This window comes from Meles meles, chromosome 5 (genome assembly GCF_922984935.1).
Source record: "Meles meles chromosome 5, mMelMel3.1 paternal haplotype, whole genome shotgun sequence".
In the NCBI taxonomy this organism is placed as follows: domain Eukaryota; kingdom Metazoa; phylum Chordata; class Mammalia; order Carnivora; family Mustelidae; genus Meles; species Meles meles.
In genome coordinates, this window is record NC_060070.1 from 101,525,393 (window position 1) to 101,647,288 (window position 121,896).

Sequence of the window (121,896 nt, forward strand, 5' to 3'; positions counted from 1 at the left end):
GTAAGGAAAAGCATAGTCTTAGATGAGACTTTAATTAAATCTACCTAACATCTATTTTTCTTTTTTGCTACTGGGTTATCCCTCTGTCTTTTTTCTTTGTAATTGGAGACATCCTCCATTCATGTACTTTGCTTTTCTTTTGAGGAAAAGTAAAGATTTTATGACTACCATGCTGTTCTACAGTCATAGGAAATGTTCAAACCCATTACAGTATCATGTGTGTTTGTATTTATTTTATTTTATTTTTAATTGAAAGTTAGTTGACATATAATCTTGTATTAGTTTTGAGTGTAGAACACTCAAACACTGTGTTGAGTATACAACACAGTGATTTGACAATTACATACATTACAAAATGGTGACCACAATAAGAGCAGTTACCATCCATCACCTTCAAAATTATATAGTACATTGACTATATTCCCTATGCTCTACTTTTCATCCATTATGTATATATTTTATCCTCTAAAACTACCACTACTAGAAAATAATTCAAAGCTAATAGCCCTACTTCCCTATGCTAAAACAATATTTGTAGAATTGAAAGAAAATTTACGGCTGCATCATCTTGTCAGATTGTGCTAAGTAGAGTGTTTTTGTTAATGCCCCTAAATTTCAACTTCAGGGAACTGGAGGCAGGTTTTTTTCTAGAAGGTAATGCATTATGCTGATTGGACAAACTGCCAACATGTAAGGCTTAATTTCTGTGCCACAAGGAAGTTCTATGTTAGTGGATTAATTTGGACCGTTTCTCAAAATTTCAGTTCTTTTACATTTTATCTCAATTTTAGAGCCTACATTATTGCACCAAGAAATCTTGGTGATTTTAAAACACTAAGAACCTCTTAGATGTTAAATTGATAAGCATCAATGTGAATTTTTGGAAGACGTACTCATAGGCACAGTGACGAATTACAGTTTGGAAGAGGTAACTGGAATTTTGAGATGTGTGTAAATCATGTCATATGCAAGAGGAACCACCAAAGAAATGAGGGCTGGTGATGAAAGCACTAAGTTTTAATTTTTCAGCATACTTTAATAGGCTGTTTTAAGTGCAGAAAAGACTATGCAGAGGCTTGTTCAAGCCTTTGAAGCTAATAATACATTTATTAGAATTTCAGATTCAAAATCCTTAAGGTTTAAGGTTCAGCTTACAAATCTTGTTTTATTTATAAACCAAGCACATTTTTGCAATCACTTGTTAGAGTCTTTGACTAATATTTGGTTCTACTTACAGATTTGTTAATTAAGCATCTTTGACCCTTTGACACTGCACTTATATATTTACTCTATTTAAATTCTGTAGCTTTAAAAGTTGTTCGACCTACAAACCTTTCTAAGTGCTTAAATAATTCTTACAAATCTGACCCATTAAACTCATAACTATGATGTAACTATAACTGTACTGTAAAAATCCTTTTTTTTTTTTAAGGAAAAGGCCTGAAAAACAAAACTTGATTAAAATTAAGGACTTGTGTTTATCTGAAGACACCACAAAGAGAGTGAAAGACAGGCCAAAAGACTTGACATTTGTGGTAGGGTATCAAAAAGGAACCATGTTAGAATATGTAAAGAATTCCTAGAAATAAGGTCAAGGCAGATGACTTTCCTTAATACCCCCTGACCTTTGAATGGGGAGGGCCTGGAGAGGGGGAATCTGTGAGATGAGTGGTTGCCAAGGTAGCTCTTGAATGATGGTGGCAGAAAGCCAGGAGGCTGAGTGTTGGATATTTCCTGGTGACTCCAGGGCTGTAGGAGGTGGAGAGGTGGCAGGGTAGATGCCCAAGGCGGAGGCCTATGAAGGGACCTCTGGGAGCAATGCTGACCCACAGCCTCCTCATATGTTCACCTCCTCAGGACTTGGATCTGGGAGACCTCCTCCAGGAGGCGCTGTTCCCAGAATCTCTGCGGAAGCTCTGCAGGGCTGCTTCTGGCCTCAGGGCCGGGGGAGGGGGGCCCTCAGAATCCCCTTCCACACTCTCACCCTCTTGCTCCAGTCTCTTCTCCAAGAGTTTCAGGGTCAGTCAGGTCATTTCATCTGCCACTGAGGAGTCACCTCCCTCCCTCCTTCCCCCCACCTCTTCTCAGGTTATCTCCAAGAAAGAACTGCTCAGCTGAAGAGTAAACTTAAAATTCTCTTAACTGTTCCAGTGCTTCTTCCCAGTTTAGAAGATTTTGACTACAAAATAGAAGTCTATATTGACTATTCAACCACATATTTAAATTCTTTTATTCTTATTCTTACTATTAACATGTAATGTATTATTTGCTCCAGGGGTGCAGGTCTGTGAATCATCAGGCTTACACACTTCACAGCACTCACCATAGCACATGCCCTCCCCAATCTCCATCACCCAGCCACCCTATTCCTACCCACCCCCCCCCACCGCCCACCCCAGCAACCCTCAGTTTGTTTCCTGAGATTAAAGAGTGGCTTATGGTTAGTTTCCCTCTCTGGTTTCTTCTTGTTTCATTTTATTCTCTCTTCCCCTATGATCCTCTGCCTTGTTCCTCAGATTCCACATTTAAATTCTAATTAGAAGGTTGACACTCTGATAGACTTATTTCTCTTAAATAATCTTAATACAGAAAATGCTAAATTTGCACACACACTCTAGTCTCTGTAGAGCAAGCTATGACAGAAATTGTGCTTGATTCTGAATCTTCCTGGAGTGGAAAGGTACTTCTTCCCCATGGAAACAATTTCATTGACCCATACAATTTGGGAGTTAACTGTCCCAGCTTGCCTGGTGTTGCTTACTGCCTGGAAATCTCAGCCAGGAGGCTTACTGTATACTCTTTATGGCAAACTTGATGGGGCACCCTGAATCTGATTTTGTAGCTTTATCATTGATTTCCAAAGACAGAAGGTCACTTAGTTCTCAAACTTCTAATTCTCTCTGCAGGGAAATCCGCCATCCCTCTTTTCTTCACTCTTATGATTTGTGAACAAATGTCTTTTACAAACCACTCGGCTGTTGCTCAAATTTTACGGACCATCATAGAACTAGTGTGCTTACAGAAACGATATCCAGTTGAATTTTTGAAATCTCTTCTGACTAGTTGTTCATAACTTCTGAGGTCATTCTCCTGATAATTCTGTCAGGGATTCCCCCATTATGCTGTACTACATGACTTGCAAAGACCCCTTGTAACCACAGACCCAACAATTCTATGATTTTCACAGAATAATTTTATTTGTGTACTTGAAGCAGACATCCACAGGTGCTTCATTTTGTCTATGTAACAGGTGTTTTTCAAGCAATCTGGCAGTTCTACTATGACTCATCTTAGTTTATGGTCCTGGGTTACTGTGTTCATAATGTTCCTCTATGCCTCCATTCACCGTCATCCATTCTCCTGTCTTTCTTCTCTCTGTAACACACAATAAATGAGTGCCTACTTCAAGTTGGATGTGGTTCTAAAAATAAAAAGGTAAGCAAGATACGGGCACTTGGCTATTTCAGTCAGTGGAGCATCTGACTCTTGATCATGGGGTCATGAGTTTGAGTCCCATGTTGGGTGTAGAGATTACTTTAAAAAAGTCAAAAGGAGAGCAACATAGACAAAACTAGATATTAAATAAATATACATGAATAACCTTTTAAAACTTAAAAAAATTGAGATATAACTTTCATGTGGTAAAATGCACAAGTCTAGAGTATAAGCTCAATCAATTATCAATAACTTGGGAGTTTTTATGAGTGCTAGGAAGTTTATTCAAGGATAAGTGAAATTTTACCAATGAGCACAATATCCCAAATTAAAAAAAAAAAAGGGCTTTGTCTTAAAATGTCCATTTGAAGGCTGCTACTCAGATATCTGTGAGTTGTTGGTTTGGAGTGGGATCAATAAACTATGGGCTGTGGGGCACCATAGGTTATTTCTGTATGGCCTAGGGACTAAGAATGGTTTTTAAATCTTTACATGATTTGAAACAAAATAGAAGAAGGAGAAGGAGAAGAAGGAACAGAAACTACATGTGAACAGCAAAGCTTAAAATATTTATTAACTGAATCCTTAACAAAAAAAGTTTGCTGACTTGGAGCTACAGAGGAAAGAATGTTAACCAGAAGCCAAGGACAATGATTCTTTTTCTTTGCTCTCTAGCCTAGTAAGCCAGATGTGTCAACAGGTTCTCTCTCACTGGCGCTAACCTGTTGCTCAATCAGAAAAGGGTTTAAATTTTTACTAGCTTATGTCAGCCCCACCTAGTGCTATTAAATGTAAGGAAGAGTTTGCTAAAACACCATGCCAGACCACTAAATTAGGGCACTCAGAGGTGGTTAATCACAATCTTGATAAGAACTGTTTTTTTCAGAAATATAGGAATAGTTATGGCTATGTTTAGCTCTTTTCAAGCCTATGGGTGTGTTTTGAAGACTTTGTCATAGATATGCCATAGATATTGTCATCATCTGGGACCTTTGCTATACATTGGGGGGTGGGGACAAAGCAGGAAAATATGCACGGGGCTCTGACTTAGGAATTTCCAGTCATATATCCTGTCCCTCTTTTTTTTTTTTTTTTTAAGATTTTATTTATTTATTTGACAGAGAGAAATCACAAGAGAGGCAGGCAGAAAGAGAGAGGAAGGGAAGCAGGCTCTCCGCTGAGCAGAGAGCCCGACGTGGGACTCGATCCCAGGACCCTGAGATCATGACCTGAGCCGAAGGCAGCGGCTTAACCCACTGAGCCACCCAGGCGCCCCTCCTGTCCCTCTTTTTCTTTCCAAATAACCTATATGCTTTTTGCTTAAGTCTATTCCACCTTGCAGTGTGATTCATTCAGCAGTCAACATTCTACTCGACAGATGGAAATTCAGACTCAAATCAGGCCAGTCTGGCCAGCATTTGGTCTGATGACTAGATGGGGGTCACATGGGAGTTTCTCGGTGGTATTGATGTTATAATTGTTGCTGTGGTTTGGGTTGGTCTGTTATTGGATCAACTATGGTTATTGGCATGGAGAGGAGGCTAGAAATAACTAGGAGAATGTTTGAGCCCTAATAAAATGGGTGGGTCTCAGGGGAAAGTTTGTCCTGGAAAGGGAAGTAGGGTGTAAGCCAAGAAATTTGTACAAAAGCCAAGAACAAGGATGACTGGGGGTAGAGACAGATTGCATCTGTTGGGCTCAAGCCTGGGTTGGGGCATACTTCATACCAGGCTAGGGGCAGGAACGTGAACTACCCATTTGCAGGGTCTCTAGTAGCCTTGGGTTGGCTGTTGGAACTGAGCTGGCCAGTTGAACACTGAATGGCAATTGCTGAGTGTGATTGTGTTGGTAAGGCCCAGGATTGAGAAGACTAAGTTATTATTGGTATTATTACTACAAAAAATATTTGATGACACTTGCCATTTTATTGAATATTGCCATTTTATTGAGACATCTTGTAAATAATATCTCTACTCCTTACTACAACTCTATTGAAGCAGTTACTATTTTTTTTTAAAGATTTTATTTATTTGTCTGAGAGAGAGAGTGCATGTGACCATGAGTGAGGGGAGGGGCAGAGGGAGAGGGAGAAGCGGGCTCCGACTTAGGGCTTGATCCTAAGACCCTGGGATCATGACCTGAACCAAAGGCAGATGCTTAACTCACTGAGCCACCAGGTGCACCTGAAAGCAGATACTACTATCCCTATTTCCCAGAGCAGATAACTGTAGATCAACCAAAGGCAGATGCTTAGCAAACTGAGCCACCCAGGTGTCCCTGAAGCAGGTACTACTGTCCCTATTTCCCAGAGCAGATAACTGTCGATCAAGGAAGGGAAGTGATTAACTTGTGCTGGTAAGTGGCAGAGCTGGACTTTGGAGCCAAGTCTCTCTGCGCCCAGAGTATAAAAGCTGCTTAATTTTATACCTAATGGTCCTCCATAAGGGGCATTTAACAAATGCTGTAACCATGAAGCAGTTACGTATCCTACAAACTGGAGTATAGTTCTGCATAGATTTGGGTCTATCTAGGGACTTTGGATACAAAGTAAATCTAACCTCACAATCCTCTGATGTTAGTATAATATATTTACTTAGCCAATTTTAACCAAACATCTTTTTGAGTCATACAGTGTGCCAGCTGTTGCGTGCATGATAACAAACGAAATATGCATAGTCATAGCCCTCATTGGGCTTCCAATAAAATGTGTTGGATAGACATTGAACAAGAAAATAAGATAATACATATGTAATCATAAACTGTCCAAATGTCTGTTGAGGAAAGGACTGGAGTGATGTGTGAGAGAGTAATAAAAGGATTTACTTTAGGTTAGGTCATAAGGGAAGACCTCCTAGGGGAGGTAGCATTTATGTTGGAACCTGAAAGATGAGCAGGAACCACCTAGAGCAATGGTGCTCCACTGGGAGAAATATTGCCCCTGGGGGACATTTGGCAATGTACAGATATTTTGCTTGTCACAACTGGCCGTGCAGGGGGAAGGGGACTGTTTGGAGACAGGTGGGGGACAGGTGGTACTGGTGACACCTAGTGAGTAGAAGTGAGAGATGCTGCTAAACCTCGCACTAGACAAAAGACAGCCCCTCACAGCAAAGAAGTTTCAGGCCCCAAACAGCAGTGGTGCCATGACTGAGAAATGGCAGTTGGGATTATCAGTATTTGGAAAGACTCCATGACCCAAGCAGGCTAGTATTTTGTGCAGTCCAGAAACAGGAAGAACAGCAGCACAGCCAGAAACGAGTCCGTGAGGTGGGGCCAAGAAGGACCCTATCATGTCAAGAGGGCTGTAGAGTCCATCATAATAAGGATCTAGGTTTTACTGCAAACGCTCAAGGAGTTTGTTTGTCATCCATTTCTAAAGTAGCGATCAAGTCCCCATTTATTGTCAGATTAACTCCAAATATGGGGGAAGTCTTAGATGAAGTATTTTTTAAAGATTATATTTATTTGTTTTAGAGAGATAGAGATAGAGATAGATAGAGAGAGAGAGAACACAAGGAGGGGGAGGGGCTGAAGGAGAGGGAGAAGCAGACTCCCTATTGAGCAGGGAGCCTGATCTGGGGCTCAGTTCCAGGACCCTGGGGTCATGACCTGCGCTGAAAGCAGATGCTTAACTGACTGAGCCACACACAGACCCTTAGATGAAGTATTGTAATAGTGTCTTCCTTACTGCTTTTAGAGTCTGGTAGAAAAGCTCCTAGTACAAAACTAAGCAGGTCAAGTGCTGGCTACTTTCTTACATCATAAGATTTTTCTCTCAAAAGCTGCACTTGGCACTGTGACCTCCTTTGCCCATGCCTATGTTCCTCACAGGGGCTGACTATGTACCCTCTGGACAGGGTCCGACTCAGTCCTTTCTTTTTGTTGTTGTTGTTTTGTTTTCAGTTTTTATTAAATTCTAGTTAGTTAACATGTAGTGTAATATTGGTTTCAGGAGTAGAATTTAGCACTTCATCTGATTCAGTCATTTCTAATGGTTTCGTATGTCACCATTCTGAGCACAAGGCAACAGTATAGAAATTTCTGTCAGTTTTTCTAGATTATGTGGGAGAAAAGAGGTAAAAAAAAATCTTGCCACATTTGTCAATGGGGGACACTGAGCAGCTAATGAACATCAGTGTTCTTGTCTATATCACTGGCAGTTCCTTCATGGAACAGTTTCTGGACTATTTTGGTATGGTTGCAATTCAGAGCTAAGTTTGAAAATCCTACTTGCTTCACGGAGGTGATAAAAGAAAATAGAATTTAAGGGGGAGAGAAAAAAGACATGCCTTCTTTCATTCTGCTGATGGTACTTTATAAAACTAGACAAAAAACCCCCCAAAAAACCCACCCCAAAAGACAAAAACAAAACAAAAACAAACAAAAAACAGCCAACAAAGAAGTGATCTGATCAAAATAAATAAAGGTGTAGGAGGGTTCTGTAAATATGTTGCTTCGACAGGGCAACGTTTCTGCAGCAATACCGACGTGTGTACCTTGTCATCCGCTCTGATTCAGGCGTTGCGAACAAGCCACTGGTTCTCAGCCCTGGCTGCCTTTTTGTGAAGCTTTCCCTGGAAAGTCTTCCCTAGTCTGCTGGGAGCTCCTTGTGTGAGGGGCTGCCCTTCCATTTTTTCTTTTTCAATAACTTAAAGCTTATTGGTTGGTCCTTTTGTGAACCCCCAGAATGTTGGGATAGATGGATTATAGAATGGAAGGGAAAACTGAATATTAGATGTTGAACTGTTCTATCCTTAGGGGTTTGGTTGAAAGAACAAAACATGATGACCTTTCTGATTAGTGTGCAGTCTGTCCATATTTGAACAACTGACAGGGCCCTGCCATTGACTTCTTTGTGTACTCTTCCTCTTGTTCTCTCTACAGCAGGTTATACTCTTTAAGACTGAAAGTGAGTGTTACTGAGGATTTTTCCCTATTGTGTATTTCCTACGTTCTTCGTATATTTAATTGCTTATGATTTTAGGTGTAGGACATGGAACTAGTTATTTATTAGTCAAATAAAATTTCAGACTGTACACCACAGCACTTAGCAGGGGGCATCAGAATCTGAAATGCTGTTCCAAGAACTTAAGTACAATTTTTAGTTCTCAGCTTATATATTTGAATTATTTAAATGCTTTAATAAAAAAAAAGCCTGCTGATTTCATTCTAGAATAAGATTCTGTTATTCTCTAGCTTATAGCTCTGTCCTTTCTCCAGCATTTGACACATGGGCTGGTTTCTAACTTCTTTTCTCATTCAGATATTTATCTCTTAACCTTGACTATTGGAACCAGAGCAAATGTTTTCAGACACTGGAAATATGTCAAAGTAAATACGGTGTTGACAATGTAAGGGCAGTGTCCAGACCTAATGCTGACTATTTAACAGATCCTACCCCCCCCTTTTTTTTATATATATGATTGAGAGCAACATATGGTTCATGGCCTCTACTGTGTCCAAAGAAAAGGGAAGGAACATACAGTTATCAAATAAGCCATTGTCATATGTTTTCCTCGGAAACAAAAGCACTAATACTTGAAAGTCAACTGAGAAGAAAATGCCCACTTTCACCAGGTGGAAGGTCTGGTTGCTTGGTCAAGGAGGGGAGGAAAGATTGAGACCTAGTGGAGTGGGGAATGTGGGGTGGGGGTGGGAGACAGAGAAGGGAGAAGATGGAGCCTCTTCCCTCCTTGGAAGCCGGGAGCATGAAGTTATGGTGAAGGCATGGAATGGTACACTGTTCCTTTGTAGGCTTAGGAGCATTGGCATTCATTTGCTCATTTCTCAGTATTCACTGAGCACTCACTACGAGCCAGGTACTGTTCTAGGTACTTGCGATACTTCAGTGAACAAAACAGAGATGTCCTTCTGGAGTTTATGCTTTAGCAAGGAAAGACACACAATGCATACAGCAAATAAGGAACCATATAGGAAGTCAGAAAGTGATAAGTGTTATGGGAAAAAAGAAAAATCAGAGCAGGGGATCCAGAGTGGGAGGTTAGGTGCATGGTCAGGACATGATATGGCCTGGATAGAGTAGCAGGATGGTTAGGCCTTCTTGAGAAGGAATGACCTGAACAAGGACTAGAAAGAAGTTTTGGGTGCAGCCAAGTGGCTCTCTGAGGAAGAGCACTGCAGGCAGAGGAACAGCCAGTGCAAAGGCCCTGTGCAGGGAAGGAGTTGGAGCAGTCATGGAACAGGAAGGAAGTCAGTATGATGGGAGTGGTGTGTAGGGGTGGGAGAGGAAGCAAGTCTAAGAATTGCAAGGGCTCTGTGGACTCTACCTTTGTCTCTTTTATCTCACCTCCTCTCCCCAACCCCAGCTTTGAAAACCCTTCTATGAATCCCTCTGGAATTCACCATCCATTGTCACAAAACATAGTATCAGCCCAGACTCTAAAGAGTTTCTTCCTCTTCTTATTCTACCATGCACTCTACTTCAGCAGCCCTCCGGGTGCGGGGGCGGGGGGAAGATTCTTTCATAATACTTATGCTGCTAGGCCTGGGGGTTGCTCAGCTATTCTGATGGGCAAATAGTTTTCCATCCTTTAAAGCTCCATTTATGAGGTGGCTTGTTGTAGTTGATTTTTTAAAAATGGTGCTTGGAAACAGAAAATCTGGGTTCAATTCCTGCTGTGTCCATTAACTGTAGGACTTTGACACATCATTTAACGTCTTGTATCCTCTGTTTCATTCCTTATAAGAAAATGGAGATAATAAAGCTCTACCTTTCAGGTTGGTACTGAAGGTAAAATGTGGTAATGTCTCTGCAAGTGCTTTCTGAATTACACGAGGGTGAGCCCTATTATCCTGTGTGGCTGACGGGGCCAGTGGCCCATCAGCCGACCCACCTGGCACTCTTCTCTCTCTGCCCAAGCCTGCTTACTGTGAACACCTGAGATTCTCTACCTGAGGCTTTGTTCTGGTCCTGGGAATGTGCTATCAGCACTGTGGCAAGCCAGAGAGCCAGGGAGTTAATGCCCTCCACTGCCCCAGGAGCTGCTCTGAAGCAATGGTGGCCAGTGGTTGGTGGATAAACACCCTGGCTTCCTAGCCCTGGGTTGAGACAACTCCAAGGTAATCTCTATTCTGTCTGCTAGGGTTCCCCAGCAAGACTCTGCTCCAGTTGCCCCCTGTGACAGATGGCTTGATAACATACCCTTCATTAGCTTCCTTCCTTTTCTTAGTTTATTTCCTCACTTCCCACCTGATGTTTCCTGGGGTTACTTCCAAAATAAGTGGCAGAACTAGAACTCGGTCTCAGCATGTCTTGTTCCAAAGCCTTTGTCTTCAACCACTAAATTATAATACCTCTGCTGTTGCTTCAAATATTGTTTCAGATAATAACCTGGATGAGGGTTATGCTCTCTGTGTGATTGGATTTACCTGCTTCACAGTTTTGAGTACAGCTGGTCACATTCTTTTTGAGTTTCATATTACGTGTAAGAGCACTCGAGAACCTCAGTGGCCAGATTAACAGGAATTCTAATAGCTCCCTTTCAGGGTCCTCTCTGTAAATTGTTGAAACAACCCCCCACCCCCACCCATCCCCCTATCCCTGCCACACCATCATACTTCTAAAATCTGGAAAGGGCCTTTGTCTAACTTTTAAGTAATATATCGGCTGTTGCCATCCACCCCACCCCCATTTCCCCCAGCCTGTTATGGAGAAAACAAATCCTCCCCAGTCTGCAGGTATTGACAGTCCCCTCTGAAATGGTAATTTCTGCTCAACTCCTAGCACCTCAGTTCTTTGGGGATGGGGGGAAATCCCATCCCTCAGTTCTGGGCCCTAATGCAGGTACCTCCCTTAGGAAGCCTGTGCTCAGCTCCTGTTTCTGGATCACACGCCCCATGTCCTGCTGGCCGGCCAGGAGGCATTCCAGCTTCTAGTAAGATCTATGTTTAATGCATTCTTTCCCCGTTCACTCTGGGGCCCGTGACCTGAGCTCCCCTCATGCTTTGAGACCTCTGTGACCCTAGAGTTAATTTCAGAGTCATCCTGGTCCACCTCGATAGCTCCCTATCTTCACATATCTGCAAACTGGTGTTGATTAAACTACTTTCTTGACTACCCGAAGACCCTGGACTCACTGAAATTGACCCACTGTATTCCCTGCGTTGAATTTTGTGTCACAAGGATCTCAGACTTGACTGAGACACAAAAGTTTGAGTTCTATCCTAATCCCAGGACAATGCCTGCTTTCTTGCTCTGTATTTATTTGCCTAAAAAGGTCACTCATGTGACTACCCCAGGGCAAAAGAAGGCTCACCTCTCGCGGACAAATTATTTGAAAACTATTCACCCGTGCACACCCATCTTAAAAATCCCGGACAAACCTTTTTTGGCCAGCTTCTGTTTTAAGGAGATACTTTATTTTATTTTTTCTTTTTCAGAAGCTCTAATTCCAAAAGAAAAAAAGGATAAAGTTGAAGGGAGATTTATGCCCATTTTTTTTTCCTGGAAGAGTACTTACTTGTAGTTTTCTTGTAGGGGAGGTGGTGGCAGAAAGAAGTTGAAAATGTCTCCCTCCTTGTCTTATGGAATTGGGACAAATATCGTTTGGGAAAGAAAGGCGACACAGACTCCGCCAGAAAAACTCAAAACTCCCCTGTGAGGAGAATTAGCCGAGCAGCTGCAGCCTTGGTGTCTGTCTGCTGTTTACATCCTAACCACCTGTGGCTTGAACCGCCCCCCCCCCCCCCCCCCCCCCCCCCCCCCCCCCGGTCTGGCACAGGACTCATGACTAACAGGCATATTTCTCTATTTGTTTAATGTATGTAGCTCTTATTTCTCCGTGTGGGTTGAAAGATCCTCAGAGCCTAGCACAGTGTGAGCACAGCAGGCTTCTGCTTGTGTCCAGGAATTATCACATTCTTCCTTTCAGGTAACCCTATCTACTTGTCTTAATCTCTCACAAAGGAGCAGAAAGGGAGAGGGTCTGGAGTAGGGTAACAACTGTGACTATGAAAAAATGTGATTTTCTTCAAATCTTTCTGAGAAGGAAAATTGCACTTAGTGTCCTGAAGAGGTGTTTTCTTTACTCCGTGTTTCTTTTGGGGCACCTGTTTTTTTTTTTTTTTTTTCTTTCTGTCTTTCTTACTACTTTGACAATGTTATTTATAAATCGGCATTCAAGGAGCCATATTTTAGGTATTCTTAGCGCTCAAAAGGCACTTTTCCTAGTATGTGTGATGTGTGCCACCCCTGTAGGCAGACCCTCTGGTTGTCCTGGAGTCCAAGTGGCCAGTCTCCCTGGCAGTGAGGGACGGCCTCATGGCTTGGTTTTAGCCTCCAAGCTATAAGCATAAGTCTTCTAGGGGAGGATGGTGGAACAGCTTCTGCTTTTCTAGATAGAAAGGGGCAGGGGGCTCCTGGGTGGTTCAGTCCATGCAGCCACGGACCCTTGGTTTCCACTCATGCCACGATCTCATGGGTTTTGGGATCAAGTCTCACGTTGGGCTCCAAGCTCAGTGGGGAGTCTGCTTCAGATTCTCTCCCTCTGCTCCCTCTTCCCCGTTTCTCTTTCTCTCTTTCTCAAATAAATAAATCTAAAAAAAAAAAAAAAGGCAGATTTGGTTGTAAGGGCCCTTCCCCTTGCCCTTCCTGTCTCAGCACAGGTGAGGATGCGTTGGCATACATGCGCGGAGCCGTTGTCCCAGGCTGCAGCTTCTGGAAGCGATAACTACCTACAGCCGACTTGGGATTTCTTGAGATCCCATTGCTTCTCTGCTTGTGCCTCTGCGACCCTAAGAGTCGGGGTTAGGAGTGTGACTAGTTGGAGCTCCAGAGGTCAGAAATCTTCTCAGGTTCTTTTGTGTTTTGGGATGATTTTTAAATTATATTTTCCCACAAGAGGCATGGGTTTTATTAATTTTTTAAACAGTACTTTAGCCATTAAAGTAACACATGCTTATAAAAATATTTAAACTGTCCAAAAGGAATTAAGGAAAAGTCTTGCCTTCTTCCTCTAGGGGAATCATGGTTAACATTTCTTTTTTTTTTTTTCAAGATTTTATTTATTTATTTGACTGAGAGAGAGAAATCACAAGTAGGCAGAGAGGCAGGAAGAGAGAGAGAGAGAGAAGCAGGCTCCCTGCTAGCAGAGAGCCCGATGCGGGACTCGATCCCAGGACCCTGAGATCATGACCTGAGCCGAAGGCAGAGGCTTAATCCACTGAGCCACCCAGGTGCCCCATGGTTAACATTTCTTATGTATTCTTTCAATTATGTGTATATGTATTTATTTACACAAAACTATCATAGTCCACAATATTCAGTATCTTGACTTTTAAATCTATCATTTTCAAAATACATACATATGTCATGGTCTTAATTGGCACATAGTATAAAACATTACATGGCTAAGTCATGAGCATAAGAGAAAAGCAAATTACAACCAGAGCAGGGTACTGCTGTGTACCTTTGACAATGACTCAGATGAAAACAACAACAACAACCTGACAATACCAAGTGCTGACAAGGATGCAGAGCAGCTGAAACTCTCATAAACTGTTGTTGAGAATGCAAAATGTTATCGCCAGTTTGGGAAATGACTGGCGGTCTCATATAAAAGTAAGTGTATGGGGCACCTGGGTAGCTCAGTCATTAAGCATCAGCCTTCCGGCTCAGGTCATTATCCTAGGGTCCAGAGATCGAGGCCCAATTCGGGCTTTCTGCTCAGCGGGAAGCCTTCTTCTCCCGCCCTCACTCCCCTCGCCTATGTTCCCTCTCTCTTGATCAAATAAATAAATAAATAAATAAGATCTTCAAAAAAAATTTAAAAAATCAGAGTAAACGTATAGTTCCTATACAACAGACTCCATGCCCAGACATTTATTCAAATGAAATAAAAACATAAGTTCTCACAAAAATCTCAACATGCACATTTATAGTGACTTTATTCATAATTACCCCAAACTTGAAACAATGCAAAATTCTTCAGTTGGATAAACCAGATGTGGCACATCGATACGGTGGAGCTGGCCCAAGAGCACGGTGAGGCAAACGACATTCTTGCCTCAGGCACAAAATCTAAGGGCACCAGAACACCCAGTGATCAAGGTAAGTAATAGTAATGCAATATTAAAAAAAAAAAACTAGTGCAAAAATACACGATGAACAAAGTACGCAAATTTAAAACAGAACCTGATCTTGCACTTCTAGGACCCTGAGAGTTAAGCCAGTTGGGGGTGAAGGTGCAAGGAAGTTAAAAATGATGTAATTTGCCTTTTCTTTGAACAGTCGTGACAACTGTTCCTAAATGAAGCAAGTTATTTTCATGGTTTATAACTTTAATCCATGGTTCCATGGGATAAGTGGGAAAGTTTTGTTTTATTACAAATATACGTGTGTGTGATTTTTTAAAGATTTTATTTATTTATTTGCCAGAGAGAGTGAGTGAGCACAAGCAGAGGGAGCAGCAGGCCGAGGGAGAAGTAGGCTCCCCTCTGAGCAGAGAGCTGGATGCAGAACTCAATTCCAGGACCGTGGGATCATCATGACCTGAGCTGAAGGCAGATGCTTACCGACTGAGTCACCTACGAGTCTGCATGTGTGTGTGATTTTAAAAATAGAAAGAGTATTGAGGTAAGGTATACAAATTTTATTTAATAAATATTTATTTGAAAAATAAAATAACCATTTTTATTTTCATATAAATAATATTTATTTCTGAAATACATTAATTATATATTTTATTTTTCAGGAGTAAAACTTGATCAATTTCAAACATTTTTATGAAAAAAATTTTAACCAGGAAAATAACAAACTTAAGAGGCTTTTATACTTTATTCACTTAAAACAATGATACATAGTTCACTCTGTTTCAGGTCTATCAATCTTATTTTTTAAACTACTTTTGTTTTACCAACTTGTCTAGAAAGCTGGTGTGTAACTTTTTGCTACTTGTAACTGCTAGTTTTTAATTAAAATTAAAATTTTAATTGAAGTACTTTTTTTTTTAACGATTTTATTTATTTATTTATTTGACAGAGATGACAAGTAGGCAGAGAAGCAGGCAGAGAGAGAGGAAGAAGCAGGCTCCCCACTGAGCAGAGAGCCCCACGTGGGGCTTGATCCCAGGACCCCGGGACCATGACCTGAGCCGAAGGTAGAGGCTTTAACCCACTGAGCTACCCAGGTGCCCCTGAAGTACATTTTAAATGGTGGTAAAATACACATAACCAATTGACCATCTTAACCATTTTTAAGGGTACCGTTGAATTGTGTTATGTATGTTCACACTGTTTTGCAATCAATCTCCAGAACTTATTCATCTTGCAAAACTGGAAGTCTCTGCCCATTGAACAATAACTTGCCTTTCTCCCATCCCCCACCCCGGGCAACCATGGTTGTACCTTCTGTTCTTATGAATTTGACTGCTCTTGGTACCACATATAAGTGGAATCATACATTATTTGTCCTTCTGTGACGGGCTTATTCAGTTAGCATCATGTCCTCAAGATCCACCCATGTTGCAGCATGTCTTCTGAAAGTTCCTTCTTTTTTAAGGCTGAATCTATTCTATTGCAAACATATACCATATTTTAATTATCCATTAATCTGTCAATGGACATTAGGGTTGCAACCACCTTTGGGCTATTGAAAATAATGCTGTTATGAATACGGTTGTACCATGTCTCTTGGAGACCCTGCTTTCAATTCATTGCTCTATATATCCCGAAGCTGAATAACTGGCCATATGGTAATTCCATTTTTGAGTTTTTGAGGAACTGCCATGCTGTTGCCCCCATTTGCCTTTCTACCAACAGCTCACAAGGGAGTTTCTATATTTTTGATACAAACTTTTATGTACATATATTTGATTGTTAAATATCATAATTTACATGCATCAAGGTGATTTGAATTCACTATGTTTTATTTACTTGAGCCTATATGGATTAAAAATAAATATGTTGTACATTTATACTAAAAACTCGTTTTTCAGAAATATGGCATCTAAAAAGCCATATTTGGTGATGTATGTTCAGGAAAAGGAGAAAAAGAATGCATATGTAAATGGATCAAAATTATGTGGGGCAGATACACGTTTGGCTGGAAAACAGTACTTTGATCACTGAAAATAATTAAGGCCCTACTCTTGATATTATTAGAATAAAACAATAAAACCGACAAACTCAGAGTTACCTAAAGAATCATTTTTGAATTGTGAAGAAAAACTGAAGAAAAGGAAATGTACATTTCAGAAACTAGTAAGAAAGAGTAGAAACAAGAGAGCAAGAAAATGCTATTTATAGTAAATTTTAATAATGTTCCATTGTGGCCACCAATTTTCAGTGCAAAAAGTGATTTTAATAGACTTAACCAGATTATAGTGAGTCTATTTCACATAGTGGCTAAAGATTTCAAGAGAGTATTTTTTTTTTTAAGATTTTATTTATACATTTGACAGACAGAGATCACAAGTAGGCAGAGAGGCAGGCAGAGAGAGAGAGAGGAGGAAGCAGGCTCCCTGCCAAGCAGAGAGTCCGATGCGGGGCTCGATCCCAGGACCCTGGGATCATGACCTGAGTGAAAGGCAGAGGCTTTAACCCACTGAGCCACCCAGGCGCCCCATCAAGAGAGTATTTTTTAAAAAAATGTTCTAACGGCAAATTAATTCATCACGACCAGCTCAGTTATTCTAAAATTCATTGTCTTTATTTTTTTGTGCATCCTTTTTATCAGTGACACTACAAAATCATATTTGCAACTCAAAAACAGGTTTCAAAATCAGATATTTGCAATTCAAAAACAGGTTTTAAAGATTGGAAAATTTAAACTTTCTTTTTGCCATAAAATGCCACCTTTTATCATAATGCTTTTCTAAAATCAAAATTAGTTTTTTTTTAAAGATTTTATTTATTTTATCTGACAGACAGAAACCACAAGCAGACAGAGAGGCAGATAGAGAGAGAGAGGAGGAAGCAGGCTCCCCGCTGAGCATAGAGCCCGACGCAGGGCTCGATCCCAGGACCCCAGGATCATGACGTGAGCCGAAGGCAGAGGCTTTAACCCACTGAGCCACGCAGACGCCCCTCAAAATTAGTTTTTTTTAAAGTCATTCCACTGTTTAATAGATAATGCTTTGCAGAAGGAAATGAAATTGGAGATATAAAAATTGTGGAATATTTTGCCAGTGATTTTAGATTTCTATCTCGTGCAAAAATAATTTACTTCTTAGAAAAGAGCAATAAATTATTGGAAGTCTAGATACTGAAATGATTCTGAATTTAGTCAAACTTATAGATCATTAATGTCAATAAAACTAATCACATGTCTAATCATAAAAATGAATCCATGAGTCATGTCTAAAAAAATTTCAAGCAAATTAGTAGTGCTACTAGGAAACCAGAGTAAATATGAACAGTTATTGAGAATAAAAGAAGCAAAATAATTTTGATTATTAATTTGATTATTTTGATTAATAATTTCATTATTTTATAGTTCATTGTGAACAGGTGTGTGAGATTATTAGGTATATTCACATTATGAATAATGGCATCAATAAAAGAAAGTTCTGCTGACCACTGAAATAAGATAACAGGATATGGTTTAGCTTGTGAAATTTTAATAAATTGGAAAAAATGGTATTAACATAAAAATGCTTATGGCCAAAGATATGATAATGGAGCAAACATGGCTGGTGTATATAAGGACTTAGAAGCCAGTATATCCTCCTAAAATTGATTATGCCAAATTTACGCAACACTCAGCTCATAGTCTTAAGATGAAAAAATATTGCTTCTGTGAATTGAAATGTAAACTATTTTTAGTATAGGATAAAGCACATATAGTTTTTTTGGTGAATTCAATGTCAGATGTTTGTCTTAAGAATGATATTATGGGGGGCACCTGTGTGGGTCAGTGGGTTAAAGCTTCTGCTTTGGGCTCAGGTCATGATCTCAGGGTCCTGGAATCGAGCCCTACATCTGGCTCTCTGCTCAGCAGGGAGCTTGCTTCTCCCTCCTCTCTCTCTGCCTGCCTCTCTGCCTACTTGTGATCTCTCTCTCTCTCTGTCAAATAAATAAATAAAATCTTAAAAAAAAAGAATAATATTATGGAACACCTGATGGCATAAAGATCAATTGTATCAAGGCACTTTATATACAAATTTAAAATATTTATCAAATATGAAAAGATATAACATCAAATGACAAAATACAGTATGCAGTAACTAAAAGCATCTCGGTGTAATAGATCACACATATTTATGAGACTTATGTGTATGGAATGATGTTTTATTTATTTATTTAAAAGATTTTATTTATTTACTTATTTGTCAGAGAGAGAGAGAGACAGCACACAAGCAGGCAGAGTGGCAGACAGATGCGGAGAGAGAAGCAGGCTCCCTGCTGAGCAAGGAGCTCCATGTAGGACTCGATCCCAAGACCCTGGGATCATGACCTGAGCCGAGGCAGAGGCTTAACGCACTGAGCCACCCAGGCATCCCTGAAATGATGTTTTAAACCAACAAAAAAAACTTAACAAAGCTGTATATTAAAAAATCTATGACTATACATAAAGTTACATGCTTAATAGAATGCCTATCCCTTGCTTAAAACAAGTTAATAAATTCCTTTTAAAGCATATTTGATGAGTGTAAAACTTGAATAAGAGATATGAATATACTTCCTGAATTTGAAATAAATGAAAAAGAAAATAAAGAAGTAAAAAGTTTACAAATTACTGCAGAAGAGTTTCAATTATTGTGAAAAAAAATGCACATCAAACAAAACCTATGAAGAGTATAAGTATCCTAATTTCACACTTGAGGTAGAGATAAGAAAAATTAAATAAAGCATTTTCAGATTTTAAGTTTTTAACCAGGAATCTGTTATTTCTCTAGATTACATCTGATTTACAAAAATCAGCCACTGATTTGGCTCTTAAATATTATGACAACTTAAGTCCTATAGAAATTTCATGTGAAATAGTTTTAAGCAATATACAATATCAATAACTTGAAATGTAAAATCGGTATTGAGTTTGGATTTTCTAAAACTGACTGACCAATTTTACTAAAAGCAAGCTTCTCCAAACTTGGAAGTGATCTTTTTTTTTTTTTTTTTTTTTTAAGATTTTATTTTCAAGTAATCTCTACATCCAACATGGAACTCGAATTCACAACCCTGAGATCAAGAGTTGTGTGCTCCACAGACTGAGCTAGCCAGGTACCCCTGGAAGGTGATCTTGAGATTTTTTTTTTTAACAAAGCTAATCTTAGTGCAATAATCTTTTTTTAAAAAATATTTTATTTATTCGACAGAGAGAAATCACAACTAGGCAGAGGCAGGCAGAGAGAGAGGAGGAAGCAGGCTCCCTGCGGAGCAGAGAGCCTGATGCGGGGCTCGATCGATCCCAGGACTCTGGGATCATGACCTGAGCTGAAGGCAGAGGCTTTAACCCACTGAGCCACCCAGGCCCCCCTTAGTGCAATAATCTTATGTGAAAGAAAATGAGATAAGCAAAGAAGTAGATTTTGAAAATACTAATGATGAGTTTGCTTCCATTAAAGCCAGGAAAGTAAAATGACAATAAATTGTGTTTTGGTATAAAAAAACTTTTATACTTTTTTGTTTGTTGTTTGTTTTCTTTAAAGATTTTATTTATTATTTATTTGTCAGAAAGGGAGAAAGAGAGAAAGCGCACAAGCAGGGGGAGCGGCAGGCAGAAGGAGAAGCAGGCTGCCCAGTGAACAAGAAGCCTGAGGCAGGACTCGATCCCAGAACCCCAGGATCATGACCTGAGCCAAAGGCAGATGCTTAACCACTGAGCCACCAAGGCGTCCCAAACTTTTATATGTAACTGTGAATTTTAATATACCTATTTTCCAAATTTTCAATATTTTTCAGCTACTTAAATGTTCTAGAAAGAAAATACCCATAAAATACATAAAAACATGTAGGTAGGGGGACATGGTTTTCCTTTTGCCGTAGGCTCCTTGTGGCACTGCAATGGGAATCGTGCTCAGTAACAGAAAGGAACAAACTCCTGACACAGGCCACAGCACTGCGGAATCTCTAAAGTATCCTGCAAAGTTGGGAAGCCAATTCAGAAGGACCTAAGTGACATTTGGGAATAGAAAAAACAATAGGCATAGAAGGCAGATCACTGGTTGCCAAGGGCGGGGATCGTGGAAAAAGGACTGGCTGTATAGGAACAGGGAAGGATTTGGGGGTTGAGAGAAGTGTTCAATATCTTTTTTTTTAAAGATTTATTTATGTATTTATTTGAGAGAGAGAGAGGATGAGCGAGAACATGAGCAGCGGGAGGGGAAGACGGGGAGGGAGAAACAGGCTCCCTGCTGAGCAGGGATATGACGAAGGACCCCATCCCAGAACTCTGGGATCATGACCTGAGCGGAAGGCAGACGCTTAACTAACTGAGCCACCCAGGTGTCCCGGTAGTGTTCAATATCTTGACTGTGGTTGTGGTTACACAACTGTATGCTTTTGTGAAAACCTATAGAGTTGTGCACATTTCTTTTTCTCTAAAAAAGAGTGAGCATTTCTTTCTCTGTGTGAACCTTAGCTTTCACAGCAGAACAGCATGTAAAAAATTCTCCTTGGGGAGGATGGCTTTGGCTATGGTAAGCAACATAAATTGGTATTAACGTTTCTAGAAACAAGGAGACCAGTTTAAACCTAGTAGAATAGATTATAGATAGAGAATAGATTAATAGATAATAGAACAGATATAGAATAGAATAGATTAATAACCCTGTAGAAAGGGTTCACTCTGAATTCCTTTTTGTCCTTCTTGATTATTGCGGTTCTCCACTTTGCCCTACTTCTTTTGTGGCCTATTATCCAAGTAACGTCTTATGTGTTTATGGGGTCTACATGTTCCTTGCAAATAATAGACTTAAGATGTGAACGAGTCCTCCAGAATTGCCTAACTCCACTTGAGGCCGAGAGGGTTCAAGAGGCTCTTGAGAGCACATGGTTTTTCAAGGTTGGGCTTAATTACCTTTTAGTAAAATCTTGGCATAGGGACAGCCATATTCAGGGTGCATGTCAGAGCAAAGACTTTTAGTCTTTGGAGGTTTTCGCCCACATCTCAATTATGTTTTTCATTATACTCTTGGCAAGCTGGCTAGATTGCTAAATCACATGGAGTTCCCCTAAGACTTTGTGTATTAGGAGCTGTAGGATGTCCTCCCAAGCGACTAAGAGTAGTAAACTCTTATAACTCTATATTTTGCAGCTTGTTTCATAGATTATGCCTTTATATAGGCATATATAAATCCCTTTATAGAGCATGATAACTTGGGGTTGGAAGAAGCTGTAGGGCATTGTTATTCAAAACGTGGTCCTCTAGTTAGCATCTGTGTCACCTGGAACTTTGGGGAAAAATGCAATCAAGAGCTCATCTGCAGGCCTGCTACATCAGAATGCATATTTTAACAGCTTCTGCCTCCCCACTTGCGTGCACATTAAAAACGGAGGAGCGCTGCCCTGGCTGTCCCCTGCCCTCGTCACTTCCGTGGGCTCAGCTCTCCCACGGCCACCCTGCAGAGAGCTCACGTAGGGTGAACATGCTGCATTTTTGTACCTTACAATACTCTTTGTATTCTACTTGTGTGATATCTGTCCTGTACAACATAATACAGATATTAAACAAGATGACACATCGGATACCTTGGTTATTGTTTATCATGGGGATCAGTGTGTTACAGTAGGAGTTTGATCATCACTCAGAGCATTCACAGAGAGCTACTAGGTTTCATTTGTATGGCAACAGTGGTCTCTGCTTTGATTATTTTTAGGCAGAGGATCATCTCAGAGTAGCAAACAAGAGCAAAGATTTCTCGTGCAGTTACTTTAGCTTTTACACTAGACATCCTGTGGTGATACTGGGGGCCAGGGAGGGGCAAATATTAACATTAAGTTGTACTACTCAGTGACATTTCTGGGACTACCTAGGACTAGTTTAGCATTCAAGTGCATGTAGTGTTTAAAATTGAGAAATAATTCTTTTTTTTTTTTTTTAAAGATCTTATTTAGTTATTTGAGAGAGAGAGAGAGAGAGAGAGAGAAAGCACGGGCAGGTGGCAGGGAGGGGCAGAGGTAAAAGGAGAACCAGACTCCCCACTGAGCAGGGACCCCCCCCAATGCGGGGCTGGATCCCAGGACCCTGGGACCATGACCTGAGCCGAAGGCAGATGCTTAACCAGCTGAGCCACCCAGGCATCCTTAAAATTTAGAAATAATTCTTGATGCCTTCATCGTAAGTGACTACAGAAATGGTTTAAGTTCCTTAATTCTAAGTAGCATCCTAATTTGACCTTTTTCTAGGTTCTCAAAATTTTAGGATTTCTTTCTTTCTTTCCTTCTTTTAATTATAGTTATTTAAGCCACTATCCCATGCTTTTTGCTAAACTATGTATTTACATTGAGTTTATCTTTTTCTTTTTTAAAAAATATTTTATTTCTTTGAGATAGAGACAGAGAGAGAGAACACGAGAGGGGGAGAAGGTCAGAGGGAAAAGCAGACTCCCTTCAGGGCCGGAACTCCATGCGGGACTCATTCCGGGACTCCAGGGTCATGAATGAACCAAAGGCAGTTGCTTAAGCAACTGAACCACTCAGGGGCACAAAGCTATCTTTTTAAATGTGGTTCCACAATCCCCTATTCAAACCATTGAACAGAAGTGTTTAGGAATTCAGAAGTTTTAAATGTAGACGGTACTGTTTATTACGTCCTATTCCAAGTAGAGTCTGGGGCAGCACTCCTTAAACGTTACTATTTCTTTAACGTATGAAATAAATGTTCACACTAATTCACGTGAATGAAGACTCTAAATATTTTTTTCTCTGGTCACATAATGTTTTTGCCACAAAATTGGTTGTAACATTTTTTCTGTTTTCATAGTTTTTGTCTGCCTCACTTTTACATTTTGCAGTTGTGAATAAAGAAAGACTGACTTGTTTGCCACAAGAAAACGAGAGGAGATTTTCGGAGTGCTTTAGTTCACTTTTTGGCTATAAGTAGGATGGACTAAGCAAAAAATGAATGGGAATATGTGTTTATCAAAACTAAGATGTGTTGGAATAGTCCCTAACTTTCTGAGTGTCTTATCATCAACAGAATTGTAGTGTCACGTGAGGCCAGGGGTAACCCCTGTATCAGCTGATACCAATATTCATCCCCTCTCTCTTTCTAAGAGACCCTAATTTTGTCCACGGTGCCGAATTGAAACTATTCGCTTCATCAGAGGGTCTCGCAGCTGGAGGGGTCACGTGACCCTGCCGCGTTGCCTGAGGTCCCTGTGGAGGGTTTCTGTAGAAGCTTTGGTTTTCCTGACACAGATCGAGCCTTCCTCTCCCTGTCGGGGTACAGATGTAGTGTGTGGGTGTGCAGCAGCTCTCTTGTAGCTAAGCGGTGACAAAAGCCTCATGCTCAGGATCGTGGAAGTGAAAAAACAGGAAAAGCCTGGTGAGCCTGTGGAACAATGTTGGACTTCCCCAAATTTCTTGTCGCACAGGGAAAGCATAGTGTTTAAGCTACTGTTTTTGAGTTTCTGTTATTTATAGCTAATCACATTCCTGAATGCTACTCAACAGCACTACTTTTCCCCCCTTATTTATTTTTATAAGCAATAAATTAGCTGTACCCGCCCGGACTCCCTGGGAGGATAATGATAACTCTGTACCCTGTCCATATCCTTTATTACTTACCTTACCTATCCAAAATGCCTTTAACTTGTGTTGGTTTTCAAGGTTACCTCCAATCCATGAAGAATTACAACACAAAGCTTCTCTACTCAGTAGCTTTTGGTTGCTCTTTACCTGCAACATGTATTTACTCAGGTAAAATGATGCCCCTTTTCTCCCAATAAAAATTGCTATCAAACAAGGACTGCAGAAGTTGAGACAAAACATATAGAATGATGGGGCACCTGGGTGGCTCAGTGGGTTAAGCCTCTGCCTTCAGCTCAGGTCATGATCTCAGGGTCCTGGGATCGAGCCCCACATCGGGCTCTCTGCTTGGCAGGGAGCCTGCTTCCTCCTCTCTCTTTGCCTGCCTCTCTGCCTACTTGTGATCTCTCTCTGTCAAATAAATAATTAAAAAAAAAACCATATAGAATGATTCTTTTAATTTTCTTAACTAACTTTAGAATAATCAAATCATTTGAATTGTCAAATTCGTATTTGTTTCCTTCATTTTTTTCTCTATTCTGAGGCAAAATTTACAACAAAGTTTAGTTAGTAGTTGGTCAGCTTAATGCTCAGTTAATGCTCAGATCAGTAGATCATAACTTGATCCATACCATTTAACTCTCTTTCAAATCTGCATGCCCTTTTCTTAAAATGTTCTTTTCTTGCCTTACAGATTCTCTTCCTTCCTTATCTCTTTGACATTTGAAAGGTTTATTTTAAAGTTCCTTTCAGATGGTTCTGTCGCATGTGGTTCATTGAGTGTGGTTTCTTCTACATGCCGTCTGCTGACTCTCTCCTTCAAAGGTAATCAAGACCTCTGTTTAGGTCCAATTTAATCACAGGGTTGTAGAGAATCTTCATGGGTTGGTTTCTTGTTATAGAAATGTGCCCCAACACAAATAGAATTTAGAATATAATAAAAATGGCATTTCAAATCAATAGGGGAAAGGCAGTCATTTAATAAATGGTGTTTGTAAACTTGAGTGATCATCTGGAAAAAAATGGAAATTATATCCGCAGCTAACATCTTATACCCAAGTAAATTCCAAGTGATTCAGACATTTCAACAGACAAACAAAAACTATTAAAACACCAAAAGAGGGGCACCTGGGTGGCTCAGTGGGTTAAGCCTCTGCCTTCAGCTCAGGTCATGATCTCAGGGTCCTGGGATTGAGCCCCACATCAGGCTCAGCAGGGAGCTGCTTCCCCGACCCCCACCTCTCTCTGCTTGCCTCTCTGCCTACTTGTGATCTCTCTCTCTCTCTCTCTCTGTCAAATAAATAAATAAAATCTTTATAAAAAAAAAAACACCAAAAGAATTCATGAGAGAATCTCCTCTTATAATCTTTGAATGGAAAGGTCAGAAGCCACACAATAAAATCCAACTGCATAAAAATCTATATGGCAAATGCTAATATAGGAAAGACAAGAGAGAAACAAGAACTTGGGGGAAAATGTTTACAAGACACTTCACGATTAAAAGCTAAATTTCTGAGTATATAAGAAGTATCTTCAAAAAGTAAACCAACAATCAAACAGGAACATGAAGAAATGGTTTGAAAGAGAGTACACAGAAAAGGACCTACAAATGGTCCTTATATCCATGAAAATATGCTCAGCCACACTCACAATAGGAGAAATGCAGATTAAATCTACAAAGAGGAAATTTTTTATTCTTACCAGATTGGCAAAGATCCAAAAGTTTAGTAACAGCCTGCATTGGTAAATGTGTGAGAAAATGGGCCTGTGGAGCTTAAACTGGAAAACTGTGTCACTGGAGTAACTTTATAAATCTATAATAATTGCAAATACATATGTCCTTTGACCCAAAGTTCTGCTCTTAAGAATGTTTTCCTTTCCTCTGGTTGGAATAACATTATCTAAAAGTCTATCATAGCAAAAAATTAGGCAATAAATAAATAGGTATCAGTAGGGGATTGGTTCATGAAAGGAATACTCCTCAGCAGAATAAAGATCAGGAAAGTCTTGAATAGGAACAATATCTGTGATATCTCTGTGTGTGTGTGTGTGTGTGTGTGTGTGTGTGTGTGTGTGTGTAAAATGCGAGGTAAAGGACACTATGTGTAGCGCATTCTATAGACTTGTGTGAGAAGGAAAATTATGTGTACGCATGTGCATTGGCATGCATATGAATAAATATTTCTGTAGAAATGCACATGAAACTGGTATCTTTGATGGCCTTGGGTAGAGGTGTTGAGTGACTGAGGTCAGAGCTGAGAGAGAAATATCTTTCAAATGTATTGCATTTTTAAAAATTGGATAAAATTAAAGTATGTATCTGATAGATTCAAATCGTATAAGGCTCAAGAACAGACAAAAGAGTGGTGATAGAGGTCAGAACAGCTTGATGTTTGTTACCCTCGTCCTTGGTAGATACTGGAGCAACGAGGGAAGTTGTGGGCCCATGTGTGGTGTTCTTTCTTATTTCTGATGAAAAGTCACCCCGTGTTGACCTTCCTTCCATGTCCAGCTACCATTCCATTTTTTTAGAGTCACGCTCTGTGTGGATGGGCAGCTGTGTACCTAGACTCATGAATAAGTACACACCCAGCTATGAATAGACCGAGTCACATGCTTTTAAGAATTTGATATTGGACTTTGCTTCCATAGTGAATGGATTTCTAAACATTAGCTCAGTGAAGCTTTGAATATTGTACAATGAGACAACAAAAGCTCCCATCTAAGAGTGTGAACCAACAACAAATTCCTTTTGAGAAAGAACTTTGATCTGCACTGAATCACTGCCCACTTCTGCCATGCAATCTCTCTTTTTTTCATGTAACAAATACATTCTTCCTGCACCAAATATGTGTTTTTCTAGCAATATTGGTGAGGTTTGATAGAGCAACACGTGGGTCATAATGGAGTAGTAATAGGTACTGGTGCCAAAGAAGTTCAATGGTGCTGAGTCACTGTGATTTGGTAATTCTCTAGTGAGAAGGATATATAGAGAGCTCGACTTTCATTTCCTTTCTTTGGCTGAAGTAAGCTGGAGGCATGGTTACATGCCTTTTCATCCACTAAAGCTCACATTTCAGGTGCATCTCCCTCACAGAATGAAACAGCGAAGCGTGCAGGTAACCCTGTCCCCAGGGGAAATGGGTCTGCCTGCCCCAAAGACTCAATTAGATTTGCCTGGGAATTCTGGGTAGGGGGTAGAGGAGCTGGGATTGATGTCCAAGCACCAGAACACTGAAATTTAGATTAATGAGCAAAGGCATGTGTGTATGTGTGTGTGCGTGTGTGTGTGCGTGTTTCTTAACCTCACTACTAGATGTTTAAAAACTTACTCACCGTTGAACAGAGTAGAGGTATTTCAAGTTGCTATAGAGAGAAGATGACAAAAAAAAAAATTATCTTCAGGAGCCAGACAACTTTTTGGAGTATAGTAGGAGAGTTCTAACGGAGGTGAGATGAAGCCCTTCTTGGTAATAACAGCAAGGTCCACCTGGCAAGATTGGTTGTGACAAGTGTTGACAATAGGGATAGAATAATCAACTGAGATCATCCTTCCTTGGTGTGTGTGTGGGTGTGCGCATGCACGCGTGCACCATAGCATCATAGTAGAGTCAAGTCTTAGAGTAAGACAATACTCTAAGACTTACAGTGAGTCTTAGAGTAAGAATGCCAGAAAGTATCATGGAAATCCAGGATCCTCTTGGGATAAAAGAGGAACTGGAAGTCTGGGGGCTTCTGGAAGTCTACTGAGTGGAACCCCATGTGTCACTAAAACAAATTTTCATTAATTTGATGTTTGTTATCCTTATCCTTGGTAGCTACCAGAGTAATGGACTGTAATTATCTGCCAGTTCCATAGGATTAGGGGGCTCCTTGACTAAAGGGATCATATTAAATTTATCTCTATATCCCTAATGTTTAGCAAATGTTTTTACTGAATTGATTAATAAATCCATTGTCTACTTTTTTTCTGCAAAACTCTGAGATGTGATGAAAAAATTCGTGTCTCAGTAGGACTTTTGCTTGTACACAGAGTGAGCACTACACAAGTGTTAACTATGCCTGCCGTGATTACTATTATTTCTAAGTTTGCCTTGAACCTTCATATAAAACTTTAACTGACTTTGTTATTTTTATATGATCACATTTCTTTGGTTTCTTCCTTTTACTTTTAATTTTTTTGGTGGGTTATTTTAAAATTTTTATCTTAAGTGGGCTCTGCACCCAATGTAGGGCTTGAACTCACAACCCTGAGATTAAGAGTTGCATGCTTTACCAACTGAGCCAGACATCCCTCTGGTTCCCTCCTTTTATTTAACATATATGCAGTATCACCATATGCACTAAAATTTGAAGTTTTATTTCTAGAATCCCCATAATTTTCTGCACAAATGTATTTACTTCCCATGTTTCCTGTTTCTTCTGAATGTCTTCCCAATGACTGGAGTCATGAAAGCTGTCCTCAGGAGTAGATTTTTTTTTAAGATTTATTTATTTATTTGAGATTGAGAGAGAGAGAGAAAGAGAGAGACCACACACACACACACACACACACACACACACACACACACACACGGAGACGCAAATTTTCTGCTGAGTAGAGAGCCCGATGTGGAACTCGATCCTAAGACCCCGGGAGCATGTCCTGAGCCAAAGGCAGATGCCTAATTGACTGAGCCACTCAGGCACCCAGGAGTTGATTTTATATCTATGGCCCTGGTTAGACATGGAATTTGTAACCAGTGTATAGCTTTACTTAAAAAGCATCCTTCCGGGGCGCCTGGGTGGCTCAGTGGGTTAGGCCGCTGCCTTCGGCTCAGGTCATGATCTCAGGGTCGTGGGATCGAGTCCCGCATGGGGCTCTCTGCTCAGCAGGGAGCCTGCTTCCCTCTCTCTCTCTCTGCCTGCCTCTCTGCCTACTTGTGATCTCTCTGTCAAATAAATAAATAGAATCTTTAAAAAAAAAAAAAAAAGCATCCTTCCCTTCACCTCATTACAGTGTCCAATTACCATTTCATTTTTCACAAATATCTGCGACAAGATGCATAGTGTGGGGAAATCAACATTTCTACCCTACTCAGCTTCACCTCAGCTAGGGATTGCCTGACTTCAGCTTCACTGCCTATCCAAACACATCACTTTCTATAAAGCTTCAGTGCTTTTCTTCTGACCCTGAGCCAGGAGGCTGTTTTCATTCTCCTCTTTTCAAGCTTAGTTGGTTTGCCATTATTAAAAAAAACAAAATGAAACAAAAATCCCTCTTCAACCAAAAGTCTTTTCTCCTTTGAGATAGTCTCTTCTTCCTGACAATTATGACTCTGAACTCATTTTTTTTCCAACCCAACTGGTGAACAGGCGGGGTTAATGCTGATCACACTTGGTGTTCCCATCCTTTAGCTTCCAGAACTGAGCCTTAGGCTGTCCTCCCTCTGTTGATTTCAGTCCCCTGTGTGTGGTTCCCAGAGAGCTGTACATCTTTACTCTGCTCTGGACACTCTTAACTCCACTTAGCCCCTTGGTTTTCCTTTTTTTTTTTTTTTTTAAAGATTTTATTTATTTATTTGACAGAGATCACAAATAGGCAGAGAGACAGGCAGAGAGGGGGGGAAGCAGGCTCCCTGCTGAGCAGAGAGCCCAATGTGGAACTTGATCCCAGGACCCTGAGATCATGACCTGAGCAGAAGGCAGAGGCTTAACCTACTGAGGCACCCAGGCACCCCAGCCCCTTGGTTTTCTAAACCTGTTTTAAAACTCATACATTCAAGGAAAATCTTATCTTCTTGAACTTTCCCTAGTCTAACAGCTCTCTTGGGTTTTGTGGGAACAGTGTTTTTTCAATGTAGTACTAACAACACGTGTGCTTCTTAGTCAAGATTCTTAAGCTCTCATCTTTTCCTAAATGGGTATTGCTCCCTGAGACCCTTTTTTCTATTTGGGTTCTTGCCAAAATGCATATGATCTTCTAGACGCAGTGGGTACGAGCTACCTTTTGGTAAAAGTGGATAACAATTAAAAATGTGCTATTTACTCCTGCCAGCTAAGTCAATATTTAACTTACTTAAAATGACTCAGTGATAATTTGTTCAGATACTGCCATTTCCTGCTTTCAGGGAACTGCTGTCTGTTGCTAACTTCATTGCCTCTCTGGGTCTTCTTTTTCCACTTAGATCAGATGGAGAGTTACGGGGCTTATGAATTAGACCAGAATGTTGTTCTTATGCATTTTACTATCTGAATCACATGCCAACCTATCATAAAGGCCAGATAGTCATTCGCCAGCCTGAATGCTTATAATAGTGGTGAGGAGATTTATTTGTGAGAGAAAGAACCCATAGAAGCTTCTCATGCCAGATTGCTGGGGTTGAAGTTCAGGTTTTGCCACACTCTAGCTGTGCAATTTTGTCCAGTTGCTTAACTGCTTTGTGCCTCAGTTTCCTGTTATAAAAAGGTATAAAAAATAATTGTATTACTCTCCTGGAGTTATCATCAGGAGCCAATGAGTAAATATATGAAACAGAGTGAGCTCCATGTAGTACAAGCTACCACCACTGCAACTACTATTTTTAGGTTTGCTTTGAGTCCTTGTATGTGTATGTGGATTCAGATGTTGAAAATAAAAACTCATGAAAATGAATTGTTGTGTTTATTCACCCTCAAGGAATAGATTCTGGGAGGTTAGAAGAGCAGACACGGGGATACTTGGGTAGCTCAGTCAGTTAAGCATCTGCCTTCGGCTCAGGTCATGATCCCAGGGTCCTGGGATTGAGTGTCCTGCATCGGGCTCCTTGCTCTGTGGGGATCCTGCTTCTCCCTCTATCTCCCGATCCCGCAAGTTGTGCTTTCTCTCTCTCTCTCTCTCTCTCTCTCCTGCACACACACACACACACACACACACACACACACGCGCGTGCAGATAAATAAAAAAAAAAAAAAGAAAGAAAAAGAACAGGGTCACCTGGGTGGCTCAGTGGGTTAAAGCCTCTGCCTTCGGCTCAGGTCATGATCCAAGGGTCCTGGGATCGAGCCCCACATGGGGCTCTCTGCTCAGCAGGGAGCCTGCTTCCCTTCCTCTCTCTCTGCCTGCCTCTCTGCCTACTTGTGATCTCTGTCTGTCAAATAAATAAAATCTTTATTTAAAAAAAAAAAAAAGAACAGACACCAAGTTTCATCTGTTAAGGCAAAGCCAACACCAGAAGGGGTTGAGAAGAGTATAAATGATAGTGCGCCTGTTCTAGGGACTGTCTGCACTCTTCACAAGCATCACTGTCCAGACAAAGAAAGGCTGACGAACTCTTCCAGATGAAAGGAGATGAAAGAGGCATGGCAGCTAAATGCAACTCAGAATCCTGGGTTGGATCCTAGGTTGCCATAGAGGACATGATTGGGGAAAATTGGAAGAATTCGAATATAGACTAAATGGTAGATAGTGATTATGGTATTAATGTTAAATTTATAATTGCAATGTGGTTATGTGAGAGGATGTTCTTGTTCTGGGTGTGCGTATGTGTGTACGAGAGAGAGAAAAGAGTGAGATGAAGAGAAAGAGTGTGCTAAAACATTAACATTTGATGAATTGGGGTTACAGGATTCTTTTTCCTGTTTTTGCAACTTTTCTATAAATTTGAAACTATTTCATTTCCTTTTCTAAAAAGTGAAAAAAAATTAGTCTTGTGATTTGGAGACCCAGTTTTCCAACTGGAAAGATGGAGAGTTTTAATTTATGATCTTTAAAAGTGATGATAATATTTTCTGAGCTGCAGATTGGACTATTTTGTCTGAAGAGTCTGTTAAAATGTTTCAAATATAAAAACCCTCCAAAGATGGTATATTAAGACACACATCAAAGATAGTTCTGTTGAAAATAATAAAAATATATAAGAAAAAATAACTTAATAAGATTACATTTATTGGTTAATAAGGAGTTGTCATATATCCATTTCAAAGTTAATGGTATATTCATCCTCTTGCTGCTATCAGTACATACTCTGTGGGATGTTTTACTACCTAAAAAAGACAAGATGAAGGAAAATAGATAATATTTCGCTCTTTAGCCCCGAAATGTCAGGGATATGAATGTGTATATGCTTATACTTGAAGTCATAACAAAAGGGTATAAAAAAAATTGGCAATAGGGTGAGGGAAAAACATTAAAAACTATACTTTGGATTATACCTTGTTTTGAGAATTTGATTTTAGAAACATGTAAAGATTTTATGTAATGATAAAAATCAAATTAAATTTCAAAAATAATTCCTAAAAACAGAAAGTAAGCTAAAAATTACTGTGTTTAGTTAGTAGCTTAACTATACAGAGAAAAATTATTTCCAGTGGCTTAATAAACAGTAATTTAACATATAAACAAACCTATTGTGATATATCTTGGAATAAAAGAATTGCAAGTACACGATTATATGATATATATTAAGTATAGTATATAGTTTTAATACAATAAAATATATGTTATACACACACACCCCTACCTATCTACATATATCTACATATATATCTACATATATATATATATCTTTTTTTTTTTTGCCAGATTGCTGGAATTTCTGGGATATTCTGATGATTCAGTAGGACAGAATATGGGACAGAATCCTGGAAAAGAGGACTTAGAAAATCTAAGATCAGAAATTGTGAACCCATCTAAGGGTTATGTGTTACTGAAATTTGCAAGGTGACTGACTGCCTTTGCTGGCACCCAAACCTGATAAGACTAAAACTTTATTGGAAAAATCTTTTAAGTAAAAGACTAGTTTATTAAGTAGAGGTATAGGGTGTATGCAAAGTCTTCAAAGCTTGGAAATAGAAAGTTACAAGCAATTCCTACATAAATTTTTTTGTCTTAAATATATGTATAAATGTAAATGTATCTCTCTGTTTAGTTCCTGAAAACAATCTTTTCACTTCCCAGGAGTTCACACTATTGCTGAGATTTGCTTTCTTGCAAGATTTTCCAATGATATAATAGTCCTTATTTTTGAACTGTGAGGTAGAAAAAAATAATTTGACAGTAAGATAAAATTTTGATTCTAAGATGACTTAGTAGAAGATTCTGAGATGTGCACTGGAATATTTTTGAAATGTCCTTCAAATAGATAAAATTTAAACTGGAAAGAGTAAAAAGTTAAACATTTTCTATTTATAAAAAGTCAAACAATTTTTCCTCACCTGGTTAAAAAGTTGGTACCGAAGTCACTAAATAGCTTCATATAGTAAACAATTAATCTTTTGTTGGATTCATTCCTAGTTCTATTTCAGGAAATTACCTTTGTTTTCCCCTTTGGTTTCCACCTCTATGTAACTTATGTTATCAAGCTATCTTTTTAAAAATCTTCTAAGTGGCCTTTTAGTCTTTATGGAATATGGTGCTTGAATAACTAACTCACTAGTTAAATTTAAAAACTACTACCAACTAAGGGCACCTGGGTAGTTCAGTTGGTTAAGCCTCTGCTTTGGACTCAGATCATGATCCCCAAGTCTTGGGATGAGCTTCTGCAGTGGGCTCCTCGCTCCCCTGGGAGTCTGCTTCTCCCTCTCTCTCTGCCTCTGTTGTGCTCCACACCCACCCGCACCCCACCCGGCTCATGCGCACCTGCGCTCTCTCTTGCTCTCAAATAACTTCTTAAAAAAAAACAAACAAACTATAACCAACTAAAGATTGACACGATGATGTGACTTGCATTACTGTCTTCACATGAACAACCAAGATTTTATTTTCTAAGATACTTCAGAGAATGAAATGCCCAGCCACACTCTCAGCTAAGTTCTCTCGAACACATCATCTGGATTTGGTGTTTCACCTGCATGGTCAAAGCTTTGAATCTGAAAGGTCAAAATTTCTTGGAATCAAAAGTTACTAAATGAACAAAATTTATTTCAGGAAGCAATAGATTTAAAGTCTTTGCCAGCAAAGACTCAAAGAGATTTATTAAGGCTCTAAAATGAATAATTTAATTTTCGTTAACATGTTAAGGGACATTTTGTTTCTCCCAAGGGACTCTGAATTGGCTAAGCATTTAACAATAAGAATGACTTTAATCGTTTTTTTCCATCTCAGTACATAAACTCAGTTACTTTCATGTCATCACATTGTCATTCCCAAGTAACTTCTTTCACAATAAAATGTTATCTGCCCAATTCTGGTTTTGATCCTTATGTAGCATTGTACTGAGTTCTACTGCTCAGCATCCTGAGGTTTTCATCAGAGTCCATAGTAGGTATATGGAAACATATTCTCCCCATGAGGGCCCAGAAGCACCCTGGAGCAGAAAGGCCTCCATCATCTGCCCCTTGCCTCGTAAACTTGTCCTTCAACTCCACGCACTTTCGGACCTACACTTACAGTAGCTCTAAGGAGGCAAGTACTTTGTTATCTGAGAAGGGAAGGCCAGGACCCCCCCTCAGCCCCAGGAAAGTGTGGAGAGGCTTCCGGGTACCTGCCCTCAGCCTGGAGATGTGCATTCCATCTAGTCAGCAAGAGAGAGAGAAATCACCATCGAGAGAGAAGAAATCTCCATTTTTAAAAATGTTAAATTCCAGTAGATGTACCACACAGTGTTGCATTAGTTTCAGGTGTACAATATAGTGATCCGACACTTCCGTACGTCACCCGGTGTTCCTCATGACAAGTACCCTCCTTCATCCCCATCACCTGTTTCACCCATCCCCCGCCACCTCCCCTCTGGTAACCATCAGCTTGTTCCCTGCAGTTAGGAGTTTGTGTTTTGGTTTGCATCTCTCTCTTTTTCCCTGCCTTTGCTTGTTTTTTGGTTTGTTTCTTAAACGCCACATAGGAGTGAATTCATATGGTATTTGTATTTCTCAGATTCCACTGAGCATTAGAGTCTCTAGCTCCATCCATATCATTGCAAATGGCAAGATTTCATCCTTTCTGATGACTGAGGAATATTCCATTGTATACATATATACTACATCTTCTTCATCCATTCATCAGTCAGTGGACACTTGGGCTGCTTCCATAATTTGGCAATTGTAAATAATGCTGCCATAAGCATTGAGGTGCATGTATCCCTTTGAGTCACTGTTTTTGTGTTTTGGGGGTAAAAACCCTAGTAGTGTGATTATTGCATCATGGGGTTGTCCTATTTTTACTTTATTGAGGAATCTCCACACTGTTTTCCACAGTGGCTACACCAGTTTGCATTTCCACCAACAGTGCACGTGGGTTCCCTTTGCTCCACGTCCTCGCCAACGTTACGGTCAAAGAAATCTCCATCTTACACACTAGGAAATTGAGCCCAGGGAAGGCACGGGACTACATAGTTGTGTCTGTCAGCCTGTCTAATCCAAAGACTTTTGTCTGCACGACTACTTCCTGTGTGAACTGGCACCACCCACAGTCACAAGGCAGAAGGCAGAGCCTTGAGGAAATGACCACTGACTGATATGTGTTGACCAGGCCATGGGCAAGAGGGAGATCAGGCAGTTGTGGATACATGGGGGTGGAAAACAGGAAGTTAGCACAATAACGTGGGAGGTGGGGCTCTGCAAGAAGCTGGGGAAATAAAATTTTTCAAACTTTGCATTTCCTCATTAAGGCCGGACCAAGTAGGATCTTGTTTTATAGCAGGAATGAAGCAGCCCGACTGTCTGTAGGGCAAAACGTCTTTGTAGAAAAGCCCAGTAAGTATCCTTCTCATGAAACAGTCTTTTTCTAAATTTAGGGTCTTTTCTTTTATGTGCTTTGTAGAATGGAGTGTGTGCATGTTTGGGCGGGAATATATTGGCCATAAGTCTCCGTCTTTTATTTTTCCTGTCCGTGTAGTTTAGTGTCCCTTTTCCTCTTGGTCTGTCAAAAGATATTGGTCAAGGGGGGCACCTGGGTGGCTCAGTGAGTTAAACCTCTGCCTTCTGCTCAGGTCATGACTTCAGGATCCTGGGATCGAGTCCCACATTGGGTTCTCTCCTCGGTGGGGAGCCTGCTTCCCCCTCTCTCTCTCTGCCTGCTGCTCTGTCTACTTATAATATCTCTCTCTCTGTGTCTAATAAATAAATAAATCTCAAAAAAAAAAAAAGATACTGGTCAAGGGAGCCAAGCAAAGTGCCTCCTTCTATCCAGTTACACACTCATATATGGGTAGGTAGATGGCTGTGTTAGGTAGGAGAGCACAGATCTGATTATAGCAAAACCGGGCAGCACAACTGTAGCTCCAGACACTGAGGCAATCTTTCTGTCCCCTTCCACTTCCCATGAGGCACTGCGCTCTGATGGCTGGAGGGAGGCGGGGCATGGGCCTGTCAAAGATTTTTTATTGCTCTCCACTTGTCCTTTATTTACATGCCATTTCAGCATCACTTGTTTGTAAGGATTGAAAGCAACTGAAAGCAGCTCAAGCAAAGGAGGGTTCACCGGAAGGATCTGAGCTTATGCCCTGGAGTTCATTTGCAGGAAGGGTGTAGGGACCTCCTGGGAACCCTTTCTGGCTTGCACTATCTCCCTAATTGAGGTCCCAACGGCTCCAGCTGTTTCCTAGGACTGTTGGAGCAAGGCTCACCTCATGACGTGACTACAGGGTTGTAACAGCTACACAATTGGCTCAATTTTATTTTAAAAAAGCGGTGTTTGTTCCACTTAGCCAACGTGTTCCAAGTTGTTGCAAAGGATGCCGCAAAATGCTTGCAATTAAAGTCTTGTTCATTCACAGTCATTTAAAAACATTAAATGAATTGCATTTCATTTTCATGCATGTGCAGGATGGGGGGCTGTCATATCAAGACTGGACGGTCAAGTAGGTAATGATAGAGTGCCAAGATTCCAAAAAGGTTAGGAATCGTGTTGGGGGTGGGCAAAGAATTTGTTTCCCCACAAGGCATGTGGCTTCGAGCCAGTGTACCTCCTAGTTGGTTTCCTTCCATTCCCTTCTGTTTTCTACCCCATTCTTGTAGTCAGTTGAATCAGAGGAATGAGGAGCGTGAGGCACCTCTGTTAGTCTTTTAACATCCAAATAGTTGTTACTTCTGAGAGACATGGAGACTTGTCGGGGTTGGGTGTGCTGTTCTGGTTCTTATCCTTTGGAAGTTTAAAAGTCTTTATTTTTTGTATTGGATATTTGACCAGAGATCCGAGTCCAGAAGGTCAGACTCAGATGGTGAACCAGTGGGTTGTTAAGAGCTACATAGAGGTCATTGAATCTACACTGATCTTGAGTGAGGGACTAAGAATAAGGAATGTACAAGAAACTTAGATTCATTTAAAGAAATCATATAAATGGAGTGATCGGGAGGATAAAGAATGGAAAGAACTTCTGTGGTCTTTGTTCTCGGGAAAGGGGCAGGTTGGTCACCTCTGTTGCTATGGCTGTGATCCTACTGTCCTTTTCATCCCACTGTAACCTCCAGAAGATGGGATTTGATGAGTCATGCACACTTGCAGAGGGTTTGGTCAGGACAACACCGAACTACTGGAACCGTCAATGGTATCAGCAGTAAAAGATCAAGAGATGCTCTTTGGTCAGATCTGATAAAGAAATGACTTTCAGAGACACAGAGATATGGCAGCAATTTTCTGCCATCTTAGGAGAGGATATGCACTAGATCACGGCAAGCATTTGGGTGAACCCCTCCATCTAGGCTTGGGGAGAGTTCAGGCCCCCTGGCAGATGGGTGGGAGAAATTTCATCATCCTCCATGTTTTTCCAGTATTGCAGTATCCAGAGCTTTTTAGTTTTAAGGCAAGGGTGGGACAATATATTCCCAGTCCATTTGTGAATGACCTCAGACAATGAGGTAGGGGAGAGGAAGATACCACTTTTAATCCACCCTGGAGGAGTCCCTAAAGCCTCATGATTATCTCAACTCTTTGGTCTAATTGAAGGGTGGAAATATAGTGTTCTTTTTTAACCTAAACTTGATTGATTGATTGATTGATGAATTAATTGATTGATCTGTAGGCATTGGGGACTTAAACATGAAAATCATATGATCAAAACTCTTAAGGAGCTCAGAGTTTAAATGAGGGATATAAACATTTATGATATTTGTGATAAGGACTACAATAAAGCAAATAAAGATATAAGGAATATTCTGGTCTTTGCATGGGACATAATGTCCCTGGGAGGTCCTTTGCCTGCAAGCCAATATGGGCCCCACTCCAGCTCCAGCTATTCTAAATGAGTCTAAAGATAACGTATTACCTCACACCTGGAGCCATGCCCACAGTCTGAAATTTCCCAGTGGCTACCCAGTTATTGGTCTGGTCCCTACAGGCCCATTAATTATTATCCATCCCACAGTGTTACTTCTGGAACAGACACCAGACAGGTAGTATCAGGAATAGTACTGCATGGGTTTGGCCCTCACGATCTTTGAAACAGGCCTGTTTCCATTCTGGCTCTTGCTGGGGAACCAGCATCTTCACTTCCTGATTTCTATCACATGCCTTCCTAGAGCCCTGTCCTAGGCCAGCTGGTAGAAGAGCTCAAAGGGCAAGAAACCAGGCATGGAGGGACCTGATGCTCAAGAAGCGAGCAGCCAACCCTCAGCACATCATTATAATGGATAATTTAGGAAGGCATGAAAATAGATGGCCCCGGTGGAGTCACACTGGGTTAACAGAAGGTCTCTTGCTCTTAGTGGTTCCTTCTGGGCTAGTATTTTCTTGCTGCACACAAAAGCGTAAAAGACATTCTGTTAGGAAGATGAAAAAAAAAATGCTTGTTTTAGACAAAGCTGGTGAGGATTTAAGGATCACCTATCCATTGGCCATACTGAGTTTCAGTGGCTTAAAAATAAAATAAGAAAAAATAATCTCAGGCAGTCTTTCCGTCTTCAAAGGCAAATCTTTCAAGCCTTTCTTTCCCACCTGAAAACAGGAATTGAGAAATAGTAAAAAGAGATACTGGAGAAGACTAGAGTTCCAGCATCCAATACTGTTCTTAGAAATAAATGCTTGGTTCCAAAAGTTCTCTGAATACCACGTAGCCCTGAAGAAACTACAATTGCTGGCTCAGACCTTGATAAAATAACATATATTAGATGCTTTTCATTGCCAGGCACACTTCTAAGTGATATACACCCCCCCACACACACTATTTATATACATACTATATACACTAATACACTATGTATATAGTATGTAGTATATAATGTAAATATATATTATAGTACACACACACACACACACACACACACACACTAATTTCTTTATTCTCTTAGAACATAAAGGATAAGCAGACCTTTCAATTTCTGGTATGTTCTAAGACAAGTTAACCCAGAAACTGTTATGGAAAAACAGATTCAGCAAAAAGGGACCAGCCAATATGTTACGTGGAAGTCCCCATGGCTTAGTGGCAGGGATTGGAGTGGTGCCCTTAGGGGAAAAACGATGAGATCAGAGCAGACAGGGAGAGATCAGGTCTGGCACTTCTGCAGCAGGCCTGGATTCAAAGATGAGCTGATGGGAAGCCAGGCAGACAGTTCGACTGAGGCATTCATCCACAGGGGCTGGCCAGAGAGGCACAGTTTGGATTGAGAATGTGGGTGCCCTAGATCAAAGCAAGAGGCCTGTGGAAGGGGTGCAGGGCCCTGGAGGGCAGTCTCAGCCATGGGATAAAGCGGCAGTGACTTTTTATAGAGCGCTGTGTGTGGGGTACTCTCTGGGAACCCTGAGAAGGGCATGGGGTCTCTAGCACTCTTTGGGTATACCCTCCCACAGTCTGGATCCAGGCAAAGGAAGGGACAAAGTACAAGAATCACGAGAGCAGGGAGAAGCTGTGCCAGATTTCATCCCAACACCAAAAAATAGTTGCAAAAAGTAGAAGAAGAGGATTTTTATTCCCTCCTGGACTGGTATTCAGTCTTCTTTTCCATCAGGTCTCGGATTCTAATTGTTCATGATACTGACTTTTGGCATGGGGATGATTATGATTACTCAAGGTTTTGGTAGTTTAAATCCCACTTGGCTCATACCAATAGGCACTAATGCCAAGCTTTTACCACTGAATCCAAAGACTTGTTAAAGACATGGCAATGCCAAGAGATTTGCCGCAAGTCACTACTTGTAACCCGTTCTGCTTGCTGTCTTGTGGTATTCTTCAGTTCCTAATCCCCTAAATCTAAGTAAAGGGTTGGCAAAGTGTTTCTGCTAAGGGCCAGATGGTAAATACTTTAGGCTTTGCTGGCAACATTCCAGTCCGCCATTGTGGTGGGAATCTGCAATAGACAGTAAGACTATGCTGCGTCCCAGGACAACTTTATCCACAAAACAGGCAGCAGTCAGGTTTGGCAGGTGGGCCACCGTGGCTGAACCCAGATAGAAATACATAGACAGATAAATACCCTTTCTACTCCCCACGAGCAACTGTCTTATTCTAATTGTCTTTTCCTAAAGGACGAGGGGAAGGAGGAACCATTTTGTCTGCATGGAACTATAAGACACTGTCATTTACCTTCTCTCTTACATTTGTAACTTCCAAAGCTAATGGCCTTAAACCAAACTTCTTGCCCACTTTTAAAAAAAGATACAGAAGAGGCTGGAATGTATTCTGGTGGGTTTTTTAATTTTAAATTTAAAAAAGGGGACCTCATTTGCTATTTTTTCCTCCCATCTAGTGAATAGTCTCCCCACACAGACAGCCTCTGTGAGAGGCTGTAAGAGTTGAGCAGCATCCCTTAGGCGGCCTCTAATCTTTCTTTTTCGGAGATTCACTGGCAACAGTGACCGTGTAAATAGCCTTTGTAATTTTACTCTCTTTGGAGTGGCTTATCCAAGTAAAGAGTTAACAGATTTAAAGATGAGGCAAATGTGATTCCTCCTAAAATGCAGAAAATTACCAGAGAACTTGAGTGAGAAACTACTAGAAGAGAGAGATCCTGGCCAAAATCAAGTCCAAAGGTTAAACACGTTTGCCCTCCTTATCTAAGGAATGAAAACGCTCAGACTGCAAGATAGCACTAGGTTGACTCTAGATTCTCTTCAGCAATTAGCAGATTTACCTCCTGTTACTGGTTGGACTCTGCCTTCCCGAAAGATCCAGTGAATTGCTGACTCCCGGGACCTGTGAATGTCACCTTATTTGAAATTCAGGTCTTTGCAGATGTAATCGAGTTAAGTTCAAGTCATTAGGGTAGATCCTTATCCAGTATGACTGGTGTTCTTGTAAGGAGGAAATCCGGTCACAGACCCACACACAGAGGAGAGTGAGCAGGGAGAAGATGGCCACTTGCCAACAGAAGCAGAGACTGAAATGAGGTAACCACAAGCCAGGAAATAACCGGGAGGACTGGTAACTTCCAGAAACGAGGGAAGAAGCGTGGAACAGGCTCTCTGTCAGAGGCCTCCAGAAGGAGCCAACCTTGTTGGCACCTCAGTTGTGGACTTCCAGCCTTCAGAACTGTAAAAGCACATGCTTCTATTGTTTGAAGCTGCTGTTTGTGGTAATTTGTTATGGCGATCCTAGAAAACGAATTTGCCAGATGTCAGATAACACATCGATTCTGTAGCGCGCTCCCCTCTGCTCATGTTCATTAAATGTCCTCCTCCTCACCATCTGGATATCTCGGTAGTGGGGTAAGCTTAGTGATTCTGTCCTCATAGGCAAAGGCTACATTCTGATTTTATTTTAAGGTATCTTGCAGGTAACCTGGGACTTTCAAAGTCCAATGGAAGTGATCATTTTAATACTTTCCCTCTTTTCGTGATGTGAATTCAGAGCCAGGGCAAAGGCAATTTGGCAAACGGTCAGGAACTGATAGTATGACTGAAAGACCTGATATGTCAGCTATTGTTCTCCTGTACAAGCTTCTTTGGGTCCTCTGAACTCATGAAATATAACAAAGCACTGTATTGTCCAAACTTTTCTGAATATATGGCCAGTGGTCACGTAACTCCTTTTGTCTTCAGTGGTGCCTGTCAAACAGGAATTCTCCGGTGTCTTTGTTTCCCTTTAGCAGTTTCCCTCTAATGTGACTCATCCTTGATGACATGGTTATAGAGAAGGCCAGGTACCCGGTAGAGCAGAATGGCATGGAAGCATGGTGGAAGTCAGGCTGAGATGCAGGAAGGAACATTCCCACACAGAAGAAGTCTGAAAGCTGACATTTCTTTGAGTGAGTCCCATGTGCCAAACACTCCCCTAGATGCCTGACAGCAGATAATGGTTTTATTCTTTTAAGGACCCTAAGGGGCAGGTGCTATTGTTCTCCCCCTTTATAGCTAAGGAACCAAATTTTTGGAAACGGTAAGTAAAACTTACCCGAATTCACAGGGCTGGGGTGGGTCAGGACTAAGATGATGAACCCAGGTGTTTCGGTTGCAAAGTCATTTCTTTAATCATTACTCTGTTTCTTTTCTACCTGGGAAATACTCCCATCCTGGATATGGACATTGTCACGTGTTCCTCACTGAAAATCAGTGTTTTTTATGTCCTTTTCAGCTAACGCAAACTTTGGATCTGTGTACTTGCCCAAGATGGCAGGTTGTCTTTGCAGGAAGGGGACTGAATGGGAGCCTCTGGATTTCAGCTCTAGAGCCTTGGTGATTGGATGATGTTTCAGAGGTCTCTTGACCGTTGAATGACCTAGGCCCCACGGGCACCATTTTTAAGCAGTCATATCTTCTTGAACTAGACCCACTAACTGGAAATATCACAATGTTTACAAAATTAAATGCTTTATTTTTGTATCACGTTATTATACAATAAAATTAATGGTTGTGATTGTGCGTGATTGAATGCAGGTCTACTTACCTCTGTACATAACACATCATCTGGGGCGAGGTATCAGAGACCCAGGAAAGAGAGGGCCAGAGTCCAATGCCTCCCCTGAGGGACCTCCTACAGGCCAGTGGCTCCTAATGTTGAAGCGGTCAGGAGGAGAAAGGATTAGGGAATGGAGGGGTCAGAGTTGCTTCTAGGACCTGGATTTCATCCCATTGGTCCCAACACCCCCTATTCATAACCATTTTTTTATTAAAACCCTTTTATCCTAAAATGACTTTCATAGATAACATAACCTACTTCTAGACATAATTAAAAGTCAATGTAATGCCCCAGCTTTATCATAAAGAAAAAAAAAAAAAACAAAGGAAAATAAGGAGAAATTACATAGTGTGATATTTATTGCTCAGGACCAACTGTAGGAAAGTCATAATGATGCAGTCAGATGCTTGCAGCCGAATGTGCAAATGCAAGTATGCAGGATATAAGGTGGGTGTGACTTACACCCCGAGAGTGGCCTTACCTCTGAGGTGAGTCTCCTGGTGGTGAGTAATCTACATAAAGTTATTAGTAAAACAGCAAAAAAACCCTGATTAAAACAACAACAGGGGCACCTGGGTGCGTCAGTGTGTTAAGCCTCTGTCTTCGGCTCAGGTCATGGTCTCAGGGTCCTGGAACCAAGTCCCTCATGGGGCTTTCTGCTCAGCAGGGAGCCTGCTTCCTCTCTCTCTGCCTACTTGTGATCTCTCTCTGTCAAATAAATAAATAAAAATATTTTAAAAACAACAAAAAAAGTTGTCAATAAAACAACATACAATTTCCCCTCAAATTTTTTCCCCAAGAATTTGCAATTCTTTATTTTTTAATTTTTTGAGAGATTTTATTTATTTGTCAGAGAGAGAGAGAGCACGAGCGAGCACAGGCAGGGGGAGTGGCAGGCAGAGGGAGAAGCAGGCTTGCCACTGAGCAAAGAGCTTGATGTGGGACTTGATCCCAGGATCTCGTGATCATGACCTGAGTTGAAGGCAGAGGCTTAACTGAGGGTGCCACCCAGGTGTCCCTCCCCTCAAATTTAGTGGCATTGCTGAGATATTCAGCCTATATCAAAACCAAGAAAAAACACTGCTTATTGTGGGAAATAGACCTGAGTCCTGAATTTGTCACCTACTTGAATTAATATGACAGTTAAGTAGGATGTGGGACTATTTAGTTGTGGGGCCATCTCACACATTTCACTGTATCTGCCACACCCGAACTTCAGTTGTTAGGACAAACAACCATCCCCGGAAAGGTCCACACCTCTAGGGGTTGTTTAACTCCAACTCATGGCCATGAGGTTTGGGCTTTTTTGTTTATAAATCTCTCTCGTCTCCTTGTCCTCTCCTGTCTCTGTCTCTTCTCCCTTCTCCTCTTTCCCTCTGCCACTACTCCTGTTCATCTTACTTGTTCCCTTACTTTCTCCCCTCCTTGTTCTGCTCTCCCCCATCTCCTCCTCATTCTCCCCTTCATCAGGGAGGAGGTGGTGGCCCTCTTCTAATCACAGAGTTGGAGGCTTCTTGTCTCTCGAGGAGAGTACATCTCATAAGACTGCCTACAGCTGTCTTTCCAGCCCTGAGCATTCTCACATTGCATTTTCTCTCTTTCTCTCTCCCTCCTAATTTTGATCTGTGATTTCAGCCATACAGGTCAGAAAGTACGGTCTGAGAAACATGGTGACATCAGAGCCTTAACTCTTTAATATAATTTTAATATAGACTCTTAAATACCAAATAATGTCAAAGATATATGTATGCATTATTGCCTTTAATTTTCATCTTCTCCCCATTTTGCAGAGGAGGGGCTGAGTCACAGAAATTAAATGGCAGACTAAGCCCACAGAGATCATAAATGGCAGAGCTGGGATGTTCTCTTCTGCACTAGGCAAGGGTGCTCTGGAATCGGTTCCTATCCCCAAGAATTGGTTACCTGGGTGCAGATGAAAAACCTGTAAAGGAACAGATGAGAATTGGACAGCGAATATTTATTGGATATTTCCGTGTGTCATTAATGCTCTACATGCCTTACCAGTATTATTATAATTTTTTGAGAGAGAACGTGTGTGCACGTGCAGTGGACGGGGGTTGGGGGCAGGGTGGGGCAGTGGAGAGGGGGAGAAAATCTTGAGCAAGCTCCACCCCCAGTGCAGAGCCCAACAGCCCGACCTGGGGCTCATTCTCACGAACCCGAGATCATGACCCGAACTGAGATCAAGAGTCAAGATACTTAACCAATTGCGCCACGCAGACGCTCCTTGTTAACGTTTTTAATAACCCTGTAATGACCATGCTTTTTGTTCTTTTTTAGTGTTGCCGCCAATGTCCCACTGACAGATAAGGGACCAGAGGAAGACAGCTGCTGGGATTCGGACGCAGATAGACGGCCTTGGGAGCCTGGGTTCTCACCCACTAGTCTAAGCCCAGGGATTTTGAGAGAGGGGGATGTTTCTGGCAGCTGGAATCTGCGAATGAACGGCATTTGCTGCTGAGCTTAGGGCTGGGGAGTTTCCCGTGGAGGTGGGAGAAGTGTCTTCCGTGCCTTGAATGGGTGGAGCCTGGCGGACAAAGAGGAGAGGGAGTCAGGTAGGGCTTTCTCCTTTTACAATTTAAAGGCATTTTTATTATTATTATTTTTAAAATTCCGGTTGAATTTTGAAGAGAACGAACTTTACAGCTGAGCATCTGTAATTGGAAAGATATATCTTTATTTGTTCTGGGCGACTTGAAATAATTTTTAAAATATCTTATTTGTTGAAATTTATTTTTTTTAAGATTTTATTTATTTGACAGAGAGAGCGAGAGAGAGAGAGAGAGAGAGAGGAAATACAAGCGGGGCGGGGGGGGGGGGGAGGGAGAAGCAGGCTCTCCACTGAGCAGGGAGCCCTGTGTGGGCTGTGATCCCAGGACCCTGAGATATGACCCCAGCCCAAGGCAGATGCTTAAGACTGAGCCACCCAGGCACCCTCTATTGAAATAATTTGTGAGAAGGCACCACAGTCATGCTTGTCTCTTGCTCTGCGTGCTGCGTGTACCAGGAAATGGTCTGAAGGCGAGACCTGGGGCTCAAGTCTTGATTCTGCCTGTGGATCTTGGGTCTCCTACTTCATCTTCCCCATTCTTCTGCAAGTGTGGAGTAATGACCCAGGCTGCAGCTCATCCTGGCAAGATATTAGAAGGCCTACTGAGGGAACAGAGCTGCCAAGCTTCAAGGAAAGGTGCTATGAAACTCTAAGGCATCAAACATTTTTGTTACTCTGTTACTCTCTTTTAATACATAGTATTAATTAACATTGGTCACCAGCAACTCAGAATAGAAATGGTGTGACCTTGATAAATTTTAGAGTGACTTGGTGTTTTCATATACATGCTCTAATTCGGTCTTTATAATTGTCCTATGAAGTAAGCAGGATGGTTATGATCAATTGCCATTCTTACAAAAACTGAGACCCAAACCATTTGTTTAGTAGATGCTGGGTCTAGGTATAAAACTTCTGTCTTCCAACTCTCAGTTTAGACTACTTTTCAAAGACGATAGAAGAGGCATTTTGGGGTCAACCCTTGCTAAATTTCTTGGCAAAATTCAAGACAGACTAGAGCACACATAGACTTGATAAGGTCTTTGAACATAGTATGTAATCCTCAGTGACACTGAATTCCAAAATCTTCTTAAAATTCAGCTCCAAGCTTGCTTCTTTTACTTTGACCCTTCCGGATAAGAATCTGTCACCTTTGTAGCAATCCCATAAGGCTGCATTCTTACCCCTGTAATTACACATATCCTGTCACACAGCAATAATTCGTGTGCATGTCTGCCTCTCCAAACTCTTCCTCCCGGTCCCCCACCCCCACCCCCAGGGGACAGTAAGACAAGGGCAAGCCATCTTGGGTCTCCAGCACTTAGCAGGTTTCTAGACATAGGAAATGTTCGAGAAGGATCTTTATTTTTTTCCTAAAAGGAAAACTTATTTTGACTGCCTAAAATTCAGAAACATTTAAATAGTAAGGAGGTCATGATCCCACGATCCTGGGATGGAGGCCCGAGTTGGGCTCTCTGCTCAGTGGGGAGCCTGCTTCCTTTCCTCTCTCTCTGCCTTCTCTGCCTCCTTGTGATCTGTCAAATAAATAAATAAAATCTTTAAAAAAAACAGTAAGAAATATAAAAAATGAAATAATTAAAAAGAAATAGAAAAATAAGAAACAAATAGTTGCAAAATGACAAATCCTCTAATCTATGAATTAATAATAAAAACATTACTATGTTTAGCTGGGGATGATGCTGCCATTTGGAGTTGTGTGTATGTGTTATTTTAAAAACCAGTCAAACTGGGGCGCCTGGATGGCTCAGCGGGTTAAAGCCTCTGCCTTCAGCTCAGGTCTCAGGGTCCAGGGATCGAGCCCCACATCCGGTTCTCTGCTCAGCGGGGAGCCTGCTTCCCTTCCTCTCTCTCTGCCTGCCTCTTTGCCTTCTTGTGATCTCTCTCTGTCAGATAAATGAATAAAATCTCTAAAAAAAAAATAAAATAAAAAAATAAAATAAAAACCAGTCAAACCATTTTGAGGTAATATTAAGTTATTTTTATTGATTTCTTTTTAAAAATACACTTTTAATTTATTTGTCAGAGAGATAGAACACAAACAGAGGGCAGAGGCAGGCAGAGGGAGAGTCAGGCTCCGAGCTAAGCAAGGAGCCCGATGGAGGACTCGATTCCAGGACCCTGGGCTCATGACCTGAGCCCAAGGCAGATACTTCACTGACTGAGCCACCCAGGTTGCCCAACATCTACTGATTTCTAAAAGCAGCTCAGAGGGTAAAGAAATGGTTGTTATTCTTCTGAATGTCTCCATTTGGTTGTGTCAAAGTACAATGATCATTTAAGTGATAATGGACATTTTTCTTTGAGCAAAATACAATTCATCGTGTATAGTCTACTGGGCCCGCAGAAGAATGATAGAACAACATCTGTATCTGAAAAGTACTAACTTAAGATCTATCAAAATGACTTTTAAAGAGGGGGAACACAGGCATATCACCATTGGCTGTGGACACTCAGGGGTCAGGTGCTTTGAAAGTTGAATCAAACCTGCATGTGACCCAGGTTTCCAGAGTCCTCCCAGCTTAACCCTACTCTTCCTCTAGGGACCTGCTGATCAGGGGATGTCCCGATTCTCTTGGGCCTGTGCCGGGCTGCTCGTTGAACAGTAGGGACTTTAGTTTTCTTCCATTGCTGAACGCATCACCCTTGCAACTGAGTGCCTTAAAGCAACACACATTTATTGACTTTGAGTTCTGCAGGTTGGAGAGGGGTTAACTTGGCTGGTTTCTCTGCTCCAGATTTCACCAGCCTCTAATGCAGAGCTCCAGCCCAGGACCCTAAGATCATGACTGAGATGAAATCAAGAGCCTTTAAGACATTTCTGATTTGAGTTTTGAAAGATTGGGGAGATTTTGATTCATTTGCAAGTGGCCACGCGTCTCTCCTTGAAGGCAGGCACCATGATTGCAACATTGAGGAATCACCCTGCCTAGCGGTGACTCGAGGCCACCTCTTGTAAGAAGTCCAGGCGTCACCGACTTCACCATATTCTTCCACCCGGCACGAGAAAAGCTTTTGCCTAGCTCTTTTCCTTCTCTTTAAAGTACATGGGCTCGGGCGCCTGGGTGGCTCAGTGGGTTGGGCCGCTGCCTTCGGCTCGGGTCATGATCTCGGGATCCTGGGATGGAGTCCCGCATCGGGCTCTCCGCTCAGCGGCGAGCCTGCTTCTCTCTCTCTCTCTGCCTGCCTCTCTGCCTACTTGTGATCTCTGTCTGTCAAATAAATAAATAAAATCTAAAAAAAAAAAAAAAAAAAAAAAAATCTTACTAAAGTACATGGGCTCTTTATTATAAAAAGCAAATACCAATAGTAAAAAAAAAAAAAAAAAAAAGCAAATACCAGAATCACCAGGAGACCCAGAGAGAACTGGGCATTGTCTCCAGCTTCCCAACAGCCCTGGCTGATGCCAGCACAGCTGCTTGGGACTGTTGGAAGGTCATTGTTATGCCAGCCGGCAGGCCCTCCATCCCTCCAAAGAGTACCGCAGCGCCACCTCTGGTTGCCGTTGCCCTTAGCCACTACCGGCACAGAACCCTGCAGACTCTTCCACCTCTGACCCAAAGCCCCCCCTCCATCCAGGACAGACCACTAGTGGGACAGGGAGAGGGGGAAGCCAGGTTTTGTACAACAGGGCTGTCTAACTTTGCCTGCCCAGGGAAAGAGAAAGTGCGCAAAGAAACGGTTTGTATGGCGCGGGGCGGGGGGGGGGGGGGGGCAGCAAAGGGACGGGGTGCAGAATGGAAAAGGCTGATGCAGCCAGAGGGGACCAGCCTGTGAGCACTGGCCTCTCTCAGCTCTCCCTGCAAACCTGCGGCAAAACCCCAGCAGCAAAAAAAACAGTGCTGCTCCAGACCCCAGTCCCTGCATGTCAGGGCTTAATGGTGGCACACCCCGCAGTAAAGGGCTCCCCCCTACCGCCCCCACCCGGGGGAGCCTCACTCTTCTGGTTTCAAGTTTCCTTCTGCAGCCCAGAACTCTGGTCTGCCCACAGTGATCACAGGGCCCTCCCAGTCCTGAAGGCTCCCTCTCTCTTTTCGGTTTGGTCAGTGGAGGCAAGGGCAGAGGTCTTCACCAAAGGTACTCACTTGCTGAGCTGGATTTCAACTGGGAAAATTCAGGAGAAATCAAGGGGGAGCTGATGTGTCTTCATATTTCATGGATTTTTTATGGAGCCGGTTTGTCTCCATTCAATGCAAGCATTCCACGGGAGACTCTCTTCCAGGGGCCCTGTCACCCTCAGAGCGCGGCTCCCAAGTGTGCGCGGGGCTGGTCTGCGGTCCACCGCCTCGCCTTCAGAAGTGTGCCTTCGTGTTGTGTCTCTGAAGAACAACAGGCAGATCCCCCTTGCAGCTGCATTTGCCACCTTTTTTTTTTTTAAGATTTTTATTTATTTATTTGTCAGAGAGAGAGAGCGCACACAAGCAGGCAGAGTGGCAGGCAGAGGTGGAGAGAGAAGCAGGCTCCCTGCTGAGGAAGGAGCCCGATGCTGGAGTCAATCCCAGGAACTTGGGATCATGACCTGAGCCGAAGGCAGTGGCTTAACCAACTGAGCCACCCAGGCGCCCCTGCATTTGCCACTTTTTATCTTTGTAATATAACATCTCATTCTCGTAGTATCTCTGGTCGCCTCATGGCCAGAGCCTTACTGTCTATCACCCAGGACTCTGCCTTGTGCTCAGTATCATTAACTTTGAAAGAAATGGGAGAACCACAGATGGAGGCAGGTCTGGGGGTTCTGAAGGGGGCCAGGGTTTGGGCTGCACATGCCCTGCTGAGTCCCTCCTTCTAGCTCTTATTCCTGAATTGGAAGAAGTCCTCTGGGTGTTAATGGGTAGGCTCCAAACTTTTCAGGTTCCTTCATGTGGCCAGGAACATGGCCACCCTCAAGAAGTATTTAAATAAATGGGGAACCCCGGGGGGTTCAGTCGATTAAGCATCTGTCTTCGGCTCAGGTCATGATCCCAGCGTCCTGGGATGGAGCCCAGAGTTAGGCTCCCTGCTCAGCAGAGATTCTGCTTCTCCCTCTGCCTCTGCTCCTCCCCTTTGCTCATGCTCTCTCTCTCTTGCTCACTCTCTCTCAAATAAATAAAATCTTTTTTCTTTTTTTAAGATTTTATTTATTTGACAGAGGGAGAGAGATCACAAGTAGGCAGAGCAGCAGGCAGAGAGAGAGGGGGAAGCAGGCTCCCCACTGAGCAGAGAGCCCGATGCAGGGCTTGATCCAGGATCCTGAGATCATGAACTGAGCCGAAGGCAGAGGCTTAACCCACCGAGCCACCCTGACGCCCCTAAATAAACAAAATCTTAAAAAAAAAAAAAGGTATTTAAAGAGATGAACATTACCTCTCAACTCATTTAGCTCTCATGTAAGCAGGAGATGGAGTGAGAAGAGCTATAAATCTCACAGCAAGCATGTAGTGACAAGGTAAGATACAAATATAGATATGTCTATGGCTCTGTCCCTATCTATCTCCCTCTCTCGACCTCTTAGCCGATGTGGGCTGACGCTGCTGTGACAAAATACCAAAGACCAGGGAGCTTAGATTTCTCACAGTTCTGGAGGCTGCCAAGTCTGAAATAAGGACCCCAGCATGGCTGGATTCTGGGGGAAGGCCCTCTTGCTGATTTACGGATGGCCATCTTCTCTCCTGGATCCTCACGCGGCGTGGGGGAGAGCGAACTCTCCTCCTCTTCTTGTGGGGACACGGATCCCATCGTGGGGCTCCACCCTCATGACCCCACCACCTCCCCAAGGCCTCACCTCCAAATGCCACCACATGTGGTGTCAACATATAAACTTTAGGGGACACATTTGGTCTATCACAGTATAACACAGGTCATCACATATGGTTTCAACATATTCAGTCTATAACACACAAATATTCACACACAAATATATATATTTGTAATAGGACTAGTTTCGGCAGTTAGCTGGTGTTTATTCAGTGCTTACTAAATATACACATATATGACATACACATATAGATACACACACATCATTTGACAGAATGCATATAAATATAAATACACACATAAATACCAATATCTATATCTATATTCTATCAAATGTGTGTATGTATATATATATATAACGAAACATACCGAATAAACAGTTTAAAGATTGGCACCAAATATTACGAAAGAAACACTAAATGCTGCAACAAGTCCCACACTGCTTTTGAAGATTTGGCAATTAGAGAGAGAAAACAAGGGATTTTTAAAAATTTAATAACATATGAATAATAACTCTAGAAATGTTTTCCATCTTCTGATAGATTTTTTAGAAACAGAAATGTATGGTCAAGGTTTGGTTGGATAATTCCTCCCACCTGTACTCTTTCATGGTGATGTAATTTTTGGCTTCCGCTGGTCTAGAGAAGACCTGGTTACCATGGTTGTGTGATTTGTGCTTACCTCTTTCTGCGGTAAGGGAAAGGGCTTTGAATAGAGTAGATGCGCAATAAGTATTTATTGATTAAATAAATGAATAATATTGGAAGAAGAATCTAGCAAGCAGTGAGTCATGATGGTCTCGTCACTTCATTCATTCATTCACTCAACGAAAAAAACTGATCCCCTCCTGTACCCCAGCAGCTGTTCTAGACACCCGAGGTACGTCAGGGACCAAGGCAGACGAGGTTCTCAGTTTCAAAGAGCGGATTCTGAAAGGGGTGGCAGAACACACAGACAGCAGCAAGAAAATACCCCGGAGTGGCAGGTGTGACGTGGTGAGGTTGTATTACCAAGCCAGTAACTCTCCAACTACCGCTCCTGTTGGCCGGGCCTGCCTCCCTGGCTTGGTCACAGGGTAGTGCTGAAGCCTAGAATGGAAAGAAATGTCCCAAGCACTCTCTTCGGCCCTCTACCTTCTCCGTTGGGTTAGTACAACCTATGGAACAAAGGGTCCACGTCCGGAGGATGGAGTCCAGGGGGATCAGCCTCCTAGAGCACAGAGCAGGGCAGAGAAAGACAGCAGGATCTGAAGTATGGGGTTGGAAAACAAAAGAATAAACTCCAAATGGAGTCAGTGAGAAAAACCTTCATCACTAAGCTCCTGGAGGGCAGGCTCTAGGTTGGGTTTGTCTTTCTCTTTCTCCCTGGACCTAGAGAGCACAGAGCTTGGCGAGAAGTAAATGCCTGTGAATGTAAATGCACTTCGTGGGGCTGGCTCTGCCTGAACGTGAGTGTGCTTTAGGCTGCGGTCTCCCCTGGGAGTTCCGGTTCTTCCCCTGCCCTGGGGAAACACAGCGCCTTTTCGCAAGGGTATTCCAACAGTGTGCTTGCTACATGGTGATGTTCAGGGAACATTGCCTAAATAAGGAAAGCATTCTTTTTGCATACAGAATTCCCCCTGTTACCTATATGCAAAATTGTGATAGAATAAGACACTTCTCAACTTGGAACTCTGCAACAAACGGAAAGACTACATAAAGGTTAGGGAAGAAAAAAAAGGTTAGGGAAGAAGAGCTGGGAGTCAGATGACAGCCATCTCCTTTTCCTTCTCTTTCTCTCGGAGGAATCCTCTCTTCTCATGGTGATTAAGAGTATAGATCCTTGCATTTCCTCTTTTTGACTACATCACGTGTCTGTCTGCCAAACCATCCTGCATTGGGAACCACCTCCTATGGCTAGAGTTGAGAGGAATTTAGTCACAGATGTATGCTTTGTAGTCAAGGTTTCAGAAGAGGTAAAAATCAAGAAGAGTTTAGAGTATTCTAGAAGTAGAGGGACAGACCCAATGAGGGGTGGAGGGGGTGATTCTGATATTGCACGGATTTCCTTGATGGTTTGTGGGAACCAGATTTATACCGACAGTCAAGGCTTACCGAATACATTTAATGCATGTGTAGACCTGTGAGGGCCCTGAATTGAGAAAAGGCCCAAGAGTTGTTCGGGCTTGGCCTTCGGAAGGGGACAGGCAAGACACACTAGAGGACTTCAGTTCAAGTCTTACGAGCCAGGAAAAGGAAAGAGGAGAACGGGGATCTACAGACTGAGGGGAGGCAGTTGGCCTGGGAAGCTCTTTGCTCCGTGGGCAACCAGAAGGAAGCTGGGAACAGTGGTTTCCAAAATGTAATCATTCAGTGTGAGAGATGATGCTATATGAAATCCTTTCTTCTTCCTCTTGGGTTCCCTTGAAGTCTTCTTCTCCAGTTCCCTTGCTTCTAGGTATGGCCAGATGCCTAGTTCGGTGATGTAGTGGTGTAGGCAGAATTGACCTAAGTTGCGTCATATCTAGCTCACCAAAAATGGATCCTGCTCAGTTTTCCCCTCTAGTTGATGGTAGTGATGTCTCCAAGACGGAAAAAGAATTTCTGAATGGAGAGCCTACGGGGATAACCTAAATGTGAGCACAAAGCAAAATCAGCCAGATACAAAGACACAAGTCCTCCATTCATTTCACGGGGCACTTCCCTCTTGTGGGTACAGGTTGTGATGGTGGGGGTGGGGTACAGAGACATGTTTGTTACGAAATCACGGTCTTGTTTCTTCCGTTTTGACCTATCACCCCATCTGAGTGAGAGAAATAATAGTCATCTTCAAAGCCTTTTTTGGTGACACCTGAGTGGTTCGGTTGGTTACGCGTCAGTCTTTAGTTCAGGTCATGATCCCAAGGTCCTAGGAGTGAGCCCCTTATCGGGCTCCGTGCTCAGTGGGAACCTGCTTCTCCCTCTGCCTAGAGCTCCCCCTGCTGTGCTCTCTTTCTCTAACAAATAAATGAATAAAGTCTTAAAAAAATAAAAGAACATTTTCTTTCTCGAACATTGCTTCTATAGTTATGACTGAATATTGAAGCAAAATCTGAATGGTCATTTCTCCAAGATGAGTCAGGCTGACTTTTAAAGGTGCTTCTCTGAAAGGGATAAGAAAAGAAGCAATATAGGATCTTTGGCTGGCTAACCAGAAGCTACTACATTTGTCCAAAGGTTAGGGAAAAGTGCCTCGCTTCCTCACCACTCTCTAAGGAGCAAGTCTGGCCTGAAACTGGGTGGAAGATTGGCATTGGCTAAGGAATAATTCATTACACACCTATGTTCATAGCCCAACTTGTGAATGTGGCTGGAAAGGAAAACAAGAGGGGCACGGTTAGATTTCCTCTCTCCCTCAAGGCCTGTCCCCTTTCCTGAAGTGGACTTCCTAATGTACTTCTTTATCACCCAGATGAGGAAAAAGCATAGAATATCTTTTTGTCTCTAGTCTTTCTATCAAATTTGCCAAACACAGTAGGTGCAAAATGGTTATTCCTTTGCTACATCCTGGAGTACCTTAGATGTCCTTCGTGTCATTAAATAATTTCACACGTGCTGTGAACTGGACAGACAGACTGGTATGTGAACATGGGAGGGGGTGCAGACCCGTGGGGAAGCTTGGAGTTCTAGATGTGGCAAAGAGAACTCAAGGAAACTCTGGGGCTCCTGCAGGTATGCTCCAAACTGGGAACGTGGCACCACCTGTTTCTGTGTGGGGGCCTTCGAGTCTCTTTTCATGATTACAGAGCTTGGAGAAGTTTAAGAAAAAGTAATTGCTGCCATTTCGAATTTTCTGGAAATGACCACCTCAACTGAGTGTTATTCTTGAACTGCTAGATTAGATCAAAGATTGAGCATCTTATGTGGGTTACGTTTCCTTTGCTCATTTGGAAGACGAGGTGGAAGAGGAAGGCGGTGAGAGTTTGCCAGGACAGCAACACGATTTCATTTCCAAAAATGTATCTTCATCGCAAGTGATGACGAACCCGAGTCTGTGACCGGTCGGCTGTGGTCAGGGTGGGGATAAGGCTAGAAACCACCACACTTTATCTGTGATTTCTAAATGGTCAGGACTGAGAGAGACCAAACGTAGGCTTTTGTCTGAGCCACAAGCAAGTCACTACAGACGTTTTATACATTTTTCTTTTACTAGTCTGCAAGTTATTGGAACAGCCCTTTAATTAGTTGTCATTTCTTTTGTCGTTGTTGTGTTTTGCTGAGGTGAATCATCACGAAAACTAACTAGAGGAGAAAACCAAGCACCCCAACCATCACACAAAGGACACTTCAAAACTACCCGCATCGGATCATTGACTAAGCTCTCAGTACAGCTTTATTGATAGTGACGAGGATACAGATACACATACATTTTAGTTTGTTGTTCCTTATATAATACCAGAATGTGTTAAAGAAAGAATTTGTTTTGTTTCGCCAGAATTTGCTGAATAAAGACAAAGGTTTTTTGTTTGTTTTTTAAAGGAGTGTCCAAGGTAAGTATTTTTATCCCAAATTCTCTGGGAGGGAAATTTAGGTGGTCTTTACCCTCTGGATGTGCTGGAGGGTAAATCTTTAATGTTTTAGAATCTTTAGTTCTTATAATTACCATGGAGGAGTGTTGAGGTAATTATGCTGTAGTTTTTACTGGTATGAAGAGATATACTGAAGAGAAATTCCTTGTAATGCTGTCTTGTGCTAGAAATCGTATTCATCAGTGGCTCGGATGAGGACGGAGCTCACTCAGAGAACATTCGTTCGGAAGAGAATGCAGAAGAGTCCTTCAAGGAAGATTACATAAACATGTTTCTCTGTAACTCGGGGGCGGGGGGGGGAATGAAGTGATTCCAGTTTGTCTAGTATCTTGGATCAATTTCTGAAGATATTTGGCCAAGATAACCAGCAAAAAATTGGCCTTTTAACACTCAGGTATTTCCAGGGAAGCCTCTAGTTACATGCGTGTTTGTAAAATATATTTACTATAATTGCTGCTCCGGCTTAAATCGGAACCATTTAGTACATTCTCACTTCCTTCTTTCCCCTGTTATACCTCTTCGTTCCTAAAACCTCACTACCATCGAATCACTGATTAGAATTATATTAATCTGCACTATCACTGACTTTCTATACTTAACCAGTCTTACACCAGAAGAAATAAACATGAAACTCATCCAAAGCCACTTAAAGCAACTAGTGCATCAGGGACAACAGCGAAGCACCAAGAGTCTAACTCAAAGCGGACAGACTACATTAAAGTCTTGCTTCCTGGAGACTTGCAGATCAGGTCTCTGGCCCATTCAGAAAAAGACAGCTTATCCCTTCAGCAGCTGGGGAACTTGCTCCTGCTCTGATGGATTGAACTGATGCTTTTATTTAATCGCAGGACTTGGCGATTACAAAAATAATACACATTACAAAAATAATATGTCCTTTTCTTTCAGAAAAATAAAAGGAGGTCCGGAGTTGGATCCTGAGGCTGTAAGTGTAACTAAACGTAAGCTCAAAACACATTAGGAAATGACGTCATTTTCCATCTGGGAAACATGGACAAACCGTCACATTTTCTAGGAGCAATGGCTCCAGCACATGAAACGGGACACACGTTATTTTGATTCTCTAGACCTCCATGTCTTTCAGTTGTCCGTGAGAGATGTTCCAGGATAGAACAACTTCACCCACCCTTCTGTTCCACCCTCCTTATCAATTTGCTATGCCAGAAATCCCAGGATTCTAAATTCATACCGTCTTTACTTATTGACCTAACTGTTGAAACAGAAGATAGAACAGTGATGCACCTGGGAACCTGGTAAGCCCCGACAGGTGTGTTTTCGGAATCTTCAGATAAACAATATGGAAAATATGTTACATGGTCATTTTAAATGATTTATCCCGCGCTAACATGTCTTCACTCTCATGTCTAGAAAGTCAGTGCCAAGTCTGTGGACAACCTCTTACCGAGCTCTGAAGGCTGAAGAATCCTCTAGTTTCAATCTCTCCTCATTCTTCCAAGGCAAAATGTTACAACTGATTGATTCCTATTTCATTCCAAGCCTTAGGTCCTCCACTTCACAAAACCTCTAGAATCTCAATGGGAGACACATCTACTATTGTACATCAGGAATTATGCGTATTTGCCCCACTTATGACCTGTGATCCACAATAAATCACCTTTCTTCCTTTCAAAATTTATAAGATACTACAGGCTGCTCAATTGTACAAGAATATATATTTATACCAAACTAAAAGATGTCATAGCCACCCTCACATAGGTTTTGTCAGTTGTGGCCAAACTAATTCATTAAAAATGAAGTTTCTTTTACCAAAGATCCTGCAAGGACAAAAATTATCTATAGTTAGTACGCTGATAGCTTAAGGGGCTCAATGATTTAACTTGTTCCATAAACTTGTTTCTCATACAGCTTTATTCTCCAGTGTGGACGGAGAATGAGTCAAGGGAGCAGGTGCTTTTAGACCTACTCCCTACTTGGAGAACCTCCGAATGTTCTGTGTGGGGTGAGGAAACAGCCCAGTGTTTTTACATTAATAATGCCTTGTTCTTAGTTTACAGTGTTGTAGGCTTTACCAAGTGTTACTGTTAAATACACATAGACTGAACTTTTCATAAGGGGTGATGATATAAAATTGTTCCACAAAGTGTACTATATGAACCACTTTTCACAGTTCAAATAAAATATTTTAAATATAAATATTGTAACTCTAGCAATAACCTAGCTACACAGGGTAGGAGAAATGGGATTAATGAAAACCCAGTTAGATTTCCATACATCTCATGGTTAACCATTTAAATAGTTTTATTTTTCAAAACCCAATTGCACATAACCCATAAGTGATAGGCCACATCTCCAAAACAAATAAACCACCAAAGAATAGAGTGATAAATTGTAAGAAAGGAAAATATATATCATTTACTACAATCATTCCCTTGCTCTAAAACTTGGCAAATATATAAGAAAAATGATATCCAGTGGATACATTTTAATTTGCAAAGCTAATTTGGAGCAGATGAAGTTAAACATATAGAACAGAATGGCATTATTATTTCCATGTGAAATGAATGTGTTAGAGTTTTAATTAAGAAATCAGGAGAATTGCTATGAAATGGGAAATGGTGACATTTACCAACAGGAGAAGCCATTCATCCTGTTACTGCCAAACCCAAGAATTCCAAATGTTCCCTTCATTCTCATCCATACAAAAAATGGGGGAAATCAAATTATTGCGATCAGTCATATAACCTACGGGCTGTATAAGATTTAAGTTAATAGTCCTTACGGCCATAGTTTTATCTGGTGTTCTTCTTGGAGCTTATATTAGGGTCAAGGCTGCATCTTTTTAGGGTCAAAGTAAGACTCCCATGATACTGGCAATTCCTTTAATAGGGGACAAAGGTTAAAGTGTAAATACTTCCAGGAGAAACAACAATATGACTGAAATTTACAAAATTTACACCATAAACTAAATGACTAGTAGCTTCTTCTTTGAGAGCAAGTATTTTTCGATAGCAAATACCCTGGGAACTGAGGCACAGAAGAGGAGAATTAAGGGATAAACCAAAGGGATCAGTGTGACAGTCCAGGGAGGAATCCCTGTTACTGTCCAGTCAAACTTTGTTTTACGTTTTAGACTTTATCATGGGACGCCTTTCAATATTCTTTACTCAGTCGCGTATAGAAAAAGAAACTGCATTTAAATGTAGAATTTAATCTTTTTGGAAATAAATGGACTTCCATTTTAAAATAAAAACTATAATCGAATACTTTTAATTTCCTAAAGAAAAAGAGAGAAGAAGATCAACTTTTGTACATGAAATTGCTTACTCACAGAAGCTTCATGTGTGTACTAAAGGGTAGAAGAAAAATCTCAAATGTGGGTGTAACCGCTATTCATTAAGGGGCCGTGCCCCGCTGGGAAGAGTGCCTACGACGAATTCTGTCTGCCACCTAGTGGCCGCTGAAATAAATGGTTTCTTTTCTTTGTTGGCCAGGGCCCCGTAGGTTGCCTTTTATTTATTTTTTTTTTAAAGAGGTAGATTACGCCCGCCATACCAGGAATTAAAAACTACCAAGATAGACACCTAGAAACGGTGGTAAGATACAATCATTGTAGTAAATGTTATGTATTTTCCTTTCCGCGAACCCACGAACGCCTGTTTGCCCTTCCTGCGTCCCCGCATCTACCTGGGTTCAGATACTGACTGGCACCGAGGACACCGAGCTGGCTCGGGACTCCCGGGTCACGCTGTTGGGCATCGAGAGGGTGCAGCAGGACACGCCCACGGTGGCCTCGGGCAACTCGTCGTCCTCCGTCCACTCGTTGAGCTCCGGGTTGAAGCACTGGATGCACTTCTTGTACTTCTTCTCTCCCTCGTTCCAGCCCCCCAGCAGGTAGGCGCGGCCGTGCAGCGCCGAGGCGCCCGCCGTGCTCACGCCCACCAGCAGCGGCGCCGCGTAGCTCCACTGGCCGCTGGCGGGGCTGTAGCACTCCACGGTCAGCACGTCCACGCGCTCCCCGCGCGGCCCCAGCTGGCTGCCCCCCATCACGTACACCCGGTCGGCCAGCGTGACCGCGCAGTGCCAGCCTCGGGGCGTGCTGAGGCCCGGCAGCTCCTGCCACGAGTCGCCGGTCGGGTCGTACGCGCACACGGAGCGCGAGTACCCGCCGCCGATGTAGCCGCCGGTCACTAGCACGCGGCCGTCGGCGACCGCGCTGGCGTGGCAGCAGCGCGCCACCTCCAGGGGCGTCTTGGGCTGCCACTGATTGGTGGAGGGCACGTAGCACTCGAGCGAGGCCAGGCTGCCTTCGGGATTGCGGCCGCCCACGGCGTACAGGAGCCCGTTGAACACGCTCAGGCTGAAGTGCGTGCGCTTCTGGGTCATGTTGGCCAGGTGGATCCAGGTGTTGAAGCGGGGATCGTATCTGAAAATGGCAGAGCAAGTGTGACAGCCAGGTTGGCGGTAGCCGGGAACCCACGTGACTCCACAAACCACAGCTTGGCCACTGTGACACTCTTCAGGCATGGAGTCTAGGCTAGGCACCTAACGCACTTCCTCACCTGGAGGCTGGGGTTTGTTTCTCAGCCAGTGAAGTGTGACACTTGATAAAGACAAGTTTGGGACACCCCCTCCCCTTTATAAAACCACGGCCTTTATCCGGCCTCTTGGAGAAGTCCCCACAGACGTCAGTCCCTCTTCTTCCATACTCCCACATCATGGCAGGAGAGGGGTGTTTATGAGACAGGCTTGTGGGGGAGGCAGGTGGAAGCTGGGTATTTGTGGCACTCGGAAAGGGAACACTGCCACATTTAAGTCAGTTCCACACATCTTCAGACACCAGCCATCCCCGGCTCATTTTTACTGGTTAATTAGATAGGAGTTGGCTAACTGGACTTCTCCAGGTCTGGCAGACACCTGGCCACTGGAACAGCAAAGCTACATCACTCAACCAAGTCTTCTATCTGCTTAGAATGAGATCAATGGAACTCATGTCCAAAAGCATCACCAGAGGCTTAACTTTCGATATTTTTCTATTTTCTAGCACTTATCCGTAGGTAAGATTTTTTAGTTTAGAGATCTGTTTTTTCAGTGTTCTATATTACAGTTATTATATCATAAATACTGAAACCAATACCTGCAAGAACAGTTGAATACTCAACCGAGTTATCAGCAGGAGGAACATAAGCAGTCCTAGAAAACCCGTTTTAAACTCTTTACATAGTTCCAAAGCATTGTAAACACAGACCTCCCTGCATTAGTTGGATGTTCCTTCATTTTTGTCCCATTTAACCTCCCAAACAAAACTTAACTATAGTTATAAATTAAAGGGCAAAAATCAGTTAGTTGTTTGGATTCATTTAAATGACACATGGGCATAAAATAATAAAGGGTATTTTCATGATATGCTTTATAAATTTTCAGATCTTGCTCATCAGTTATGTTTGACTTTGTACTTCTACCACGATATAAGCATGACTTCCTGACATTTCATATATATGAAAGTGTTTTTCTTACAAATATACACAGACAACATGGCATTCGAATTCCATTTTCTGAAGAATATATTATACCCTTACTGTTTCTATGTGCATGAAAGAAATTGACAGTTTTTATAGTATTCAGTCTTCAAAAAATATTAAGAATTAATGACCTGCCACATTTTTAATGATCTCATTGTATTTGCCAATTATGAATCTGACAGTCATCAGTAACAGTCATTTAAAAGAAATTCTGCATTATTTTGACCTTTCTTATTACTTAGTGTTAAAAACTAAATTTGTACCTAGTTTGTTTTCAGAAAAACACTGTACTGTGAAGAGAACCTTACTATAAATTAGAGAATATGAATTACCACTCACTTGTGGTATAACTTGTCTGGGTATCAGATTTCTCACATGTAAGATCCAAATAACCACATTTTCCCAGCTCATTTCATAGGCTTATTCAGAAATCTGGAGTGTAAGTGGACTTTTGTATATATGTAATGTGGCATTATTGATTTACTGAGCCAATGAACTAAGCTAACAGGCAGGACTCATCTACTTCTATGTCAGAGCAATTTCCAAACAATATTGAACCATTTCAGTTCCTAATAAAGGATCAAATACCTGCAGAAATTGCTGACTGCATGCTTGGCTTGATTTCTTGCATCATTCTGGTCTTCACCACCAGCCACATAAAGAAATCCATCCATCACAGCCACACACTGATTAAAACTCTTGGCTGGCATTTCTGTAAGCTTGCTCCATCCGTTTTCAGGGTCTCTGTACAGGATGTCTCTACTAAGGGACTTCTCTGTAAGGCCCGGACGTCCCCCAACAGTGACGAGGACTCGACAGCCCCCGCGGATTCTCGTGCGCCTAGACTGCAATGTGTTTTGACGATATGGAAGTAAGTGGTAGTTCATAGCATCTACAAGAAGTTTGTGACAATCAGCGTCTTGCATCATTCTTGGTACAGACTGAACGTAATTGACCAGGTCTTGTGCAGAGATGGTACCAAAGCGGATATTGCTCAGAAGATCTGCAGCATATTTCACTCTCTTTTGGTCAAATTCTAACCATTTCATTGCAATCTGGAATGCTACTATTTCAGAAGGCAACTGTAAGTCATCATCGATGAGAAGTTCATTAATTTGCTCAAATGTAAGTTTCAAAAACTGATCTGATTCTGCAAATTCAAGGAAGTTATCCCGGATAAATTTTTGGGCTGCTGCTTTGGCATTTTTCAGGGAGTATGTTTCAGCGATGTTAGCAATGTACATGCAATTCTCAACACTCATCTCTCGTATCAGAAAATCACTGCACATCTTTACAAGGGTATGGATCTGAAGATAGACAGCAGCAGAAATAATGCTTCCTATAGTATACAAAGAGAGCGTCAGCTTTCCAGTATAGGCATATGCAATGACAGTAGCCAGGCCCGGCGGTGAGATATCGTTGAGATCTATCCTTTGGGTAGATGGGTCTTTTTTTAGGATGTTGTAGAAGTATTCACTGCACGAAGCCATCACTGACTTGTGAACATCAAAGGACTTCGTTTTGGTGCCAATGACTAGGTCGCAAAGGAAGTTCTCCTGCCTCATTTTACTTAAGCCTTCCAAGAGGTTGGGGCCATAAGAAGCATCTGTTAATTCAGAAGAAAGGCAGCTAAAGCCATTGCCTCCTTCTAGGAGCCCATTCAAAGTGTTCAGTTTGTTCAGAGGGCTATCTTCTACAATTATGGTCATCTCATTAATATCTCCTTTGCTCTTTTTCACAGTCTTCTTTTTGGGGGCCATGTTGGCAAACACACTGTCACAGGCAAGATATTGCTAAAAAAAAAAAAAAAGCATGGTTTTATTTTAATGGCTCTTTGGACTTTGAAATGCTACATTGAGAAACTGTTCTTTTCCATAATAGTTTTTAAATGACGTAATGTAGATTATACTTCAAAGGGGATTTAAAGACTTACATTAAACCAAATGCACATTTTATTGAGTTTACTTCAGCAGCAAGCACTGAAGACAATTCCAGAAAGATTTATATTATCAAACGTGACCTCCCAGTAGCTATATTGCCAAGTCATTTTACTAATTTTTTAAAATTTTTTTAATAAACATCATAATGTATTATTAGCCCCAGGGGTACAGGTCAGTGAATCACCAGGTTTACACACTTCACAGCACTCACCATAGCACATACCCTCTCCAATGTCCATAACCCCACGACCCTCTCCCTACGCCAAGTCATTTTATACAGCAGAAATGACCAAATGGTCTCTGATCTAGCTGTACAGCAATTACAGAATAGTAGTTAAACATCACATGAAGGGCTTAAAGATTAAAGGGCTTAAAGATTAAAACTCTAAAGTTTTCCTCAAAAAATACTGAAGTTCAGGAATCCATATAAAATGTGTGTGTATATATATACATATCAGAATAAATATGGAAATTAAAAATCAATGGGTAAGGACTTGAAGTGATACATTAGTTCAACTGATTTCTACTCTATGCAGTCACTAAAATAACTTCCAGATGGATGAAATCGCTAGATCACACTCACACACACAAAAACTAGAACAAAGTAGGTTCTTGTTTGTTTTAATTTTAGGGTAGGAGAGGCCCTCTTAAGCATAACCCAAAATCCAGAAGCCATAGGGAAAAAGACCGAAACATCTGAATACAAACCAAAAACCCCACAACTTCTACAAAACATCAAATGTTTAAAAGACAAGCATTGATAGTGGAGGATGTTTGTAACATTCTTGACAAAAGGTTAACTGACATGTTTAAAGAGCTCTAACAATTAATTAATAAGGAAAAGGTAATTCAATTCAAAATCATCAAAGACCGTGACTAGGAAACTAGGTTGTTCACAGAAAAGAAAATACAAATAGTTGATCAACATATTTTTTTAAAGCTAAACTATTATCAGGGAACTGTCAACTGAAACACAGAGATCTTTTTCTTTTTGGTGGACACATTTTGCTTATCAGATGGTTAAAATATTTTTTAGTGTTCACAATATCAGATTTTGCTGTGGCACTCTCCATACATCGTTGATGGGAGTATGACTGATACAGTCTTTGCTTTGACATTAAATCCAAGAATAGGAACGTGCTCATAGAGATATATCCTCATAAGGATATATTTATATGGATTCTCTATATATATATATGGTTCTATATATAATAGAACCATTTTCTATTATCAGTGTTATAAAATTTGAGCCAGTTTTTGTTCGTGTATTTGTTTTTAGAGAGAGTGAGAGCAAGTGATCAGGGAAGGGCAGAAGGAGGGAGAGAGAGAATCTTATGCAGACTCCATACCCAGTGCAGAACCCAACGCAAGCTCAATCTCAGGACCCTGAGATCATGACCTGAGCCGAAACCGAGAGATGGATGCCTAACCAATTGACCCACCCAGGCGCCCCAATATTTGAACCAGTTTAAACCTGTATAAAGTGGTCTGAATCTTTAAGGCAGCTATGAGCAGCTTTAGTATTAAACAGACTTGAAATATATTAAGTTTAGCAAATACATGCAGAACCCTTAAAATATCATTGATTAAATCGTTTTAGAATTTTTCAAAATACTGAGCATAGTTATCAGAAGATGTTATATATGGACTTTTCAATGGATTTTACTTACAGCATGGTAGCATTCACTTTTTTGTGAGACTATTCTTTTTTTTTTTTTTTTCATTTTTAAGATTATAAAATCAGGGGCTCCTGGGTGGCTCAGTTGTTAAGCGTTTGCCTTCGGCTGAGGTCATGGGGTTGAGCCCCGCCTCAGGCTCCCTGCTCCATGGGAAGCCTGCTTCTTCCTCTCCCACTCGCCCTGCTTGTGTTCCCTCAGGCCCTGTCTCTCTCTGTGTCAAATAAATAAATAAAATCTTAAAAAAAAAAAGATTATAAAATAAGTATGTGTAGATTCAACAATTCATGGTTTGGTTTATATTATTCCAGACTGCACGTTTTTGAGCAGTGGTGCGCTGATAAACCAGCTCTCTAAGGAGGCGCGGCAGTGGGGGTGGTAGTGGGGGCGGGGGTGGGGAGAGCCCTTATTTGTTAAGGTGTAAATTTCTTTGGGGGCAAATACAGTCATTGTAACTGATTTTAAACTATCTACTGCTTAACAACCAGCCTGTCAAACTCCTGAAAATGTCACAACTGCCTCTGGTGAGCCAGTATAAGTCACTTCTAGCATACCACTCTAGGAGAACTTGCATCAAAGCATGTTTATGCTTTATTATTGGGCAGTTTGCTTTGTTCACCTAGCAGTAACTAATGGGCCTCCTTCCAGATGCCTACACACATAAATTTACATCATTTAAAAATTTTTTTTATTTTATTTTTTCAGTGTTCCAAAATTCATTGTTTATGCACCACACCCAGTGCTCCATGCAATACATGCCCTCCTTAATACCCACCACCAGGCTCACCCCACCCCCACCCCACCCCCAAACCCTGTTTGTTTCTCAGAGTCCACAGTTCTCATGGTTCGTCTTCCCCTTCGATTTCCCCCAACTCACTTCTCTTTTCCACTCCCAGTGTCCTCTGTGTTATTCCTTATGCTCCACAAGTAAGTGAAACCATACGATACTTGACTCTCTCTCATAGTCTCCCATACTAACGATATAGAAAACTTACGCCATTCTTCGACTGATGGACATTTAGGTATTTAGGTGTTTCAGTTTTCTTGGCGGATGTGTTTATGTATGTGCATGTGTCTCTCTTTAAGTCACACTGCTGAGTTCACCCTGAAGGGTAAAACTCAGCTTTGATTCCCCTTGAAAGTCCCTTCAATTTAATTATAGGAAGGTATGTTTAAAAATTCTATAACCTTTCTATTGTGTTTGTCCTTATTCCTTTCCATGTGGAAGGAGCAAAGCAAGTAGGTAGGAAACAGGAATCTATCCCTTTGCCAGGGACTTTGTCTTCCTCATTAAGCTCAAATTGTCATATTCATATTCATATTTCTTTACAAACTACAGCCCATTTGTCCTTCCTCATTCTTTCTTGCAAGCAATGACAGATGCAGCCTTACCTTGTGAAACAGATTTCCAACCCACCATCAGTTTAGTCTTCAAATGCATTTGACTTAGGTGGTAAGTGTCCCCATGATGGACTTTTCTGGGACAAATTTTAAAAATTTTGTTCAGCTGAAATAAGTCAAGCAGAGAGTCAAGTATCATATGGTTTCACTTATTTGTGGAGCATAACAAAGGACATGGAGGACATTGGGAGATGGAGAGGAGAAGGAAGTTGAGGGAAATTGGAAGGGGAGGCGAACCATAAGAGACTATGGACTCTGAAAAACAACCTGAGGGTTTTGAAGGGTCAGGGGTGGGAGGTTGGGGGAACAGGTGGTGGGTAATAGGGAGGGCACGTATTGCATGGAGCACTGGGTGTTGTGCAAAAACAATGAATACTGTTACGCTGAAAAAAAAAAATTTGCTCAGCAAGCAGTTATCAGACACCTACTGCTGTGTGGGCAGCACCGTGCTGGGAAGGATGGAGCCATACAATACATAAGTTATGTGAGACACACAAGACAGGACAAGTACAAAATGATAACAAGTAACTAGGCAAGCACAGCAGATTTTTTTTTTTTTTTTAAGTATCAGTTTCTACCATGTGGAGTAGAAGCACCAATGTATCTTTGGGGAAAGCCTTGTCTATTTTCCTGGAAGAACCCCTTTGGAGATGTTTCTATTCGTGTATACATGTAGACGTAAGGCTCATGATCACTCATTATTTTGAAGGCAATCCTGACCTTGAGGAGTAACGTGAATGTTTTGGACTGAAATGGTAAATATTCTGTTTATCTATCAGTAAGTGATTACAGTAGTCCCCCTTTTAATCTGTAGTTTTGCTTTCCTCGGTTTCAGTTACCCGTGGTCAGCTGTGATCAGGAAGCCATGATCCTCCTGACATATCATCATCAGGTCAGTGTTAGCCTAACGCTGTGTCACAATGCCTACGCCATTTCCCTCATCCTCTTATCGTGCAGGCGTTTTATCATCTCCCATCCCTGTGAGAAGTACAATAAGATATTTTGAGAGAGAGAGAGAGACCACATTCACATAACTTTGATACAGTATGTTGCTATAACTGTTCTATTTCATTATTAGTTACTGTTATTAATCCCTTACTGTGTCTCATTTATAAAATAAACTTTCACAGGTATATGTATAGGAAAAAACATAGATTATCGAAGCTTCAGAACTATTTGCAATTTTAGGCATCACCAAGGGGCTTGGAAGTTCTCCCTGTGGATAAGGGACAACTCCTGTTTTCCTTGGTAGCGTGCAGGGTGGTATTTAAATATTCAACAACTGATAAAACAGGGCACCTACTAAATAGTATGGATTCACAGGCCACAGCTCTGGAGCAGGGTTCCAGAGGCTTCCCTGGAAGACTCTGTGTAAGTCTTCAGTTGCTGGATAATAGTGGGGCCCAGGGGCTTCTCGGGGAAGGATGGAGGAGTGGAAGGGCTTCAGGGGGAGCTCAGGGCAGCAACTATTTGGCTGTTTATTAGCCCATTTACCAACTCTGTACAGAAGGATCTCTCTATTTTAACAACTGTATACTGTACTCAATCATTCTTGTCCCAGGGACAGGGTGTAATTCTGAGGTGTCTGGAGAAAAGAGAGAATCTGGCCTTGACAACATAGCGATATGATGAGGCCAGGGAGACAAAGGGCCAGCAGGGAATTCCAAAGGAATCCAAAGGTGAACTCTAGGGGCACTAATATATGATTTCCAGTTTCAAAACTTCCTTTGCTACATTGTTATTCTCCTATATCACACTTAATTGGGGCATCCTCAAGTATCCTAAATTAAGTTTGATAGATTGCTGACTAGCTCACTTTCTGCCTTTAGGAATATCATATAATATTGTTGGGAAAACCCCACCCTCTGAAGAAGAACCACTTGAGTTTAAGAAGGAACCCTAGGGGGTGAGGATGGGGCGCCATGGATTGGAGGGGGTAGGGAGAGAAGTAAGGGAAACTATCCACAGTCTGTAGAGTATAAAAAACAGGATAATTTCAAAGAGGAATCAAGAGTTGGAAAAAAGAAATAGCATAGCATGAGTCCCCCAACCCTTGAAAGATTTTGGGGTGTGTTTTGTGAATTTTGTTTTTAGGGGTTTTTTGGGGGTAGCTTTTCACCTAAGAGCAGACTGCAATTGGTACTTTACAGGGCAGCAAAAACTCCAACGGAAAGTATCACTGCATTGAAGAAGCAGAGGGTTTGTGGCAACCACATCCCCTGGAAAGTGAGCTGGGAATTCTGGGCAAAAGAGATCCCAAAAGGGGAATGAAGGAATGAAGAGCATCAGAAATAATAAATATCTGGATGCATATACAAGACTCTAAACTTCTTTAAAATTCATATAACTCTTCAAAGCAAAACTGATAACATTGTCTCATGGGGATTCTAACATTTCTAGATGTAGCACATATGATTATTACAGCACAAAGGATGGGGTGATGGTAAGTGAATCTTACAGTTGCAAGGTTTCTATATTTTATGTGAAGTAATAACTATTAACTTCTATAGTTGCAAGAGTTTAACTATATATCATAATCTCTAGAGTAGTGCTTGCCAGCAGAGATATAACATGAGTCACATATGCAATTAAAAAATTTCCAGTAGGGGGGCGCCTGGGTGGCTCAGTGGTTAAAGCCTCTGCCTTCGGCTCAGGTCATGATCCCAGGATCCTGGGATCGAGCCCTGCATCGGGCTCTCTGCTCCACGGGAAGCCTGCTTCCTCCTCTCTCTCTGTCTGCCTCTCTGCCTAGTTGTGATTTCTCTCTGTCAAATAAATAAAATATTTAAAAAAAAAATTTCCAGTAGGGACATTAAAATGTTAAAAATGTTAAATGTTAAATGTTAAAATGTTAAAAAGAACCATTAATTTTGATGGTAGAGTTTATTCAACCTAATATTTATAAAATATTATCATTTCAGCATGTAACTGGAATGAAATTGTTAACGTGATATTTTACATTTTTTTAATCCTAAGTCTTCAAAACACAAGGTGTGTTTTATATTTACAGCACAGCTCATTTTGGACGAGCTGCACTTCAAGTGCTTGATAGCTACATGTGAACTGATGACTGGTAATGGATAGCAGAGCCCTAAAACAATCACTTAAAGAATGCAAAATATAGCTGAAAAAACCCAATAGGTAAATTTAAATGGAATTCAAAAGAGGGGAGGAAATTTGGAACAGAGGGACAAAAATTAGAGGAGACAAAAAAACTCCAAATAATTTAAGGTAAACCTAAATCCAATTATATTATTCATTATATTAAATGTTAAAGGGTAAAACATTGTAATTAAAAGGCACAGGATTTCAGAATGGATAAGAAAGGCAAGACCCAAATATATGCCGTCTACAAAAGACTCACTATAAATACAAAGACACAGATAGATAAAAAAATAAATGGGCACAAAAAGATTTACCATAGAAATGGTAGACCTAAGAAGACTGGAGTGGGTATGTTAATATCTAGGTGAAATACACCTCAAGAAAAAAATAATTATCAGTGATGAAGAGGGAATTTCATAATGATTAGAAGGTCAAATCATCACATATTTAACAAATATAAATGTATATATGCAAATAACAGACTTTCAAAATTATGTGAAGTAAAACAATGTGACTGAATTAAAGGGAGAAATAGCCAGTTCTTCAATTATATTTGAAAATGTTCATAACTGTCTCTCAGACACTGACAGAACTACTAGACCAAAAAAAAAAATCAGTAAAGGTATAGATTATCTGAAGAACATCATTAATCACCCTGACTTAATTGATATTTCTTGAACATTACACTCAACAAATGCAGAATACAAATTTTTCTCAAGTGTACATGGTACACTCACCAAGACAGACCCTATGTTGGACCACAAAACATGTTTCCATAAATTTAAAAGCACTGAAGTCATATGGAGTATGTTCTCTGATCATTTTGATGAAGTGGTGTTGGGATGGGAAGATTTGCAGTTAATAGGAGTCTTGCTGGTCCAAGAATTTTTAAGAGGAGTGGGTATAGGAAGAAGAAGGTCATTAGAAGTAGAGGAAATGCCTCATGCTGAAGCAGGAAGCCATGACTCAGCATGGTATGCATAGACTCAGATAGCTGAGTCATGAGGGAGACAGTGGGTGGGCATATTAGGCCAATATATAAAGGATGGAGACAGTGGGTGGGCATATTAGGTCAATACATAAGGGATGTTGGATGCTGAGAAGAGTTTGGACTCAATAAATTCCTTTGTGATCAAGAAAGATTATAAAATCTCCAGAAATGGAGAAGACCATCTGAGGCCCTAGTGAAATTGGTAGTTCTTCCAGGCCTTCCTTCTCTTATTTCCTGTTGCCACGTTTTATTTCCTTTATATTTATAAAGGAAATAAAATATATGTATATATGTGTATACACACACACACACACACACACACACACAACACAGTTGACTCTTGAACAGCACAAGTCTGAACTGCATGGGTCCACTTACACAGGTTTTTTTCAATAAGTATATTTTTGGAGACTTGCAATAACTTGAAAAAAAACCCCAGATGAACCATGTAGTCTAGAAATATTGAAAAAAATTAAGGAAAAGTTTGGTCTGTCATGAATGCATAGAACATACATAAATACTAGCCTATTTTATTGTTTACCACCATGAGATATACACAAATCTATTACAAAAAGTTAGAATTTGTCAAAACTTAGGCATACAAATGCTTACAGACAATGCATGGCACCATTTATAGTTGGGAGAAATGTAAACATGTGAAGCTACAGTATGAAGTCATAGCTGCATAAAAGCAACAGTGGTCCATACTATACTACCTAAGGATGTGGTAGAACTCCTGGTACTATTGCGGTGATCTCAAGTATTGCAAGTATTCTCTTAACATGCTGTGTGACCCTAATTTTCTCTGCATAAGGAGTTTGTTTCCCCAGTAACTTGTGTATGGCAGTAGTTCAGTTTTGGGGGAGTCAAAAGTTATATTCCAATTTTTCATTATGGAGGAGGCTGCACCCCAAACCTCTGTGTTGTTCCAGGGTTAGCTGTTTACTATGGATATGTCATTTTATTCTTTAAATGCTATTTTAAATAACATCAATTGATTCAATTAATTTGATTTTAATATTATTAATATTTTCAAAGATTTTATTTTCAAGTAATTTTTACACTCAATGCGGGGCTTGAACCTACAACCCTGAGATCGAGTCACATGCTCTACTGACTGAGCCAGTCAGGTGCTCGTATTAATTAATATTTAAAACAATATTTTAATATATACATTTTTAAAATATGAGAGGGCTTTTAGAGCCCTTAAAAATCACTCTGTAGAGGTAAGTGGCTTCTTTAGCTCTAGGAGAGGCAGAGGGAGAGAAATGGTCAGGAGACCATTTAAGAGACCACTGAAATCAGAGCCTATATTCCGCTTCCTAGTGGCCATATTTTCCCAGATATGCTCGCAAATTCAATCTTTCTATACGAGTGCTGCCACTACATCCTTTTCCTAGGTGTGCACCTTGGAGGTGAGGCTGTCTACCCACCTGTCCAGGTGTTCTTAGTCCGTGTCCTCTTCCTCCAATCAGGACTCCACAGATGCCTCAGAGAAACCTGAGGACCACTTACCCCTGTGAAGCTGGGCAAATCTAGAATATAACCTAGAAATTAAGTAATAAATTTTGATAGCACCCCATTCTTATTGATTCTCTTATATATTAATTCAGAGTTGGATGAGGGTTTTAGTTATTGTTATTTTTTTAAAGCTTTTTTTCTTTTTCTTTTTTTAAAACTGAGTGAGTGCCTTGTGCCCAGCTGCTCCGGGATTCTCTGGGCTTGGTACCTGGGCAGTCACCATGGCTACCGTTGGTGGGGGGGGGGGCGTGTGGGGGTGTGTGGGGGTTGGGGGGTTGTAGGGCTTTGACTGGGGTGGTGGTCTGGGCTGCATGGTGAGGAGCACACAGCCTTGCTGAGGTGCCCATTGCTAGCAGAGTTTCAAGATTGTTTCTCTGTTTTTCTTACAGCACAACAGGCTTGATTCTCCCTCCCCACCCAGCTCCAGTGAGCTGCAGGGTGGGGGAGCCCTCCCAACGGGGGATGAAAGAAAGGAAGAACTATCCACACTCCTTGAGACTGTTAGAGCTTGCACTTTTCCCACAACTCCTGCCACAGTAAGACTGCCGCTGGAATGAGGACCAGCTACAGCAGGGGTGGTTGTGTAATGGGATGAACTTTAGAAGCACTGCAAATCCTTTCCCGTCCTTCCCTTTTTGGGTGAAAGAAAAGACTTTGGACGGGTACAGAGGGTTATAGAAGGGTCCCTATGCTTCCAAACTATGCCTTCATTCTGTGCAGAACACATAAGAGAATTCTTTTTCTCTGGTCATGGACACCACAGCCTCCTTCCTTTCTCTGCTGGATCCAGGATTACCCAGAACAGTCTCTTGGGTTCCTGGAAGAGCTGCCCATTCGCAACTAGATAGAAGGGTAATAGAAAGGCACCTCCACACTCTCCTCCCATTGTCCACCACAGACCTTGGCTCCCGTGCCATTTCTATTACGATAGCATCATACATTTGACATCCAATAAACAGCTGGGCAGTCATGTGAACCATTGTATTTTTCATCATCTTTTGTATTTGTCAAATTTAAGTACATTAATAATTATTCCTAAATACAAGTCACCAAGCATGAATGTATATTATGTATTAATTGTAAACTGTTACCTCCGCTTCTAATTGAAATAATAATTATATTAATGTATTAATTGAGAACTGTGTGCAGAGCCCTGGGTTTAATACTTTACATGACTTTATTATTATTATTATTTAAAATTTAAGCACCACTGAAATCCAAAAGATGGTTATATTGTGTTCATTTTACAAATGAAGAGATTAAGATTCAGAGAGACTTTGAAAATATACCCAAGGCCACACAAGCGTGTAACCAACCCATAGTGGAGCAAAGACTCAAACCCAGAGTGAGTCCTGACCACCGTAATCGCTTCCCTCAAAGGCATGGTAGGTTAAAAGCTGTAGCAGGTTAAAAAGTTAGCTCTTTCCAGCATGAGAAGAGAGAGACTGAGTGACGCAGACCTGAGGTTGTCAAATAAAATTTGGATATAGAGAACATGAAATGGTTCTTTGTAACTCCAAACACTGAAATAAAAGGATTGCCTTTTTGAGTTTAAAATAAATCTGATGAAGTAAACCTGTGGATTTCTTAATCCTGTTACAGGTAGTAAAGACAGAAAACTCCCATAGGTTGGGTAAGCCAAAAACAGAAAGAGGTTCAAGGAGATTCTGCATGAACTGGTTGCTCTGATCAGAGCACAAAGCACTTCCTTTTAAGTGCTGGGTTGAATATGAAATTATCAACCCAACCCAATTTGTTGTTTAAAAACAAATATTTATTCCATATGTTTTAATTTAGCTAGAGGATTATGCCTGGCTTTTATCTAAGTATATAGAAACTATGCACAAAGTTAACTATAATTCCAATCACCAAGGCTGCATACAGGACACAAAGATCCAGTGCTAAAACTTTTGGTTTGGGTTTTATTGGAATTTCAGGAAAACAGCTCTTTCTCGTCCTCGTCTTTTGTGTGTTTATGTGTGGGAAGGGGTGGTTGGAAATGTAATTTTTCAGATTCATGTCTCTCTGGTTGTCACAGAACTGGAAATCGAGTTTTAGTGTTCTTTTTGCTCTAACCCTCTAATAGATCTAGAGCAAAGCATCAATGAACTAGGAATTCAGTTTAGTCATCTATTAGATGGGGATATGTGTAACTTTCTCTTCTAAAACTTTACACAGAGTTAAGAATAAACAGCTGACTTTGCTGCCAGAACTGTCAAAGTCTGGTCTGGGATCTCTTCTCCCCTTACTATGGTTTTTCAGAATCCTAGGATCAACTCTATCAGATAGAGACACACCAACTGGGACAGGGGATTCTTCACCTAGGAGGCACGCAGTGGGGTATAGGTTGCCAGATTTAGCCAATAAAAATACAAGATGTCCAGTTAAATTTGAATTTCTGGTCAACCATGAATCATGTTTTAGAATAAGTATATCTCCCGTGCGATTTTGGGACACGCTTATACAAAAAACTGGTTTGTGGTTTATCTGAAATTTAAATGGAGTCTGGGTGTTCTGTATTTTATCTAGCAACCCTGCTCTGGGTTGTGTTTCAAGAGAGTCCATGAATTCCATGGAAATTTCTAGAATATTAAGAAACATGTTATGCATGTGTGTTTACGTGTCTTTTTCTGAGGAGTGGGCCTAGAGCTTCCACGAGGTTCTGAGAAAGACCCATGACCCAAAACAGACCTAGAACCTTTGGGCTGAAGACAGTGAAGACAAGAAATGGTGATGTAATTCTACTCTCTTTGAGGAGCCGGCAAGTCCCTGTGGAGGAATTACCCTAGAGAGAAGCTCCTCCTGGCCTGACACAGCCCTCAGATGCAAACCTCTACAACTGATTATAGAGAAGAATTGTCACTTTATATTTAAGAACATTCTCTTTCCTGCCGCCTTCTCTCCTTGCCTCCTGGGAGAGACTGCACAGGGCAAACTGCAAAGCCATGTGTGTAAAAGTGTCACTGTCACTCTCATGACAGAATGAGCTGGGACCCCAGAATGTGTCTTTGCCAAAGGGGCGAATCAGCTGCGCCTTCGCCCTGTCCTGTCACATTCCAGTCGCTGCATCTGTCCCAGCTCATCAGCACGGACTCCGGGAATAGAAACATTCCAGCTTTTGCCGCTTGCCATTTTAAGTGAAGTCTGACTTAAGGGGGGGTTTTCCATTTCACCGTTTCACTTCTAACGTAAAACTGAGGTCAGGAGAGCCAAGGGTGCACATTAAGAACAAAAACTCATTTTATGGTTAAGTAAAACCTGTGTTCTTTTTATAGCGGGAGTTTCTGTGTTGCCAATATGGACATTTCTGGGAATTCAAGGAGTTCTCTGACTTTTGTGTTACCGATTGAATTAAACTGATTGTATTTCACCTAAACCTATCAGGTACTGAATGTTTACATGGTTCCTGATAAAAATGAAGACGGAATTCAAAACTTTGTGAACAAAACCTACGAATTTTACTTTGTTCCTCCTTTCTCTAGAAAATGGAGGAAGATGAACATGCATTAGGCTTTAGAGACTGAAAATTATTAATGGAAATGACAAGTCATTTTACTTTTTAAAAGCAGCCCTCTCACGCATTTCTGTTACTATGACATTCTCCTGATCTCTGGCCTTCCTTACACTGGGAGAGAATGTGTTCCGGCTCCCGATTTCAAATCCAGAACACGAGCAGTGTGGCCCGGCTATAGACTGCCCGTCAGTGGCACAGCCCCACCACCACGAGCACACACACACCTCCACCCTCTCCCACCCACACACCCATACGCACCCTAGAATCTAGAAGTCAGGAATTGGAGATCGTGGTCCCAGCTCCTTACCCTCCTGTGTGGTGTCTGGATGTGTAATGATGAGTTTTCAGCAGCAGGCTCCTCTTGGGAAGCAATCTGTGGGGAGAGAGAGGGAGGGAGGGAGAAGGAAAATGCAGTGGGGAGCCACCAGCAGCCACCTGATGAGTCCCAGCAGCAGCAATTTTTAGAGTGACCCTTGACAGTCCTACTGGATGAGGCAGCAGAGCCCACGCTCCCCCACCCAGAGTGCAGTCCCCTCTCCCTCTTTGGCCTTCAACTCCAGGCCTCCTGGGGCAGAGGCGGGGCTCTGGTTGGTGGAGAGGGGTTGGGTTTCTTGGCCTGCTCAGCTGTTTAAACAAAAAAAGAAGTAAGTCAAGAGTCCGTCACCCTGGGCGCGAGGAAAGAAAATTAATTAGGTGGGAATTGAATGGTTGGAAGCAGGGATTTCAGGGTACATACTTGGTAAGAAGAAGGGAAGTTGGTGAAGAAAAAATTAGCTTCTAGAAACGTCAATCCCCTGGTCACCTCAGGTCCTCTGAAAAGATCGAGTTTATAAATAGGCTGTTCTTTAGAAGCGGAGCGCATGTTCAGGAGGACAAAGTGCTTTCTTTGGTACCTCAGATATGGCATCAACATGATTAGGGTCATGGTATAGTTGCACAGAGTGAGGTCTGGGATCAGTGCTTGACTCTCCAGTGATCCCCAGGGATGTCTGAAACTAACACACACTCTAGCACACGGGCAGGTATAGAAATACCGACTTTGGCAACACTCCATATGAAAACAAGCAAAATCAGAGGATTACAACTGACCACAAGTTTTGATAGACACCAAGGGTGCGAAACGGCTGATAAGAGTTAATGTGATATTAGACTGCAATAATGGAAAAATAGGTCCTGGAAAATTCATGTTGTAATTATTTTTCATTTGTTGGATGACGTGTTAGGCATCGCTTTGCCTGTTGGCACACTAGGAAATTATTCTGCACCCTGAAGGAGGTGGCGGGAACGAAGAGAACTTCGGAAGCTGTGACTATTGGGACAATCTGAAGAAAATACCGATAGAGGACTTAGGATGGATGAAACACCTGTGGCAAGTGTATTGGGGGTGGTTGGGCAACAAGTGGATTTAGAGAACATTCTTATACCCTATTGTGGCCAAAATTGGGCCCGATGGGTGGATATTCCAGAGAAATATTAAAAGTAAGGAAAGAAAACTCTGATAGCAACTGGCTTCTAATGATTCAAATGGGTCCTAATGATGAAAAGGAGCCAGTTCCTTATGAGTGGAAGTGGGGAGGTAAAAGGTGATGTAGGGACTTGCACTCCAGCTGGGCACTTGGATTAGCTCATCCTGATACAATTCCAACTCTGAGACTCTATGATGCCCGTATTGGCTTCCAGACTTCCCACATCTCTCAGCTCACTAGTTGGCATCTTAGTTACCATGTAGACTTAAATTCCATTCAGCTTTTTAGCAGGGAAAACAATTTTGATTTTTAAAAAAAAAATTCTTTGTTTTCACACATAGCTATCCAGCTTCAAATGTGTCAGAAGTAAATCAAAGAACTTTATTGTATGGTTTACACTAAGCTAACAGAGGATCACTCCCAGGTGATCCTTCATGTTTCCCCCTCCTTGATTCCAGTCAAGGACCAAGGCATTCAACTCTCTTCTTAGTAGTATGATAAAAATCAGCTTTAGATCAGTATTTATGATAATGATTACATGATTATGGAAAGGTCCTTCAAGAAGTAAGCAGAAAATTACTTGGGAACTTTGTTAAAAATGAGTTTTGAGGGGTGCCTGGATGGCTCAGTGGGTTAAAGCCTCTGCCTTCAGGTCATGATCCCAGGGTCCTGGGATCGAGCCCCGCATTGGGCTCTCTGCTCAGCAGGGAGCCTGCCTCCCCACCCCCCTCTCTCTGCCTGCCTCTCTGCCTACTTGTGATCTCTGTCTGTCAAATAAATAAATAAATAAAATCTTTTTAAAAAATCAGTTTTGATAAGGTAGGTCTGGGCTGGAGCCCGAGATCCTGTTTTTCTAATAAGCTCACAGGTGATGCTGATATTGCTGATCTAAAGACCACACTTGGAGTAGCAAGGATTTAGAATGCTTTGGCTCCCTAACACCTGAAGGAAAAGGGTTTGTTGAAAAGGCAGTAAAAGCCATTCTATCAGAACACATTCAGTGTTCTAATACCAAATCTACAAATCCACCAGGAAGAAGTCTACAAGCTCTCTTTCTTTGCCTCGTTACAACGGAGGAGACCTCCTTCGAAAGCCAGCTCCCACACTGGTACTTTGGGCTACAGATATAACCACCTGTTCAGGAACTTTGCTGTGTCAGTTCATCCTACTCTTACCCAGCAACCCCCTGCCCTGTCTCTGCTAGCCAATTTCTACCTCTGTTTAATGGTATACAAACTCTTCTATTTAAAACCAGTGCAACAAAAGAAAGCTTTCAATTTAGTCCATTTCCCCCTCTAGATGAGGCCATATTTTTCTCCACTTCTTCAAGGGCAAACTTCTCAGATGTATTGTATGTATTTATATCTGTAGCCTCTGTCATGTCGCTTCCCATTTTCTCCTCAAATCAGTCCAACTAAGCTTCCCTGTTTGCCCTTCTACCGAAGGGCTTGTGCCAAAGTCATAAATAACCCTGGGTCGCCTCATTTTTTGGGACATTTGCCAAGTGCTTGACCTTTCGGAATTACTTCACACAGTTGACCAATCGCTTTGACAAAAAATTCTCTTTTCCTGTTGGTTTGTTTTTTTTCCAGTTGCTCTGGTAATTTCCTCTCATTCTCTCTTTCTAGAAGATCTTCGATGCAACTCTTGCAGGTTAAAGGACTTCAGAGCCATCTTAGACTCTCTTCACTTCTCAAAGCTGCATTTGGCAGATGAGCTCATACATCCTTAGATACCTCATAGGGTCCTTAAAAATCATTATTTCCAAGACTCAAGTCATATTCTCCCTCAAAATAAGCTCTTTCTACAGTATTCCCATTGGTAGTATACAAGCCATTGCTCATCTAGTTCCTTAAAGGGTGGACTTGGCATCATCATTTGCCTCATCTTCCCCACCCTGCACCTCTGTCTCCTCATCTCATTATCCACCATGTCCTGCTATTATATATCTGTAATATCTTTCCCACTGCTACCGTTCTGGTCCCAGCTATTATTACTTCTCACCTAGACCATTGTGAAATCCCTCAAAATGGCCTCCCAGTGTTCACTCTTGCTTCTCTCCAATCCATCCTTCCCACAATGTAGCCAAAGTGATATTTTCAAATTTCATCATGTAACCTCCCTGCAGAAAATTCAATAGCTTTCCATTTCCTCAGGATAGAGGCCCAAATCCTTCTCTGGTTTATAGTGCCTTTCAGTACCTGATCCCTGATTTCCTCTATGATATTTTCATGCTCCAGCAAAACCCATTCTTTCCAAGTGTCTCAAATATATCTCTCTCCTGCCTTGAGGTCATCATACTTGCTCCCAAGATGCTGTCTATTTCCCCTTCCACTTCACACTTCAGCAATCCCTTACTGGACTACAAGGGCCATAAACAACAAAAGCCAGCACGTACTTATTCTTTACCAGGTACCTGTGGTAGGTAGCTTCTAGGATGATCCCTAAATGATCTCTGCTCTCTGTGATTCAGAGCATTAGATAATGTCTTAACTTTTAGCAACTTACTTCTAAATAATAGAATACCTTAATGTTGAAGGGATATGATTTCTATGAGTAGATTACAAAAGATTCCAACTTCCATATTCAGAGCAGACTTTCTTCCTTGCTGGCTTTAATGAAGCTCAGTGTCACACCTGAAATACCTAGGCAAGGAACAGCCAGCTCGGAAATGAAGCCCTCAGTCAAACATCCCCCAAAGATGTGGGATCCCGCCAACCACCCTTGCATGAACTTGCAAGTGGATCCTTCCTCAGTTGTGAGCCTTCAGATGAGACTTCAACTCTTGTGAACATCCTGGAGAAGCACAGGAAGGTGGGTAACACCGTGCTGCCATCCCTGATCAAAGCCATTGGCTTGGAGATCATTTGCTCTATGTTGGCCAAAGCTCAAAGTTTCAGTTAAAATCAAGGAGGGTGAAACTACTAAGGACTGGCTTTGCCCCCCTGTCGCCCTTGTTTCCAGCACCAGTGATCCCCAATGTGCACTAATGTTGTTTTGAACATGTCAAAATCTGTCAGTTAAATTGTCATACATGGTGTTTGTGGCCTTGGCTGACATGAAGCTCTTCTCTGAGGTTTGCTTCTCAACTAATGACTTAGTAATCAAACTGCACAGTGCTTTGTGTAGTACTTTGATTTCATGAAAGAAAGACTCTAGTTAAGCTCTGCTTGGATCCCTGACCTACTGAAACCATGAGATAATAAATGTATATTGTTTTAAGCTGCTATTTATGCAGCAATAGGTAACTGATAACAGTACCTTCTATGAGCTTTTCCTTATAAACTAACATAGTCCTCACAATATTTTTATCAGACAGGATCCATGTTTTGTAGATAAGAAAACTGAAGAACTTTTAACTTATCCCAGAGCACATGCTGGTAAGGGATGAAGCCAAAATTTGGACCCACATTGTCAGGCTCCATGGTCTGTGCTTTTAACCACTTCATACTGCATGAAGCAGTGACTGTAACTGATTTGTTTAGTCCCAATCAACAACACAAGATTTGACATGTACTAGTGATCAATAATTGGTTAATTCATTACTTAATTTAGAAAATTGCTAAATGAGTGATGAATAAATTTTGTTTTTTTTATGCAAAGGAATTTTGTAAGAGTATTTTCAGTAAATTGTTCCTTTTTGGTCTCAAAGGCTTTTTCCATTTTGTGGTATGTAGGAATAGAATGGGCTACATGCTGACTAACTGAAAATTACAGGTGCATACCAACAGCATTTTTCACAGAACTAGAACAAACAATCCTAAAATTTGTAGGGAACCACAAAAGACTCAAACAGCTGGAGTAATATTGAAAAAGAAAAACAAAGATAGAAGGATCAGAATCCCAGATTTCAAGTTATACCGCAGAGCTGTAGTAATCAAAACAGTATGGTATCCGTGTAAAAATAGGAACATAAATCAATGGAACAGAATATAGAGCCCAGAAAGAAACCCACAATTATATGCTCGATTAATCTTCAGCAAAGTTGGCAAGAATATACAATGGGGAAAAGGCAGTCTCTTCAACAAATAGTGTTGGGAAAATGGGACAGCCACATGACAAAAACAATGGAAGTGGACCACTTTCTTATACCATACACACAAATAAACTCACAATGGATTAAAGATCTAAATGTGAGACCTGAAACCATAAACATCCTAGTAGGGAGCAGAGGCAGCAATTTATCTGACATTGACCATAACAACATCTTTCTAGGTATGTCTGCTGAGACAAGGAAGATAAAAGCAAAAATAAACTATTGGGACTACATCAAAATAAAAAGCTTCTGCATAGCCCAGGAAACATACAATACAACTAAAAGGCAACTTATTGAATAGGAGAAGATATTTTCAAATGACATATCCAATAAAGGGCTAGTGTCCAAAATATATAAAGAGCTGATACAAATCAACACCCAGAGAGCAAATAATCTCATTAAAAATGGGCAGAAGACATGAATAGGCATTTCTTCAAAGAAGACATCCAGATGGCCAACAGACACATGAAAAGACACTCAGCATCAGCCACCATCAGGGAAATGCAAATCAAAACCACACTGAGATGTCACCTCATCCCTGTCAGAATGGCTAAAATTTAAAAAAAAAAAAAAGCAAAACAACCAAAAAAAAAAAAAAAAAAAACACAAGGAACAACAGGTGTTGGTAAGGATATGGACAAAAAGGAACCCTCATACACCGTTGGTGGGAATGCAAACTGGTGCAGCCACTGTGGAATCAGTATGGAGGTTCTTCCTAAAATTAAAAATAGAGTAATTATATGATCCAATAATCTCACTGCTGAGTATTTACCTAAAGAATACAAAACACTAATTCAGAGGGACACATGTACCCCTATGTTTACTGCAGCATATCTATAATAGTCAAATTATGGAAGCAGCCCAAGTGTGCATTGATAGATAAATGGATAAAGAAGAGGTGGTGTGTGTGTGTGTGTGTGTGTGTGTGTGTGTACATATTATATATATATGATATGTAAATGCCATATTATATATGATATATAAATAATGTGTATATGTATATACATATTATATACATGCATATATACTATGTATATATATATAATATGTATATACATATACATATACAGTGGGATATTATTCAGCCATAAGAAGAATGAAATCCTGCCCCTTGCAAACAACATGAATGGATCTAGAGAGTATAATGCTAAGTGAAATAAGTCAAGAGAAAGACAAAATACCAAATCATTTCATTCACTTGTGGAATTTAAGAAATAAAAAAATGAAAAAAAGGGAGAAAAAAAAGGGACAAACCAAAAAATACCCCACAAAAACCAAAGCCCAACAAAAAACCAAAAACCCAGTCTCTGAACTGGGTTAACAGTTTGGAGAACAAACAGATGGTTACCAGTTGGGTGGGAGAACGGGGAAAAAGGTGAAGGGGAGTAAGTACACTTACCATGATGAGACTAAATAATATATGGAATTGCTGGGTCACTATACTGTAATTTGAAACTAGTAAACTGTACGTTAACCATACCAGAATTAAAATAAAATAAAAAAATAGGTGTGTTTCAGAGTGCAAAGCAGTGTAATATAAGCATTATGTAAGCCACATATGTAACTTCAAATTTTCTAGGAGTTGCATCAGAAAATGGAAAAAGGGAACAATGAATGAATGAAAATGAAATGAAAATGAAATGAAAAAATGAAATGAATTTTAATAACATTTTACTGGACTCAGTATATCTGTAATATTGTTTTAACAGACAATCAATATAAAATTATGAGGTATTTTGCATGCTAAGTAAGTATTAAGTCTTCAATATTTGGTCTGTCTTTTATACTTTCGAGACATTTCAAACGCTGAAATCTGGATGCACCCTACTTCAAGGGTCCAGTAGTTAGTATCAGACACTGAGGATAAGGACAATGTAGGTGCACGGTCAGTGCAGGTGTAAAGAAAACTTGGAAGGAAGAAGAGTCTGGAAGTCAACAGAGTTATCTTTTGTCCTTAGAGTTACTCCTTCTGTTACAATACCAGGAAGTACTAGAAACAGTTCAAAATAAGAACTGAACTTCAGAGACAGAAGTTGTCTTAAAGTTTTTCTTTAAATGGAAACTGGAAAAAAAAATCATGCTGTGTCATCTCAAACAGTAGGGTTTGAGCACCTGCCTTGATGCTTCTAAAATTTAGGTTGCCTGAAACATGCAGTTTCATTTCAGGCAGAAGACAGGAAAGTCTGAGAGAACCAAACTGACAGTTTCTGCGTTCCTAGAAGGCAGGGGTGGAGAACGTCTCCCTTTGTTTCGCAAAGGTTATTGTTAAGTCTTTGGCTGGTTGGGCCCAAAAGGCCAGGAGACAAATAGGCGATGGAAAATGATGAGGACATTTTTACTTTGGGCTCTGAAGTAAACCCTGGACCTCTGAACCCCTTTCCGATGGTTGTGTATTTTCTTTCCCACTGTATGAGGCTGGATGGGAAGCAGAGTCTGTCTCCACCATACAAGCCCAAAAAGTCGGATGCTTTTGTCTGGCTTCTTGTCCGCTATGGCAGGCATGGATCATGGGTTTGACTGATCAGCTGCCTGTACCCCGCATTAGAAACCGGGAGCCAGTGAGGCAGAGAAGCAGGTCAGAGAGGAAGCTGTTCTGGGGTTGGCAGGCACTGGTGAACAGCACCAGCAACATCAGTTTGCAGGACAGTGCGCAGGTGGCAGGGCCGGTGGCAGCCTCTGCGTCTGGGGCCGGAAGCGAGGGGACTTCCAGCAGTGGCTTCTACTGTTCCGTAGGGGTAGCCTTGGTGCCTGGGGCGCTTATCTATGGCTGTGGAGTCTTTACTTGTTCCTGTCCTTTTCCTGGCCTCTTTGGCGGTCCAGCAGTGAGTGCGGGAGCTGCATGGTATCCTTTCAGTAGATTTCCTTTCTCGGTTACTCCACTGGCGGGCTCAGGAGCTCAGCTCCTCTGTGTAATGAAATAAGGGGACCCAAGGGGCAGAAACGGAGAGAGGGCAGCCTGGAAAACAGGGAAGGCCACAGATGGTGGGAGTCTTGAGGGACAAGACCTGAGGGACAAGACTCAAGTCTTGAGTTACAAGACCGGAGCTGTGGTCTTCTGGTGGGGGGAGGGTGGGGAAGCCAGGGAGGATGGAGTCATTTCTGATGGCTGGGTGGCTGAGGGACCTGTGCCAACAAAGGTGCCTAATTATCCATGTTGAGCATTCAGTTTGCATTTCTGCCCTGTAAATGATCTCCATGGCACAAATTTTCAGTAAAGACTGCTCTATGTCTCTACGTCGATATTCTGGGTGGGTATTTACAGTGGAAATCAATGAGAAGTCACCCAGGTTGGCACAGAACAAAAATGGCAGAGAGTATGGAGATGGGCTATGAGGGACAGCTCAACAGAGCAGTAACTTGGATTCAGAGGTGACAGCACGTGAGCCTAGGGCCCTGGCTCATTCCCCCCAATCCTGGTGAGGGCATGGAACTGCTGTGACTTAGAAATGTTAAGGCAATTTTATTTAAATATTGGAAAGGCCTGGAGAAGTCAGCTGGTATCAGGGTCACACCCATATTAATCTGTTTGTCTGTATTAGGAAGGACTGGTTCAGGGATGGATCACAGAGGACAACCAAGAGTTTCTCATCTTTACCATGGGATTAGTAATCTTTGAAAGAGGAGCTCTTAGTGAATCTCTAAAACAAAAGGAAGGGGCAGAGCTAGGAGAGTCCATATGCCAAGAATTTTCAGATAGCGGACGTGAAGCGTTGTCTTTTAAAGCTGACACATAGGGTTCTAGTTCATTATTTTAAACACATAGGTGTTAAGCAGACAACATTGACTAGCAACATCCAACACAGAGGTGTTCATAGGTCCCATTAAGTTCTTACTTTTGGAAAATAAACATGAGAGCAGTCAATGACATAAAAACATACATGGAAACTGCACCTAATGCGTGAGTTTATGCAGCCTACTCCAAGAGTGTCCACGGATGCCAACTGTGCATGGACTGTACTTGTTCTAGTCAAGAGGTTCTTGACGTAGGAGGACACGTGCAAGCCACATGCTCTGTTATGACATTTTAAAGGCAGTAGTACTGTTTTGGTACAAAGTCACACTTGTAAAGGAGAAAATGTATTCATTGCAAGCCCTGTTAAGAGTCTGACCGTTTTCAGAACACAGAGCACGCTTCTCCAATGATTGTAAGCGTACAGTCACCGAGGGTTGCTTTTTGATACCAAATAATAAAAATGATCTATATATGAAAGCTGAGGACTGGCACTCATTTGCTGTGGCACTACTACAGAGTCAACCCCTCTAAAATGTAGAAACCTCTTATTCAGGAACTTGCTTTAATGGCCACAGTCTTCCTGTGGCCATATTGAGTTAAAATGAGTTAACTTTCTCTATTAGCAAAGGGTGAATGGTATTGCTCCAACAATTACCTTCCTCTTGCACACTCCTTCCCTAACCTGTCCACCTCCCCTTCTCCTACCCACTTTCAGGCCATGTTAGGTGACTCCTACATATCCCCGTGATGCCATTGGTATAGCTGTCTCTTGTGGCACTTACCACATTATAATAATGTGGTTTTCTCCTCCCTGACCTGGGACATCTTGGAGGACAAGGTCCTTGTAGTGTCTTTTTTTTTTTTTTTAATCTCTATACTCAGTATGATGCCTGATACCTGGTCAGCACTCAAGAAAGTCTCTCACTCTAGGAATGACCCATTTGCTTGCATTAATGACCCACTAACTCTGGAATTAAACAAGATTTAAACAAGATTAGACAAGATGCTGAAGATTGATTTCTCATTAGTCGCATTGTCAAATGACCTTCAAAAGGTAATTAAAAGACTGAAAGTGCCTTTTACTCAATGCCTTAGATAAGTGATGGCCCCACTCTCTCCTTCCGGCCCTGCTCTCCTTTTTCACCCATCCAGCTCTTTCATTAAAATCCTTCTCCTCTGCCTCACCATGATCAAAAGCTCCATCATTATGCACAATTTAAAGAACTGAAAGAAGAGATGTGATGTCTTTTTGGTAAAGTTTCATCAATCAATTTCATTCTGGCCTCCACCCCTCTTTTAAAAAAAGAACAGCAATCATAAAATCTTGAAACCATAGTGGCTTGTGTTTGTGCAAGCTGGAATCAATTCTAGGTTGTCTTAAAACAGATTTAAATTGTAAAAGCTATTTCTGAACAGAAGAATTTATTAAAATTATCTTCTGAAAGCTGGATGGCTGTCCCTCAGTCCTTTCAGGCAACGAAGTGACTCCATGCTAGTGGAAAACAGCTGGAAAGAATAAAATGATCAAAACCCAGATATTATAGGTCCCTTATTCTTTCCCCATAGGCGGTCCCTTCACATCCTCACTCAATGCATTTTCATTCTTTTGTCACATATTTCAATCAGTTTGGTTTCCAGGCAATCAAGAAGGCATGCATGGCAAGAGCTAGCCAGTGGATTGGGATGGAGGCCAACTGTTGAAAACATGGCACAGGAATTCCCAAACCCTCAGTTTTAGATCTTTGAGGGTAGGGAAACTCTTTCTGGGCATCATTGTGAGGACTTAAGACAATTGTCCTATGGGCCAAATTTGGGTTGCGCAAATGTTTTGTTTGGCCTTTACAGTGTGTCCATTTTTTTTGTTTTATTGAGCTAATATTTTTGAATAAAGGGGTGTCCACAGAACAATATATATATTTTTAAAGGCACTTTTTCGACTTATTTATTTTTAAAGATTTTATTTGTCAGAGAGAAAGGGAGAGAGAGTGAGCACACAAGCAGGGTGAGCGGCAGAGGGAGAAGCAGACTCCCTGTGGAGCAGGGAGCCTGATGCGGGACTCTATCCCAGGACCCCGAGATCATGACCTGAGCCGAAGGCAGCCGCTTAACCAACTGAGCCACCCAGGCGCCCCGCACAGAACAGTATATTGTTCCATAGAACAATGTCCATAGAAAAGGCGGTTTCATGAGCAATCGTACCATCTGACAGTACTGGGCCTGGGCAGGTACATGGGAAGAGTAGTTGACGCTCAGTGGCGACTGCACCCGAAAGAGAGGGCACATAACCCCTGTGGGTCAGTTCCACTGCTGACATGTGGGTTGCTTGGCCCCCGTCCCGGCTGTTTGCCACTGTAGGCAATTCAGTTTGCCACAAAGAGCTTCACATCGTGGCCCATTTTCTAATTGTCATACCATTGACGTTTTTACGGTGACAGGGAATTCTCCACTGCAGCAAGAAGATGTTCTTGCCTCCTGCTCGCCTAGAATTGGTTACTTTTATTTGTGTAAAACCCCAAGTATGTTCTGTAGAACCTTCATTCCAAGGGATGTTAAAATTGGTGTTATAGGGTGCCTAGGTGTTCAGTTGGTTAAGTGTCTGTTGTTCGGCTCAGGTCATGATCTCAGGGTTCTGGGATCGAGCCTGGCCTCAAGGGCTCCATATTCAATGGGGAGTCTGCTTCTCCCTTTCCCTCTGCTCCTCGCCTCACTTGCACTCTCATACGTGCTCTCTTCTCTCCCAAATTAAAAATAAAATCTGGGGCTCCTGGCTGGCTCAGTCGGTTAAGCATCTGCCTTCGGCTCAGGTCATGATCCCAGGATATAGCCCCGTATCAGGCTCCTTGCTTGTGGGGAGCCTGCTTCTCCCTCTCCCTCTGCCTGCTTGCCGCTTCCCTTGCTTATGCTCTTTTTCTCTCACTATCTTTCTCTCTGTGTCAAATAAGTAAACAAATAAAAATCTTAAAAAAAAAAGAATAAATAAGATCTTTTAAAATTGGTGTTACATAAAAGAAAAATTTCAATAGTCAGGTATTTATTCATTTATCAGCAAAGATAAATTACTACTTTTTTTCTTTTCCTTCTTTTTTTTTTTTTTTACTGAAGGACTTCTTAGAGCCTTTAAAATATTATTGCTCATTGTTGGTCTCAATAGGAGGATAAACATGTAGCCTTTCTTCATATATATTTGACCATAAAACCTGTTTTCATGGGACTACCCTTGGATGATTCATATAGGGATTCTTAAGGATCTTAAGGATTTCTAAATTTTATTATGTTGTCTCTACTGTTTCTGAAAAGTCAGCTGGAAACAAGATACAGCAACTTGCTCCAGAACACAGAAACTGTGGCTATGATGAAACTGAGTTGGAATCCCAGAATCCTGACATCAGTAGTAGTAGCAGGATGCATATGGAGTGTGTACACTGATCACTAAGTTTGGGGATAAATAGGCTTAGTTAAATCCATAATAGTGGGAGAGGAAAGTGTGACCACCTTGATAAACACCAACATTAACGTAGAATCAGTGATAGCAAAATACATAATAACAATAAGAATGGGAGGTGGTAAGGAGGTTAAGGAGGTAATTAATGGGGACTTAGCTTTATTTTTGTAAAAAGTTAAAGTACTTTTTCCTTTGATGTTCATATTTTACATAAGACTTTAATATATGTAATATATGTTATAAGCATATCCATTACAAAAGCAAGTCATACATCGATTATGATCTCATTTGTACCTCCTGTCAAAATTAAGTCCTAATGAAGGAAAAATTGAAGAGAATGAAACAAAATTTCCCACTATCATCATTAAATTATCATTGTTAAAGACAGTCAGTCTCATTAGTAAGTCTCTTTTTGTACTCGGGATTTAATGTTAGCTAAAATATAGAGATTTATGTTTTGGGGCCATCTCAAAGGAATAATATAGCTTTATCATCACACTATTAGGTCAAGAGTGCAATAGAAGAATGGTAGAGAAAATTGGGAGCTAAAAATAACATATTCCAAAATCCCACTCTCATATCATAGCTATCAACATTTGTATTTATTTCTTACTAATATTTGTTTATGTTCTTTGTATTTTTTATCATTATAACCATATACTTATAATTTTTCTATAATTCTTTATTACAGTAAAATATATTTAACAAAATTTATCATTCTAACCAACTTTAGGTGTACATTTCAGTGGTTCTAAGCATCCTCAGCTGTTGTCCAAACATCACCACCTGCCATCTCCAGAAATTTTTATCTTCATAAACTGGAATCCTGTACCTGTTGAAAATAACTCCCTACCCCTCTCCCTCCAGTCCCTAGCAACCACCCACCATTCTTGTCCTGCTTTTTAATGAGTGTATTCTTTTAAAGATATTCTTTGGGATAACATCTTTTTACCTATCAGAGGCAATTCTGTTCTTAGGAATTATAATGAAGGTAAATAATCATTCATGATATTTTTGGTGAACCAGTTACACTCTTGTTTCCAAGAGTGATTAAGGCTTTATTCATTCACTGGGTCGTTCATTCATTCATCCAACAACAAATTGTTGCATCATGTCTTAGCCTGGATCTCCCTGAAAGCAGAGCCTGAGACAAGAGGTGTATATTTGGGAAGTGATCCCAGGGAGGAGTGAGAGGCCAGGAGACTGAAAAAGGACAGAGGGGAAGACAGCAGCACAAGGATGCATTAAAAAGTTGGCTAGCACTGTGGGCTGCTGTGGCCCAGCCCCCTGGACTTCTTGAGAAACTTTCTGAAGTGGATCTCAGAATTGTCCACACAGACCAAGAGTCGCCCCACAGGCATTAGCACTTGGGTATTCTTGTGAGTCAAGTGCGTTCTCCTGGGATTCCACACCATGGGCCAGAGAAGAACCAGTGCAGGAAGAGAGAGCTATGTGGTGTGGATCCAGTGAGGTGCTGACCAATTATACCTGTGCCATGTAGGTGAATGCTTGCAAAGAACTGGGGGCTGGAGCAGCGGCTGGAACAGGGGGTGGGTGTGGGTGGTACTCCATACACAGGCACTGAACTAGGCATTGGACTGGAGCCACAACAGTAAACAAAAGAAGGCATGGGCCCTTGCTCCTGGAACATACAGACGTGGATGGATGCTAGCAAACAGGGGCACTGGGGCAGCAGAGGAACGCTGGGTACGCATGACTTGGGATGATTACGAACCAGCCATCCAACCACTTGAGAATGGGGCTGGACAATGGACAAGGCAGACGGGTGAATACGGTGAGGAGCAAGAGGACATAGGTACCACCTCATGAATATAGTGGAGGAAGGCCACCACAAACAAATAATTCCCACCAGGGGCACCTGGGTGGCTCAGTCGGGTAAGTGTCTCAGGTCATGATCGCAGGGTTCTGGGATTGGGCCCGACTCAGGTTCCCTGCTCAAAGGAGACGCTCCCTGCTTCTCCCTCTGCCTGTCCCTCCACCTGCTTGTGCTCTCTCTTCTTCTCTCAATTAAATAAACAAATGAACAAACAAATACATAAACAAATACATAAATAAAATCTTCAAAAAAATAATAGTTCCCACCAAACAATGAACTACCATTGTAACAGCTACTGTGAATGAGAGAAATTCACCAGATTTTGGGAGGCATAACGGGGGTTCTGGTAAAGTCAATTGAGTCAGGAAAGATTGAATGCCTTCTTCATAGAAATTATATTTAATCAGAGACCTGAAGGATGATAGGTGCTATTAAATAAGCATTAATTGGCTATTACAGCTTAGATGCTTGGAATACCCTGTAAATTACTACTTTTTTTTTTTCTCAAATTGCTCACAGTCCAATTGTGGACACACACGATGATTATGTAATCAGTAACAGGCTAACTAGAATTAGGTATAATGGGAACCCGGGGAATCAACCCAAGGAAGCTAGTGATGCTTCAGCACAGGAGATAACATCTGGTCCTGAAGGATTTGGCAGTCTTCCAGGTGAATCAGGTAAGGACTCCATTAGAGTGTGTTTCTCCAATGGGCGGAAGAGATTGCCATGCAGTCCATGAAATTTCTTAAAGAGAACTTCAAGTCTAGCTTTTACTTTTAGGAGAATCTTTCTGAAGTTAGTTAAGCAAACCTGCATTATCTGTGTGACCCATCTTACCATTGGACACCACTGTACAATTTCAGGGCCTACATTTTCAAATGTGTTTGTTATCACAGGGTATCAAGAAACAGTGTTTGAGTTAGCCATCACCATGCAGGAATTCAGGCCTGGTATGTCAAGAGAGATTCAAATTTTAAGGTAAGAAAAAAAAAATCACCCTTTACATGAGATATCCTAATATCTAAAGGTTGGAAATGAATTTTTTTCAACTCTACCCATAGTAACAAAACAAAAATGACTCCCACCCAGCAATGTCTTTGGGCATCAGGGTCATTAACAGGATATTGCTATCCAGCTAATGGCCCTGTAGTTTCACCACAGTTGGAAGGTCTTCAAGGAAATTTGCTTCTTGCAAATTCTTATGGAGAAGTTCTTGGAGAGCCAGGAATTTTCCCCTTTTCTTAGTCGGAGGTGGGGGCGGGGAGAGATGTGCTTCCTCATTTTGCTATCCAAGTAGAAAGGCTTTGAGAAAGTCACTTGAGGAGCTTGATGTGTGTTCTCTGGAGTTCAGTGGACTTAGTGTCTGAACTCTGAAGATGATTGTTCAGGTTGCACACTGCACAACTGCAGGGGGTGCCAACCACTCAAATGACAATGTTTATAACTGTATGACAGTACTTGGAGACACTGGGAGGAGGCAAGCTCTTATGGCTGGAACTGCAGCTGTGTAGTAACACAGGAAGCAAGTTGTACTTTCACCAACATTGGGACAAGGAGGTGAGAGATTTTCTGGTTGGTTGTGTGGGTTCATGTGAGGGAGCTGGCCTGGAGTCTTCTCAAGGACCACCCAAAAAAAGCTTTCTGGAGGGTTCCTCAAACTAGCAGCCTGTAGTTGAGTGTTGGCAGTGAGAGCAGGAAGGAGGAGGACTTAGGGCTTTCACCATGCAGTTTTCAGTGAGGATTCTCAACGGGGAAAGTACCTCATGAGCGAGTCGGGCCTGCACACCCAAGATGGGTCACAGAGGCACCATCCATGGAAGACTGCGTGCTTTGTCTAACCCTGTGTGCCCTGGGCCCAACCCTGGAAGGGCTGGAAAGGCAGCTAGTAAGGGGAGGCATTGAAAGAGGTAGGACACCCACCAGCCCTAATGGCCCCCATGCCCCTGATTCCCAAGACCCCAGGTTTCTTGGCCTAAATAGAGCCTTAGAGAGAGGAAGAGGAAAAATCTGGAATTTTATGATTACACTAAACTGGTTATTTTAATTACTAAAATAAGGCTTTCTGTAAGACCAAAGGTGACCTCAGGACAATTCACATCCAGAGTGACTGGGAAAGCTGCTTGAGGACTTCAGATAAGGACAGGGGAGAAAATCAGGACCTTCAGTGCGTACAAAGGAGAGGTGGCCACAGAGACAACTTCTCTTTGGGCCCTGCTTAATGCCAAGCCTTCTGTGACCAACCAAACCCCTTGGGAAATCTTTCAGTGAGATGCCCATCCATACTGGAAACACTTTATTTTAACTTGAAACATATAAATAAATACTCATCCCCAATCTTTTTACCTAGGGCAATGCTTCTGTGTGAGCACAGGTGAATGGATCTTTCTTAAACTCACTCACAAAACATCAACTGTGAAGTTGATTTTTTGCCTCCTTATATTGGATGGAAAATTTTACAAACCTTGACAAGCAACTTGAATGTAACTACATACACGTATAGGATTTCATTTCTTTTGTCTTCTGTGGTCATCTCACCCATACCCATTTTTAGAAACATGCATTTATTGGGTCTTCTGAAAGCCTTCAATTTAGTGTTTCATAGAAACAGTTTTCTTTTTTGGACTCCTACTTCATCGGTTTACATAGTGTTTATTTTATTTTTTTTTAATTAACATATAATGTATTATTGGCCCCAGGGGTACAAGTCTTTGAATTGCTAGGTTTACACACTTCACAGCACTCACCATAGCACATACGCTCCCCAATGTCCATAACCCCACCACCCTTTCCCGGCCCCCACTCCCCCGGCAACCCTCAGTTTGTTTTGTGAGATTAAGAGTCTCTTATGGTTTGTCTCCCTCCTGATCCCATCTTTTTTAATTTATTCTTTTCCTACCCCCAAGCCCCCCATGTTGCTTCTTGACTTCCTCATATCAGGGAAATCATATGGTAGTTGTCTTTCTCCAATTGACATATTTTGCTAAGCATAATGCCCTCTAGTTCTATCCACGTAGTCGCAAATGGCAAGATTTCATTTCTTTTGATGGCTGCATAGTATTCCTACATATATATCTCATTGTGGTTTTGATTTGTATTTGCCTGATGCCAAGTGATGTGGAACATTTTTTCATGTGTCTGTTGGCCATCTGGATGTCTTCTTTGCAGAAATGTCTGTTCATGTCCTCTGCCCATTTCTTGATTGGATTATTTGTTCTTTGGGTGTTGAGTTTGATCAGTTCTTTATAGATTTTGGATACTAGCCCTTTATCTGATATGTTGTTTGCAAATATCTTCTCCCATTCTGTCAGTTATCTTTTGGTTTTGTTAACTGTTTCCCTTGCTGTGCAGAAGATTTTTATCTTGATGAAATCCCAATAGTTCATTTTTGCCCTTGCTTCCCTTGCCTTTGGCGATGTTCCTAGAAAGAAGTTGTTGTGGCTGAGGTTGAAGAGGTTGCTCCCTGTGTTCTCCTCAAGGATTTTGATGGATTCCTTTCTCACATTGAGGTCCTTCATCCATTTTGAGTCTATTTTCGTGTGTGGTGTGAGGAAATGGTCAGTTTCATTTTTCTGCACATGGCTGTCCAATTTTCCCAACACCATTTGTTGAAGAGGTTGTCTTTATTCCATTGGACATTCTTTCCTGCTTTGTCGAAGATTAGTTGACCATAGAATTGAGGGTCTATTTCTGGGCTCTCTATTCTGTTCCATTGATCTATGTGTCTGTTTTTGTGCCAGTACCATACTGTTTTGATGATGACAGCTTTGTAATGGAGCTTGAAGTCCGAAATTGTGATGCCACCAACTTTGGCTTTCTTTTTCAATATTACTCTGGCTATTCGGGGTCTTTTCTGGTTCCATATAAATTTTAGGATTGTTTGTTCCATTTCTTTGAAAAAAGTTGATGGTATTTTGATACGGGTTGCACTAAATGTGTAGATTGCTTTAGGTAGCATAGACATTTTCACAATATTTGTTCTTCCAATCTATGCACATGGAACATTTTTCCATTTCTTTGTGTCTTCTTTAATTCCTTTCATGAGTACTTTATAATTTTCTGAGTACAGATTCTTTGCCTCCTTAGTTAGGTTTATTCCTAGGTACTTTATGGTTTTGGGCGCAATTGTAAATGGGATTGCGGTTTACATAGTATTTAATTAAAGTATGTGCTTCCATAACAAGTACTACTGGCATAAACAGGGTTGGGAACATACCCAGCCGCCTCTAGGTAAACACAGAGTTGACATTGAGGGAGCAGAAGCATGTGGGTGCTCTGGAGAGTACCCACCCGCTCATGTATCCTCAACATTGGTCTGTATGTAGAGAGAGAGAACAGAGAGCACAGGATTTTCTGATGAGTCGGTAAGGGGAGGTCGGTTGGGTGAGCCATGTGCTTTGGAGGTGCAAAGTTGGAAGTGATCAGCAAAAAAAGAGTTACCATTAACTGAGTCCCTACTACGTGCCTGGTGGGACACTGGACCCTTTATACACACGAGCTCGCCTAGCTTCCACAGGTATTATTTCCCCCTATGTTACAATCAAGGAAAGTAGAGTTTACAGACATTAAGTAATGGACTCTGAGTCAGTAAATGAAATAGCATTTCTCAGTCTATGTGTAAATGAATCGCCTGGGGGATGTGATTTAAGAGCATGTTTTGATGGAGTATGTCTGGGGTGGGGCCTGAGAGTCTGCATTTCTAACAAGCTCTCAGACCATGCTTCGGGTGAGATTCTGACTTACTTGTCCTGAGATAATCACTATTTTCTAAAAGCTTTCCAGGGAACTTTTATACACAGAGTAGAGGTGATGAGTAGCTTGGGCCCCAGTGAGGTCAGGAAAGTTGGACTCTCGGACTGAGAGAGAGATACTTAATTTTAAATACTTCAGCTAAATTGAGTGTTTTAAAGACAAGAGTAATAAAATTTGAAACAATATAAGAGTTTATAAAATGAAAATTAAGAATCTCCCGTTCTCCACATAATATAATAATTAAAAAAAACCGAATTAAAGGACGTCTGGGTGGCTCATTTGGTTAAAAGTCTGCCTTTGGCTCAGGTCATGAGATGGAGTCCACATCAGGCTCCTTGTTCTGAGGGGAGCCTGCTTCTCCCTCTGCCGCTCCCCCTGCTTGTGCTCTCTCTCTCTTGCTCTCTGACAAATAAAGAAAATCTTTAAAAAAAAAATTGAATTAAGCTATGCCTGCACACATTCATGCAACAGTTTTCTAACTGAGTGCTGTCATGAGCTTCTTTCATCGTTCCTACGTGCGGATCTATTTCGCACGTATTGACCCTGCGTTACATCCTCTAGCACAGTTAAACCAGAATTCTCCTCACTAATCTCTCACAAGCGTTCAGTCGATTCTAGCTTTTCAGTTTTTTAAAAGTGATTTTATTTATTTATTTGAGAGAGACAGACTGCACAAACTGGGAGGAGCTGGAGAGGGAGAGGGAGAAGCAGACTCCCATCTGAGCAGGGAGCCCAATGCGGGGCTCCATCCCAGGACCCTCAGATCATGACCTGAGCCGAAGGCAGAGGCTTAACCCACTGAGCCACCCAGGAGCCCCTAATTTTTCAGTTTTATACATAACACTTTGGGCACATATCCAGGGGTATGTGTACAGACTGTTTTGTGGAATGGACTTCCAGGTGTGGAATTGATGGGTTATTTAAATATTTATTCTCAAATTAACCCCCAAAAGGCTCACCAAATTACGTTCCCACCATCACACCTAGAAATGCCTTTTCCCCACCACCTTGCAACTACTGGGTATGATCATTCTTTTCAGTATTAACCTATCTAATGTATGAAAAATGGCTCCTACTGATGCGTTAGTCTACGTGTCATGATGAATGCATGAGGATGAATGTCTTTTAATATATTCATTAGACATAAGTAATTGGAATTTTTTTACTGAAATTGCATTTTAATACACTAATGTGGATTTTTATAGTATTTTTATAGGATTTACTGTTCCATGCAGAAACAAGATATGTCTCTCTCTATGTGTTTGTGTGTGTGTGTGTATCTTTTAATATTTCTTCACAAACATAGATCTTGCACATTTCTTGTTAAGTTTATTCCTGGGCGAACTATGTATATAGTGACATCTCTTTCCAAATCATCATTGTAATTGATTATGACAATACAGGACAACTGCTGATTTAAATATATTTATCTCCTAAAAACAAATTAAAAAATAAATATTTATGTCGTAATTATCAATCTTACCAGGTTCATAAGGCCTAAAAATTTAATCGATTATCTTTGGAGCTAGCTTTGATTTTTACCAAATTCATTTGTTAGTTTATTTTTTCAAGTATTAAATTACTGAGTATGTGAGAGAAAAAATTAGAAATGTAGAAAAAATTGCCCCAATAACCAAGGAAAATTATTACCGTTTTACTTGGATCAGTTTTCATTCTTTTAATATTTGTATAGCTTCTGCCACATAATTTTAATCACACAGTTTAATTAGCTGACGTACTTCTTAAAAGAATAAGTGTGTCCAACCTGCCAAGACCGTTTTGCTGGAAGTTTGTTTTGTAAAGAACCATGTGCTTCTCACTAATGGGCAGGAATGCGAATGTCACTTCTGCTCCTGCGATTACTGAGTTCAGGCTCTTCGTTGGCTGCCAGCCCGGCCTGCTGGCGTTTCTACCGGCCAGTTATAGTCCAGCGTCATGGAGCCCTCTGGCCCTCGCACCACACATAGATGCTGACCTCACTACACACTCAGCTGCTCCATTTCAGGCCTCTGCCGGATTCACTCTTGCTAGGGGGGTTTATAATTCCGTTTAAAAAGCTGACTAGATCCTGACATAATCAAGATTTCCCAAGAATTTGTTCAAAAACCGTTTCTCCCATGGCTTTCGTTGACATGAACGTATATGGGGTTTGGGTATGGATGGGTGATTTGTTGCTTCTTCTGTATTCCTTTAAATGTGATTTCCTCACTTGCTCATTTTGTGACCCGTATGGATTGCTCTTTCAGTCCCTCAGCTCTCTGCTCACTCACCGTAGCAGGGAGGGTGAATTACATAAAATAGGAATCCCCACGCTTATCCCCTGGCCAGATTTGTCCTTAACATATACAGGGCTGGAGCACGAGCATGAAGCGAGGCCCACACATCATAGGTCGAAGTAGTTTAAAGGCCCAGCAGGGCTTCATGTACACACATGTGACCTGTCCTAGCTCTCCCCATGCTCATTCCCCAAAAGCCACCTTTGACATTCCCTGGGGCCTGCAGGTGCAAACACTTGATTTTTTCTTCTTATACAATGATTAATGTATTTCTTGGATGTGTTACTTTTGTGGCTTAAAAAAAAAAAAGCCTAACTATATCTTTTTCCCATTATTTTATCTAGTTGATTGTTGCTGCTTGCAGTAGATCTTTCTAGCCACCTCCCAATGTCTCCTTGTCCTTTTGTTCCACCTTGCTTTTTCCTTTTCCCAGTAAAGATTACCTTTTTCAAATTCTCATGGCCATGTGAGTAAGTTCTGGCTAATGAGGTGGCAGCAGACGTTGGATGTGGGAGATCTAAGAAGTCTCATTCCTAGGGGCACCTGGGTGTCTCAGTTGGTTAAGGAGCTGACTCTTGGTTGTGGCTCATGTCACCATCACAGGGTCATAAGCTAGGGCCCTGCTTTGGGCTCTGCACTCAGCACTCAGCACGAAGTCTCCTTGGGGATTCTTTCTCCCTTTCCCTCTGCCCTTTCCCCCGCTTGCACCATCTCTCTCTCTCTTTCTAAAATAAATAAATGAAATCTTAAAAAAACAACAACACAAAAGAAGTCTCCTTCCTAGGAGGGAAAAAGGGAAAGAACACAATTAGCTTCTTCTTTGTCTTCTCCTATGGTTATTATTCTAGTCAGGTATCCTAAGCCTTTTTCAACTAATCTTAATTCGTGTTTCTCTAGAAAACTATCTGAAAAATTATATAGACTTTTAAGTTTATTAACTATAGTATCATCTTCAAGTTGTTTTATTCCCTACTTTATTTATAACTATAGATTTTATTTAATCCCTAATGTTGCTTATACATGATCTCTTTTTGGTATGATTGTTTGCCAGATTAGATTTAGTAATTTTACTTCTCTTTTCAACTTTTCTTTTTTTTTAAAAGACATTTATTTATTTTAAGTAGGCTCTATGCCCAACATAGGGCTTAAACTCATGACCCTGAGATCAAGAGTTGCATATTCTACTGACTGAGCCAACCAGTCAAATTTTCATTTTTAATTGCTATTCATTTTTTCTTCAGATTTTCTATTTGATTGATTTTTGCCTTTATCTTCATTGTTTCCTCCCTTCATTATCTTTCTTCTTCCATTTTCTTTGTTATTTTTTGGTTTCTTGAGTTTTGTGCTAGAATCATTTATTTTGTTTTCCTTATTTTCCAATATATACAATTATAAGCCATACATTTTCCTTAAAGTATGATTTTGGTTACATGAAATAGCAGATGTAAGACACTTAGAAAGTTCTGGCACATGTAGGCATGACTTTTTAAAAGCGTACTTTTGTGTATCAAATAAAAAGTCTTTAAAATTAAAAGAACTGCTTACATTACGATCTTGACTAAATATTTTCCTAGACATATTTCCATATATTGACATTTCCTATAACCAAATCAAAAAAGAAATTCTTTTGGAAATATTTATTTTGTATGCTTATTAAAATTAAACCCTTCTTTTCTTTTAGAGCAGTTTTAGTTAGGTTCACAGCAACACTGAGAGGAAGGTACAGAGAGTTTCCTTATTGCCCCCCCCCCCACCATATGCCTACGTCTCTTTATCACCAGCCCCCACCAGAGTTGTGCATCTGCTACAATTGATAGAGCTACACTGACACATGGTAAGCACCCAAAGTCCACAGTTTACATTGGGGTCCACTCCTAGTGTTGTATTTCCTATGGGGTATCGTTTTTTCTTTTCTTTTTTTTTTTTTTTAAGATTTTATTTATTTGACAGAGAGATCACAAGTAGGCAGAGAGGTAGGCAGAGAGAGAGGGGGAAGCAGGCTCCCCACTGAGCAGAGAGCCCGATGTGGGGCTCGATCCCAGGACCCTGAGATCATGACCCGAGCCGAAGGCAGAGGCTTTAAAATACAGAGTATTTTTTATTTTCTTTCTTTTTTACTCCTTCTTCATCTTGGCTGGTTTTTAGAATTACCCAGGAAGCTGGAAACCTGATACCAAGGCTTCAACCCAAATTTTATCAGAATCTCTAAGCATTGGACCCAGACATTGTACATTTTAAAACTCCCCAGGTGTTGAGGTGCCTGGGTGGCTCAGTTGGCTAAATGTCTGACTCTTGGTTTCACCTCAGATTATGACCTCCAGGTCGCAAGGCCAAGTCCTGCATCCAGCTCTTCGTTCAATGTGGAGTCAGCTTGAGAGTTTCTCCCTCTCCCTCCTCTTTTCCTTCCCCTTCCTCCCTCTCTCTAAAATAAATACATAATCCTAAAAACAAACAACAAACAAACAAACAAATAAAAAGCTCCCTGGGTGACTTCTTGGTATTCCCAAGGCTGAGGTTTACATTGATCTTAACTTTCTCTCCCATCTTTCCTACTCATAAGTCACAGCCATTTGAAACTAATAAAGGTCTAATAAAAATGAACTGATGTAAATGTAATGCAGAAATTTTAATACTTTCTGTAACACTCTGGCAATATTTTGCTCATTGACATTGGAAATCCCTAAGATGTAACTGAACATTACTCTGAGTATTAATAAGTGAGTTTTCTCAGCAATTTGGTGGACTTATCATAGGGAAAATAAATTTACAGGGTGGATAGATTTTCAGACTAGTTCAGGAAAGCCTGTATGACCCACAATGTAGCTGAAAGTTATTTAAGCAGAATTTATTAGGCACAATTGAATTAAAGACATTGTTTTTTGAAGGCTGATCAAGTAAACTGATCAAGTGAACTGATCAAGTAAAATCAGTTCTTTTTTTTTTTTTTTTTTAAGATTTTATTTATTTTTTGACAGAGAGAGAGAGAGAGATCACAAGTAGGCAGAGAGGCAGGCAGAGAGGAGGGGGAAGCAGGCTCCCTGCTGAGCAGAGAGTCCGATGTGGGACTCGATCCCAGAACCCTGAGATCATGACCTGAGCCGAAGGCAGCGGCTTAACCCACCGAGCCACCCAGGCGCCCCAGTAAAATCAGTTCTAATTAGAAAACGAAGTAACGGGAGGGTAGAATTTCCCAAGGTAGTATGCTATTTAATTATTTTCCTTGTTTTTGAAAGGACCATCTTTATTGTTGTATAAGCAGAATGATCATTTATAGCTGAGAATTTGAGGATTTTAAGTCTCCCTTGATACCCACCACTTAGGTGAATTAGGCAGAAGAATATAAACTCTCTGAGACTTTGTATTTTTAAATTTTTAAAATTTAATTTGTTTTTTTTTTCAGTGATCCATAAATTCATTGTTCATTCACCACACCCAGTGCTCCACTCAATACGTGTGCTCCTTAATACCCACAACCAGGCTCACCCAACCTCCCCTCCCTCTTCCCTCCAAAACCCTCAGTTTGTTTCTCAGAGTCCACAGTCTCTCATGGATTATCTCTCCCTCTGATTTCCCCCAACTCACTTCTCCTCTCCATCTCCCAATGTCCTCCGTGTTATTCCTTATGCTCCACTAGTAAGAGAAACCATATGATAATTGAGTCTCTCTGCTTATTTCACTCAGCATAATCTCCTCCAGTCCCATCCATGTTGATATATTTTTCATTTTTTTAAAAGATTTTATTTATCTATTTGTCAAAGAGAGCACAAGCAAGGGGAGCCGCAGGCAGAGGGAGAAGCAGATTCCTGCTGAGAAAGGAACCCAACCTTGTACCCGGTCCCATGAGCTGAGGGCGGACACTTAACTGTCTGAGCCACCAGGCATCCTGAGCCTTTGTGTTTTTGAATGCAAAATGAGGACAATCTATCCTGAAGGGTTCTCTGAGGTTACATGGCATCGAGTAGGTGCTTGGTAGATCGTTTCTATGACACTGCCAGTCCTGCTTCTTATTTATCATTATATTAAGGCTAAGACATCATCTCTCTTCTTTGCTGCGGGGACATCTCCAGGACTATTCACTAGCTGCGATGAATCGTATAACCAGGAAGGAAGAAAGAAATGCTGTGTAGTCGCTGTTGATCTCAGATCGGCTAGGGTTGCTTTTTCTGCTGAGCCTGGAGGAGGAGGCGTTGCGCAACCAGGCTTCCATCTGCGCAGGCTCTTTAAAGGTGAAAAGTCAAGTCACACTCTTCGGCAAGCTCTTGTGGTTTTTGTTGTTGTTTTGTTGTTTTGTAAAAGTCTGTACAAACCTTAAAAGGCATATAGACGTGCTCTCCTTCCTTGAATTATTTTTCTGTCCACTTTGGATTCATGGTTAAAATATGCCTAGATTAGATTTTTTTTCCTCCTACTTTTGTGTTGCCACACAAAAGAGTCATTCTGTGAGTAGAAGAAAACTTACAAGGGCACCTGGGTGGCTCATTCAGTTAAGCATCTGCCTTCGGGTCAGTTCATGATTTCAGGGTTCTGGGATTGAGTCCCATATTATCGGGCTCCTTGCTCAGCCAGGACCCTGCTTCTCCTTCTTCCTCTGTCCCTCCCCCCAGCCCATGTGTGCTCTCTTTCTCTCTTTAATAAATAAATAAAATCTTTAAAAAAGAAAGAAAGAAAGAAAGAAAACTTATATACCAGCAATTTACTCCTAAGATTGTACAGCTGGATGGATTTCAGGAAAATTGATGCTGTCCCAGAGCCATTGTAGATTTTCCTCTAAATTAAAAGCAGGATGAGGGAGAAAGGAATTGCTTAATTTGTATTTGTGCCTAAGACTTACAAGAGAAACAGAAGGAGTCAGAGACCTTCTTGGGACTGAATTACAGTAATTCTAGTATTGGGTGTTTGATTGTGGAATGCAATGCTCATGTACAACCCTGATGCCAATTTACATAGCTAATGCACTTGAGTGAGTAGTTATGAACAGGAAAGCCTGAAATATTCACCCTTTGGTCCTTTGCAGAAATAGTTGGCTGGTCTAGAAAATCATGCAGGCAGCTTGGAGAAAGAAGGCTAAGATTACTGAGAGCCTAAAATGTCTCAGCAGTGCCATGGACCTTTGCTTACTCAGCGTTTCATCTAGCCCCAACAAGTGAGCAGGATCAGAGGTAATTTCTCCATTTCACAGGGAAAAAATAATTGGTTCTGGAGACGAGAAGTCTAACTCGGCATGGCTAGTGAATGTGCAGCTTGAATTACAGTACAAATTGGTCTGACCTCAAAGTTCCTTGATTTCTTTCAATAATATTTCTTCCTTCTGGGTCAGCAATGTCCAAGTTCTGAATTTATGTACAGCGAGGTGTGGCCCAAAGTCAAGAACACTAACAGCAAGCATTTGAGCAAAGGGAGCCACAAAGAACTGAAGGCAGGGTCTTGGGCTTCTGTTAGAAATAAGGATACTGGAATGTTGGTGAAGCAGGAACAATCAGTAGGATGCATATTCGGAGGCCTGAGGGTGAAAGTAGGCTCGGGCTGCAAAGCAAGGAGAGGCAACATATGGAGTTCTCCTGGGATGTTCCAGCTTCTAACCAGACTGGTCATCAGTGTGACCTCTGCATGCCCAGCCAATCAAAGGATTCTTCCATTATGTTACCAAGGATGAACTGACATACTAGGAATTAAATTCTAATCACTGCACTAATTTTTTCCTTTTGGATCAGAGCTATGTATTTTCTTTCTTTTTTTAAAAATTTATTTGACAGACAGAGATCACAAGTAGGCAGAGAGACAGGCAGAGAGAGAGAGGAAGCAGGCTCCCCACTGAGCAGAGAGCCCGATGCGGGGCTCTATTCCAGGACCCTGGGATCATGACCTGAGCTGAAGGCAGAGGCTTAACCCACTGAGCCACCCAGGTGCCCCGGAGCTATGTATTTTCCAACCATCTTTCTGATTTCTCTATCAGGTAACAGAAACCAGCTTGAGTGTAGAGAATGTCTCATCGATGGCATTGACGCCACTGCTGAGGGAGAGCAGCTGTCCCATCTTGGCCACAGCGGGAATCTGCACCTTAGTAAAGTCATTATAAGTCCAAAGTCTGAAACTGAAAAGTATTTTCTTTTCTTTCTTTCTTTCTTTTCCCATTTATTTGTCAGAGAGAGGAGCCCGACGCAGGACTGGATCCCAGGACCCTGGAATCATGACCTGAGCTGAGGGCAGATGTTTAACCGACTGAACCACTCAGGTGTCCCTTGAGGAGCAGTATTTTCATCAGTTCACCTAGTTGTGATCAGGATTTAAAGGGCAGGTTCATATCGATTAAAGCCAACCGACTGAATAATCCTATCACAAATTGATAGAATGGAACAGAATGCTCATGCTTATTGATCATGATCCACATCCTCTGGATCCTCCGAATGTTCTTCCTATTTAGCATCCTTCTGTTTTTTGTTTTTTTTTTTAAATTATGTTATGTTAGTCACCATACAGTACATCATTAGTTTTTGATGCAGTTTTCCATGGATTCATTGTTTGCATATAACACCCAGTGCTCCATGCAGTCTGTGCCCTCCTTAATACCCATCCTCCCTCTGAAACCCTCGGTTTGTTTCTGGGAGTCCATAGTCTCTCATGGTTTGTTTCCCACTCTGATTCCTCCTCCTTCATTTTCCCCTTCTCCTAATGTCCTCCGTGCTATTCCTTATGTTCCATAAATAAGTAAAAGCATATGATAATTGTCTCTCTCTGTTTGACTTATTTCACTCAGCATAATCTCTTCCAGTCCCGTCCATGTTAATACAAAAGTATTTTGTATCCATTCTGATGGAGGCATAATACTCCATAGTATATATGGACCATATCTTTATCCATTTGTCTGTTGAAGGGCATCTTGATTCTTTCCACAGTTTGGTGACTGTGGCCATTGCTGCTTTGAACATTAGGGTACAGATGGCCCTTCTGTTCACAACATCTGTATCTTTGGGGTAAATACCCAGTAGTGCAGTTGCAGAGTCAGAGGGGAGCTCTATTTTTAATTTTTTGAGGAATCTCCACCCTGTTTTTCCAAAGTGGCTGCACCAACTTGCATTCCCACCAGCAGTGTAAGAGGGTTCCCCTTTCTCTACAACTTTTCTAACATTTGTTCATTGTACATAGGCCCCCAAATGTCTGTAACACGTTCGCACTGGTTGGTGCTCTGAAATGCTCTACAAATGAGGACCATCCGATCAGATCTAGGGTGGACATTCTCGTTTCCTCACTTTCAAGCCCTATGACCTGGACAGGTTACTGCCTAAATCTCTTTCTACCTCCATTTTATCCTTAAAATGGGAATAATAATAGTAACATGGTTATTATTAAGCTAAAATGCAAAGATACCTGAAAACAATAAACACAGAGCCTGGCACAGAGTACACATCTCAACATATTTATTTAATTTATTTGCATATGTATTTAGCTATTTATTTATTTAATTTATTATTTATTTAATTAATTTAATTAATTTATTTAAAGATTTATTTAAAGATTTTATTTATTTATTTGAGAGGAGAGAGGTCAGCGGGAGAAGCAGACTTCCCGCAGAGCAGGGAGCCCAACGTGGGACTCAATCCCAGGACTCCAGGATCATGACCTGAGCCGAAGGCAGTTGCTCAAACAACTGAGCCACCCAGGCACCCCAAATATTTAGCTTTTTAAAAAAGATTTTATTTATTTCTTAGAGACAGTGTATAAGCAGGGGTAGTGGCAGGCAGAGAGAGAAACAGGCTCCCCACTGAGCAAGGAGCCCAATGCTGGGCTCAATCCCAGGACCATGGGATCATGACCTGAGCTGAGGGCAGACACTTATCCGACTGAGCCATCCAGATAAATATGTATTTATTTCTTAAAGGAAGACCTTCTGCCTCCCACCTTAGCATTACCAGCAGCATTAGATGTTCTCTCCTGGAATGAGATGTCTGATGATGACCATTTTCTATAACATCAATTATTACCTCTCTGAAACTGGAGCTAAATTTTCTTGAACTTGTCTCAAAATTACAGAGGGTGTCCTATGTTTCTGGAGCATTATCATGCTTGCCTTCCATCCAGATAAAGAATAGCACTGAGGGATGGTCATTTTCTATACATTATCTCTAACAGTTCCACCAAATGTCTGCTATACTTGCAATTTCTTATGAATGGAAACCAAGGCCAGTGTTTAGAGGCTATATATGAAAAATGTTAACTTCTGGGGGTTGGGATTATTTTTTTTAACCACTTTCCATATTTTTCTCTATTTCTGAATATTTCATAATGAGCAAATATACATTGTGTATGTGTGTGTGTACGCATATGTGTGATCAGAGAAATAAAAAGCTACTTAAAAATAAAAACTAAGAATTTTCCCAAGTCACAATCAGTAAGTAGGGTAAATAAGTGTTAAACCTATACCTGGTAATGAAGCCCATGTTCAGTCTTTGTCTCATAAATTCAACAACTATTTGTTTGTTGTCTCCAATGCTATGTGCCAGGCACTGTTCTAGGAGCAGTGGAAGCAATGAACAAAACAGGCAAGTCTCTTCCCTGCTGGAGAGCATGCAGGGGAGAGAAAGACAATAAGTAATAAACAAAGGCAAATCATATACCAGATGCTGGTCAATGCTGTGTAGAAAAAGAAAACAGAGGAAAAGGGGATAAGGAAGTGCAGGGAAGGGTAGGAGTTAACCAGGCATATGACTGGGAGTGATCGTACCAAGTAATCTAATTTGTTTAACCTGGAATGTCAGCCAAATCAGTAGTTTGCATTATACCAAAATGCTTGCATGCCTCTCATGCAAGGAGCAAAAAGAATGATACTCAACCTTTTCCCCACTCATCTGCAATGAGTGTCGGAAGGCTTTTCGCAGAATCTGGTAGACTGTGAACACATTTCGAATAGATTAGTCATGTGGGTATTGTCCAAATCTTCTTTTGGCCTCCCTCGGATTACAAATGAAATCAAAGTGCCAATGTTGAAAGAACAGTCCACCCATTCAGTAGGAATTGAATTTCACACTCACTATAGAACCTAAATTCTGAATTAATGTGTATTAGAAAGGGCCAAACCACGAAACCAGTTATGGAAAAATTAAGGCTTGCTCCTGTTCTTTACCCTGTTCGTTATCATTGATAATTACTTTTTGGTCTACACAAAATTATATATGGGGGGGGAGTTAATGGATGAAAGAGAGGACGAAAATGTGCCTTATTTGCAGAGCAGACATCATATAACATGAACATCATCTTGACCCACCCCACAAAATACAGGTGGAAGGTCACACTTGACCATACTGGTATGCGTTCTTTTCAAATCTGCATTCGCCTATACATGCAGAATCGGCTTCTGTAACTATGTACGCTACAAAACCCTTCCCCACACTCACACTCTTGTGACTTTTACCAACTGACCGTTGCTTGCTTCTTGCCATGGACACAAAACCATCTAAGTCATATCTAAACTGTTTAAAATTGTCCACAGGAACCATGTGTGAACGTGATTAGTATTTGTGGGATGCAGGGACGCGACGCAGGGACGTGACATGATCGAAATACTAACACGTACGTGCTTGAGAGATGATAGAGTATATGGAAATGGTCTTCTTCAGTGGGACCTGTCTCATCTTTGACACCAAACACTAAAGTTACAGTAGCACAAAGCCAGTGTCACCGGAACGGTGGGCCTGATAAGCTTACCTTCAAAGGACAAATTTTATCCTGAAGAGTGGCCTTATAGAGTCAGACAAAAAAAAACCACCAGATATTTCACTTGTCTACACAAAATAACAAGTGTTAAGAATTTCATCCTGGCGAAGGTGATTTCAGATTCTCCCTAAGAAGAAAAAATTTTTTTGGCAGCACATATCACTTGTCTCTCTCCCCTCCATGCAAAACCACTGGTGGTGGGTCGGAATGGAGATGGCCTGACCTATGAATTGTTTAATAATAATCTCTACTTTCTGGAGTATTTCAATTACTTGATTCTTCGAACTGAAATATCTGTAAGTACTTTCCTTTATCTGAATTCCTTTCTGGGAGGAAGCCTAATATTCTTTTTTTTTTTTTAAGATTTTATTATTTATTTGACAGAGAGAGAGAGAGAGATGGAACACAAGCAGGGAGAGTGGGAGTGGGAGAGGGAGAAGTAGGCTTCCCGTGGAGCTAGAAGCCCAACATGGGGCTCAATCCCAGGACCCTGGAATATGACCATGCAAAAGGCAGACGACTAATGACTGAGCCACCCAGGTTCCCGGAAGCCAGATACTCTAAGAGCTTTGTTTCCTAGGCCTCCCACTGAGGTTGTTGAGGACTATCTCTATGGTAATAAAATGAACACCTTAAGATGCAAGATGACCCCCGCTGAATGAATACTCGTGTTCTGGAGCATAAGATCCAGAGGGCAGAAGGCTCCCTGAAGAGATAATGTCTGAACTGAGCAATGAATGGCCAGAAGGAGACATGTATAAAGAAGGATTCCAGGCAGAGAGGCAGCCAGTCCTAGCGACCCTTCTATGTTCCCCTCCCTCCAAGGGAGACTTGTGCCAAATGGTGGGTGGCTAGGGTACCCGTCTACTGCCCCCCGCAGCCCTGCCAAGCTGGGGCGGATTGATTTAAACAGAGGAAAAGAGAGGCAAGGCTCCCTTCCTGTCCAGAGTTTGGGGAGAGGGCCCACCTTCCCTTCTCCCACCTGGCTATCCTATAAAGAATGGGGGTAGAGGTGGGTAGGTTAGAGAGTAGTTATCGAAACGGGGCTTCTCCATCAGCCCTGTGGGAAGGCGGCTGCCTCCAGCTGCTGGATGTGGTAGTGACTTTTCCCCTTTCCTCCTGGCTTCAGCAAAATTCTCTACAATGGGCAAAAGCACGTACCTGATACCCTATTCCCCTGGTCTAATAGCCATCATTTGGGGAGTATTGGAAGGTCGGATCTGGAGTGTGAGGAAGCATTTGTGAGCCACTCAAGCCATGGAAAGTAAAAGACTTTCTGGACAACTGCAGCCTTTCAAGGGACGAGTGCTGGGAGTGAACTTGGGACATGAGCTTGGCATTCCACCCTTGCTCATGTGGAAATGAGCAGAAATATCTGCAAATGGCAGCTGAAAATGTTCAAAGTCTAGATGAGGCTTTTGCCATTTGGAAGCAAACCAAGCTCAGTAATGATTTTGTACCTATTTATCTGAAGCTTCTTAAAATGATCATCCTAAGAGAGCAGAAATATTAATACACTTGAAGAAGTCAGGGTTCGCGGGTTGAAGAAAACAACCAAATTTATGAGTTTGAGGACCCAAATGGGTCAGAAGTTGGTCAAGATTTCACTTCTTTTCCCTTCAAGACAGCTAAACAGGCTTCACTATTCTTTTGCCCCAGTTAGGAAGGGTCTCAGATAATTCAGCAGCATAGCTCTATATGACTGGAGGTTGTACTAAGTGATGATCTCAGCTGCAGGTTTGAATATTTAAAAACACTGTGCATGGTGTGCCCGGGTTAAGTGGGTTAAGCAGACGACTGTTGATTTCGGCTCAAGTCCTGATCTCAGGATCCTAGGATCAAGCCCGCCCTACCCACACCCACCCAGCCCAGGGTCTGGGCTCCATGCTCAGCAGGGAGTCTGCTTGAGAATTCTCTCTCTCTCTCTCTCTCTCTCTCCCTGCTCATGCACACTCTCTCAAAAATAAATAATACATGTTTTTAAAAAATTAAAAACAAAACAAAACACAAAACCACTGTGTGGAGCATACTCAGACCTGTGCCCACAATCAGTTCTAAGGAGCTGATCAGACTGAGTACAGCTCTTAACTAACAGACACCATGACAGACACCAGAAGCATCCCCTGAATGTGTGCCTTTCCTCTCTAGCAAATGAAATTTTCCGTGGAGAGCTGAGCTGTGCCACTGGACAGAATTTGACAAGGGCAAGGCATTCCCAAGCCTTATCTTGGCTATCTCCTGTGAATTACTAGGATATTACAGATTGAGAACCAAAACTATTTTCTCCCAGCTGGTAAGAAGCTGAGACATCTTCCTTTGTTGTAAATAGCCTGCCGACACTCAGACAAGAATTCATTTCATTGGTAGACTTGACTACTGATTAAGTGGACTCCCACTGAAGCGGTCTAAACCAACCATACTCAAAGTAATCAAAAAGCCACGTTCTTTATTTTTTTTTTATTTTTTTTTCCCTTTTTATTAATTTTTTCAGCGTAACAGTATTCATTCTTTTTGCACAACACCCAGTGCTCCATGCAAAACGTGCCCTCCCCATCACCCACCACCTGTTCCCCCAACCTCCCACCCCTGACCCTTCAAAACCCTCAGGTTGTTTTTCAGAGTCCATAGTCTCTTATGGTTCGCCTCCCCTCCCCAATGTCCATAGCCCGCTCCCCCTCTCCCAATCCCACCTCCCCCCAGCAACCCCCAGTTTGTTTTGTGAGATTAAGAGTCATTTATGGTTTGTCTCCCTCCCAATCCCATCTTGTTTCATTTACTCTTCTCCTATCCCCCTACCCCCCCATGTTGCTTCTCCATGTCCTCATATCAGGGAGATCATATGATAGTTGTCTTTCTCCGATTGACTTATTTCACTAAGCATGATACGCTCTAGTTCCATCCACGTCGTCGCAAATGGCAAGATTTCATTTCTTTTGATGGCTGCATAGTATTCCATTGTGTATATATACCACATCTTCTTTATCCATTCATCTGTTGATGGACATCTAGGTTCTTTCCATAGTCTGGCTATTGTAGACATTGCTGCTATAAACATTCGGGTACACGTGCCCCTTCGGATCACTATGTTTGTATCTTTAGGGTAAATACCCAGTAGTGCAATTGCTGGGTCATAGGGTAGTTCTATTTTCAACATTTTGAGGAACCTCCATGCTGTTTTCCAGAGTGGTTGGACCAGCTTGCATTCCCACCAACAGTGGAGGAGGGTTCCCCTTTCTCCACATCCTCTCCAGCATCTGTCATTTCCTGACTTGTTAATTTTAGCCATTCTGACTGGTGTGAGGTGATATCTCATTGTGGTTTTGATTTGTATTTCCCTGATGCCGAGTGACGTGGAGCACTTTTTCATGTGTCTGTTGGCCATCTGGATGTCTTCTTTGCAGAAATGTCTGTTCATGTCCTCTGCCCATTTCTTGATTGGATTGTTTGTTCTTTGGGTGTTGAGTTTGCTAAGTTCCTTATAGATTTTGGATACTAGCCCTTTATCTGATATGTCGTTTGCAAATATCTTCTCCCATTCTGTCAGCTGTCTTTTGGTTTTGTTAACTGTTTCCTTTGCTGTGCAAAAGCTTTTGATCTTGATGAAATCCCAATAGTTCATTTTTGCCCTTGCTTCCCTTGCCTTTGCCGTTGTTCCTAGGAAGATGTTGCTGCGGCTGAGGTCGAAGAGGTTGCTGCCTGCATTCTCCTCAAGGATTTGGATGGATTCCTTTCTCACATTGAGGTCCTTCATCCATTTGGAGTCTATTTTTGTGTGTGGTGTAAGGAAGTGGTCCAATTTCATTTTTCTGCATGTGGCTGTCCAATTTTCCCAGCACCATTTATTGAAGAGGCTGTCTTTTTTCCATTGGACATTCTTTCCTGCTTTGTCGAAGATTAGTTGACCATAGAGTTGAGGGCCGATTTCTGGGCTCTCTATTCTGTTCCACTGGTCTATGTAAAAAGCCACGTTCTTTAAAAGTGGCCTGTACCTAGGAAGATGTTGCTGCGGCTGAGGTCACAGACCTGTACCCCTGGGGATAAAAATACATTATATGTTTATAAAAAAAAAAAAAGTGGCCTGTAGTAGGTAACTATGTGTGGAATGGAAGAACAAAGCTGTCTTAACTGGTGTTTGTAAGGTGAACAGGGAGATGTCAGGAAAACACTGGAAAGGTCGTTGGACTTCAGGTTTGTGACTGGGGATCTCCTGACACCAGCTCTGTGATACAATGTCCATTTGGCCCCTCAGTCCAAAACCCCAAGAGTGATTCTGAATTCCTGCTGCCTGCCTGGATCTCCACAGCCTGTCAGCAAGTCCTGCCAGGCCCGCCTCCAAAAAAGAACCAGGTTTGCTTCCTTCACACAGCTCTGCTGGCACTGACGAGCCCCCACTCACACCCCCTCAGGAGCCTCAGAGTCTGCCCTGTGACACCACGCCACTTAAGACCCTTCAGACCATCCCATTCATTCCAGCCTGCAGGGCCCTGCGTGACCCGACCTCTCCTCTTTCCCTCCCCTCTCCTTGTACCTTCTATCCCTTTGCTTGGCGCTCTTCAGACACATCAGCCAGCTTTTCGTTCCTTAAATGTGCCTCTTGGCCTTTGCACTTGCTGTTCCCTCTGCCTTGAAGCTTCCTCGTGGGGCTCACCCCTTCCTTTCTCTCAGGTCACAGCTCAGGTGTGACTTTCTCAGAGATGCCCTCCCTGGCCTCATCAGTCACCACTCGGTAGCTCTCTATGAAGTGACCGTGCTTCATTTCCTTTAAAGCAGGTACCGCAATCTGACAACCTGTTTATTTGCTTACTCTCTCCCTCTAGCAGAGGCAGTGACTTCATCTGTCTTATTCACCACTCTATCCCCAGCATGTACTCATTGTTCAACTAATAATTGTTGAGTAAATGAAGTGAATGTTACTCTTCTCCTGACATTTTCTTCTATTTGGATTGTGACCAAAAGAAAAAAAAAATCACAGAGGTGTAACGTGACAGTCGGTAGGAAAAGTGAGGTAATCTATGCCCGTTTCTTCACTTTCGGATGGGCAGGTGGGGGCTGGGGCTCCAAGGTGACTTGCCCGGCATCACATGGCTTATCAAGGGCAGCGTCCAGAATAAAGCCTCGTCTCATGATTCAAGCTGGAGCCCATGCACAGGGCTAGGCTCCAAAACAATTGGATTTTGTGGCCAAGTGAACAGTAGAAAGGGATGTATGATGAAAGGTGGGAGGAAAGACTGGAAAGAAAATATTAGAAGACCTCTTAACATAACAGGGAGAGGTAAAAAGATCTCACAATAACAAATAAAGGAAAACATATGTGTGGGAAGAGTAGTCATTGTTATCGGTAGTGGGAAGATCAGTATACTCTGCTGCATTCTATCCCAGGGACTCCCTGACAGCCAGTGTGTGTGAGAAGCAGGTGTGCGCGGCTCTGTGGGGACAATGTTGACATGGAGGTGCCATGACAGGCTGGGGAGGGCACGCCCTGCCTGCAGACATTCGCAGTCACTTACACGCTGTTCCGGATAAACATAAGCTTTTTGGGGGTTGGATTCAGCCTAGGGGTAGTCCGTTTGAGTCCCCTGACATAAACCCTCAAATCTGCTTCGTTTTTGGGTTATACCAAATATATCATGAACTTGAATTGTGGTCCAGTGCCAAGCAGATCTACTCTGATGGAAGAAATGAGGGAAAAAGCCTCATTTTTCATTTGAGTTCATTTTCATTTGGGTTGTTTCTTTCTTTTTTTGGGGGGGGGTGTATTATGCCATTTCATTTATTGAGACCACTATACTATATATATATATATATTTTTTTTTTCAGCGTAACAGTGTTCATTGTTTTTGCACCACACCCAGTGCTCCATGCAGTACCTGCCCTCCCTATTACGCACCACCTGGTTCCCGCCCCTTCAAAACCCTCTGGTTGTTTTTCAGAGTCCATAGTCTCTCATGGTTCATCTCCCCTCCCAATTTCCCTCAACTCCCTTCTAAGTCATCTTCTTTTTCTACAGAAGCCACATTCAGGGTTTGACAAGTAAGTGACTGCTCAGGCAGAAAATCATTCAGGAGATGGTGCAGAGAAGAGGGGCTTGGTTTGTTGACTAGTGCTGTGTACTCGCCAGTCTACACACAGACCATTGTTTTCTTTATTTGGACTCTGGGCTATGGCAGATTATATCTGAGCCAGGAAGATGGTCAGATACTCTGAAAAGAGGTCATCCTTGGTCACTGGAGTGGGATCCCATAATTTTTCATTGTGATAGGAAGGAAGTCTGTGGTTGGATTATAGAGCAAGGGCAATGGAAAAAGTTAGGGGATGGGGCTAGGTATTAATGTCAAGAAGGGATATAGTGAGAGCAATCAGAAGGGTTCCAAGTAATTAAGGGAGAACTCTTTAAATGAAAACATCTCTGAGAGCAAAGAAGACTCTCCAGGGTTTCACCAATCAGTCTATTTAGTGGGGTTTAACTTATAGTCCCTGTGTCACAGCAGCTTGACGGTAAGTTCTCTTGGTTTATTAATATTCATTAATTCATTTACTCAAATATTATTTGTTGGGAGTCTCACATGCCCTAGGCACTCATAGGCTAAGAATACAACAGTAACAACAGTAACAGAACACTGTGGGTTCACAGAGCTCAAATTTAGTCATGGAGATAGAACCCTAATAAGTAAATCACATAGTGGGCTGAGTTTCACCCGACAGGTACTCTGAAGGGCGCTTCACACAGGTCTGATCTTCATGTGGGAAAGAAGGATGGCATTCCTGAGAAAGAGATGGTCAAGTGCAGAGCTGAAGGAAAAGTATGAGTCCACCAGGTAGAACCTGGGGAAAGAGATTCCAGGAGGAAGGAGTACCATGTGCAAAGATGGTGTAGAGGCAGGAGACGCTGAAGGAAACGCAAGGAGACCCCTGGAGCTGGAGCTGAGCAGGGATGAGCTAGAGTGTGAAATGGGATCAGAGTGGTAGTCGGGGCTAGACTGTGTGCACTGCAGACCCTCCGAGGAAGGAAAAACAGACCAAGCAGAATCTGAACACATTCCAGGGGTAAAATTCAAAAACGTCTGGTTAATACCAGCATGGGTAAGTGTGGGAAAGCAGCGGTCTTCTGGAATGCTGGGCGACACCATTCTGGAGGACAGTTTGGTGAAGTGTATTACAGCTGGGGTGAGAAGCGCTGACCACCCTCACAGTGGAAAATCTAGTGTAAATTTTCACTCCCCAACAACTTAACTACTAATAGCTTTCTGTTGATCAGGAGCTTTACTGATCATGAAGATAGTCAGTTAACACATATTTTGTATGCTTTCTGTATACACAGTATTCTTAAAAGAAAGTAAGCCAGAGAAAAAAAATGTTAATAAAACCAGAATGTTAATAAAACCATAAGGAAGAGAAAATACATTTTTAGTGCTGTGAAAATCTGCATGTAAGTGGGCCAGCACATTTCAAATCTGTTGTTCAAAGGTCAACTGCAGAAGCCTTCCCATCATATCCTTTGACATAATGGATACTCCCAGGAACTTATATTAAAAAAATACTCAGAGTAGGGCACTAAGATAGGATTGCTAAACTTTGCACAAAGGGGAATTTCACTGATGGGAAGTTGTTACTTCTTTTCTCTTTCTCTTAATTTTTCTTTCTGAGTATACAAATCAGTTTATCTGAATAGAGGGTTTTTTTTTTCTGCCTCTGTCCATAACAAAGTAAAAATAAAAACTAAAGGGGGTATAGCTCAGCATTGTTCATTTGGTCAATTTGATCAATATCGGTCAATATTTGGTCAATATCAGAGTTGGTTCCACAGAGAATACAGCCATTTGCTAAGAACGTGGAGGTTTAAGGACAGACAAAGCTCAACCACAGGGTGTCCTGTGGAACTTGCTACTGAAGCTACCATTCAGGAGCCACAAATCCCTGCCCGTCTGGGGCTCCCGTCTTAGGTAGGGTGGTTCTGCAACATGGCAGCAGGGGCCTGTGCTGCCAATGCCTGCAAGTGATTTGAGTCAGTTTTCCTGCCTCCTGTAACACGGTGCCATGGGTAGATGCATTATAAGCCTTCAGGTCTACGACTGTGACTTTGAAAAGTGATTTAACTGTGGTTCCACACTTTTTGGCATGTCATCAAGAATGAAGGCTACCAACCATCCCCCGAGAAGAGATACGATCATGTTAATATTCAGCATCATGAGACTTTCCAGGGTTCCAGTAAACCGTAAATGAACCCTAACTTTATGTGCAGAGTGGAGAACACAGATTTTTGCCTGCTTCCAACATTTATCTGACGGGGGAACAAGAGATAAAATAACCTGTTTTCTTTCCCTGAACCTGTTTTCTTACCTGCAAATTGGAGATAACTATAGTAACATTTCATCAGGTTATTTCTGAGGATGAATTAGTTAATATGAATAAAGAACTTAAAGCCAGGTATGCCCCAGTGTTGACTAGCCCTACCAACATTAGAGAGATGCTATGAGAGATTAAATTTTCCAAATTCAAAGTTTTGAAGCCCCTGGGAGGAAAATGCTATTACTGAAGACAAGGGGTGGGGGAATGTCTAAGTGGACCCTTGAAATTCCTGCTTCCAGAAACTGAGGCTTTTTGCTGCTAGTCCTAAAGGGCCAGGAGCATGACTGCTTAGTGCCAGGAACAAGAGGCAGGTGGGTCTGAGCAGTGGCCAGAGCTAACAACAGTGTCTGGGTGGGGAGGCCCTGGCGGTATGTTTGTGGAGGCAAATTAGAGGAAGCAAACTTTGACCTGACATAAAGAATGAATGGTTACCTTGGAAAAAGCTGTCTCAAGATAGCCACAGGCTATGTGATTTTGTAGTAAGCACAAACCTCCAAAATCCTAACGAGTCTTATTCTGTATTTAGAGAGTCTATGTCTTCATGGTTACTTGACATCTTTCAGAGATAGTTTGTGAAGATTCTGTACACAGACTCTAAAGTCGGAAATTCCTGGCTTTATATCCTGCCTCTGCCACTCTCTTGGCTGTGTGAACTCACGCAAGTTAATGAACCTCTCTGTGCCAGGGACGATATTAATTATTCCCATTTCATTGAGCTGCTGTGAAAATTCAGATAACATAAGTAAAGTGTTTCAACATTGACTAGCACTTACCAAGATGCTATTATTATAATTGGTTTTTCTTTTTTCCTCTTCTGGTCCCTAGACCCCTCATTAATTTTAAAGATGCCTGGTGCCTTTCTGGATTCTCTTTTTCCTTTACCAAGCCCGGGGGACCCACCCTGTCCCTTCACAGTAACATCCTCCAACCCTCTGGATCACCTGCCACCATGACCCAAAGGTTTGTTGCTGAAACGGAGTGAGTGGGTGCCATGGGAATTAAACTGCATGTCTATGTTATCTAATGGATGTCAACGCTTCTGTAAGGAAGTCAAGGCTAAGACAATTCAAGAATACCCACTCTAAAGTCAGATGCACCTGAGTTCAGATCCTGCCTCGGGTGACAGTGTACTCAGCACCAGACAGTATGGTCTCTCATGCCTCCATTTGCTCCCCTGTGACATGGGGTACAGGGCCAGCCAGGCTGGACATCTTCTCTGTGCCCTGCCAGATGTCGATCTACTCTTCCCCCCTGGGCACTGTGCCTTGAAGCTCCCTTGCCCTCTGGCTCCACCTGGGAAGCACCCAGAGGTAGTTTCACGCAGCTGCCTCCCGGAAGGGTCCCCAGGCTCAGATTCCTTCATATGCACCTTGAATGCCACTGCTAAGCACCAAACACTGGCCCCTGGAGTAAGGCTACCTGTGTAGCCTGTAATTTGACACGGTTCCTGATCTGACAGGAGTCTGACTTTAATTTCCTCTTTTTGCCCTTGACGGACCCCCATGCTGATGACATCAAATTCCTTGCTCCCTACTTCCTGACCATGTCCACGCGATGCCTGACCTTGTGCCTCGACTTCTGCTGTTCCCTGCTAGGTCCTGACTGCACAGGACTAAATCCTACCTGCCTGGCGCAGGTGCCTTTAAGGCTTTCTTCCCCTCGACTCCCAAACATGGGGATTGTTCTCTCGCAAGCCCTCCTATGTCCTGTCCTATATCATGGTGTGTGTCTCTTTCTCTCAGCACTTTATCCCTTCCTGCTTTGCATTACAATTGTGCGTATCATTTTCCCTGCTGTTCTCTAAGTCCTGTGGGGAAATGTCTGTATTTTACTCATCCTGTGCCTCCCACAGCTGCTGGCCCACACAGGCTGCTCAACAGATCCTTTGTGAATGGCGGGCATGGCGGCGCCCGTGGGTGACATCCAGTGGGTGAATGTCTCAGAAAAGCATTCATTTGGGGTGTTCTTCAGCGATAGGAGCCAGCACCGCGTTCTTGTACAGACGGAAGGGGGTACTGACGGAAGGGATGAGGAGTAAATGCATCTCTAAGCTCTCTTTTGGATCACTGCTACTTATAGTTCATGACAAAACACTGTCTAAAAAGGCTCGCTGGGGGTAACCCCGCATGCATGATGATATTCCAGAACAGATGGCAGGCTCCGGCGGGGAGGGGAAAGTGTGAGGGGAGAGTGTAAAGGGAAATTTTCACTCTCTGCCTGCCAACCAGGAAAAATGGGATACCTCCTCCATGCTGGCGTCTTTTCGATTCCCCTTAGAACACGAAGACACACCATAATGAATTAACACTTATGTCTCAGTGATAAATTCAGTCAAGATGTTTTGAACTTGCACTTTGTGTCCCAATGCTGCCACAGGCCTTGGGGGATACCAGGGACCAGAGGCAGGGTCTCTGTCCCAAATTTATTGCTCAGCTTTACCTGGGAAGCAAAATTGAAGAACAATACATCCACAGAGAGGAGGCCTGTGGAGGGGTTCATTATTTTGACAACTCTGCCCTAAAGCCATTCATGAGCTGAAAGCATTTTAATACAATTTGAGGTCACATTACATGAGCCAGATTGTGCCTGAGTTACTCTCTGGGCAGAAGTAAGGTTCCTTTGAGGTAGCCAGGGGGTAAAAATAGCTTACCGTGGACTTTAACTTAGAGCTAAACATGTTACCTCTTATGAAGCAACCGTCACTGGCTACATGCCTCTCTGGCTCTGGACTGACCCTCTACTTCTGTCCCTCATCTCAGAAACGTCAACCGAGGCGCTGCTCATGGCCATTTGAGGGAAGCGCCGGGAACGGTCTTGGATCCTGTGGGCAGAGCACGGGGGCACAGGCGGCCTGCTGGGGCTGCTGCTGGCAGGAGGAAGCAGGTTGGGTTACGGGATACCCAGCAAGTGGACACATGTCCTTCTTTCCCCTGAGCTTCCATCTAGCTGGTAATTGGGATTAGTTTACGTAGCCCATGGCTGGGAATGAAGAAATGAAATTTCACATTTTTAACGTCACTTAATCTCTTGGTAATTGCCCGATTCTTGTCTGTTTTCCCAGCAGCCTCCTTCACAGAGTGGTTGGGAAGATGAGTGAAACAGGTTCAAGTGCATTTATTTGAGTCCTCCTTGATTCGACCTGGCAAAGGCATACGTAAATCCTTCCTTTCTATTCTTTAATGCTTTCTGATAATGTATCCTAAGAAAGTAATTTTTAATGTTAACTGCTATAAATTAGTCCACTTCCTTTTCTATGCCCACATTTTTATTACAAATATCCCTCAATCCAGCACCAACTGGTTCGAAGGAAAGGACCCTACCTCTCTTGACCAGCGGGGCTCGCCTGCTTAAAGCTGCATTTGTAGTGGTTCAGGGAGGGCGTTGGTGTCCCCTCGCTTGTGAAGGTCTTTTCTTTCCTCTTCTTCTTCTTCTTTTTTCTTGCTACAGATGAACAGAAATCATCCTTGCAGCTGCTCTAATGACCCCGTCCCAAGGAAAGCCACTCTAAAAATAGAATCAAAGGGAACAAATGGTTTGCCTGACAACCTATTTTGAGGGGCAGGAGGCTGGAGGATTCAAGAAATGGAAGTATGTTATCAAAGAGGATGAGAAGTACACAGATCCAGAAAGTTTTAAGGCATAATTTTTGCCAAAAAGCTCATTTGGTCAAGTTCATAGCTATGTGCCATCTATAGAGATTAAGTTAAACATGTGATATTGCCAGTATCAGTTACAGCCTAAGGTTCTGAAGTTTTATATGATGCTTCCTATATATAACAACGCCCCCAGTATCTTAGGAACCCAATTTAAAATATTTTCATAGTAAATGGAAATTGCTTTGATTTGGTGTTAAGAAGAAACCCTTGAAATGGTGTTAAGGAGAAACGTTGTTTTAAACGGTGTTAAGGAGAAAACCCTAAAGACTCCACCAAAAAATCTTGGAAGTTATATATGATTTCAGTAAAGTTGCAAGATATAGAACAGTATAGAGATCTGTTGCATCTCTATACACTAATAATGAAGCAGCAGAAAGTGAAATTAAATAACATACTGTTTACAATTGCACCAAAATAGCAAAATATCAGGAATCAACACCCAAAGAGGTGAAAGACCTATATTCTGAAAACTATAAAACATTAATGAAAGAAACTCAAGACAACAGAAAAAAAATGGAAAGACATTCTATGCTTGGAAGAACAAATATTGTTAAAATGTCTATACTACCCAAAGCAATCTATACATTTAATGCAATCCTTATCAAAATTTTTCATAGAGCTAGAGTGAACAATCCTAAAACGTGTATGGGTCCAGAGAAGATCCCAAATAGCCAAAGAAATCTTGAAAAACAAAACAAAACAAAACTGGAGCTATCATAATTCCAGACTTCAATATTCAACAGAGACTTTGTATTACAAAGCTGTAGTAATCAAAACTGTGTGGTACTGGAAAAAATAGACACATGGATCAATAGAACAGAACAAAGAGTCCAGAAATAAACCCACAATTAAACGATCAATTAATCTTCAACAAAGTAGGAAAGAAAACACAATGAGAAGACGTCTCTTCAACAAATAGTGTTGGGAAAATGGGACAGCTACATGCAAAATAATAAAACTGGATCAGTTTCTTACACCATATACAAAATAAATTCAAAATGGATGAAAGACCTAAATGTGAGACCTGAAATAATAAAAATACTAGAAGAGTACACAGGCAGTAATTTTTATGACATTGGCCATAACAACACCTTTCTAGATATGTCTCCTGAGGCAAGGGAAACAAATGCAAAAATAAACTATTGGGATTATATCAAAATAAAATCTTCTGTACAGCAAAGGAAATAATCATCAAAGCTAAAAGGTAATTTCCTGAATGGGAGAAGATATTTGCAAATGACATGTCCAATATATATCCAATATATATTTTGGTGAATATCCAAAATATATAAACAACTGATAACAACTCAACATCCAAAAAACTAATAATTCCATTAAAAAATGGGCAGAAGCCATGAACAGACAGACATTTCTTCAAAGAAGAAATCCAGATGGCCAATAGACATATGAAAAGGTGATCAGCATCACTCATCATCATGGAAATGAGAATCAAAACCCCAATGAGATATCACATCACCCCTGTCAGAGTGGCTAAAATAAAAAATACAAGAAACAATTAGTGTTGGTAAGAATGCAGAGAAAAAGGAATCCTTTTGCACTGTTGATGGGAGTGCAAACTGGAGCAGCCACTGTGGAAAATAGTATGGAGTTTCCTTAAAAATTTAAAAATAAAGTTACCCTACAATTCAGTAATCACACTATTGGGTATTTACCCCCAAAATACAAAAACACTAATTTAAAGGGATACATGCACCCTTATGTTTATTACAACATTATTTATAATATCCAAACTATGGAAGCAGCCCCAGTGTCCATTGATAGATGAATGGATAAAAAAGTCACACACACACACACACACACACACACACACACACACACACAATGGAATACTACTCAGCCATAAAAAAGAATGAAATCTTGCCATTTGCAACAACACAGTTGGAGCTAGAGGGTATAATGGTAAGAGAAATGAGTCAGTCAGAGAAAAACAAATACTATATGATCGCACTGATGTGTGGAATTTAAGAAACAAAACAAATGGGCAAAGGGGGAAAAAAGAGAGAGACAGAAACCAAGAAAGAGACTCTTAACTATGGAGAACAATTAGACGGTTACCAGAGGGGAAGTGGGTTGGGGGATGGGTGAAATAAGAGTACGCTTATCATGGCGAGCACTGAGAAAAGGGTAGACTTGTTGAATCACTGTATTGTATACCTGAAACTAATATAACACTGCACATTAATAATACTGGAATTAAAATAGAAAACTTACTGAAAAAATAAAATAAAATGGTGTCGAGGGCCTTCCAAGTTTTTAACTCCTCAGAGAACATCTTTGGTAATGCCATGGTACTAAATGAGCACTTACTAAACACATGATGTCACCCTGGACTTGCTCAATGAACTCACAGCTCGAAGCCTTGCCAGGAGACCCTCTCGTTTCTGTGGACGTCAATTTTCCCGTCTCCCTGGGTAAACTGGAGGTGATCTAAAGGAGGGGAAAGCAAATCAAACAGCAGAGTCACACACCTACTATTTGAGTGGACTGATGTTATACATGGAAGCCCCTAGCACTGTGTATAGAACCACCGACTTTTTTTAGTCTATGTTCTTACATAGGGCTTTAATAATTACAAATGTAATTATACTGTATATACAATTATACATTTTGCTTGTTCACTTATTTCATCAGTATTTTCACCCACGTTACATCATTTTTTTTAAAGTTTATTTATTTAAGTGATCTCCACACCCAACATGGGGCTTGAACTCATGACCTCGGGACCAAGAGTCACGTGCTCCCCTGACTGAGCCAGCCAGGCTCCCCTCATTATATCTTTTAAATTACTTTGCTTAAAAATGTAAACTCATGCTTAAAAATACAAACAAATAACATAGAAGTGAGTCAAGTGAAAAGTAAAAGCTCCCTTCCCTTCTGTTTCCTCAACCCAAGAGGCACTAGTTCTGGTAAAGTCTTCCAGAGCTTTTTATCTATGAGTGTCTGTCTGCGTCTAGGCAAGCATGTTTATGTATAGATTAATTTTTCTTTACATTTATGGGATCAATCGAAACATCAGGTTTGGCAACTTGCTTTTTTCACTTAGTAATGGGTTGTCAGATTTAGCAAGTAAAACTACAGGATGCCCTGTTAAACGTGAGTTTCAGATCCATAAGAATTTTTTTAATGTAAATACGTCTCAGATTCTGCATGAAACTTATACTAAAAAGTATTTTTAGATTGATTTGACTCATTGTTGACGTGACATTCAAATTTCACTGGGCGTCCTGTCTTACCACTACAAACACATTTCTTTTTTTTTCTTTTTAAAGATTTTATTTATTTGACAGACAGAGATCACAAGTAGG

The 121,896-nt window shown here is 41.5% G+C and overlaps 1 protein-coding gene and 1 long non-coding RNA gene across 6 annotated transcripts; one reads left to right on the plus strand and one right to left on the minus strand.

Annotated features, from left to right (window-relative positions):
* Positions 1 to 27,121: 27,121 nt before the first annotated feature.
* LOC123942635 lies at positions 27,122 to 57,126 on the plus strand. Of its 2 annotated transcripts, XR_006818446.1 has the most exons (4): positions 27,122 to 27,203; positions 45,108 to 45,382; positions 56,579 to 56,957; positions 57,059 to 57,126. It is a non-coding gene; the product is annotated as an uncharacterized LOC123942635 (long non-coding RNA). The 2 variants fall into 2 exon arrangements; XR_006818445.1 differs by lacking the exons at positions 56,579 to 56,957; positions 57,059 to 57,126 and adding an exon at positions 48,132 to 48,430.
* On the minus strand, positions 52,358 to 121,018 carry KLHL31 (kelch like family member 31). 4 transcript variants are annotated; one of them, XM_046006699.1, is made up of 5 exons: positions 81,312 to 81,344; positions 75,577 to 75,691; positions 61,759 to 62,963; positions 59,336 to 60,074; positions 52,358 to 53,734 (listed from the first exon to the last, which is right to left on the minus strand). In XM_046006699.1, the coding sequence occupies exons 3-4, from the start codon at positions 62,928 to 62,930 to the stop codon at positions 59,342 to 59,344; spliced, it is 1,905 nt and encodes a 634-aa protein (XP_045862655.1). In that variant the 5' UTR covers positions 62,931 to 62,963; positions 75,577 to 75,691; positions 81,312 to 81,344; the 3' UTR covers positions 52,358 to 53,734; positions 59,336 to 59,341. The 4 variants fall into 4 exon arrangements, with proteins under 4 accessions (XP_045862655.1, XP_045862652.1, XP_045862653.1 ...); XM_046006696.1 differs by lacking the exons at positions 52,358 to 53,734; positions 81,312 to 81,344 and adding exons at positions 118,235 to 118,418; positions 120,899 to 121,018 and having other exon boundaries at positions 59,307 to 60,074; XM_046006697.1 differs by lacking the exons at positions 52,358 to 53,734; positions 81,312 to 81,344 and adding an exon at positions 120,899 to 120,989 and having other exon boundaries at positions 59,307 to 60,074.
* Between the last annotated feature and the right edge of the window lie 878 nt (positions 121,019 to 121,896).

What these genes read in the sequence shown, in the direction of transcription:
- KLHL31 (XM_046006699.1), bottom strand. Translation starts at nt 62,930, where the DNA reads ATGGCCCCCAAAAAGAAGACTGTGAAAAAGAGCAAAGGAGATATTAAT. An exon ending in GCAGTCAGCAATTTCTGCAG is followed by an intron (nt 60,075 to 61,758) that starts GTATTTGATCCT and finishes TGCCATTTTCAG; the next exon opens with ATACGATCCCCGCTTCAACA.